This window comes from Dermochelys coriacea, chromosome 7 (genome assembly GCF_009764565.3).
Source record: "Dermochelys coriacea isolate rDerCor1 chromosome 7, rDerCor1.pri.v4, whole genome shotgun sequence".
In the NCBI taxonomy this organism is placed as follows: domain Eukaryota; kingdom Metazoa; phylum Chordata; order Testudines; family Dermochelyidae; genus Dermochelys; species Dermochelys coriacea.
The window spans coordinates 641,538-781,072 of record NC_050074.1 but is presented as its reverse complement, the minus strand read 5'-3'; the positions used below and the strand labels follow the sequence as shown (position 1 = coordinate 781,072).

General features: G+C 56.4%; 3 protein-coding genes across 11 annotated transcripts in view; all 3 read right to left on the bottom strand.

Moving 5' to 3' along the window:
• The window catches only part of BRPF1 (bromodomain and PHD finger containing 1), a 27,228-nt gene extending 2,013 nt beyond the window's left edge, over nt 1–25,215 (bottom strand). The window contains exons 1-12 of one of the 3 annotated variants that reach the window (XM_038408700.2): nt 25,083–25,214; nt 24,316–24,924; nt 21,845–22,804; nt 12,417–12,573; nt 11,136–11,267; nt 10,495–10,641; nt 9,258–9,570; nt 7,023–7,325; nt 2,640–2,927; nt 2,399–2,546; nt 1,537–1,673; nt 1,325–1,443 (exon numbers count right to left, since the gene is read on the bottom strand). In XM_038408700.2, the coding sequence (XP_038264628.1) occupies nt 1,325–1,443; nt 1,537–1,673; nt 2,399–2,546; nt 2,640–2,927; nt 7,023–7,325; nt 9,258–9,570; nt 10,495–10,641; nt 11,136–11,267; nt 12,417–12,573; nt 21,845–22,804; nt 24,316–24,914 (3,303 nt within the window). In that variant the 5' untranslated portion in view covers nt 24,915–24,924; nt 25,083–25,214. Of the gene's footprint in view, nt 1–1,324; nt 1,674–2,398; nt 2,547–2,639; nt 2,928–7,022; nt 7,326–9,257; nt 9,571–10,494; nt 10,642–11,135; nt 11,268–12,416; nt 12,574–21,844; nt 22,805–24,315; nt 24,925–25,082 lie in introns of all 3 variants that reach the window. The other 2 variants (XM_038408701.2, XM_038408696.2) reach the window with 2 other exon arrangements.
• Nucleotides 25,216–34,061: 8,846 nt separating this feature from the next.
• Nucleotides 34,062–77,354, bottom strand: CPNE9 (copine family member 9). 4 transcript variants are annotated; one of them, XM_038409706.2, is made up of 21 exons: nt 76,598–76,803; nt 69,077–69,117; nt 61,901–61,947; nt 60,436–60,539; nt 57,328–57,367; nt 56,500–56,502; nt 50,602–50,678; nt 45,227–45,290; nt 44,839–44,942; nt 44,612–44,716; nt 43,718–43,759; nt 42,661–42,736; nt 42,054–42,107; nt 40,379–40,440; nt 39,201–39,247; nt 37,849–38,030; nt 37,274–37,401; nt 36,504–36,606; nt 35,527–35,584; nt 35,050–35,123; nt 34,062–34,561 (listed from the first exon to the last, which is right to left on the bottom strand). In XM_038409706.2, exons 1-21 carry the CDS (start codon nt 76,672–76,674, stop codon nt 34,409–34,411), a joined length of 1,641 nt encoding a protein of 546 aa, XP_038265634.1. In that variant the 5' UTR covers nt 76,675–76,803; the 3' UTR covers nt 34,062–34,408. The 4 variants fall into 4 exon arrangements, with proteins under 4 accessions (XP_038265634.1, XP_043374474.1, XP_038265636.1 ...); XM_043518539.1 differs by lacking the exon at nt 69,077–69,117 and having other exon boundaries at nt 76,598–77,354; XM_038409708.2 differs by lacking the exon at nt 56,500–56,502.
• Nucleotides 77,355–77,494: 140 nt separating this feature from the next.
• MTMR14 (myotubularin related protein 14) lies at nt 77,495–134,132 on the bottom strand. 4 transcript variants are annotated; one of them, XM_038409390.2, is made up of 19 exons: nt 133,905–134,129; nt 133,336–133,484; nt 124,557–124,665; nt 114,094–114,169; nt 113,232–113,292; nt 111,462–111,584; nt 110,671–110,744; nt 107,675–107,745; nt 106,450–106,524; nt 103,283–103,349; nt 102,033–102,118; nt 101,505–101,581; nt 101,192–101,228; nt 99,940–100,010; nt 99,061–99,110; nt 98,715–98,853; nt 95,270–95,437; nt 82,154–82,309; nt 77,495–77,853 (listed from the first exon to the last, which is right to left on the bottom strand). In XM_038409390.2, the coding sequence occupies exons 1-19, from the start codon at nt 134,034–134,036 to the stop codon at nt 77,673–77,675; spliced, it is 1,902 nt and encodes a 633-aa protein (XP_038265318.1). In that variant the 5' UTR covers nt 134,037–134,129; the 3' UTR covers nt 77,495–77,672. The 4 variants fall into 4 exon arrangements, with proteins under 4 accessions (XP_038265318.1, XP_038265325.1, XP_043374476.1 ...); XM_043518542.1 differs by lacking the exon at nt 77,495–77,853 and adding an exon at nt 80,825–80,965 and having other exon boundaries at nt 133,905–134,130; XM_038409397.2 differs by lacking the exon at nt 82,154–82,309 and having other exon boundaries at nt 133,905–134,127.
• Between the last annotated feature and the right edge of the window lie 5,403 nt (nt 134,133–139,535).

Below are 139,535 nucleotides of genomic sequence, written 5' to 3'. Positions count from 1 at the left end.
GGGAAGAGGAGCCTCCAGCTCCCCAGGGGCTGCACCGACCACTGGACTCACAAGTGAAGCAGTACTGGAGACCCGAGAGCCCGCAGCTCAGCCTCCTGTCACCTTGGGGAGCAGATCTGCAGGGACAGGGGTATTTCCACACTCAGGGCTGAGGCTGGAGAACCACCTTCTGAGGTTCGATTGCTAGGTTTTAAGGCCAGAAGGAACTTTATAATCTGAGCACCTGCATAACATAGGCCAGAGAGCACCACCCAGCGATGCCTGCACTGAGACCCGCCACTGGGGCTGACTAAAGCAGGACTAGTTAAGAACTGAGTAACAGCTGGGGCCAGGATCACTAGCCGAGGGAGCCAGCCAGCAGGCCATATTCTAAAGGGGTTCATATATCAGCAGCAGCAGCAGGGCCATGCTGGGTCAGACCAATGGTCCAGCTAGCCCAGTGTCCTGGCTCTGGCAGTGGCCAGGTGCTGTAGAGGGAATGAACAGAACAGGGCAGTTATCAAATGATCCATCCCGACACCCACTCCCAGCTTCTGGCAGAAGTTTAGGGACACCCACAGCATGGGGTTGTGTCCCTGCCCAGCCGGGCTAACAGCCGTTGGTGGGCTGTCCCCCATGAACTTATATAGTTCTTTTTTTGAACCCAGTCATACTTTTCTTCACATCCCCTGGCAACAAGTGCCACGTGAAAAGTACTGCCTTGTGTTTTAACCCTGCTGCCTAATCCTGTTATGTGAAGGGGCAAATGATGCTTCCCTGTTCACTCGCTCCACCAGTCACGATTCTACAGGCCTCTCTCCCATCCCCCCAGTCCTCTCATTTCCCAGCTGAACAGTCCCGGTCTTTTTGATCTCTCCTCATACGGAAGCCGTTCCATACCCCTAGTGAAGACCATGCATAAGTGTTCTCTCTGGGAGACTGGGGGCAGAGGAGACCTGAGGCCACCCCCAGATCTCAGTACAAGACCCAAGAACAGGGGTTCCCCACAGGATTTGCACACTGGAGCAAATGGCAGATGTGCTTTAGTCCTAATTGTTATGGGAAGCAGCAAGACCCTTAATTCCCCCACTAGTCACAGGGCTCAGGAAGAGCAGCAACCCTCCAGCCAGACTGGCCCAAGGATGGCAGTGACATGGAGTGCAGATCATTTGGGTGCAAGGGGAGGGGATTCCCAGGGTTCTGGCCCATCCAGCAAGAGTCAGCTTGTTGGCCACAGAGAGTCCATCCAGTCCCTCACTATGAGCCAGGCGAAGGTTCTGCCAGGCCCCGGATCCTGCAGGGGGTGCAAAAGGAGAGACGAGGACACGCAGCCTGCTGTACCCACCAGTGCTGGGTACGACGGGTACCCCCGGCACTTAGCCCACACCAGGTCCAAGGCATCCAGAGAGGAGTCTTCGTCTTCCGACAACCACCCGGCTCCACGCCCAATGCTCTTCCGCACCACTGCGCCAAAGAAAAGCGGGGGGAGAATTAGCACCGACGGTTCCAGACAGCGACAGGAGCTGGAGGCTGCTGGCCGAGGCCCAAGATACTCACTGCTGTGACCCACCCCTCGCCCAGCACCAACAGAGTAGGACTCGTTTTCCGTTCCAGAGGTATCCTCACTGCTGTCCTCCGGGAAGTTCGCACGGGAGAAGGAGGGCTTCCCTCTGCCCTGCTTCGAGGGCGTCGTGCTGTGGGAAGGCAGGGGAGCAGTCCTGTTACTAGGCGCCACATTACCCGTCCAGGCACTGCGTGCGTGCGTGTTTGTGTGGTGGGAAGGGACCTTAGGACACCCACGCTTTGGGGAGGCGGCCAGATAGTGCCCTCAGGAGTAGAGCCCACAGCGCTCAGCAGAAGAACTGCCCACAATAGTGTTCTGAGATATGGGGCTCTCCAGGCACCTTTGAAAGGGGGAATCATTGGTTAAGTGAGAAGGGTTCCTCAAGATGGTATGGGGCCCCCCCACTCAGCCTGGGGTCCCTCTATCCACAGAGACAAAGGAACTGGCACAATCCAACCAGTCCATGCTGGCCTCCACCAGACACACGTGCGGGAGCAGCCTCTGTGCAGGTCTCTGGTTCGGGCTCTCCGGCCATGGCCTCACCAAGAGGGCTGTTTGACAGCTACACACAGGGCAGGGCTGAGCGCTGGCAGACTTATAGCATGCCAGGCCCAACGAGTCCCAGAGTCTGGGCCTTCTGCTCCTCAGCAGGCATGTCACAAACATGCGTGGCTTTGGGCGCTGCATGTGACAGGAAGGGGCAGCCATGGTGGGTGCTACAGCCTTGAAAGGGTTACTGCTAAAGGGCTTTACAAACAGGCTGATGGACCCACTCCTGGTACAGCCGCTGGGACAGAGCCCCTGGCAGGCCTAATGCCCGGGGCCAGCAGGAGCAGAGCCACCTGGGCACAGTACCTGGTACGATCCGAGGCAGCACTGCTGCTGCTGCTACTGCTGGACTCCGAGTCAGAGCTGCTTCGCGGAAGGCTGCAGTCGTTCCGGTAAACCAGGAAGCTCTTTTTAACTGGCTGGCTCCCGCCACTGAAGCCATTGGCTGACAGGTCTGCAGCAGAGCCAGGTGAGGGACAACATAAGTCACACACACAGATCCAGCACGGCCCCCTCCGACCCACGCTGCTGCCGCGGCCACACTCACCAATGGGAGGGTCTTCGGTGGATTTATCGCTGTCACTCTCTGAGCTGGAACTTGGCCGTGGGCTCCTCCCTCTTTTCCGCTGTCGCTGCGACCCCTCCATTACTGGAAGCTGTGGGGGACCTATTGGGCTACTCCCATGCCCTGCAGCTAGCTGGCTGTCCCGGTTCTTGGGTGGGCGTCCGGGGCGTTTTGGGGGCCCTGCGGTTTTGGGGTTCTTTTTGGAGAAGAGCACAGAAGTCCTCCTGCCGACCTCATGCGCTGGGGTGGAGGAAGAGTTGGGGCCCAGACCTGGAAGAGAGAGGATGAGAGAAAGCATGTTCAGAAGCTGGGCAGCAGGCTCCAACACCCTGCCCCGCTCCCAGCTCCCCAAGGGAGCTCTGGAGATCTGCCCCCACAGCTCACACCTGCCTCCAGTGAGGCCATCGGGCAGCAGTGTGCAAAAGCACGAGGGGAGAGCTGCGGGGAGCCCAGGGCTGGCACAAGAGGCTTCAGATCAGCAGCAGAGCTTTGTAAGGAAGGGAAAGTCCCATGCTTTGTCCCATCCTGTTGAAGCCTCGCTCATGGGTCTTGCCACCACTGTCCTCACATCACCAAAACTGGGCAGTTAGTGGAGTCTCCGAGACTCCTCACCGGAGGGGATCTCCGGAGAAGACTCCAACCTAGCAGGTGCAGCCACTCCCTCATGTTCAGAGACTCCAAATTCAACTAAAGGAAGCAAGATGAGCAGCAACAGCCTCTCCCAAATTCCTCAGGCTCCAGCTGGGAGCTGCCCAGCCCTGTTGCACCCCTGGAAAGCTTCTGACATCTGAAGTGCTTGTGAAAAAGCTTGCACTTCCCTGTGCTAAAGGCCCAGCAAGCCTGCAGCAGGAAAGTCGTGCAGCCCCCCAAGGGCCCGGATTCCCACTGGGCCCCATGCCCACAGTCAATTCATATCCTGTGGTTATTTCTGAAAGGGACTGGTTTGAAGGATGGAATTTCTGCCATGCTCTCAAGGCAGCCAGGCCCACAGCCTCCTTCCTCGTGTGTGCCAGGGAAGGGGGAGCTTGTAGCTGGTCAGTGGCTCAGCCCCTAGCTCTTGGTTACTGCATTGTTCTCCAGGCAGCCTAGCTGACCAGCCAACACTGCTGGCTCCCATCCAGCTCTGACTCCGTCCTCTGCAGCCTGGCTCCAAGGCACAACGCAGGGAGCATGCCCTGTCAGCCAATTAACTGCCTCTTGGGGGGAAGCTGCAAGTGGCAGCTGCAGGCAGGTCCTGGCACAGCTAGGAGACAGGAAATGAAATGCTGGGCACCTGGTGCAGCAAAAAGGGAATCCTGGATTGGAAAATGCCCAACTCTATGCTCTGGAGTTGGCAGCTGTTCCATCTGAGACCAACAGGACAGGTCACGCCTGCTAAAGCTATTGATCCCAGCTTTCCTGACCTTCCTGGGTCATGCTCACACATGGCCCTGCTAAGGAATGCCAATATGTGGGGTGTGGTAACCCTGCCCTGGCGCTCCCCCTGCAATGCAGCCGCACAGAACGCTGCCCTAGGGCGGTGCGGCCAAGGAGGGGGGCACAAGCTGGGAGGGGTCTTGGGATCCACCCGAAGGGGCAGTTGGAAAGAGCTGTAGGGGAAGGAGGAGGATGCAGGGTCTGGAGCGGGTGGAGCCGGGGAAGGAGGTAGGGGATCAGATAACAGAAGAACTGGGAAGTGAGAAGGAGGAAAGCAGGAAAAGAGGAAAGTCAGACCTGGCTCTGGGACCAGACACTCAGAGAGGGAAGTGGAGGGAAAACATCTACAGATGGGCAGCAGAGAGCATCAAGGCAATCTACCCAGGGAAAACAGGACGGGCTCCAAAGACAATTTAAACCAGATCCTGCAAAGCGTAAGCGAGACATCCCCTGCCCCCACAGAGCCTGAAGCACGTGACCAGAGATTGACCGTCCAGTGACACAATACAGGTCAAAGGGGCCCAGTGCCCAGGTGAAGGCTCCAAGTGAAGAAACCCGCTTGGGGACAAACTGGGTGCAAAGGGACAGCCCCAGGAGCAGCCACCCCAAGGAGAGGCAAAGATCAGGCCAGCGAGAGCGGAGCTGCACTGCCAGCCCAGGAGGGGAAAAGCTGCCCAGGCTGCTGGAGAGCGATCTCTGCTGCTAACACCATGGCTTTGGACCTAGCTGGGCACCGTGGCTAAGGCCTCAGGGATCCTGAGCAGAGATCCTAGAGATGCCCGTTCTAAGCATCATGTCTTGGCCATGGCTGTCCAATTTCAGCTCCTGCTGCCTGTGGGGCTTTTCCGTCTCACTTCTCAACATGTCAAAGGAGCCCTTGTCGTCTTGGTTTGCTCCACCTCCCCTCCCAGTTAGCCCAGCCGGGTCAGCCTGCCTCTCCTCCTCAAGGGCCCAGCCTGACCCCCATCCAGAGTCCCATCCCCACCTGGGCTCCCCTGGCCCTGCTCCCACCCGGCCTCTCCTCCCCAGAGGCCCAACCTGACCCCCACCCAGAGCCCCACCCCCACCTAGGCTTCCCCCTGCCCCCCATACAGGCTCTCCCAGCCCCACCAGCACCTGGGCTCCTGCCCTGCCCCCATCTGGGCTCTCCTCCCAGTTAGCCCAGCCAGGTCAGCCCACTCCTCCAGCAGGTTCCTTCCCCATCCGCTCTGGCACCCCCGCCACCCGACTTCGCCTCACCCTGGGCTCTCCCGGCCCCTCCCCCACCCAGACCCCCATCCAGAGCCCAACCCCTACTTGGGCTTCCCCCCTGCCCCCATCCAGGCTCTCTCAGCCCCACCCGGGCTCCCGCTCTGCCCCCATCTGGGCTCTCCTCCCAGTTAGCCCAGCTGGGTCAGCCCACTCCTCCCAGCAGGCCCCCTGTCCCCACCCACTCTGTCCCTGCCCGCATCTGGCCTCTCCTCCCTAGGGGCCCAGCCCGACCCCCATCCAGAGCCCTGCCCCCATCAAGGCTTTCCTCCCCAGGGGTCCTGCCCTATCCTTGTCTGGGCCCTCCTCCCAGTTAACCTGGGTCACTGCAGGGAACTGGCCAAAGGGTTCCATCAGCCTACAGGACAGGCCCCAGGTGGAGCAATGGGTAGTGATCAATGGCTCCATGTCTAGTTGGCAGCCGGTATCAAGTGGAGTGCCCCAAGGGTTGGTCCTCGGGCCGGTTTTGTTCAATATCTTCATTAACGATCTGGAGGATGGCGTGGATTGCACCCTCAGCAAGTTTGCAGATGAAACTAAACTGAGAGGAGTGGTAGATACGCTGGAGGATAGGGATAGAATACAGAGGGACCCAGACAAATTAAGAGGATTGGGCCAAAGGAAATCTGATGAGGTTCAACAACGACAAGTGCAGAGTCCTGCACTTAGGACGGAAGAATCCCATGCACCGTTACAGCCTAGGGATCAAATGGCTAGGCAGGAGTTCTGCAGAAAAGGACCTAGGGGTTACAGTGGACAAGAAGCTGGATATGAGTCAACAGTGGGCCCTTGTTGCCAAGAAGGCCGATGCCATTTTGGGCTGTATAAGTAGGGGCATTGCCAGCAGATTGTGGGACGAGATCGTTCCCCTCTATTTGACATTGGTGAGGCCTCGTCTGGAGTACTGTGTCCAGTTTTGGGCCCCACTCTACAAGAAGGATGTGGAAAAATTGGAACGCGTCCAGCGGAGGGCAACAAAAATGATTAGGGGACTGGAACACATAACTTTTGAGGAGAGGGTGAGGGAACCAGGATTGTTTAGTCTGCAGAAGAGAAGAATGAGGGGGGATTTGATAGCTGCTTTCAACTACCTGAAAGGGGGTTCCAAAGAGGATAAATCTAGACTGTTCTCAGTGGTAGCAGATGACAGAATGAGGAGTCATGGTCTCAAGTTGCAGTGGGGGATGTTTAGGTTGGATATTAGGAAAAACTTTTTCACTAGGAGGGTGGTGAAACACTGGAATGGGTTCCCTAGGGAGGTGGTGGAATCTCCTTCCTTAGAAGTTTTTAAGCCCTGGCCTGACAAAGGCCTGGCTGGGATGGTTTAGTTGGGGATTGGTCCTGCTTTGAGCAGGGGCTTGGACTAGATACCTCCTGAGGTCCAACCCTGATATTCTATAATTCTATGATCTTTCCCTCCCAGAAAACTGGGAAAAACAGCATCTCCAGTTGGTTCCCAATCCCCTTGGGAGGGGCCCCGCTGCAAGGGGGAGCTCCCAGCCATCTTCAGGGACACTAATGAGGAACCAAGGAAGGAGCAGGACCTCTCCCCACCCCAACCTCTGTTCTGGGAGGGAAGGTCCATGGCTACTGATTCTGCACCCTCCACCCTTCTCATGCCCTGCCCAGATGTGGGGTTACACCAAGCCCCTGGGCATAATGTGCTGTGCTAGAGCGTCAATACCACCTCCCAGCCAGTACCTTTGCCAGTTTCCTGGCTGCTGCTCTCCTCTGCAGCGCTGTCGGTCTGCATGTCCTTCTCGCAGGGGTGGTGGGCCTGCAGAATCCCCCTGGCGGAGGGGCCGTGTCTGTCCAGCACATCCCGTGGGTGAGCCAACTTCCGGCGCAGGATTGTGATCTCCTTCTTGATCATCTTGGCACGGCGGGAGCGCCCGACGCTCTGCTTCCCAGCATTGACCTCATCCAAGTGCTCCAGCAAGATCTTAAGCTGCTCCTCCAAGGGCAGGTGCTTCTGGTTCTCTGACAGCAACAGCCGCATCTCCTCTGTGGGCACAAAGTGGTACAGATGGGTGAGAGAAGTCAGATAGGTCTTTGGAATTCCCTTCCTCCTGGACAGGGGACATGGCAATCCAGAGGGGATTAACCGATGGGCACAGAACAGTCACCTGAAGGGGCCCAAGAGATGAGCTCCTTGGGAAGGAAGGAGCCAAAAGGGGTCAGCCTCAGAAATGCACAGGGAATAATCCACATCACGCTGAATGGGCCAGGGGACCGGCAAGAAGAAGACAGGGGTTTGCTACTGGATAGAGCAGCACAAGAATCAATTCATTCGGGGGGGTCCTGGAGCAGAGAGGGGAGGGTCATTTCTCCCTCCCCCCAAGCTCTGGGGAGACTCCACTTCCTGGGCCCTGTGCTCAGCTCCAGGCCCCTCAATTCCTCCGGCAGCCCAGACTGTAGGGACAGGGCCAGCCCTGTGGGTGGGTGGTCCAGGCGGTGGCCCAGGACGGCCCGCCACAGGGGGCGCCGTGCAGGGTTTGCCTGATTCCTACCTGACCTGCTGAGAGCTAGCTGGGCTAACAGAGGCAGCAGACAGGAAGGTGAAGCAGCCTCTGGAGAGGGGGGCGAGGGACCCGAGCTGCAGGGGGCAGTTGGACGAAAAGCTGAGCTAGATAACTCCTCCGGAGCTGGGGTGACCCTCCTCCCCCAGGCGCCACTGCTCCTGTCCCCCCCCTCCCATTCCTCCCCAGAGCCCTTGGCCACTCTGGACTGGGTGTATCCTCCTGTCTGCTGTGTGCAGGGGACTGATATCAGGGTGTTCCCCCTCCCCACACCTGTGTACTCAGTCTCCACTGAGCTGGGATGATGGGACGGGGGAATCAGTGTGATATGCTGCCTCTCTGGGTCCAGCAGCAGCTGCTTGTGTCTGAACAGACCTTCAGGCACCTGACCCTGAGTGCTTTCTTAAAGAGACAGTGTGCTCAACATGCACTCAGGCTCAGGCTCACACACACACCTACCTCACAGCACAGTCCTGATACCAGGAGCTGCTGCTCTTTTGCCCTTTCTTTACAAAGTCCGCAGGGAAAGTGACCTGGATGCAGGGAGCCCGGATGTCACTCCTTGCTCCCCGCACACAGCTCCTGTTACTGCATCCAGGTCAGTTTTCCCATATGGGTGCAGAAGGGGGATGCAGAGGCTAGGGGCACAGGATGGGGGCAGAGGTTGAGGTGAAGAGGGCACAATGCAGGGGTTAGGGGTGCAGGAGGGGAGTGTAGGGGTTGGGGTGAAGGGAGGGTGGGGAGCCCATGGGGGCCCAGGGCAATGGGGGGGTGCCACACCCACAGGGACCAGAGTCACCAAAATGCAAGTTCACCCAGGGTGCCACGTTCCCTAAGGCCGGCCCTGTGCCGGGGAGTGGGGATGGCCGATAAGGATAGTGCCCTCCATTCTTCACCCTCACTGCTCTGCTGGAGGGAGCTGAGAGGGGAGCAGTGACTGAAGGGAAGAGTCTGGCTCAGAGGCACACAATAGCAGCTTGCCAGAGGCCCCTGCATGACAATATGCACGATGTCACCCCCGAATCCTTAATACAAGACCACAAAAACCAGATTCTCTTGTTGCAGGCTGACCCTGCGCATCGACAGCACCATGGAGCAAGCCAGGAAGCCCATCTCCATCTGGGCGAGCGTGTCACAGCTGCCAACCAGCAAAATGCATCTGACCCTCGGGGTCCAGAATTGACCTGGGACTGGCCCTGTCTCTTTGGAAAAGGGCATGTGGGCTGGCTAGGAGACATAAGAGGATGTGGCAGAGACTGCGGGGGGGGGGGGGAGGATGGGGGCACTAGATTATGTGCCGAGGAGAAGGGACAATCTTGCCCTGGCCTCCAATGATCTAACAGGAATTCCCAGCTGTGACTTCCACGGGTGAACCTCTTGCAGCCTTTGCACCCTGGGACGGGGTGTCAGTACCCACCCTCCTCTGCGTCTCGGTGCAGCGCTTCATCCACAGGGATGCAGTGTGGAAAGTGCATGCCTGTCTCAAAATCAATGCCCATCTTCTCCGCTTGCCGGCGAGCCTGGCGCAGTACAGCTCCCCCCTGCTCTCGCAGCCGGACGGCCGCACGGTAAAATATTGTGTCCTTGGCATTGTATTTCAAGCAGTTGCTGACAATCAGGTTGAAATCTTCCTCAAAGTCATCAAAGTTCAGGTAGCGATAGGCCTCTAGGTTCTGCTTCATGGTATAGAAATCCATTGGCTTCTTGATGTGATCTAGATAGTCTGGGACCTGCACAGGGAGAACAGTCAGAGCTCAGCCTGCAAGTCATACCTCAGAACTACCTGCTCCAAGAAAACAGCTGTTAGAAGAATCCAGTCCCGGTGCTTTGCCCCAAATGGCATTGCATATCCTGCAAACACTGCCCGCTCTGTGTAGACACAAGGAACGGCAATACCCCAGCACTACCAGACTGGGGCTAGACAATCGGCCCTGCATACTGCAGCCCAACCCAACACCAGGAGCAATACAATTAGAGGTATTTCAGAAGTGCCATTGCACACCGCACAGCCCTAGCCCTCTCCTCCAGCCAGTGGCAAGCAGGAATCTGGCCCCGGCTCTGGAATTACCCAGGGCATGGCAGAGGCTTGCTTTAATCCCAGATGGGTTGGAATTTCATAGCCCAATTACACAGGGCTCCAAGACATACACACAGAAGAATTGCAAGAATGGGACAGTGGGTGCAGGCAGGCACAATGCAACCCTCTCCCCAGCCCCTGGCAAGACAAGGCCGAGAATGACACAGCTGACAGACTTGGACAGTGTTTTCCACTGCACCCTCTCGGGAGAAGTCTGAGGCCAAACTCATTTCATGTCTCTGCCTAGACAGAGTGCTTCCAAGGGAACGGAGGGGAGCGTGCCGAGGGACCCACTGCACCTTGCCTTTCCAAGCAAGGAGCCCCGCTTGCCTGGCCTGGCCCACCATGCACGCAGAGAGATTGCTGACACACAGGAGGAAGACGGACCATTAATCTCTCTGCCAGTCCCTGTACGGTGCTACAGCCACAGCTGTGCTCAGCTCCCCAGCCCAGGTCCCCCCTTGGCTAACTGCCCCGGGCTGCCCGCTAGCGGTCTGGAGAGCACCATTTGCGGCCCTTGGCATGGGCAGACGGGGGTTAAGTTCGAGCGAAGTAGAAATCGGGGGGGGGTTCTTACTTCGTAGATTTCTGTTACCTCAGACAGAGGGACCGGCTCGCAGAAGATGTTGCCCGTATCCTTCTCCTGGAGCTGCTCCAGAGTCCTGCGGAGGAGGATGAGGAAGGGGGTCAGCTGCATCTCCAGCGCCACCTGCTGGATTTTAATCTGAAACACAAGAACAGGGCGGGACTGAGCCTTTTGCCTCCTTGACCATGCTCCAGCCAGCCAGGACAGCTACTGCCCTTGGGACGCAGACAAGGCTCACAGGGGGAGACCTGGACTTCAGAGAAATCCACTTCATAGCAAAGAGGAGCCATTTCCCAGCTGCTTCAAGAGGCCAACCTCCCCGCGTGATGGCTGCACGCAGGATACTCTGACTGGAGAAACAGGCTCTGACTCAGTGTGTCAATGCCCGTGAAAAGCAGAGATGCAGGAACAGCACCTGCACTTCCCAAAGCCCCACCCCCATTCAGACCCTGCTGGGGCAGGGCACAGTGTAAGCACACACCACCGCACGGCATAGACAGGAGAACCAGCCAGTACCCGCAGGGGGGACCTGCGCTCCCCTCCCGCCCCACACTCAGGTCAGGAATATGAGCTCGCTGTTGCAGGAATATGCTGTCACCCCCAAGCTCCCAGGAGGGACACACAATTGTTACCGTCTCTCTCTTGAGCTTCTCCCGTTTGCGTATCAGCTCCACCAGCAGGCGCGCGCGCTCCAGGTCATGGCGGAGGCGCTGCCATGATTTCAGCTGCTCCTTCAGGGCCCAATTCTTATCCTCTGTCTCCCTCTGCAGGAACATCAGAGACCATGAGATGGAGGGAAGCAGCTCCCTGTGGCAGTCTGCTGGCACTCTTTCCCCCGTGAAGAGGGAGGGGCCTGACCTATCTTTATTTTAAACACCCTGCCTACATTTTCAGAAGCGACTTGTGATTTTGGGTGCCCTGATGCACCCAAAAATGGGTTGATTTCCAGCCAGTGCTAAGCCCCTGACCTCTGGAAGCCAAGCCCCTGCGGTGTCTCAAGTTGGGCAGTGGCTTCTGAAAATGCAGGCTCCTCATCCCTGGGCTAGAGAGACCTTTCCCAGCACTGACCCCACGCAACACAGTCTGCCAAGTCTGCAGGTAGATAAAGCTGCTGTGTCTCTGCAGCTGCTCAGAGCTCTGCTAAAGGGCAGTGCAGCAAAGCTAATACCACTCTGGTCAGTTTTGCTGCTGGGGCAGCAGGGAACTGGTGAATTTCACTCTGCTGGGGATAGCTAGGGGCAGGTGCTGGAGCTGCTCTCCAGGAGCAGCCCACAAACCTGAGAAGGAGCAGAGTAGGGGAGACCTCTGCCCCATCCCAGCACTCAGGGTGCCGGAGAAGAGGTAGAGTAAGAGACGCCCATGAGCCGGGAGGCTCTAAAGTGGTGAGCAGGGAGCAGAAACCCCCTGCTCCTTTCCAGAAACCAGAGGCACCCACTAGCAACAGACTGATGCAGGTGGTAGGAACAAGAAGGGCCTAGAGCCAGAATTCTGATTGGACCCCTGCATCAGGAATGGGGGACTGTGTTTCTCCTCGGGACACTGCCATGGACCTCACTAGTAGATCCCCCACTCTCACCTGGCCTCTGGCTAGCGCTCTCTAGTAGGTTTTTCCAATTCCTGCCAGCTGGAGACGGGCAGGAGAGACCAAGCCAGCTAGACACACTCTCTGAATCCCTCCGCATGGCGAGCTTTGAAGGTCATTGCCTGGCAAGTCTCAGATGCTGAACAGAGTAGAGAAAGGGGAAGCAGCAGTGGTGGGGAGCTGGGACTGCCCTTTCCTCCCAAGGACAGTTCAGGCCATTCTCCGGCATGGCTCTGAAATTGCAGGCACCACGTTCAGGAAATGCTTCGGCCCCAAGGCCCTGGGATGCACAGAGCACACAGGGCATCGGTGCCCAGAGCCCGCCCCCTACCTGGTCACAGTTCCGTTGTGACTGCAAGTGTGTCTGCAGCCGGCGGAGCAGAGGCACCCCGTTGCGGGACTGTCTCTTCAGCGTCCAGTAGCTGTGAAGTCTCTGCATGAACTGGCTCTTCCTCGGGATGGTTAAACGGTTGGTGATCTTACTGAGCCTGGGGAGGGAGGGAAAGCACGTACATGATCAGCCAAGTCAGCCCTGTGTGACTGCAGCAGGGTGGAAGGAGTGTTGACCTGGGAATGTGGCAGGGGAGTTTCACTGGGGATGAAAGATCTGAGAGCCTGTCACCTGAGCCAGGAGAGGGTGGGGGAGGTAACACCTCTGCCCTGGGAATGTGGACAAAGGCTGCAGGAAAGAGCCTGCTAGGGGGGTTTAGTTGCAGTTTGGTGCTGGAATCCAGGGAACCTCAGGGCTGGGGTCTAAGCTCCCTGCTCCCCCAGAAGGACTTGACTGAGGGGTCCTGGTTGTACCCACAAGCTCTGATTCAGACTGTGTTCCTATTGTCTAAAAAACCTTCCGTTTTACTGGCTGGCTGAGAGTCACCGTGAATCCCAGGAAGAGGGGTGCAGGCCCAAGACTCCCACGCACTCTGTGACAACTGGTGGCAGTGGTGGGATCTACTGCACCCCGTGAATGGCGCTTCCTGCAGTACGTGACTGGGGAACAGTAAAACGAAGGGGGATTGACAGGGACCAGGCATGCTGAAGATTCAGAGAGACACGGTTTCCAGGGGCGGTTAACCCCTGGGCGCGTGTGACCAGAAAGAAGGACTTTTGCAGTAACAAGGTCCCCTGGGGGATTGCAGCAAGCAGTCCCAGGGTGGAAGAGTCTTCAGCTCGACCCTGGCAAAGAGGGGGTGACCTCAAGAAGGACTGGCACCCTAGGGATTCTTCCTGGAAACCGTGGGAAGCTGCCCAGGCCTGCGAGTGGCCAGCAGGGAGATGTTTGCTAAACGCCTTAAGAGCGACCTGGGGGAGCTGTGCAGGCAGAGGGGCCTGTACACTGGGAGGTCCACCAAGGAACAGCTGATTGCCCAGCTGGAGGAGAGGGATCACTTGGATGACCTGATCCCTGTCCCTGAGGGAAGCCGCCCGGTGGACGCAGCGTGGGCCCTGGGGCCTGACCGGGCTGGGAGGGGTCAGATGGCTGCCAAGGACATCTCGAGACCCAGCCTACCTATACCTGGGGGAGGGATTGGGGGAAGCCCAGCGAATACCGAGGGCACCCTGACCCCGGCAGTCAGCAGGGGATCCTCCCAGCGGAGCTCCCCATCCCTGGAGTGGAGGCGGCTGGAATGGGAGAGGGAGATGAAAATGATGGAGCTGGAGGATCATGAAAAGCCACGTCAGCATGAGCGGGAGGAGAAGGGGAAGCAATGTCAACATGAACTGGAGCTGGCCAGACTGAGGAGCAGTGGGGCCCCGGCTGCGGTGAGCGAGGGGGGACCCAAGACTGAAAGGAGCTTTGATAAGTGCATCCTGGCCCAGCGTAAGGAGGGGGAGGACATAGATAGCTTCCTGACGGCCTTTGACAATGCCTGAGCGATGCACAGGGTTGACCCTGCAGACAGGCTCCAGTTTCTCACCCCCTTACTGGAGCCCAAAGCCGTGGAGGCGTACAGCTGAATGACAGGGGCGGAGGCAGGGACTACGAACTGTTCAAAAAGGCCCTGCTCCGTGAGTTTGGGCTGACCCCCGAGATGTACTGGAAAAGGTTCCGGAGTCAGCATAAAACCCGAGGTCACATACCTACAACTGGTCAACCGAATGCAGGGATATGCCCGCAAGTGGACAGCTGGGGCCCAAGCTAAAGAGGACCTGCTTGACCTAATCGTACTGGAGTAACTGTATGAACAGTGCCCCTCCGACGTGAGGCTATGGTTGGTGGACAAAAAGCTAGAGAACCCCCAGCACGCAGGGCAGCTGGCTGATGAGTTTGTGAACAGTCGGTCGAGGGTAGCAGGGAGGAGTCCCAAAAGAACAGGCCCCCCACGATGCAGAGAGAGAGAGAGAGAGTCACCATGGGACCTCCCAGCGGGGAAATAAGGAAAACCCCCTCCCACGGGGAACGCCTGGCGTCGGGACCATCCGACCCGCTCGAGGGGACCAATGTGACCTGAGCTGCTATCACTGTGGCCAGAGAGGCCACGTACAGACCCAGTGCCCCAGACTCAGGGACAAACTGAGCAGACCCAACCTATCTGGTAGGGACCCAGCTGGACGAGGGGCAGACGACCCAGGCAAGGGGGCCTGCCAGCTTACCACCTGCTCAGGAGGGAAGGATACCCCCGGCCAGCTCCACCAGAGGGCTGGATGCTCTGGACTCAGGGTTCTCGTTTTACAGGGTGGGCGCAGGGCTGTCCCTCCGGAGAGAGTGCCTTGTTCCCTTGGAGGTGGATGGAAGGAAGGCCAATGTATACTGGGATACGAGCGCGGAGGTGACGCTGGCCCGGCCCGAGGTGGTGGCCTCAGATCGGGTGGTGCCCAACACCTACCTGACCCTGACGGGGGTGGGTGGGACCCCATTCAAGGTGCCCATGGCAAGGGTATACCTGAAATGGGGGGCCAAGGATGTGGGGGTGCCCCACCATTTGCCCACTGAGGTTTTGATGTGGGGGAGGGGGGAGTCCTAGAGGACTGGCCAAGCAACTCCCAGAACGCCCTGGTGGTGACCCGTAGCCAGAGCCAGCGAGGGGCACTACGACCTGACCTTGGGGAGGGTGCAACACCGAAGGTGCAGGACCCTACCCTGGTGGGGCGGGAGCACCGAGGGGCACAGCTCAGAGAGGCTGTGGCCTTAGACCCGGCCAATGAGAGGGAACCGGGCCGCATCCCTTCCTCAGCTGCGGAGTTCCAGGCCGAGTTGCAGAAAGATCCCTCCTTGCGGAAGCTCAGGGACCTGGCCGACCTCAGTGTGGGACGGACCATGAGGAGAGGTTGCCAGGAGAGGTTCCTGTGGGAGGAGGGGTTCCTGTACCGAGAATGGGCTCCCCCAGGGGAAGTGGAGTCCTGTGGGGTCAGGAGGCAGCTGGTGGTCCCCCAGAAGTATCGTTGCAAGCTCCTGTACCTGGCCCATGACATCCCCTTCTCAGGGCACCAGGGAATCTGGCACACCCGGCAGAGGCTGCTACAGAACTTTTACTGGCCTGGGGTCTTTACCACTGTCCGGCAGTATTGCCGATCCTGTGACCCCTGTCAGAGGGTGGGGAAGGCCCGGGACAAGGGGAAAGCGGCTTTGAGACCTTTGCCCATCATAGAGGAACCTTTCCTGAAGGTGGCCATGGACATGGTGGGGCCTCTCAGCAGGATGACCCAGTCGGGGAAGAAATACACTCTGGTGGTGGTAGATTTCGCCACCCGCTACCCCGAGGCAGAGCCCCGAGCTTCCATTGAAGCAGACACCGTGGCAGATGCGCCCCTGACCATTTTCAGCCGAGTGAGGTTCCCTAAGGAAGTCTTAACAGACCAAGGGATCAACTTCATGTCGGCCCTGCTCCAGTGCTTGTGGGAGAAATGTGGGGTCCGGCACAACTGGGCCTCAGCGTATCACCCCCAGTCCAACGGGCTGGTGGAGAGGTTCAATGGGATGCTAAAGACGATGCTGAAAACGTTTATGAACCAGCAGCCGCAGGATTGGGACAAATTCTTACCTCACCTGCTGTTCGCATACAGGGAGGTACCCCAGGAGTCTACCGGATTTTCACCTTTTGAACTGTTATATGGAAGGAGGGTGAGGGGCCCCCTAGACCTGATGAGAGACGAATGGGAGGGGAAGGCCACTCCCGATGGAGAGTCAGTGGTGGAGTATGTCCTGATCTTCTGAGAGAGACTTGCTGAACTCATGGGCCTGGCCAGGGAGAATCTGGCCAGAGCCCAGAAGAAGCAGAAGGTCTGGTATGACCACACGGCGCAGGCCCACGCCTACACCACCGGGGATCCGGTGATGGTTCTCATCCCCGTGAGAAAGAACAAACTACAGGCTGCCTGGGAGGGCCCTTTCAAGGTTGTCAAGCCACTAAATGAGGTAAACTATGTGGTGGAGCTGTCGAACTGGGCGCACCACCGCCAGGTGTACCATGTAAATATGATGAAGTCATATTATGCCAGGGGGAATGTGGTATTGGCCGTGTGTGGACATTGGGAGGAGCAGGGAGGGGACCCTCTAGTAGATCTATTCCCTGGGACCAGAGCTGGTTCACCCCTGGAAACAATTCCCTTCTCGGCTCGGCTAACCCCTGCCCAGCATGCTGAGATCAGGGGGGTGCTGCATCCCTACCAACAGCTGTTTTCCTACCAGCCTGGACACACTAATCTGACTGTCCACTGGGTGCAGACAGGGTCGCACCCGCTGATAAAATGCTCCCCCTTCCGAGTCACAGGGAAAACTGCTCAGGACCTGGAAAGAGAGGTCAGGGACATGCTGGCTTTTGGGGTGATCCAGCCATCTGCCAGCCCTTGGGCCTCACCGGTGGTGCTGGTCCCCAAAAAGGACGGGTTGATCCGGTTCTGTGTGGACTATCAGAAGCTCAAGGCCATCACTGTATCTGATGCCTACCCCATGCCCAGGCCTGATGAGCTCCTAGACAAACTGGGAGGAACTCGATACCTTACCACCATGGATCTTACAAAGGGCTACTGGCAAGTGGCTCTGCATGCAGATGCCCGGCTAAAATCGGCCTTTATCACCCTTCTGGGGTTCTATGAGTTCCTGACCCTACCTTCCAGCGCCTGGTGGATCAGCTACTGAAGGGAATGGAGAATTTTGCCATGGCACATATTGATAACATCTGTGTCTTTAGCCAGACCTGGGAGGACCATGTGTCCCAGGTTAGACAAGTGCTGGACCAACTCCAGGATGCTGGGCTGACTGTAAAAGCTGAGAAGTGCAAGGTGGGGATGGCTGATACCTGGGCCATTGGGTGGGGAGCGGCCGCCTAAAGCCAGAACCAGCTAAGGTGGAGGTGATCAGAGACTGGCCCGCTCCCCACACCAAAAAGCAGGTCCAAGCCTTTATTGGGTTGGCAGGATACTATCGAAGGTTTGTGCCCCGCTTTAGCGCCATAGCCCCCCCCCCCCCCATCACTGAGCTATGCAAGAAGGGGAAGCCAGACAAGGTGGTCTGGATCGAGCAGTGCCAGGAGGCTTTCCATGCGCTGAAGGAGGCTCTGGTCAGTGGCCCAGTTCTGGCAAACCCAGACTTTGATAAACCCTTTATGGTGTTCACCGATGCCTCAGACACGGGACTGGGGGCGGTGTTAATGCAGAAGGATGAAAAGGGGGAGACACACCCCATCGTGTATCTGAGCAAGAAGTTGCTACCCCGGGAGCAACACTACGCTGCCATGGAGAAGGAGTGCCTGGCCATGGTGTGGGCCCTTAAGAAACTCCAGCCATATCTCTTCAGGTGACACTTCACAGTGTACCGACCACTCTCCCCTGACCTGGCTGCACCAGATGAAAGAAGCCAACACCAAACTCTTGAGGTGGAGCCTGCTCCTGCAGGACTACGACATGGACATGTCCATGTGAAGGGAAGTGCCAACATGATAGCGGATGCGTTGTCCCGGAGAGGGGACCCTGAACTTCCCCAGTTCACTGGTCAGAGTGACCCCGCTCAGTTCAGTCTCGAAGGGGGGAGAGATGTGACACGGCAGGGACAGGGGAGTGTTGACCTGGGAATGTGACAGGGGAGTTTCACAGGGGATGGGAGACCTGGAGCCTGTCACCTGAGCCAGGAGCAGGAGGGGGAGGGAAAGGGGGAGGTAACACCTCTGCCCGAGAATGGGGACAAAGGCTGCAGGAGGGAGCCTGCTGGGGTGGGTTTTGGTTTTCAGTTGGGTGCTGGAACGCAGGGAACCCCAGGGCTGGGGTCTAAGCTCCCTGCCTCCCAGAATAACTTGACTGAGGGGTCCTGGTTGTACCCACAAGCTCTGTTTTAGACTGTGTTCCTATTGTCCAATAAACCTTCCGTTTTACTGGCTGGCTGAGAGTCGCAGTGAATCCCAGGAAGAGGGGTGCAGCCCCGGATTCCCCTACACTCCGTGACACCCTGCCACTGCCAAACCAGGCCCAGCAAGAGGGGCCTAGCCACACAAGCTAAACACCAGAGACCCAGCTCAGGGTTGGCTGGGGAGTTTCCTGCAAGGCAGCAGTCCAGCCGAGAAGGGCATGGGACAGACAGGCTTCTCTGCAGGACTGTGCTCCATGGCATTCTGAGGGACAGTTATCATCCTTCCTCCTGCAAACCAGTCTGGCAGGCGGGGCTGGGAACTCTGCACAGGGGTGTCGCAGACAGGATGGGCCTTCGCAGGGCTGTGTGAAAATTACAATTATTATGTGCACGGTGGTAGTGCCTGCAGCCTGGGTCTGGGCCCCGTTGCTGGACGCTGCACACACTCCGAAGGTCCCTGCCCTGAAGAGCTCCCAACACACAATCAGTGAGTGTAAGAGGAGGAAAGGGGGGGATCACGGGGGTACAGGGGTTAGCACCAGGCACAGCTGAGTTACAGGGCCCAGGGACTCCTGGGACATGGGTTTCTGTTGTCAGTCACCAGCTGAGGGGCCATCACTGGCCAGCCTCAGGGCCCTGTTTCTTGTGGGGCTCGCTGCAGGGCGGGGCTTGAGGAGGGCTTTGCAGGCAGCAGCCATGTGACCTGGGAGGTTGACCCAGCCATGGGGGCCTACAGAAAAATCTTAGTCCAGCAGTTCTTAAACACATGGTCCAAGTGAGTCTGCCAGACACCTGGTGCTGACTCTCCTCAGTACCGCACATGTGTTCCCAGTGCTTATTTCCCACCTGGGTATCCATCAGGCTCATGACAGCAGTGGCTAAGGAGCTAGCAAGAGCCAGGTGCTGTACGAAGTCCAGCACAGAGCCACCCTGAAGAGCTTAAGATCTAACGAGACCAGACAGACCCAGGGCGGGAGAAGGGGTCGAATGCCAGCTGAGTGACCAGTGTGGTGGCAGCAAACAGCATGCTAGGGCCATCACTTTTGGGGGGCGGTGTTAGAAGGAGATTGGCTAAATGGAAAGGAAAGGGAAAAGAGGAACAGAGGAGAATAAGGGGAGAGTAAAGGGCCAGTGTGGCGTAAAGCTGAGGTGAACAGACCGGGGAGGGTTGGCGCAAACAGACAATCCACACAGTCCAGTCCTCTAGACACCCAGAGTCCCTGCTTTGGCTACTCCTGCAACTCCGCAGCTGGAGCCTCTGGCTGGCTTTGGTCTGTGGGGAGCTGGGGGCTGGGCAAGGGGTGGAAGATGCCCCTAACAAACACTCTGTTTAGATGTGATCCATTCTTCCCTGTGTGCCTCATGCATTTCTGAGGGAGCAGGGGAGGGGAGCCCTGTTAGATACTTGTTGCCACAGTTTGTACAGTAATAGCCAGTATTTTCACAAACAGTTTCTCAGAAACAGGAGGGCCCCAAGCCAGAGCAATCACTTCTCCATGTGCTCCACTGGGACATAGTGACAGCAGCAAGCACACATGCAGGCTGGCAGGGAGTCAAACAGGAGTCAAATCACCAAAAGGAGAGACTGCAGGCCCAGAATCAACCAGGAGAAAGGCAGTGAGCCAGCCTAGCCTGCAAAAGGCCACAACCCCAAGCCATCAGCTCAAGAACAGAGATCTCCCTGCACAATACACCACAGCACTGTCTCTGAGCAGTCTACACCTCCGTGAACCGAACTCCACCACTTCTTTCTATCCATCCCCCAGCCAACAGGGACCCAACACAGCCTCAGAGATCTACTATCAGCCTGAAAGAGAGAGTTGGAGTCAGGCTCTTCCTAGCCACAGGATGAGCTCCAAGGAGGAAGTAGACTCAGTAAATATTCATTCCTATCAGGCATCCAGCGTGCTAGGATTTCACATGGTCACTGCCCAGGCCCTAGTTCATCCCTTCTCCCCACATCACAACACAAGAACAAAGAGGCATTTAATTAAACGGAAGATGGCAGACCGCATAAACTGGCTCTTCCTCAGGATGGTTAAACGGTTAGTGATCTTACTAAGCCTGGGGAGGGAGGGAAAGCATGTACATGATCAGCCAAGTGAGCCCTGCCAAGCCCAGCAAGAGGTGCCTAGCCACACAAGCCAATCACCAGAGACCCAGCTCAGGGTTAGCTGGGGAAATTTCCTGCAAGGCAGCAGTCCAGCCGAGAAGGGCATGGGACAGACAGACTTCTCTGCAGGACTGTGCTGCATGACATTCTGACCTCAAACCCAATAAGAGGAAACACTTTATTCACCCAACATGTAGTTAGTCTGTGGAACTTTCTGTCACATGATCTCACTAAGGTCAAGAACTTCAAGGCTTAAGCAAGTTTCTAACTATTAGAGACCAGGATAAGGTCTAACGTGGGGGGGGAGGGGGCAGATCATCCCTAGTGTGGAGTTCTCCTTCCTCTGAAGCTTCTGGGGCTGGTCAGGGTCAGATACAGAAGACTGGATTAGACAGACCCTGGGTGATCCAGTCTGGCAATTGCTATCTCCTTGCAAAGCCCCACTGCTCTGCTGGTTACCAGCCCTTCATCCTCTTACCCAACTTACTTAGCAAGGCCACTGGCATGCTCCCTGTCCTGCTTGGAGGGTAAACTGCGGGTCATGAGACAGCTAACAGGAGATGAGAAACACAATGAGGACACCACAAATCCTGAGATTAGATGACCCTTGTGGTCCTGGCTAACCTTATGGGTCTGCGGAGCACAGGGGGTTTCCTAGTTCCCACAACTTCTAGTTGTGCTCCAGAGGAGTGCAGGTACCACTCCAGGCTGAGAGATGGGGCTGGTTAACAGCCAGCAGAAAGCAGAAAGTGCCTTTCCTGGGACCCTCACATGGTATGCCAGCAGCCATCTCTATTCTGCACAGACTTCTTCATCAGGATGGCCTTGGCCCTAACAAAGAGCTGAAGGAGCAGCAGGGACAAGGGAAGAAATACAAACCAAGTCAGATAAATTAACATTACCCCCTTTCTTCTACAATGGTTTGTTCCAAAGTCCCTGAGGTTAACATAACAGGAAGGGAACCCTGGGAACCCCCAGCTGCTTCCTGACCCGTCCAGCCAGCTCACTCTGCTGTTAGACTAACAGCAGCCACCTCCTGCTCCTTCCGGCCCCAGCCACCTTCAGGGAGTGGCACAGAGGAGAGGAGCTCAACTTGGACTTAAAAAACTGTCTGCAAGCCCCAGAGTCACACAGCTTGCAGGATCCACCAGCGAAGCCACCGAGCACCGTGAACAAGGAATGAAATAAACCAGAGCTTGGAGGGGCTAATGACAGGGACACAGACTGTCCGGACAGACAGGCCGTACCTGTGGGGGGGGGGGGGGCGCAGGACCCCAAGGCAAGGGGCCATACCTGGGGGGGAGCCACAGGACCCTGAGGCAAGGGACTGTCTGGACAGAGGGGAGAGTGCCAGGGGTCATACCTGTGAGGTGGGATGCAGGGCACTGACACCACAGGTGCTGCTGCTCGCTTTTCTGCCAAGATCTTCCTTGCCTTCTTCATTTTGATTCTGGATTTGGCCTTTGCCTTTTTCACCTTCTCTGAGCTCCAGCCTTTGCCCTCCTCCTCCTCCTCCTCGTCCTCCTCCTCCCCTTCGCTGTGGGAGAGAGCGGGGAGCCTGCGCACAGAGCCGGGTGGTGTGTGGATGTCACAGTAGGCAGTTTTGCGCACACTGAAGGAGGTGCCGTTTGCTCCCGTCTCCCGAACGGGCTCCATTTTCATGTAGAGTCCAGCCTGCTGGGCACAGGTGACATGGAAGGCAGTGTAGCAGTTGGCCTTATGGCACTGGATGCAAGCCCCAGAGCCACGCTGCTTGCAGATGTAGCAGGTCAGCTTCCACCGGGCAGGTGGGATGTGTTCAATGCTGTCTATGGGCTCCAGGAACACAGTGTTGGCAAAGCAAACCTCTGGGATCCAGAGGGCACAGACCACATGTGCCCAGCGCCCATCGTCTGTCTGCTTGAAAGCACCACCTTTGTTTGGGCACAGAGCACAGTCCACTGCCCTGGAGGGGGACTGGAGACACCTTCTGCAGAGCCACTGGCCCTCGGGGATGTAGGGCACCCCATAGCACTCCTGATGGACAGCCAGGTTGCACATGTCACAGAAGAGGATGACATTGCTGTTCTGACACTCTCCATCGTTGCAGATGCAGCAGACTGCGTCCTCATCAACCAGGGCATTAGGGTCCCCCTTATTGTGACTCTCAAAGTAGGACTCCTTCTCCAGCCGGTCCATTAAGTACTCAAAGATCTCCTGGGGAATGGGACTCACACCCTCTGTCTTCCGTCGGTCATTCATGATATCCAGCCAGATATAATCTTCCTCGTCCATGTCATACTCCACCTCCTCATCCAGCTCCTCTGCTGACTTTTCAATGTACCTGAGAAGCACGTAAAGAGGGAATGAGTGACTGGGAGGGACCAAGAGCTAGTGCAGCCTAACCTTCCAAAGGGACGAGAGGGGGAGATTTTACCACCAGGGCCACGAAGCAGCAATAAGCCAGAAAGAAAAAGGAAGGGGAAGGAATCCACTGAAATGAGAGATGTTGCCACATGTCCCTTTTCTCAGTTACTGAGCAGAACTGCAGTATGCTGGCGCGGCCAGCACAACACAGCAAGGACACTGCACCAAACAATGCTCCTGCTTGGCAACTGATGAAGCTTGGGGTGTCTCATGAAGACAAGGCAATCACACAGAACACGGTACCAACCCCCAAGCAAGTTCCCATGTGCTCCGGGGCCATTTGACCTAACAATGCTGAATTCTGTGGCGAGTTCGCCTTTCTGCAGCTGGAATATCTAGCAACCAAGAAGGCACAGAGCGCAGTTTGGGTTTGTCATGAAAAGGGACCGAATAGTCTCTTTCCCTCCCAACTGGGGGATTTGGTTTTTGGAGGAAGGGCTTGACTTTCTGGTTTCCTGTTCCAGCAGCTAAGGGCAACACTGACCTCACCATTATCCTCACCTCCTCCCAAACAGCCACCCCGATGAGGTACAGGACTCAGAGATTTCTAGTACAGGGATCAGAAATTCAACAACGCTGGCCTCATATTCCAGACACAGAACAGTAAAGTTCAGCTAAATGGTCCCCATTGGTCTGCAGACAAGTGGGGTAGTTCAGCTATTCTCATGGGCTGGCTGCCACATCAAGTCCGACTTGGAATCTCTTCTTCACACACAGAAGAGGAGAAACTTGTATTGTGTTTTAAGCGCTTACATTCTGGAGCAGATTCTGCAGCCAGTTACACAGAGCAGAATAGTGGAAGACACAGGGTACGTCTACGCTGCAGCAACACACTGCGGCTGGCCTGGGTCATCTGACTCAGGCTGCGAGACAGTAAAATTGCAGTGAAGACCTTTGGCTAGGGCTCCGAGACCTGCAAGGGGGGAGGGTCCCAGAGCATGAACGTTTACACTGCAATTTGCTAGCCCCAAGTCCAAGTCCGTCGACATGGCCCAGTCACAGGTATTTTACTGAAGTGCCAACATACCCTCAGGAACCGTCAGGCTCCTGTTCCTCCACCTGCTATGGGACTGTACCAGTGAGAAGGGATTTGATAACAAGAGAGGTTTTGGCAGCCAGACAAGAAGTGGGAACCGAGTCTCCAGCTTACAGACCCTGGCCCCAGGGCTAACGGGACACCACAAAGGGGAGCAAAAGAAAAAAAGTCCCTGGAGCCTGAAACAACAATGCAGCAGGATCTGTAGGATTCACCTCGCCAGACAGGCACCAGAAAGGCCCACAGAAGGATCAGACAAGTACCATCTACACTGCACCTGGACAAAGCACGAGTAAATAGAATATGGGGAACAATCCTGCCCCAGCCCCTGGGGGACAGCTTACATGAAACCTAGCAGGGAGTCTCCCCGCCCTCCGAAGTGCAGATGGTACCTGTAGTAAGAAGTGGGGCGAGGTGGCGCATCTGGGGTGTCCTGCTCCAGCTCCCGGTACACCACCTCTGGGAGCTTGGGGGTGGTGCCTGCTGAGGCGCTGTGGTGATGGTGGTGGTTGGAATCCTTGCGCTTCTCCTTGTTCTTGTGCTTGCCAGCTTTAGGGGTGGTGGCTGGGGTCTCGGTGTTCTCCTTGTTGCTCCCATTCTCTGGCACCTCCTCAGGAGCCTCCTCATCCTCTGATACTACATCCAGGTTGTCAAAGATGCTGATGCGGTGCACGCGCCCGTGCAAGTCCACTTCCACCATGCGCTGGGCCTGGGCGTAGGTCATCACTTCACGGCCTGGTGACTGCGAGGTCTCCGAAGGGCTGGGGGACTGCTTGTTGGCGGCGCGGGCCTGGCGCCCCTTCTTCTTGTGTTTGCGGATGGGAGTATGCTGGGGTAGAGGGGGGTTGTCATGGTCATAGTGGTAAAGATGGTACTCGATGCCGCTGTAGCTCTTGTAGATCTTGCGGCAGGTGCCCACGGGGCACTCGTAGGGAGGCTTGGTGGCCCGCAGATTGTGGCAGAATGTCTTCACGTCAAAGTCCACCCCCATGGCGTCACCTCTGCAAGGGAGAGGGGGGAGAGACAGGCATGGGCGCTCTCACGTGCCCCCAAACCCCTGTGCACCGCCCCGCCCCCGCCCCCGCCCCCTCCCCCATTCCCTGCGCGCCCCCCGCCCGCCCCCGGCGCTCACCCGCGGGCCAGCGGCCCTGGGACTCACCGGCCGCCCGGAGGCCGCGCTCAGCGGCGGAGCCCGGTCGCGGCGGGCGGGGGCGGCGGGGCCATGGCGGCGGGGCCGGGCCGGGCCCGGAACAATGGAGGCTCCGGCGGCTCCTGGCGCGGGGCGGCCCCGCTGGGTAAAGCGCCTCGCGGCCCTTAGCAACCGCACTTTCGCCACGGCCGGGCGGGGCGGGGCCGCGCCGGGCAGAGCGGGGCGGGGCGGGGCGGGGCGGGGCGGGGCCGGGCCTGGCTGGCGGGCCGGGGCGGGGCGGGCGGCGCTCTACAGCGGCCCCCAGCAGCCGCTTCGCGCCGGGCCAGGCGAGGCGAATCTGCGGCCGGGAATCACTGGCGGCTCCGGCCCAGCCAATGAGCGCGCGGGGCGCCGGACGCCAGGGTTCTCTCGCTGCTGGCGCTTCGAGGGACAGACCCCGCCCCCCCCGCCTGGAGCCGCCTCAGCCGGCCCGGGAGAGGCCCCGCGGGGGGGGCAGGGAACGCGGGGGGGCTGTGGGGGGTGGGGAGGGGGCTGTGGGGGGTCGGCAGGGGGTTGGAGGGGGATGGGGAGGGGGCTGTGGGGGGTCGGCAGGGGGATGGGGAGGGGGCTGTGGGGGGTCGGCCGGGGGATGGAGGGGGATGGGGAGGGGGCTGTGGGGGATGGACGGGGAACGCAGGGAGGGCTGTGGGGGGTCGGCAGGTGGATGGGGAGGGGGCTGTGGGGGGTCGGCAGGGGGATGGATGGGGAGGGGGCTGTGGGGGATGGACGGGGAACGCAGGGAGGGCTGTGGGGGGTCGGCAGGGGGATGGGGAGGGGGCTGTGGGTGGTTGGCCGGGGGATGGAGGGGGATGGGGAGGGGGCTGTGGGGGATGGATGGGGAACGCAGGGAGGGCTGTGGGGGGTCGGCAGGGGGATGTAGGTGGATGGGGAGGGGGCTGTGGGGGGTCGGCAGGGGGATGGATGGGGAGGGGGCTGTGGGGGATGGATGGGGAATGCAGGGAGGGCTGTGGGGGGTCGGCAGGTGGATGGGGAGGGGGCTGTGGGGGTCGGCCGGGGGATGGAGGGGGATGGGGAGGGGGCTGTGGGGGATGGACGGGGAACGCAGGGAGGGCTGTGGGGGGTCGGCAGGGGGATGGGGAGGGGGCTGTGGGTGGTTGGCCGGGGATGGAGGGGGATGGGGGGGGGGCTGTGGGGGATGGATGGGGAACGCAGGGAGGGCTGTGGGGGGTCGGCAGGGGGATGTAGGTGGATGGGGAGGGGGCTGTGGGGGGTCGGCAGGGGGATGGATGGGGAGGGGGCTGTGGGGGATGGACGGGGAATGCAGGGAGGGCTGTGGGGGGTCGGCAGGGGGATGGGGAGGGGGCTGTGGGGGTCGGCCGGGGGATGGAGGGGGATGGGGAGGGGGCTGTGGGGGATGGACGGGGAACGCAGGGAGGGCTGTGGGGGGTCGGCAGGGGGATGGGGAGGGGGCTGTGGGGGGTCTGGAGGTGGATGGGGAGGGGGCTGTGGGGGATGGACGGGGAAAACAGGGAGGGCTGTGGGGGGTCGGCAGGGGGATGTAGGTGGATGGGGAGGGGGCTGTGGGGGGTCGGCAGGGGGATGGATGGGGAGGGGGCTGTGGGGGATGGATGGGGAACGCAGGGAGGGCTGTGGGGGGTCGGCAGGTGGATGGGGAGGGGGCTGTGGGGGGTCGGCCGGGGGATGGAGGGGGATGGGGAGGGGGCTGTGGGGGTTGGACGGGGAACGCAGGGAGGGCTGTGGGGGGTTGGCCGGGGGATGGAGGGGGATGGGGAGGGGGCTGTGGGGGATGGACGGGGAACGCAGGGAGGGCTGTGGGGGGTCGGCAGGTGGATGGGGAGGGGGCTGTGGGGGGTCGGCCGGGGGATGGATGGGGAGGGGGCTGTGGGGGATGGATGGGGAACGCAGGGAGGGCTGTGGGGGGTCGGCAGGTGGATGGGGAGGGGGCTGTGGGGGATGGACGGGGAACGCGGGGGGACTGTGGGGGGTGGGGAGGGGGCTGTGGGGGGTCTGCAGGGGGATGGGGAGGGGGCTGTGGGGGATGGATGGGGAACGCAGGGAGGGCTGTGGGGGGTCGGCAGGGGGATGGGGAGGGGGCTGTGGGGGGTCGGCCGGGGGATGGAGGGGGATGGGGAGGGGGCTGTGGGGGATGGACGGGGAACGCAGGGAGGGCTGTGGGGGGTCGGCAGGGGGATGGGGAGCGGGCTGTGGGGGGTTGGCCGGGGGATGGAGGGGGATGGGGAGGGGGCTGTGGGGGATGGACGGGGAACGCAGGGAGGGCTGTGGGGGGTCGGCAGGTGGATGGGGAGGGGGCTGTGGGGGGTCTGGAGGTGGATGGGGAGGGGGCTGTGGGGGATGGACGGGAAACGCAGGGAGGGCTGTGGGGGGTCGGCCGGGGGATGGAGGGGGATGGGGAGGGGGCTGTGGGGGTTGGACGGGGAACGCAGGGAGGGCTGTGGGGGGTTGGCCGGGGGATGGAGGGGGATGGGGAGGGGGCTGTGGGGGATGGACGGGGAACGCAGGGAGGGCTGTGGGGGGTCGGCAGGTGGATGGGGAGGGGGCTGTGGGGGGTCGGCCGGGGGATGGATGGGGAGGGGGCTGTGGGGGATGGATGGGGAACGCAGGGAGGGCTGTGGGGGGTCGGCAGGTGGATGGGGAGGGGGCTGTGGGGGATGGACGGGGAACGCGGGGGGGACTGTGGGGGGTGGGGAGGGGGCTGTGGGGGGTCTGCAGGGGGATGGGGAGGGGGCTGTGGGGGGTCGGCAGGGGGATGGATGGGGAGGGGGCTGTGGGGGATGGATGGGGAACGCAGGGAGGGCTGTGGGGGGGTCGGCAGGGGGATGGGGAGGGGGCTGTGGGGGGTCGGCCGGGGGATGGAGGGGGATGGGGAGGGGGCTGTGGGGGATGGACGGGGAACGCAGGGAGGGCTGTGGGGGGTCGGCAGGGGGATGGGGAGCGGGCTGTGGGGGGTTGGCCGGGGGATGGAGGGGGATGGGGAGGGGGCTGTGGGGGATGGACGGGGAACGCAGGGAGGGCTGTGGGGGGTCGGCAGGTGGATGGGGAGGGGGCTGTGGGGGGTCGGCCGGGGGATGGAGGGGGATGGGGAGGGGGCTGTGGGGGGTCGGCAGGGGGATGGATGGGGAGGGGGCTGTGGGGGATGGATGGGGAACGCAGGGAGGGCTGTGGGGGGTCGGCAGGGGGATGGGGAGGGGGCTGTGGGGGATGGACGGGGAATGCAGAGAGGGCTGTGCGGGGTCGGCAGGGGGATGGGGAGGGGGCTGTGGGGGTTGGCCGGGGGATGGAGGGGGATGGGGAGGGGGCTGTGGGGGATGGACGGGGAACGCAGGGAGGGCTGTGGGGGGTCGGCAGGGGGATGGGGAGGGGGCTGTGGGGGGTCGGCCGGGGGATGGAGGGGGATGGGGAGGGGGCTGTGGGGGGTCGGCAGGGGGATGGATGGGGAGGGGGCTGTGGGGGATGGACGGGGAATGCAGGGAGGGCTGTGGGGGGTCGGCAGGGGGATGTAGGTGGATGGGGAGGGGGCTGTGGGGGGTCGGCAGGGGGATGGATGGGGAGGGGGCTGTGGGGGATGGACGGGGAACGCAGGGAGGGCTGTGGGGGGTCGGCAGGTGGATGGGGAGGGGGCTGTGGGGTCGGCCGGGGGATGGAGGGGGATGGGGAGGGGGCTGTGGGGGATGGACGGGGAACGCAGGGAGGGCTGTGGGGGGTCGGCAGGGGGATGGGGAGGGGGCTGTGGGGGGTCTGGAGGTGGATGGGGAGGGGGCTGTGGGGGATGGACGGGGAACGCAGGGAGGGCTGTGGGGGGTGGGGAGGGGGCTGTGGGGGGTCGGCAGGGGGTTGGAGGGGGATGGGGAGGGGGCTGTGGGGGATGGACGGGGAACGCAGGGAGGGCTGTGGGGGGTCGGCAGGGGGATGGGGAGGGGGCTGTGGGGGATGGACGGGGAACGCGGGGGGACTGTGGGGGGTGGGGAGGGGGCTGTGGGGGGTCTGCAGGGGGATGGGGAGCGGGCTGTGGGGGGTCGGCAGGGGGATGGATGGGGAGGGGGCTGTGGGGGATGGACGGGGAACGCAGGGAGGGCTGTGGGGGGTCGGCAGGGGGATGGGGAGGGGGCTGTGGGGGGTTGGCCGGGGGATGGAGGGGGATGGGGAGGGGGCTGTGGGGGATGGATCGGGAACGCAGGGAGGGCTGTGGGGGGTCGGCAGGGGGATGTAGGTGGAGGGGGAGGGGGCTGTGAGGGGTCGGCAGGGGATGGATGGGGAGGGGGCTGTGGGGGATGGACGGGGAATGCAGAGAGGGCTGTGGGGGGTCGGCAGGGGGATGTAGGTGGATGGGGAGGGGGCTGTGGGGGGTCGGCAGGGGGATGGATGGGGAGGGGGCTGTGGGGGATGGATGGGGAACGCAGGGAGGGCTGTGGGGGGTCGGCAGGTGGATGGGGAGGGGGCTGTGGGGGTCGGCCGGGGGATGGAGGGGGATGGGGAGGGGGCTGTGGGGGATGGACGGGGAACGCAGGGAGGGCTATGGGGGGTCGGCAGGGGGATGGGGAGGGGGCTGTGGGGGGTCTGGAGGTGGATGGGGAGGGGGCTGTGGGGGATGGACGGGGAACGCAGGGAGGGCTGTGGGGGGTCGGCAGGGGGATGGGGAGGGGGCTGTGGGGGGTTGGCCGGGGGATGGAGGGGGGATGGGGAGGGGGCTGTGGGGGATGGACGGGGAACGCAGGGAGGGCTGTGGGGGGTCGGCAGGGGGATGGGGAGGGGGCTGTGGGGGGTCGGCAGGGGGATGGAGGGGGATGGGAAGGGGGCTGTGGGGGATGGACGGGGAACGCAGGGAGGGCTGTGGGGGGTCGGCAGGGGGATGGGGAGGGGGCTGTGGGGGGTCGGCAGGGGGTTGGAGGGGGATGGGGAGGGGGCTATGGGGATGGACGGGGAACGCAGGGAGGGCTGTGGGGGGTCGGCAGGGGGATGGGGAGGGGGCTGTGGGGGGTTGGCCGGGGGATGGAGGGGGATGGGGAGGGGGCTGTGGGGGATGGACGGGGAACGCAGGGAGGGCTGTGGGGGGTCGGCAGGGGGATGGGGAGGGGGCTGTGGGGGGTCGGCAGGGGGATGGAGGGGGATGGGGAGGGGGCTGTGGGGGATGGACGGGGAACGCAGGGAGGGCTGTGGGGGGTCGGCAGGGGGATGGGGAGGGGGCTGTGGGGGGTCAGCAGGGGGATGGAGGGGGATGGGGAGGGGGCTGTGGGGGATGGATGGGGAACGCAGGGAGGGCTGTGGGGGGTCGGCAGGTGGATGGAGGGGGCTGGGGAGGGGGCTGTGGGGGATGGACGGGGAACGCAGGGAGGGCTGTGGGGGGTCGGCAGGGGGATGGGGAGGGGGCTGTGGGGGGTCGGCCGGGGGATGGAGGGGGCTGGGGAGGGGGCTGTGGGGGATGGACGGGGAACGCAGGGAGGGCTGTGGGGGGTCGGCAGGGGGATGGGGAGGGGGCTGTGGGGGGTTGGCCGGGGGATGGAGGGGGATGGGGATGGGGCTGTGGGGGATGGACGGGGAACGCAGGGAGGGCTGTGGGGGGTCGGCAGGGGGATGGGGAGGGGGCTGTGGGGGGTCGGCAGGGGGATGGAGGGGGATGGGGAGGGGGCTGTGGGGGATGGACGGGGAACGCAGGGAGGGCTGTGGGGGGTCGGCAGGGGGATGGGGAGGGGGCTGTGGGGGTCAGCAGGGGGATGGAGGGGGATGGGGAGGGGGCTGTGGGGGATGGATGGGGAACGCAGGGAGGGCTGTGGGGGGTCGGCAGGTGGATGGAGGGGGCTGGGGAGGGGGCTGTGGGGGATGGACGGGGAACGCAGGGAGGGCTGTGGGGGGTCGGCAGGGGGATGGGGAGGGGGCTGTGGGGGGTCGGCCGGGGGATGGAGGGGGCTGGGGAGGGGGCTGTGGGGGATGGACGGGGAACGCAGGGAGGGCTGTGGGGGGTCGGCAGGGGGATGGGGAGGGGGCTGTGGGGGGTCTGGAGGTGGATGGGGAGGGGGCTGTGGGGGATGGATGGGGAACGCAGGGAGGGCTGTGGGGGGTCGGCAGGGGGATGGGGAAGGGGCTGTGGGGGATGGACGGGGAACGCAGGGAGGGCTGTGGGGGGTCGGCAGGGGGATGGGGAGGGGGCTGTGGGGGGTCAGCAGGGGGTTGGAGGGGGATGGGGAGGGGGCTGTGGGGGATGGACGGGGAACGCAGGGAGGGCTGTGGGGGGTCGGCAGGGGGATGGGGCGGGGGCTGGGGGGGGTCGGCAGGGGGTTGGAGGGGGATGGGGAGGGGGCTGTGGGGGAACGGTAGGGGTGCCATGCAAATGCCTTTTGGGGCCCCTTTGCTGGCAGGTGTCTCCTGAAAGGGGCGCTGGTGGGTGCAGACGCTGCCCCGGGCCGGGCAGCCCCGGGGCAGGCAGGGGACGCTGTTGCCCGTGGAAGCTGCCTGCTCCTCTCTGCCAGTCGCTTTGCCTGGTTATTCTAGGGTGGGCCAGGAGCCTGGGCTGGGGACAGGAAATGCCCCATGTGACACCTGCCTGACCCTGTTCTTCATTGAGGCGGAGGCCAGAAGGGTCCCTGGTGATCCCCTGCTCTGACCCCTGCGTAACACAGGCCGGAGACCTGCCCCCTCCGGAACCCTAGAGCGGAGCTGTTAGAAAACAGCCACTCCTGGTTTCAACCCTCTGGAGCGCGGAGAATCCACCAGGCCCCAGGGAAGTTGTTCCAAGGGTTAATTACTCCTCCTCTCAAACCAGGGGGTGTGGAATGATCCAGATCTAAGGCAAGAGTTTCCACTCTGAGTGACCCCCCCCTAAAAACAAAACCCCTCCTAATGGCCCTGGCCCCGGGAATCGAGTGCAAGAGGCAGCGGGGCTCTGCTGCTGGGTGGCCTTGGGCAAGTCCCTGCCCCTCCCACTCCCTGTCTGTCTAGACGCTGAGCTCTTCGGAGCCAAGCTTGACTATCAATGTTCACCTTGTGATGCTTTCTGGTGGGGTGGGGGTCTGTCCCACGCCCGGGCAGTGGGGCCCCGATCTTGGGGGGGGTGGGGGTCTGTGCCGCAAGTGGTACAATGATGCCTGAGTTCTGTCAGGGGGAGGGGTGGCTGGGGGCCGTGCAGAACCCAGCACAGTGGGGCCTGATCTCAGGCATAGCCATAACATGAAATGCATTCAAGGCTTCGCCGAGAGACAGGCCTGCTAGCGGCACACTTCATCTATAATAGAATCCCCCGCCCCTCCTGCCCCCAGAGCTGTGAGGCGCCCAGGAGTAAAGCCGTATTGGAGACCCTAAAGCCAGCAGCTCAAGCTCCGATTACGGTGAGGAGCAGAGCAAGAACGGGCCCGTTCCTAGACTCCGGAGTTTGTCTACATCTGTGCAAAGGTGACCTGGGGGTTGGGGGAGAGGGGAGTTTGGAGGTGGGCCCAGAGCAGCTCCCTCCATGCTGCAATGCCAGAGCCCACCCAGGGTATCGGTGCTTCCTGCAGGGCACAGCTGGGCCCAAGGGGTGTGTGAAGGCAGGTGGTTCCGGATGCTCCCCACCTACAGTTGAGCAGTGAGATCTGGAGGGGCTGCTGCCACTGCCTGTTTTCAGTGACACAGGCTCAGCCTGGGCTGGTGCTGTCTCGGCCCTGAGTGCTCTGTGTCCCAGGACTGGCCACGATCTTTCAGGTGGGGTGGGCCTGCGAGGGCTCGCGGCACAGCTAACAGGTTGCTGGACATGCAGAGGTGCTTTGGCCACACATGCCCACGCTGGTGAACGGCCCTCGGTGCTCGTTTAGAGAGAAGTTAACACAAGGGACGTTGCTCTTGGCTGGCAGAAGTCTCACCAAGCTGTACTGGTGACCAGGGACTGGCTAGGACGGGGTGCTCGGGGCCTGGCTAGGACGCAGCCTGCACTGACAGCTACAGCTACAGCTACAGGTAGATCATTGAACCCTTTACTGCTAAACTACTTCCTTAGCTGAAGGCTGTGCCAGCCACATCATGCCTCATGGCACGACAGCAGACGAGAACCCCCCGGGCAGCGGTGGAACTGTGTCATGGCCCTTCCCTGCCCCCTACCACACCATCGCGGCATGCCCAGCCTGTCACTTTAGAGTGTTTGCAGTAAAGTGGGGGGGGGGGGGAATGCGGCAGTCTCTGTAACTGGGGCAGCTGCTTGGCCCATCCAGAGCAGGAGGGCAGGCCAGCTCCATAGCTGCCTGCCATGACCTGCCCTGATCAGAGCTGGGCTCCCTAGTAGGGTTCACAGAGCCAGCCGAGGCTGGCAGAGTTGCCCTGATTGATCGGAGTAGGGACTGGCACCCACCCCCGTGAGCTGCAGGGTCAGTTTGAAGAAATGGCCTTGGCTAGGGTGTGCACACAAATCCTGGGCTGGCTCCATGGCATGTGCCCAAGGCCCCGTTAGCCCTGCCCCCAGCTTGTCCCTCTGCCCGGCTCAGGCTGAAGAGCATGGGGCAGGGGGGTGTCTGGGGCTCGATTAGGCAGTTCCGGGCAACCATTGAGCCAGGGATTTCCTGGGCAAGTGCTTGGCGTGAAGGAGCTGGTGGCCCAGTCGCCCCATGCCCTCGCCCAGGGGAGATGGTGGGTGGGAGCCCCTGACAGGTTTGGAGGGGGGCAGCCACTGGCCGAGCTGTGCAGCATGGAGCCTGCTGCCCATGATCAGCAGGTGCCTGAGGAACAGCAGCCCCTGCCCGCAGCTCCACGTGGCAGGGCACTGGGACCGGGTGCAGGCAGCTCTCACACCCCGCTGCCATCTCAGGCCCAGGCCTGGCTCTGCCGGGGACACTGCCACGGCCTGGGCAAGGACCCAGGAGGAAGCCCTGAGTCCCAGCTGAGGGCGCTAGCCTGACGCTGCCGTGTCAGCAGGGAGCAGTGGGGGGCTGGCAGGAGAACAAGCCTGCGAGGCTGAGCCACGGCTGCCCCGAGCCCCAGCACAACACAGGCACCAGGGCGCCTACAAAGCTTTATTGTCAGCGTCTGGACAGAGCAGGGCTCCGCGCCCCTTGCTGCGCCGGGGGGGCTGACGAGACACTGCTGAACACCTCTGACCCCACCGTGCTCCCAGGCCCCTGGGCTGCCTGCAGCTGGCAGGGAAGGGAGCCCAGCCACAGGAAGGGCTGTTCGTGGGACAGCTGCCCTCCCGCCCGACGGAGGTGCAGTGCCAGCCTCCGGGGGCTGCATCCAGGGGGCGACAGCCAGCCTGGCTCCGGCGGACGCGTGCTGGAGGGGCGCGGTGTGGGGCCCGGCAGGAGCAGCGGTGTCTGACTGGCTTGGGCTGCACACAGGAGGAGCTACTGTGGGTTGGTAGGGCGGGGCTTGATGTCGTGACTCTTCATGTAGGAGAGCAGCTGCTCGGGGATCTCGGCCAGCACGTCCTTGGCCAGGCGCGCCATGCTCAGCACCTGGTTCCCGGAGCGATCCACGTAATCCCGGAACGGCACAAACTGCAACATGAGACAGGCAGTGCTGGGCCCCGAGCACCCCGCTGCAGCCACCAGGGGGGCAGTGCTGGGCCCCCAAGCGCTCTGCTGCAGCCACCAGGGGGGCAGTGCTGGGCCCCCAAGGGACAGGGCAGTGCAGGGCTCCCTCCCAGGGGACGGGGCAGTGCAGAGCTCCCCCCGGGACCTCCCAGGGGACTGGCGTGGGGAGTGGGAGCTCCGGAGCCATGCCCTCGGTCCTGGGCCACGTTCTCAGGTAAGCGACATCACACTCTGGCTCGAGGGAGATACAATACAGCAGGTGCTGCCCTCCTGCCCCATCGCAGCCCGAGGACACCGTGTGAGGGTCATGAGACGGGGGCTGCATACATGCCTGGGGCCTCGAGGGGTCCGAGGTCCTTCCCCAGCCCTTGTGCCCCGCTCCACCATGCCGTCCTGAGGGCCATGCTGGGTCGGGGGCAGCCCAGGAGGTGCTGGGGGCGGGCACGAGTTACCTGCACGATGTCCCGCTCCGCATAGCGCCCCCTGGAGGAGACCCGCACGTCATCTCCATCCAGTTCTTCCATAGCTGGGGACGGGGACTCCAGTCAACATTTACAAGCTGTCACCGTTGCATCCCCCACGCACACCTGTCCCCATGGGGCTGGGCTGGGCTACCCCAGTGCTGTGACATGGGGGCGCTGCCTCCCCCACCTCCTCGGGGGTCTGTGCATCTGGCCCTGCTGCCGGCTTTTCCTGCCTTCACAGCAGACATATAGTGCCCCCCCGCAGTGCCCTCGGACTCCAACACCCCCACAGCAACCTCAGACTCTGACACCCCCACCCCCACAATGCCCTCGGACTCCGACCCCCCACCCATCAGAGAGGAGACCTGCCCGGCTGAGCCAGTGCCCTGTGAGCAGCCTTGAGCCATGGCTAGTGCCGGATGGTCAGACCTGCACACCCAGAATGGACCTGGCCACCGAACTTACCATCAAACTCCGCAGGGCCCACTCCCACGATGATGATGGACATGGGCAGGGCAGACGCCTGCAGGGCAAAGGAGAGAATTGCTGCCAGCCCGGGGCCTGACACCTGTGGCTCCTCCATGCCTCTCCAGCCTGGGCCCTGCTGCTGTTCCCAGCGCTGCCACAGAGCTCAGATGGCACAGGTAGGGTGCGGGCATCCCAGCTAGTATCCCTTCACTCCAGGGCCTTGCTGCCCAGGGAATAGAGCCCTCAGGCCAAGTCAGCGTGGTCCCGGAGCTGCGGCACTAGCCTCACCCCAGAGCTGGCGGTGCAAAGGTGGGGGAATAGCACGCAGGGTTTGGGCGAAGGGGGGAATAGCACAAGGAGGATAGCCGGGGCAGGCGGGAATAGCGCGCGGGGGACGGCCGGGGGAAGGAATAGCGTGCGGAGGGCAGGCGGAATAGCGTGCAGGGTGCAGATGGAGGCAGGCGGAAATAGCACACGGGGGGGAATAGCACGTGGGGAATGGCTGGGGACGGGCTGGAAATAGCACACAGGAGCCGCCCAGGGGAATGGAATGGGGGTGGGGGGTAATAGCGTGCGGGGGGATGGCCGGTGGAAATAGCGTGCAGGGGACGGCTGGGGGGGAGGGAATGGGGTGGGGGATAGCACGCGGGGGGCCAGGGTGGGAATAGCATGCAGGAGCTGCCCGGGGGGGAGGGAATGGGGGTGGGGGGAATAGCACGCAGGAGCCACCCCGGGGGGTGATACTGAATAGGGATCGGGTGGGGGGGGGGCCAGGTCAGACCAGCCTCACATGAGCGAGACTCTGCCACTCTGGGCAGCGCTGAGCTTGGGAGACCCAGGCCAGTGGGTGGTCGCTGAGTCAAACCGCAAGATGCTGGCTCCAACCCAGCTCTACTACGAGGGCTCCCTTGCCTGTAGCAGGACCGGGCTGCCCCCCCCCGGGCACTGCCCCTGCCGCCCCCCACCCCACTCACGTTGATGATGGCCTCCTTGGTCTGGAGCATGTCGGAGATGACGCCATCAGTGACGATGAGCAGGACGTAGTACTGTGATCCGTCTGTCACCTGGGCAGCCAAGCTAGGGCACAATGCAGAGGGTGGGGACTCGTGCCAGCCCCGCTCTGCCCCCCGTGGGACCCTGGTCACGGGGCAGTTTGCTAGAACTTCCCCCTTTCTCCGCCAGCCAGGCGTGGCTCCTTGGGGCCATGCTGGGGGCTGTGCCACCTGGCTGCCCCTCAGAGTGCCCAGCCACAGCCCCACAGAGCCCAGGGCTCCTCAAACGCCTGGAGCTCCGCTCTCAGGCCCGGCCATGCCTGCTGCTTCCCGGCCTAGCCCAGAGCTGCTGGGCCCCAAGCTCTGAGTGGCCCCCCTGCCCCGCAGCCAGTGCCAGGCCACGAGCTCTGAGTGGCCCCCCTTCCCTGCAGCCAGCGCCGGGCCCCGAGCTCTGAACCAGAGACACCTTCATTGGAGGTTTTTAAGGTCAGGCTTGACAAAGCCCTGGCTGGGTGATTTAGTTGGGGTTGTTCCTGCTTTGAGCAGGGGGTTGGACTATGATGACCTCCTGAGGCCCCTTCCAACCCTGATAGTCTATGATTCTATGACATCCCCCACAGCCAGCACTGGGCCCTGAGCTCTGAGCCGGAGCCCCCACCCCACCCCCTGCAGCCAGCGCCGGGCTGCAGGGCTCTGGGGCACAGGAGGGCACCCTCCCTGTATGCCCGTGGCCCAGCCTCTGCCCCACTCACCGGGCCACCTGGTTGATGACAGGGGCGAAGTTGGTGGGCCCGTACAGCTGCACCGTGCGCAGGCTCTGGAAGTAGGACTCCAGGACGCCATCAATCCCCACGCAGCTTGGGTTCTCCACATCGCTGTTCTAGCAGGGGAGAAAGCCGGGGAAGGCTGGGCTCAGTGCTGGGGCAAGGTCCTGGGTGTGCATATGACAGAGACAGCCATAGGGCTGGGCCCTCTCCAGAGCTCTGCACCCAGAGGGCTCTCCCCACAGGAGCCTGCAGTCAGCGGATCAGCCAGGACAGACCCATGTGATCGCCAGCCCATTCCCAGGGCTGGAGCAGAGCGTGAAGGCCTAGCAGGGTTCCCTGGAGCCTGCCCTCCTGCGTGCTGCCCTATCCCATTCCAAAATGCCCCATGCTGCCCCATCTCCCCCCCGGCCTGGCCTGCATGATGGGAGCAGCAGTCAGGACCCAGGGCAACACCACTGCTGGGAGTCACCTCCCATCCCACCTGGTCCTGGGGGCCCTGCGGAGTGCCCCTAGCCCGGGGCTGGTGTGGGGCTGGCAGAGGCCCTGCCACTGCCTCCTACCAGGGGGAACTGATGGGAAATGCTGCCGTCGGGTGGGACCTTGGCACCAAAGCCGTACGCGGGGAAGAGCTTGTCGCTGTCGTAGTCCTGGATGATCTCGCCGACGGCCTTCAGTGCCATGGCGTAGGCGCTCAGCTGGTATGGGCTCATGTAGTGCAGGGAGGTGGGCTGCGATGGGACCCCTGCCGGGCACACACAGCACCCGCCTCAGCCTGAGTTGTGCTCCCCGGTCCATGGCCCTGCCCCATCCACCCTGGGCCCCACGCCCCTTCCCCATCCACCCTGGGCTCCTCCCTTCCCCCATCTTCTCCAGGCCCCTCCTCTCCCTGCCTCCCACAGGGTCTCTCTGCCCCCATATCCTCCCCAGGCCCCTCTCCCCCTCTTCACAGGACCTCCATGTGATGAAGTGGGAATGTTCTTAATGTTTTCTCCCAATACTGTTTGGGTGCCTCAGTTTCCCCATGGCATTTCTTAAGTCTCTATGTGGTGGGATAAGGGGGGTGTGATTGTGTCAGAGCCCTAGAGGGCCAGTGTGATGGTGTCTGCAGAGAGAATGGCCGACACCCTGTCTCATGGCGACTGATGGCCTGGGCCCCTCCTCTGCAAAGGGGCCGACTGAAGGGGTTGGAGAACAAAGAGATCAGGAAAGAGACAAAGGCCAGAGGAGGGGCAGGAGAGTTTCAGTTTGGAGCTGGCTGGGGAAATGGAGGGAGGCCCAGATGGGGCTCTGGCCTCCCTGCCCCCCAAGACAGACCTGATTGAGGGGTCCCGTTCTCTGTACCTACAAGCTCTGGTTTAGACCATGTTCCTGTCGTCTAATAAACCTTCTGTGTTACTGGCTGGCGGAGAGTCACATCTGACTGCGGGGTTGGGGGGCTGGACCCTCTGGCTGCCCCAGGAGCCCAGCCTGGGCGGATTCGCTGTGGGAAGCGCAGGGAGGGGCAGAGGATGCTGGATGCTCCGAGGTCAGACCCAGGAAGGGGGGAGCTGGGTGAGCTTCTTGCCCCGCAGACAGGCTGCTCCCAGAGAGGAAGCTCCCCCAGAGTCCTGCCTGGCTTCGTAGGGAGCAGCTCCAGAGCATCACCCGGGGACTCCGTGTCACCCCGTCACCTTGCCCCTCTGATCCCCGTTTGAAGGAACCCTGTGGCAGGCCCCCAGAGTCTGGGGGGTGGGTAGCTGGGACTGGGGCAGGGGCGAGAATGGGCTGGAGAGCAGCTCCCTGGAGCCAGGACCCCCAGGCCCTTGCCGTGAGAAGGGTGGAGGAGGAAGGAGCTCGGGGTCGACCCAGGGCTGAGCTGTCCCTCAGTTCCCATTGGAGGCACCTGGGCCCAGCCCGTGCAAGCGGCACTCACCGTTGGAGGCCGTGAAATCAATGGCGACCGTGAAATTCAGCTGTGTCCTGCGGGGGCAGGAGGGGAGAGTGAGAGAGCGCTCCCCCAGCCCCCCAAAGACATTTACCCAGCTCCCCTCCCCCCACCCTGCTCCCCCAGCCCCTCAACGACGTGTTCCCAGCTCCCCACCCCCTTCCCCAGCCCCCCAACGACACGTATCCAGCTCCCTTCCCCCACTCCGCTCCCCCAGCCCCTCAAAGCGTGTTCCCAGCTCCCCTCCCCCATCCTGCTCCCCCAGCCCCCCAACGATGCGTTTCCAGCTCCCCTCCCTGCACCCTGCTCCCCCAGCCCCTGATGCGTTCCCAGCTCCCTTCCCCTCACCCTGCTCCCCCAGCCCCCCAATGACACATTCCCAGCTCCCCACCCCATCCTGCTCCCCCAGCCCCCCAACGATGCATTTCCAGCTCCCCTCCCCCCACCCTGCTCCCCCAGCCCCTCAACGACGTGTTCCCAGCTCCCCTCCCCTCCCCCTGCTCCCCCAGCCCCCCAACGATGCATTCCCAGCTCCCCTCCCCCATCCTGCTCCCTCAGTTCCCCAACGATGCGTTTCCAGTTCCCCTCCCCTCACCCTGCTCTCCCAGCCCCTCAACGATGCATTCCCATCTCCTCTCCCACCACCCTGTTCCCCTTCCCCACCTTGCTCCCCCAGCCCCAGTGATGCATTCCCAGATCCCCTCTTCCCACCCCGCTCCCCTAGCCCCCCAACGATGCATTCCCAGCTCCCCTCCCCCCACCCCACCACCCTCCCATCCCCCAAACCTGCTCCCCCAAACTCCCCTCACACCAGCCTCCCCTTCCCAGCCCCTGCAGACCCCTGCCACCCCTCCCCGCAACACCAGCAGCATCAGTTCCCTCTCCTGCTCTCTACCAGCTCTTCCCACCTCCCGCTCTCCCTGCCCCCTCAGAGGCCAGGGCCCGTCTCCCGGCACAGGGGGTGCTGCCAGCAGCGGGTGCACAATTCCCTCGGGTCTTCGCGCGGGAGGCTGGGCCAGGCCATGGGGGCAGGCTGGGTAGATGCAGCCCATGTGGAATGGGGCGCGCGGGGTGAGGAACAAACCCCAAAGGGGCTGAGGAGTGCAGAGGTTTGAACAGAACTGCCTGGGGGGCCATGCAGGGGGGGTCCTTGGGCACCCGCTCACCCGCCTCGGATGTAATCCACAAAGCTGAACTCGGACTCCACGGCGAAGGAAAGAAGGGTCACCTGCCGGAGACAGAACGTCAGAGACCCCCAAGACAGACCCCCCCAGACAGACCCCTGAGACAGGTGCCCCTTTCCCACAGACAGACCCCCGAGACAGACCCCACACACATGTACACAGACCACGGAGACAGGTCCCTCCCAGAAAGAACCCTGAGACAGACCCCCCTCCCCACAGACAGACCCCCGAGACAGGGCCCCCCCACAGACAGACCCCAAGACAGGTCCCCCCATCCCACAGACAGACCCCCGAGTCAGACCCCCTTTCTCCCCAGAGACAGACCCCGCGAGACAGGTCCCCCCAGAGTCAGACCCCACTGAGACAGGGCCCCCCACTTCCCAGAGACAGGCTGTGAGGGAGTAGGGAGTATTAGCCGGGAATGCTGCCTGGCACTTTTACTGGTTACTGTCTGCATTGGTATGAGATGGTGGTGGGATGTCAGGGGGTGACTTCACTGTGGGGAGATACCTGAGCAGGTAACCTGAGCCAGGAGGGGGTCGGGGCCAGGTGACACCTTCTGCCCGGGAAACTGGACAAAGGCTGGAGGAGGGGTGGGGGGTGGCTGGCTGCTGGAGGGGGTTTCAATTTGGAGTTGGCTGGGGAGATGGTGGGAGGCCCAGAACCCAGGTCTGGGCTCCCCACTGCCCCGCCCCCAAGAGGGACCTGACTCAGGGGTCTGGTACCTACAAGCTCTGTTTGGGACTGTGTTCCTGTCGGCTAATAAACCTTCCGTGTTACTGGCTGGCTGAGAGTCACGGTGAATCACAGGAAGTGGGGGGTGCAGGCACCTGACTCTCCCCACATTCAGTGACACAGGCCCCCCAAGACAGGGCCTCCCTCTCCCCAGAGACAGGCCTCTAGAGAGACATCTAGAGACACTTACTGGAAACAAGAAAAGGAGTACTTGTGGCACCTTAGAGACTAACAAATTTATTAGAGCATAAGCTTTCGTGAGCTACAGCTCACTTCACGAAAGCTTATGCTCTAATAAATTTGTTAGTCTCTAAGGTGCCACAAGTACTCCTTTTCTTTTTGCGAATACAGACTAACACGGCTGCTACTCTGAAACCTGTCATTACTGGAAACAGAATATCAGAGACCCCCACCAGAGACACCCCACAACAGCCCCGGGACAGACCCCCCAACAGACCTCTGCCCCTCCACAGAGACCCCCAATACCCTCTGTCTCCCCAGAGACTCCCCCAAAGAAATCCTTCCCCAATCCACAGGGAGACAGAGCTGGAGGAAGGGATAGCTCAGTGGTTTGAGCACTGGCCTGCTAAACCCAGGGTTGTGAGTTCAATCCTTGAGGGGGCCATTTAGGGATCTGGGGCAAAAATTGGGGATTGGCCCTGCTTTGAGCAGGGGGTGGGATTAGATGACCTCCTGAGGTCCCTTCCAACCCTGATATTCTATGATTCTATGAACCCCTCTTCAGTCCCCCCCAGGACAGACTGAGGCTGCAGGGCAGGCACAGGGCTAGACGGAGCTGAAGGGAGGGAGCCGTGGGGTGCGTCACCAAGGGGGCAGGGGGCAAAGAGGGAGCTGGGGGCACTGCCTGGTCATTGGGGGGTGGGGGTGCATTCCCTCAGGGGCTCCGGCAGGTTTCACTCACTGTTCCGGAGTTGATGTATTTCTTCTTCTTGCATTTCTTCTTTGGATTTAACACCTGATGGAAGCAGAGGAACAGTTCAGGGTCCCCAAGATCAGCACCCCACTGGCTGTCCCTGACAGCCCCCCCCGGCTGCCAGCTCCCCTGGCAGTTCCTGACAGCCCCCCCCCCGCCGCCACCCCCAGCTGTTCCTGACAGCCCCCACCAGCTGCCAGCCTTCCAGCTGTTCCTGACAGTCCCCACCATACTGCCAACCCCCGAGTTGTTCCTGACACCCCCCCATACTGCCAGCCTCCCTGGGCATTTCTGCCAGCCCCTCCCAGCCCGCAAGACCCCCTGGTTGTTCCTTCCAGCCCCTCCCCCCCCCAGCCATCATACTCTGTGAGTTAAATTCCTGAGCCCAGAATCTGGCCTGGATTCTAACCCTGCAGCGAACTCCACATGAATGAGGCCCCTGTGAAAGCCACCCGTCCCGGCAAATGCCCGCCAGCCCAGAGCTGCCCACTGGGAGAACTCCTCCATGCCCCAGAGCTGGCCCAGGCCCCCAGCCCCAGCGGGGCTGAGCCAGGCATGGGGGGAACCAGGAGAGTTGGGCAGCAGCAGGCCTCACCTCATAGACAGTGAACTGGCTCTGAGCGCGGGAAAGCTCCCGGTAGCTTGTGGCAAACTCCCCGATGAAATCGTGGCTGTGGGACAGAGAATGAGCACAAGGCAGGTGTCAGTGGGCAGCACAGATACTCACTCAGCCTGTCGTGGTGGGAGAGGGCACGGGGGGCCTTGGCCACTATAACGTGGCACACCATGGGCAGAGCCTGTGAGACAGCCCCCTGCTCTGACCTCTCAACCCCACTCCTCTCCCAGAACCAGAGATAGAACCCAGGAGTCCTGGCTCCCAACCCCACCTCTAACTGCTAGACCGCACTCCTCTCCCAGGACCAGGAGAGCCCACACACCTGCTGGGTGTGGTGCTGTCCCATCTCGTGGCACTGAGACCACTTGGAAATTAATGATTCTGCTCCAGCCTTAGCTAAGGGCTGTGCTGCTTGCAGCTCATCCAGTAGAGGCTCATGCCTTTAGCTCTGGGGGTTTGTCGCCATTACGCAGGGAGAGAACCCAGGAGTCCTGGCTCCCAGCCCCACCCCCCCGATCCAACCCACTAGACCCCACTCCACTCCCAGGACTGGGATAGAACCCAGGAGTCCTAGCTCCCAGCCCTGTGCCCACTAGCCCTTGCTCCCTCACAGGCAGGGCAGAAAGGGGGTGGCTGGAGGATGAGAGCGGGGGCAGCCCTGGGGCCCAGACACAGGAGCCTTCCAGCAGGCAGCCCCAGCAGGGCGGAGAGGTGGGGCCCAGCGGGTAGGGGCAGGAACCCAGCCAGGCCAAGGGCTGCTCCCACTGGCTCTGGACAGACTCAGGGACTGGCTCCCTGGGCCCCAGAGCATGGAGGCCGGCTGAGGAGATCCGCCGGCTGCGGGGTGGCCAGGAGAGCAGTGGCATGGGTACAGGCAGCAGCCCAGGGTGAGCCCAGGGAGAGCGAGGGGGAGGGGGTTCTGGCCAGGGCAGGCCCAGGGATCAGGCCTAAGGCCAGGCAGTGGCTGGACGGGGTGGGGGCGGGCACTGGGGACGTGGCCCTGCCTGCCCCCGGCCTGCTAGCAGCCTGACCCCACCTTCCATCCCGGTCCCAGTCATACACATCTATCTTCACCGTCCTGAAATACAAGTGCAGGCAGCAGGTTAGCGAGCACCCAGGATGGGCCCGGAGAGCCCCACGGGGCCTGGCACCCCATGCTCCCCCATCCCCGCCCCCATTGCCCTGCTGGGGCCCTGCTCCCCCATCCCCACCCCTGGGCCCCCGCTCCCTGCCCCCATTGCCCTGCTGGGACCCTGCTCCCACATCCCCGCTCCCGCTGGGCCCCCACTCCTCCGTCTTCATTCCCGGGCCCCCGCTCCCACATCCCCTCCCTCACTCCTCTGCTGGGGCCCTGCTCCCCCATCCCCGCCGGGCCCCCACTCCCCTATCCCCACTCCCAGGCCCCTGCTCCTGCATCCCCTCCCCCACTCCTCTGCTGGGGCCCTGCTCCCCCATCCCCGCCCCCGTTTCCACACTGGGCTCCTGCTCCCCCATCCCCCACTCTTCCACCAGGGCCCTGTTCCCCCACTCCCCCATCCCCACCCATACTCCCCCATCCCTTCCCCACTCTGCTGCTGGGGCCCTGCTCCCCCATCCCTGCCCCCACCAAGGATCCACTCCCCTGTCCTCACCCCCAGGGCCCCGCTCCCTCATCCCTGCCACCCCGCTGGGGCCCCACTCCACCATCCCTGCCCCCGGGGCCCCGCTTCCCCATCTCCTCCCCCACCAGGGCCCCACTCCCCTCCTCCCCCAGGCCAAGCCATGCCAGAGAGCTGCCCCTCCTGCCCCCCACAGGACTGGCTCAGAGAGCTGCCCCTCCCCACAGGGCCTGCTAGGCCAGGGAGTTTGTGTGTCTGGGATCTGCTAGCTCTGGCTCTGTGCTTGCAGCCCCCAGTGGCAGGACGGGAGGGACACGTGTCTGGCTCCTGACCTGTCATAGTCCCCGTTGCACAAGGCTCGCACGGGGATGGAGAACGGCTGCCATACCGGGTTGAGTGTGTTTTTCACCACTTCTGTCTTGTGGCAAATTGTGAACCTGGAGGAGGCACCAGAGAAGTGGGGCTGAGGGCAGGCACTAGCAGGCAGGAACCCACCCCAGCTGCCCCCCGTTGGGCGCCCGCCCATGCAGAATGGGGTGTCACACGGCCCCAAACGTACGTGCCGTCCTCGTTGCTGCGGTAGAAGACGAGGAAGGGGTCGGATTTCCCGAAGAAGTCCTTCTTGTCCAGCTTGTTGGCGCAGAGCTGCATGGTGACAATGTCCTGAAAGAAATGGACTCCATCAGGGTGGGGGGTCAGGATCCAGGCAGGGGGTGGATGGCGAGGGGCAGCTGCCGACGCGGGCCAGCCCACTGACCCGGGGAGAGCAGCGCCCCACCCAGCCCCATGCCTTCTCCACACGCACACCCCTTTGGCCCCCCAGCACAGCCCCCCAGGTACACATGCCTCAGCCCTCCCCTGCCAGCAGTGCCCCCGCAGCGTCCCGTGGGTCCTGCAGCCAGCCCGGAGCGTGGGCAGCGTGCCCAGGCCAGCGGAGACGCACTCACCCGGCAGTTGCTGAGCTCCTCAGCCGACAGCAGGATGGTCCCACACTTCTTCCCTGGGACCCCCCTGGGACAAGAAACACCCCGTTAGCGTGGGCAGGCGTGGACGGCAGGCAGCACAGGGCGCAGCTGCAGTGGGTTTGGCTGCTCTCCCCGCTAGATCCTGTCTGCCCCATTTCAGCCCACTGAAGGGCCCAAGCCAATGGCCAGAGCAGAGCACTCTCCCAGCAGGGGGTGCTGGGGGCAGGGCAGGCACCGGATGTGGGTGATCTCTCGGCAGGGGGTGCTGTGGGGGCAGGGCAGGCACCGGATGTGGGTGATCTCTCAGCAGGGGTGCTATGGGGGCAGGGCAGGCACCGGATGTGGGGGGCTCCCAGCAGGGGGTGCTGTGGGGGCAGGCCAGGCACTGGATGTGGGTGATCTCTCGGCAGGGGGTGCTATGGGGGCAGGGCAGGCACCGGATGTGGGGGGCTCCCAGCAGGGGGTGCTGGGGGCAGGGCAGGCACCGAATGTGGGGGGCTCCCAGCAGGGGGTGCTGTGGGGGCAGGGCAGGCACTGGATGTGGGTGATCTCTCAGCAGGGGGTGCTATGGGGGCGGGGCAGGCACCGGATGTGGGGGGCTCCCAGCAGGGGCTGCTGGGGGCAGGGCAGGCACTGGATGTGGGTGATCTCTCAGCAGGGGGTGCTGTGGGGGCAGGGCAGGCACTGGATGTGGGGTGTCCCAGCAGGGGGTGCTGGGGGCAGGGCAGGCACCGGATGTGGGGGGCTCCCAGCAGGGGGCACTGGGGGCAGGGCAGGCACCGGATGTGGGGGGCTCCCAGCAGGGGGCACTGGGGGCAGGGCAGGCACCGGATGTGGGGGGGCTCCCAGCAGGGGGCGCTGTGGGGGCAGGGCAGGCACCGGATGTGGGGAGCTCCCAGCAGGGGGTGCTGTGGGGGCAGGGCAGGCACTTGATGTGGGTGATCTCTCAGCAGGGGGTGCTGTGGGGGCAGGGCAGGCACTGGATGTGGGGTGTCCCAGCAGGGGGTGCTGGGGGCAGGGCAGGCACCGGATGTGGGGTGTCCCAGCAGGGGGTGCTGGGGGCAGGGCAGGCACCGGATGTGGGGGGCTCCCAGCAGGGGGCGCTGTGGGGGCAGGGCAGGCACCGGATGTGGGGAGCTCCCAGCAGGGGGCACTGGGGGCAGGGCAGGCACCGGATGTGGGGGGGCTCCCAGCAGGGGGCGCTGTGGGGGCAGGGCAGGCACCGGATGTGGGGAGCTCCCAGCAGGGGGTGCTGGGGGCAGGGCAGGCACCGGATGTGGGGGGCTCCCAGCAGGGGGTGCTGTGGGGGCAGGGCAGGCACTGGATGTGGGTGATCTCTCAGCAGGGGGTGCTATGGGGGTGGGACAGGCACTGGATGTGGGGGGCTCCCAGCAGGGGGTGTTGGGGGCAGGGCAGGCACCGGATGTGGGGGGCTCCCAGCAGGGGGTGCTGTGGGGGCAGGGCAGGCACTGGATGTGGGGAGCTCCCAGCAGGGGGCACTGGGGGCAGGGCAGGCACCGGATGTGGGTGGGCTCCCAGCAGGGGGCGCTGTGGGGGCAGGGCAGGCACCGGATGTGGGGAGCTCCCAGCAGGGGGTGCTGGGGGCAGGGCAGGCACCGGATGTGGGGGGCTCCCAGCAGGGGGTGCTGTGGGGGCAGGGCAGGCACTGGATGTGGGTGATCTCTCAGCAGGGGGTGCTGTGGGGGCAGGGCAGGCACTGGATGTGGGGGGCTCCCAGCAGGGAGTGCTGGGGGCAGGGCAGGCACCGGATGTGGGGAGCTCCCAGCAGGGGGTGCTGGGGGCAGGGCAGGCACCGAATGTGGGGGGCTCCCAGCAGGGGGTGCTGTGGGGGCAGGGCAGGCACCGGATGTGGGGGGCTCCCAGCAGGGGGTGCTGGGGGCAGGGCAGGCACCGAATGTGGGGGGCTCCCAGCAGGGGGTGCTGTGGGGGCAGGGCAGGCACTGGATGTGGGTGATCTCTCAGCAGGGGGTGCTGTGGGGACAGGGCAGGCACCGGATGTGGGGAGCTCCCAGCAGGGGGTGCTGGGGGCAGGGCAGGCACTGGATGTGGGTGATCTCTCAGCAGGGGGTGCTGGGGGCAGGGCAGGCACCGGATGTGGGGGGCTCCCAGCAGGGGGTGCTGGGGGCAGGGCAGGCACTTGATGTGGGTGATCTCTCAGCAGGGGGTGCTGTGGGGGCAGGGCAGGCACTGGATGTGGGGGGCTCCCAGCAGGGGGTGCTGGGGGCAGGGCAGGCACCGGATGTGGGGAACTCCCAGCAGGGGGTGCTGGGGGCAGGGCAGGCACTGGATGTGGGTGATCTCTCAGCAGGGGGTGCTGTGGGGGCAGGGCAGGCACTGGATGTGGGGGGCTCCCAGCAGGGGGTGCTGGGGGCAGGGCAGGCACCGGATGTGGGGAGCTCCCAGCAGGGGGTGCTGGGGGCAGGGCAGGCACCGAATGTGGGGGGCTCCCAGCAGGGGGTGCTGTGGGGGCAGGGCAGGCACCGGATGTGGGGGGCTCCCAGCAGGGGGTGCTGGGGGCAGGGCAGGCACCGAATGTGGGGGGCTCCCAGCAGGGGGTGCTGTGGGGGCAGGGCAGGCACTGGATGTGGGTGATCTCTCAGCAGGGGGTGCTGGGGGCAGGGCAGGCACCGGATGTGGGGAGCTCCCAGCAGGGGGTGCTGGGGGCAGGGCAGGCACCGGATGTGGGGGGCTCCCAGCAGGGGGTGCTGTGGGGGCAGGGCAGGCACTGGATGTGGGGAGCTCTCAGCAGGGGGTGCTGGGGGCAGGGCAGGCACCGGATGTGGGTGGGCTCCCAGCAGGGGGTGCTGGGGGCAGGGCAGGCACTGGATGTGGGGAGCTCTCAGCAGGGGGTTCTGGGGGCAGGGCAGGCACCGGATGTGGGGGGCTCCCAGCAGGGGGTGCTGGGGGCAGGGCAGGCACCGAATGTGGGGGGCTCCCAGCAGGGGGTGCTGTGGGGGCAGGGCAGGCACTGGATGTGGGTGATCTCTCAGCAGGGGGTGCTGGGGGCAGGGCAGGCACCGGATGTGGGGGGCTCCCAGCAGGGGGTGCTGGGGGCAGGGCAGGCACCGGATGTGGGGGGCTCCCAGCAGGGGGCGCTGTGGGGGCAGGGCAGGCACCGGATGTGGGGAGCTCCCAGCAGGGGGTGCTGGGGGCAGGGCAGGCACCGGATGTGGGGGGGCTCCCAGCAGGAGGCGCTGTGGGGGCAGGGCAGGCACTGGATGTGGGTGATCTCTCAGCAGGGGGTGCTATGGGGGCAGGGCAGGCACCGGATGTGGGGGGCTCCCAGCAGGGGGCGCTGGGGGGCGGGGCAGGCACCGGATGTGGGGGGTCCCAGCAGGGGGCGCTGGGGGGCGGGGCAGGCACCGGATGTGGGGTGTCCCAGCAGGGGGTGCTGGGGGCAGGGCAGGCACCGGATGTGGGGGGCTCCCAGCAGGGGGCGCTGTGGGGGCAGGGCAGGCACCGGATGTGGGGAGCTCCCAGCAGGGGGTGCTGGGGGCAGGGCAGGCACCGGATGTGGGGGGTCCCAGCAGGGGGCGCTGGGGGGCGGGGCAGGCACCGGATGTGGGGTGTCCCAGCAGGAGGCGCTGTGGGGGCAGGGCAGGCACTGGATGTGGGTGATCTCTCAGCAGGGGGTGCTATGGGGGCAGGGCAGGCACCGGATGTGGGGGGCTCCCAGCAGGGGGCGCTGGGGGGCGGGGCAGGCACCGGATGTGGGGGGTCCCAGCAGGGGGCGCTGGGGGGCGGGGCAGGCACCGGATGTGGGGTGTCCCAGCAGGGGGTGCTGTGGGCAGGGCAGGCACCGGATGTGGGGGGGCTCCCAGCAGGAGGCGCTGTGGGGGCAGGGCAGGCACTGGATGTGGGTGATCTCTCAGCAGGGGGCGCTGGGGGGCGGGGCAGGCACCGGATGTGGGGGGCTCCCAGCAGGGGGCGCTGGGGGGCGGGGCAGGCACCGGATGTGGGGTGTCCCAGCAGGGGGTGCTGGGGGCAGGGCAGGCACCGGATGTGGGGGGTCCCAGCAAGGGGTGCTGTGGGCAGGGCAGGTCGCTGGCTGGGGGGAGCTGACACAGCAACAGGTGCGGTGGGTGGCGGGCAGGACGCTGGCTGGCTGGGAAGATGGTGGGGCTGAGGAATCGCTGACCTCGGAGCCAAGGGCCCTGCTGTCGCTCGCCCGCACTGCTAGGCAGGCTGCTCACCGCAGCGGGAGCCATGGCGCGTGTGGGGCAGCGGGCAGGGAGCACTGGTGTCTCCCTGGCCCTCTCCGCTGGGCACTTCCCAGCCACACTGTCCCTGAGAGAAGCTGGAGCGTGGCCAGCCGCTCCCAGCCAGGCTCGACAGAGCCAGACTGCGCGGGTTCACCCACCGGGCCCTCGAAGCTCCTTGCACTGTGTGTGGCTTGCACACCCCTCCCCTGGGCACCAGGGCCTGAGCCTGAGACGGGCTCCCGGCCCCCTGCGCTGCAGCAGAGCTGATGCACCAAGCAGGGCCTGCAGATTTCAGGGTGGGTTTGCTTGGCACATGCCCACTGCCCTCAGGAGGGAGAGCACGTGCTCTGCCGGCCGCGGGGACCCCTTCCCTCGGGGAGCGGCATCCCCACAAGGAACTGAGCCCATGGGGACTGGCTGCCCTCCAAGTCGCCTTTCTGCCAGCGGGCAGGGCCAGGAGCCCTGGGGGCAGGGCAGGATTGTCCCTGGGGCTGCGGAACGTTGTTTGGGGTCCCCCCCTCAGCCCAGGCTCCTCCAGCTACCCCTGAAGAAGTTGTCTCACTCCCTTCCTGGGCCTGTTTCTGAGTGCGGCTGGCCCTGCTGCTCCAGGCTCCATGAAAGGCCTGCCCAGCCCCAGCTCCCCATGTGCACCCTGGCATGGGCCTGCCTCCAGGGCAGGGCCTGGCTGGCTCTAGGGGAGACAGTATGTGGCGGGCAGGGACTGGCTGGCTGGGGGGACTGGTTGCTGGGAGTATGTGGGGGGGAGGCAGGGGGACTGGCTGGCTGGGGGTCTGTATGTGGGGGACGGGGGGACTGGCTGGCTGGGGGCAGGGGAATTGGCTGGCTGGGGGTCAGTATGTGGGGGACAGGGGGGACTGACTGGCTGGCTGGGGGGTCAGTATGTGGGGGACAGGGGGGACTGACTGGCTGGCTGGGGGTCAGTATGTGGGGGATGGAGGGACTAGCTGGCTGGGGGCAGTATGTGGGGGACAGGGGGACTGGGTGGCTGGGGGTCAGTATGTGGGGGATGGTGGGACTGGCTGGCTGGGGGGCAGTATGTAGGGGTATAGGAACTCCAGTCCCAGGCCCTCCCCCCCACATGGAGCCCCCAGGAGCAGGTGAAGGAAGGCTCACGTGAGGGGTCTCTCCAAGCGGCTCCACTGGGATCCGATCACTTCGCCCAGCGCCACAAACGCCTGGCCCAGAAAGTCCTGCCAACAAGGCTCGCTAGTTAGGGCACACAGAGCACTGGTCTCGCCTGCAGGTGGGGAGGGCAGCCCATGGCGTGCCTCCAGCCCCCACCCCGGGGTGCCTCCAGGGCAGGGCATCTCGGATCCTCCCACACCCCACCCCAGGGTGCCCCCATAGCAGGGAAAGTCAGAACCCAGCAACCCCCACCCTGGGGTTCCCCCAGGGCAGGGCAGCTCGGAAACACTCAGTCCCCACCCCGGAGTGCCCCCAGGGTTGGGCGGCTCAGAGTCCCCCCACCAAGGTGGTGGCAAAGTTTGCAAATGTCACTAAATTACTATGATAGTTAAGTCCAAAGTAGCCTGCGAAGAGTGACTAAGGGACCTCCCAAAATGGGGTGACTGGGCACCAAAATGGCCGATGAAATTGATTGTTGACATATGCAAAGTAAAGCACATTGGAGACATAATCCCGACACTACATACATGGGCAATGGGTGAAGCATCCCCTTGGGGTGGCTAGCCCCCTACCCCACTTCTTCCAGCTGAGGCCTCACCCCTGCTCGCTGCTTTCAGCCCCCTTACCCCTGGTAGCCCCGGCCAGGGTGGGGGGCTGAGAGCTCAGCCCCTCCCCCATGGCTCCGGCTGGGGCAGTGTGGGGGTTGAGAGCTCAGTCAGGGCTGCCACCCCGCCCATGGCTCCACCCCTTCCTCCATGGCTCCGCCCTGTTCCACCCTCCCCCCCTCGCGGCTCCGAGACCAAAAGAGCCCATGGTGGGGGAGATTTTTCTTGGGGCCCCGAACTGGCCAGGGCTCCTGGGCACAGGCCCCGTGGGCCCATGTGGTAATCTGCCATTGCTCCCACCCCTTCCCAGCAATGCTTAGCCTCCTCCAAGGGCCATTATGCGCCTCTCATGTGTACATATAAAATGATGGGGTCAGAATGAGCTGGAACCACTCGAGAGAGATCTCGTAGAATCATAGAATCTCAGGGTTGGAAGAGACCTCAGGAGGTATCTAGTCCAACCCCCTGCTCAAAGCAGGACCAACACCAACTAAATCATCCCAGCCAGGGCTTTGTCAAGCCTGAGAGTCCTCGGAGTCCTTGTGGAGACTTCTCTCAAATCATCCACTCACTGGGCAGCGGCAGTCAAAAAAGCGACCAGAATGTTGGGAATCATTAGGAAAGTGACAGATACACGACAGAAAATATCATATTGCCCCTATATAAATCCATGGTACACCCACATCTTGAATTCTGCATGAGATGTGGTTGCCCCATCTCAAAAAAGAGGTATTGGAATTGGAAAAGATTCCAAAAAGGGCGACAGAAATTATTAGAGGTATGGAACAGCTTCCGTATGATGAGAGATTAATCAAGATTGGGACTTTTCAGCTTGGAAAAGAGACGACTAAGGGGGGATATGATCGAGGTCTATAAAAACATGACTGGTGTGGAGAAGGTTATTTACTCCTTCTCATAACACTCCAACCAGGGGTCACCCAATGACATTATAGGCAGCAGGTTTAAAACATACACAAGGCAGTGCTTCTTCGCACACCACCCACCCAGCCAGTCTGCAGAGTGTGCCACAGTCTCCGTGCCGGGGGTGCGAAGGCCAAAAGTGTAACTGGGTTCAAAAAACAAACTAGATCAGTTCTGGAGGACGGGTCTGTGACATTATTGACTTGAACTGGGACCATATAGAACATTGTTGCAACCAAGGTCCTATAGTGGCACTAAATCTTGTATAAAGGGGGTCAAATAAGGTGTCTAAGACAAGGTGATGGTTTGCTGGTTAGGATTATGCTGTCTGTATGTGTATCATTTTGTTGTCGAAGTTATGAACATTGGCTCTATACTGTCTGCAGTTCAAACTTGTGCTATGCTTCTGCGTGACACCCCAGACACGTCGGTGTCAGCTCTGCCTAGCCTGCTGGATGGCCCATTAAGGACCATCAGCTACACAACCGACCCATTGAGAGAAGGCAGACACGCCTGGGGACTCAGCCAGGTGTGCAGGGACCTGCCTATGGAGAGAACTCTGAGGTGTTTCCAGGCCAGGGGATGGACAGCTTGTCTTTGGGACAAAGAAAGAAAGACCGCATGGCAAGAGACTTTCAAAAGCCGCTGCAGCTCCTCCATCTTGTCTTCAATCCTGCTTCTGACCTCTGGAGGGACTTTGCTACAAACTGAAGCTTTGAACCCAGGACTGAAAGACCCATCCCAGCTGGGGATGTTCTCCAGAGACTTGATTTGAACCTGCCGTTTATTCCATCGCTGCTGCAAGCCTGAACCAAGAACTTTGCCATTGTATGTAACTGATTCCATTGAACCAATTCTAGCTCTCACCTCTATCTTTTTCCTTTTATGAATAAACCTTTAGATTTTAGATTCCAAAGGATTGGCAACAGCGTGATTTGTGGGTAAGATCTGATTTGTATATTGACCCGGGTCTGGGGCTTGATCCTTTGGAATCGAAAGAACCTTTTTTCTTTTACTGGTTTATTGGTTTTCATAACCCTTTATCCCCATAACGAGTGGCACTGGGGGAGATACGGGGAAACTGGAGTGTCGAAGGGAATTGCTTGTGTGACTAGGGGTTAGTCAGTGGGGTGAGACCAAAGTCTGCTCTGTTTGGCTGGTTTGGTTTGCATAGAAACCCCAGCCTTGGGCTGTAACTGCCCTGCTTGAAGCAATTTGTCCTGAATTGGCACTCTCAGTTGGGTCCTGCCAGAACCAGCATCGTTACAGGGTCCACCAACAGCTGTTAGCCAGGATGGGCAGGGACACAAGCCTGTGCCCTGGGTGTCCCTAAGCCTCCAACTGCCAGAAGCTGGGAGTGGGCGACGGGATAGATCATTCGATAACTGCCCCGTTCTGTTTGCTTCCCCTGCTGCACCTGGCCACTGCCAGAGCCAGGACACTGGCCCAGACGGACCATTGGTCTGACCCCGCACGGCCCTGCTGATGTTCTGGATTCCTGCCTGTATCCTTCCAGCCACAGCTTGCTGCTGAAATGAGGCCAGCGCTGCAGAGGGGAGCAGGTGCTATGGGGCATCCTGATGGGGAGGCCTGGGCCGTGTCTTGGTTGGCAAACTCCACCAGCCCTTTGTGTTCCAGAGCTGCAGGAGCAACGGCTAGGGCCCAGGACAGGATGGGGGGAGGGATGACCCCTGGCCACCAGGAGAAGAGAGGCCTCCCGTGGCGGGAGGCATAGGTAACAAGGCTCTGTGCTGCAACTATACTCTTAGTCCAGCAGAAGAATCTGTCCTATCTCCGGGCCTCTCCTTTTGCCCCTCCACCCCCACGAACATGATACAGTTCTGTGGTGACCTAGAATCCTATTTTCGACGTCTCAGACTCAAGGAATATTTCCAACACACCTCTGACCAACATATTAACCCACAGAGACCTTCCTGCCAACACTACAAAAAGAAGGATTCTGGGTGGACTCCTCCTGAAGGTCGAAACAGCAGCCTGGATTTCTACATAGAGTGCTTCCGCCAACGTGCACGAGCTGAAATTGTGGAAAAGCAGCATCGCTTACCCCATAACCTCAGCCGTACAGAACACAGTGCCATCCACAGCCTCAGAAACAACTCTGACATCATAATCAAAAAGGCTGACAAAGGAGGTGCTGTCGTCATCATGAATAGGTCGGAGTATGAACAAGAGGCTACTAGGCAGCTCTCCAACACCACATTCTACAATCCATTACCCTCTGATCCCACTGAGAGTTACCAAAAGAAACTACAGCATTTGCTCAAGAAACTCCCTGAAAAAGCACAAGAACAAATCTGCACAGACACACCCCTAGAGCCCCGACCTGGGGTATTCTATCTGCTACCCAAGATCCATAAACCTGGAAATCCTGGACGCCCCATCATCTCAGGCATTGGCACCCTGACAGCAGGATTGTCTGGCTATGTAGACTCCCTCCTCAGGCCCTACGTTACCAGCACTCCCAGCTATCTTCGAGACACCACTGACTTCCTGAGGAAACTACAATCCATCGGTGATCTTCCTAAAAACACCATCCCGGCCACTATGGATGTAGAAGCCTCTACACCAACATTCCACACAAAGATGGACTACAAGCCGTCAAAAGGAAAAGGAGTACTTGTGGCACCTTAGAGACTAACAAATTTATTAGAGCATAAGCTTTCGTGAGCTACAGCTCACTGTAAATGCATCCAATGAAGTGAGCTGCAGCTCACGGAAGCTTATGCTCTAATAAATTTGTTAGTCTCTAAGGTGCCACAAGTACTCCTTTTCTTTTTGCGAATACAGACTAACACGGCTGCTACTCTGATACAAGCCATCAGGAACAGTATCCCCAATACTGTCACGGCTAACCTAGTGGCTGAACTTTGTGACTTTGTCCTCACCCATAACTATTTCACATTTGGGGACAATGTATATCTTCAAAACAGCAGCACTGCTATGGATACCCACATGGCCCCACAGTATGCCAACATTTTTATGGCTGACTTAGAACAACGCTTCCTCAGCTCTCGTCCCCTAATGCCCTACTGTACTTGCGTTACATTGATGAGATCTTCATCATCTGGACCCATGGAAAAGAAGCTCTTGAGGAATTCCACCAGGATTTCAACAATTTCCATCCCACCATCAACCTCAGCCTGGACCAGTCCACACAAGAGATCCACTTTCTGGACACTACGGTGCTAATACGCAATGGTCACATAAACACCACCCTAAATCGGAAACCTACTGACCGCTATTCCTACCTACATGCCTCTAGCTTTCATCCAGATCATACCACTCGATCCATTGTCTACAGGCAAGCTCTACGATATAACCGCATTTGCTCCAACCCCTCAGACAGAGACAAACACCTACAAGATCTCTATCATGCATTCCTACAACTACAATACCCACCTGCTGAAGTGAAGAAACAGATTGACAGAGCCAGAAGAAAAGGAGTACTTGTGGCACCTTAGAGACTAACAAATTTATTAGAGCATAAGCTTTCGTGAGCTACAGCTCACTTCATCGGAATGCATCCGATGAAGTGAGCTGTAGCTCACGAAAGCTTATGCTCTAATAAATTTGTTAGTCTCCAAGGTGCCACAAGTACTCCTTTTCTTTCTGATATTCTTGTTAACTGCTGGAATTAGCCTACCTTGCTTGTCACCATGAAAGGTTTTCCTCCTTTCCCCCCCCTGCTGCTGGTGATGACTTATCTTAAGTGATCACTCTCCTTACAGTGTGTATGATAAACCCATTGTTTCATGTTCTCTGTGTGTGTGTATATAAATCTCTCCTCTGTTTTTTCCACCAAATGCATCCGATGAAGTGAGCTGTAGCTCACGAAAGCTTATGCTCTAATAAATTTGTTAGTCTCTAAGGTGCCACAAGTCCTCCTTTTCTTTTTGCGAATACAGATTAACACGGCTGCTACTCTGAAAAGGGCTCTAACTGCTTCCCTGCCCTGGAGGAGTCAGTCTGTCCAGGGCCCCCAGGCCCTCCCAGCTGGCGGGGGGGGGGTCACTGCCTGCAGGGGTTACCATAAGAACCGCCAGACTGGGTCAGACCAAAGGTCCATACAGCCCCGTATCCTGTCTGCCGACAGTGGCCAATGACAAGTGCCCCAGAGCGAGTGACCCTAACAGGTAATGATCAGTGATCTCTCTCCTGCGATCCATCTCCACCCGCTGATAAACAGAGGCTAGGGACACCATTCCTTGCCCATCCTGGCTACATCCTGGTTCAGTCCCTGGTGACAAACGGCCCCTGCCCACCTGGGGCTCCCCCAGCCCAGTCCTTGCTCCTGGCTGTGCTTTGCCCGTTTGCCACGGGGGGCAGGAGAGGCACGTACCTTCTGTAGTCCCAGGGGGGGCAGCAGAGAGAGAGAGCAGGTTAGACAGGGTGAGAATGGAACCCAGGCTGCCCCCTCCCACCCGAGGGTCAGCAGCAGGTAGCGGGTTGCCCCATTGCTCACACAGAGCCACACTCTGGGCCACAGGCAGCACCGGATCCAGCCAGACACCCTGGGGGCAGGCTCTGGAGAGCAGTAGGGAGGGGATGCTGCAGAGCTGGTGTCAGAGCTTGGGTGAGCGGGGCCAAGCGGTGGCCAGGGCCAGGCCCATGTTCTCTGTGCCAGACACACAGTGCAGCTCCTTGGGCACACGGCGCCCGCACTGCGCTCTCCTGCCGGGACCAGACGGCCAGCTGCCCCTGGGCCAGAGCCCAGGGCACTGCCTGGAAACCGGGCTCAGGCCCTGCTCAGCCACATATGACCTGGGTGGTCTCTGGCCAGTCCTTGCCTGCCAGGCCGCAGCTCCCATCTGTGCAGTGGGGCTGCGAGGTGCCCCCTACAAACAAGGACAAGCCGCCTCTGCACTCACAGCTGGGGAGACCCTAACACCTCCCGTCCCCCCCCCCCGTCCTCCTCTTGGTCCAGCAACAATGCAAAACAAGGGACCTGCAAGGCACAAGGGGGAGGGCTGAGCCCAGGGAGGAGGCAGAGCCCGGGGGCTGAGTCCAGGGGAGGGAGGGCACAGCTGGGGGCTGAGCCCCAGGGCAGGGCTGAGTCCGGGAGGAGGGCAGAACCAGGGGCTGAGTGCGGGGGGCTGAGTCCAGGAGCTGGGGGCAGAGCCCGGGAGCAGGGGGCAGAGCCCGTGGGCAGAGCCAGATCCATACTCACGTGTTTAGAGATGTTGCAGCTCTTGGAGTCCACGTTGTAGCTTGGGGGGAAGAGAGGAGAGCCGTGAGTGCCCTGCAATGGGTTTGGGGACCCCCCAGTGCTACTCCAGTCAGAGTCCCCGCCCCCACAGTCCATCAGCCCTCCCCACCCAGGAATGAGCTCCATCGGGGCAGTGCTGGGATGAGATGGGGGCTATAGGGTGTGATGAAGCGGGACTGTTCTTAATGTTTTCTCTGAATATTATGGTGGTGCCTCAGTTTCCCCTATGCAGTTCTTAAGTATCTAGGGGGTAGGATAAGGGTGTATGATCGTTGCAGAGCCCTAGAGGGCAGGTGTGGGCAGGGGACTGGAGACAGAGAATGGCCGACACCCTGTTTCCTGGCAACTGATGGCCTGGCCCTTCCCGTCTGCAAGATGAGAGCTAACGGGTTGGAGAACAAAGGAACCAGCTGCCCTCCTGGCCCGGAAAGGGACAAAGCTGAGAGGAGGAGGGGCTGGAGGGGGAGGCAGTTTTGGGGCTGGCTGGGGACATGGAGTGAAGTGCAGATGTGGCTCACTGGCTCACTGTCCCCCCAAAATGGACCCAGCTGAGGGGTCCTGTTCTCTGCGCTTACAAGCTCTGTGTTAGACCATGTTCCTGTCATCTAATAAACCTTCTGTTTTACTGGGTGGCTGAGAGTCACGTCTGACTGCGGAGTTGGGGACCCTTTGGCTGCCCCAGGAGCCCACCTGGGTGGACTTGCTGTGGGAAGCACACGGAGGGGCAGAGGATGCTGAATGCTCCGAGGTCAGACCCAGGAAGGGGGGAGCCGGGTGAGCTGTGTGTCCTGCAGACAGGCTGCTCCCAGACAGGAGACTTCACCAGAGTCCTGCCTGGCTTCGTAGGGAGCAGCTCCAGAGCATTGCCTGGGGACTCCGTGACATAGGGCCCCATATGCAGGGCACTAGCACAGCCAAGCCCAGTAGGTGATGGAGGCTGGCGTCCGGTGACTGCCCTGATGCCCAGCAGTGCCCGGAGAGGCCTGAAGGGCTCCTGGACCCCTTCCTCGTGGCCACTGAACCGGACACGCAGCTGGGGCTGCGCAGCTCAATGACTGGGAGCACTGCTCCGGCCAAGGACAAGCACTGGCACCCGCAGTGTCCTCCGGCCGCTGGAAGCTGGGCCCTCCTGGAGTTCACGAGCTGCCTTGGGCACTGCACAGACAGATCAGAGAGAGGCCCAGACGTGCCCCCTGGCACCAGGCACAGCTGTTCTCCAGCCTCCCCCCCGTCTCATGTTCTCGCCCACCCTGGGTGCTGCTGGGTGTTCGCACCACTGGGCTCCTGCCCTGAGTTCCAGGGTTATGACGACTTCAGGCTGGGCCCATGTTACACGCTGGCCCGAAGAGCTTCTGTTTCTGCCTACGGCAGAGTCAGGAACCCTGGGAGTAGCATGAAGAGCATTGCAATTGCCCTGCCTTGCTGCAGCCATCCCACCACACTGCAACTGCCACTACCACCCCGCCACACCACAGCCGCTCCATCACGCCACCCCGCAACCGCCCTGCAATGCTCCAACCGCCACTACCACCCCACCACACCACCCCGCATCCGCCCTGCAATGCTGCAACCGCCACTACCACCCCGCTACACCACCCCGCAATGCTGCAACCACCACTACCACCCCGCTACGCCACCCCGCATCCGCCCTGCAATGCTGCAACCGCCACTACCACCCCGCTACACCACCCCGCAGCCGCCCTGCAATGCTGCAACCGCCACTACCACCCCGCTACACCACCCCGCAGCCGCCCTGCAATGCTGCAACCGCCACTACCACTCCACCATGCCACCCCGCAGCCGCCCTGCAACGCTGCAACCGCCACTACCACCCCGCTACGCCACAGCTGCTCCGTCACGCCACCCTGCAGCCACCCTGCGATTCTGCAACATGCACTAACACCCCGCCACGCCACCCCGCCACACTGCAACTGCCACTACCACCCTGCCACACCACCCCACCACCGCCACTACTACCCCACCACGCCACAGCTGCTCCACCACGCCACCCCGCAGCCGCCCTGCGACACTGCAACAGCCACTACCACCCTGCCACGCCACAGCTGCTCCACCACGCCACTCTGCAGCCATCCTGCAACGCTGCAACCGCCACTACCACCCCGCTACGCCACAGCTGCTCCGTCACGACACCCTGCAGCCACCCTGCGATTCTGTAACATGCACTAACACCCCGCCGCACTGCAACTGCCATTACCACCCCACCACCCCACCCCACCACTACCACCCCACCATGCCACCCCGCAGCTGCCCTGCGACACTGCAACCGCCACTACCACCCCACCACGCCACAGCTGCTCCATCACGCCACCCCGCAGCCACCCTGCAACACTGCAACCACTACTATCACCCTGCCACGCCACCCCGCAGCCGCCCTGCAATGCTGCAACCACCACTACCACCCTGCTACACCACAGCTGCTCTGTCACGCCACCCTGCAGCCGCCCTGCAACGCTGCAACATGCACTAACACCCACCACACTGCAACTGCCACTACCACCCCACCCCGCCACCCCGCCACCGCCACTACCACTCCATCACGCCACAGCCGCTCCACCACGCCACCCCGCAGCCACCCTGCCATGTCCCAGGACACTGCAACTGCCCTGCCGTGTCACACCATGGCCACCATGTCTGTCATACCACAACCGCCCCAGAGCTCTGCAACCCCACCTCCAGTTTCCCCAGTAAGGACTCCACTTTGGCCCAGTTGGCAGCCATACCACAAATCACCTGGTCTCCGACTAAGGGCCAAGTGGGAAAGCAGGGGGTGAGCAGAGCCGAGGCAGGATAGGGAGGGGACGAGGTGTAGGGGGGAGCTGAGGTGGGATGGGAGAGGGGAAGTGGGCAGGGGGGAGCCGAGGCAGGGCAGGGGGACCAGGCAGGAGGAGCGAAGGCAGGGCGAGGAAGGGAGACCTGGTGTGGGGAGCAGAGGAAGAGCAGGGGGACGTGGATCAGGTGGGGGAGGGGAGCAGGCAGGGGGAAGCAGAGGTGGGATGGGGGCGGGGGGAGCCGAGGCAGGGTGGAGGAGGGAGAGCAGGTTTCACTCACACATCAAAGCGCAGATTCTGCTTCTCCTCAAAGAAATAATCAAGGACGAACTTGCGGACGAAGTCTGGGTTCAGGGTGTTGTCAATCACTTCGGTGCGTCCAAACTGAGGGGAGAAGGGGGTGAGGGGACAGCACCCAACCCATGGCCCTGGGGTCCCAGCATGTATGTGAGGAAGGGGCTGTCCCCAGAGCCCCATGTTTAATTTCAGCTGCCTCCCTGGCCTGTAATCCAGGTTCCCTGGGATTAAGGCCAAAGGCAGAGCCAGATCATTAGCGTGGGAGCAGGTGGCCATACGGGCCCGTTTAGCAGAGCAGGGGATTAGGCAGCCCTGGCTGGGAGCCCCGCAGGGATCAGAGCGGGGCAGGCCCAGCCCCACAGCAAGGGGGTGCTGTGTAACCCCCGGCCAGGCCAGGGGCTGCGCTGTTGCTCCTGAGCCGGTGTCCGGAGTGCAGGGACGCATGGAGCTACGAGTGGGCGCTGCTCAGACTGGCTCGTGGAGCAGGGGCAGCCCCCAGCAAGAGCCTATTCCGGTCCCTGGGCAGCCCAGCCCTGAGGCCCCACCTCTGACTGATCTGTGCTGGGCCGAGGACAGACTGGAAATCCCCAGGCCTGCAGGGCTCAGCCCCACCTCGGCGGGGGGGGGGGGGAGCAGCAGGACACTTTGCTTCTGGCCACTCAGCCCCCCCCCAACCCCGTGACCTGAGCCCAGGGCAGGAGCCTGGGGCTGCCCTCCCCCGTCAGGGCCACTAGTGGAGCCCCTGCCCCTGACACAGCAGGGTACATGGTGCTGGCGCAGGGGAAGCAGACACGCTGCTGGCAGTGCCCCAGGAGACGCCCTGCAGCAAAGCTGAGAACTAGCCCCCGCCTGAAGCAAAGAGACTGAGAGATGGGCAGCTCAGTGGTGCGGAAGAGAGGGGTCCAGGCTGAAGGCTGCTCATTAAACTGCGAGCTGCCCACTCTGCTGCCAACACAGCATCCTCGGGGTGACCGGGGAGCCAGCAGCCCTGCTCAGCAGCCAGGCCCAGGGCTATGAAGGAGTGACACAAGGAACCCTCTCTGAAAATGACTCAGAGCCACTGGGCATGGGGCCGGGTTCCAGGGGAGGGGGAGGAGACAGGGTCAGGTGGCTAAGTCCCACCCTGGACTTCCAGCCGGTCTGTGGCCAGCTGGCCAAAATGTGGGTGCTCAGCTCTGCTCGCTCCTTGACAAAGACTCAGCCGTGGCAGATGAGCCCACCGGCTTGCTTGGGGGTGGGGGGCACAGGGCTAGATGGGCACATTGGCAGCTGGAGCTGGGGTGGCAAGCGGGTCTCCCAAGCCCCCCATAAGGAGGCCAGGGCAGCAGAAGGTCTTTGCTCTTCTCATGCCTGGCCTGTGCCAGAGCAGGATAAACATCGACCCCTGCTGCAGTGGGGGCAGAGTGCTGGCTCCGGGCACTGGGACGGGCCCCACTGCACTCACTCACCTCCCTCCACTCCTTGCTGCCGCTCCCCTGGATGAACAGAACCACTACTGCAGAGAGGAGAGTGCGGGGTTAATGACTGCCTCTGCATCAGAAGTCACCCCATCTCACTGCATGTCTCACACACTGCATCCGCCAACACACCCATCCCATTGCATGCCTCACACACTGCACCCCTGAAACACCCCATCCCACTGCATGCCTCACGCTGCATGCCTGCACCCCAATACACTCCATCCAACTGCATGTCACACACACTCCCCCACGGCACACACACCTCATGTACCTGCCACTGTGCATACATACTTTGCACATCACAGTGAGTATACACACACCTCACTGCACATATACACCTTGCACATACACACTGCACATCCCAATCCTCTGTGCACACACTGCATGTGCACTCCCCCACCACACACTTGCACATGCACACCTCATGGACACCATCCCACTGCACATGCATACCATGTGCATCACACTGCACATGCACATCCCATCCCACCTGTGATGTAGCAGGGACTGAGTGGGGCGGATTGACCTAGGAATGTGGCAGGGGAGTTTACTGGGACTGTCTGATCGGTGATGAGATAGCAGGGGGTGACTTCACTGCCTGGGATGATACCTGAGTCTGTAACCTGAGCTGGGAGGGGGGTTGGGTCCAGGTGACACCTTCCACCTGGGGAAACTGGACAAAGGCTGGAGGAGGAACTGGGGGGAGGTTGGGGGAGTTGGCTGGAGGGGGGTTCAGTTTTTGGAGTGGGATAGGGAAGAGGAAAGAGCCGCAGAGCATGGGTCTAAGCGCTCTACCCCCCAGAAGGGCCTGACTAAGGGGTCCAGTTTATGCCTGCAAGCTCTGGTCTGGACTGTGTTCCTGTCATCTCTCATAAACCTTCTGTTCTACTGGCTGGCTGAGAGTCACAGTGAATCACAGGAAGTGGGTGTGCAGGGCCCTGACCTCCGCAATCTCCATGACAACTGGTGTCAGCGGTGGGATCTACTGCACCCTGTGGATGGTGCTTTCTGCAGTAAGTGACTGGGGAGCAGTAAAACGAAGGGGGATTGATGGGAACCAGGTGTGCTGAAGAGTCAGAGAGGAGCGGTTTTGGGGGGCAAAGGAGCTACGCTTAACCCCTGGGAGTGTGTGACCAGCAAGAAGGACTGTTGCAATAATGGGGTTCCCTTGGGCACTGCAGTGAGCAGTCTCAGGGGCGGAAGAGTCTGTGGCTTGACCCTGGATGAGAGATGGTGACTTGGAGAAGGGTTGGCATAGTAGGGGTTCCTCCTGGACACTGCAGCTTGAGCACCCAGGCTGCTCGTGGCCAGCAGGAAGATGTATGCAAAGTGCCTTAAGAGCAACCTGGTGGAGCTGAGCAGGCAGAGGTCTGCACATTGGGAGGTTCACCAAAGAACAGCTGATTGTCCAGCTGGAGGAGGAGGATCGCTCGGATGCACCGATCCTTGCCTCTGAGGGAAGCAGCCTAGCAGATGCAGCGCGGGCCCTGGTGCCTGACCCGGCTGGGAGGGGTCAGGTTGCTGCCAAGGGCATCCCAAGACCCCCCTACCTATGCCTAGGAGAGGGGCTGGGAGGAGCCCAGAGAATACCAAAGGCACCCTGACCCTAGCAGCCAGCAGGGGATCCTCCGGTGGAGCTCCCCATCCCTGGAGCTGAGGCGGCTGGAATGGGAGAGGGAGATAAAATTGAGAGAGTTGGAAGATCATGAAAAAGTGTGAGAGGGTCGCAAAAGGCAGCATCAGCATGAGCTGGAGGAATGGGAAAAGCAGCGTCAGCATGAGCTGGAGTTGGCGAGGCTGAGGAGCAGCGAGGCCCTGGCTGCGGTGAGTGATGGGGGACCCAGAACTGCATGGAGATTTGGTAAGTATGTCCTGGCCCAGCGTAAGGAGGGGAAGGACATAGATAGCTTCCTGAATGCCTTTGAGAATGCCTGAGAGATGCACAGGGTTGACCCACCAGACAGGCTCCAGTTTCTCACCCCCTTACTGGACCCCAAAGCCATGGTGGTGCACAGCCAAATGAAAGGGGCGTAGGCAGGAGACTATGAACTATTAAAAAAGGCCCTGCTTTGCGAGTTTGGGCTGACTCCCGAGATGTACCAGAGAAGACTCTGGAGTCAGCATAAAACCCCTGAGGGAACATATCTACAATTGGCCCTCCAGATGCAGAGATATGCCCGCAAATGGGCAGATGGGGCCCAAACTAAGGAGGACCTGCTCAACCTAATCGTACGGGAGCAACTGTATGAGTGATGCCCATCTAACCTGAGACTATGGTTGGTGGACAAAAAGCCAGAGAACCCACGACACACAGGGCAGCTGGCCAACGAGTTTGTGAACAGTTGGTCAGGGAGTGGCAGGGAGGAACCCCAAACGAACAGGCCCCCCACGATGCACAGAGAGAGAGTCACCATGGGACCTCCCAAAGAAAGAATGTAGAGCACCCCCTCTCAAGGGGAACATCCGGCATCAGGACCAACTGACCCACTCGAGGGGACCAATGGGACATGAGCTGCTATCACTGTGGCCGGAGAGGCCACATACAGACCCAGTGCCCCAAGCTCAGGGACAGACTGAGCAGACCGAACCCACACAGGGTTAACTGGGTAGGGACCCAGCCGGACGAGGGGCAGGCTTCCCAGGCAAGGGGGGCTAGCAGCTTACTAACTGCTCAGGAGGGAGGAGCGCCCCAAACCAGCTCCTCTGGGGGGCTGGGTGCCCCGGACTCAAGGTTCTCAGTTTACAGGGTGGGCGCGGGACTATCCATGTGGAGCGAGTGCCTTGTTCCCCTGGAGGTGGATGGAGGAAGGTCAATGGATACTGGGATACAGGCACTGAAGTGATACAGCCCGAGGTGGTGGCCCCAGATCAGGTGGTGCCCAACACCTACCTGGCCCTGACAGGTGTGGCCAGGACCCCATTCAAGGTGCCTGTGGTGAGGGTACATCTGAAATGGGGGCCAAGGAGGGCCCCAAGGACATGGGGGGTGCACCACCATTTGTCCACTGAGGTGTTGATGGGGGCAGACCTAGAGGAATGGCCAAGCAACCCCCAGAATGCTCTGGTCATGACCCATAGCCAGAGCTGGCGAAGGGCACTGTGCCCTGACCTTGGGGAGGGTACTTTGCCTGAGGCGCAGGACCCTACCCTGGTGGGGAGGGAGCGCCGAGGGGCACGGCTCAGAGAGGCTGTAGCTTCAGACCCGGCCAATGAGAGGGAACCGGGCCCCATCTCTTCCCCAGCCGCTGAGTTCCAGGCCGAGTTGCAGAAAGATCCCTCCTTGCGGAAGCTCAGGGACCTGGCTGACCTCAGTGTGGGACGGACCATGAGGAGAGGTTGCCAGGAGAGGTTCCTGTGGGAGGAGGGGTTCCTGTATCGAGAATGGGCTCCCCCAGGGGAAGTGGAGTCCTGTGCGGTCAGGAGGCAGCTGGTGGTACCCCAGAAGTATCGCCGCAAGCTCCTGTACCCAGCCCATGACATCCCCCTCTCAGGGCACCAGGGAATCCGGGCACCCGGCCGAGGCTGCTACAGAACTTTTACTGGCCTGGGGTCTTTACCACTGGCCGGCAGTATTGCCGATCCTGTGACCCGTCAGAGGGTGGGGAAGGCCCGGGACAAGGGGAAAGCGGCTTTGAGACCTTTGCCCATCATAGAGGAGCCTTTCCTGAAGGTGGCTATGGACATAGTGGGACCTCTCAGCAAGACGATGCGGTCGGGGAAGAAATACATTCTGGTGGTGGTAGATTTTGCCACCCGCTACCCCGAGGCAGTGCCCTGAGCTTCCACTGAAGCAGACACCATGGCAGATGCGCCCCTGACCATTTTCACCCGAGTGAGGTTCCCCAAGAAAGTCTTGACAGACCAAAGGACCAACTTCTCCCGGTGCTTGTGGGAGAAATGTGGGTTCCGGCACAACTGGGCCTCAGCGTATCACCCCCAGTCCAACGGGCTGGTGGAGAGGTTCAATGGGATGCTAAAGATGATGCTAAAAACCTTTATGAACCAGCACCCGCAGGACTGGGACAAGTACTAACCTCACCTGCTGTTCGCATACAGGGAGGTGCCCCAGGAGTCTACCAGGTTCTCACCTTTCGAACTGTTATATGGAAGGAGGGTGAGGGGCCCCCTGGACCTGATGAGAGACGAATGGGAGGGGAAGGCCACTCCCAATGGGGAGTCAGTGGTGGAGTATGTCCTGATCTTCTGAGAGAGACTTGCTGAACTCATGGGCCTGGCCAGGGAGAATCTGGCCAGAGCCCAGAAGCAGAAGGTCTGGTAACACAGCGCGGGCCCACACCTACGCCACCGGGGATCCGGTGATGGTTCTCATCCCCGTGAGAAAGAACAAACTACAGGCTGCCTGGGAAGGTCCCATCAAGGTTGTCAAGCAGCTAAATGAGGTAAACTATGTGGTGGAGCTGTCAAACCGGGCGCACCACCGCCAGGTGTACCATGTGAATATGATGAAGCCATATTATGCCAGGGGGAATGTGGTGTTGGCCGTGTGTGGACATTGGGAGGAGCAGAGAGGGGACCCTTTAGTAGATCTATTCCCTGGAACCAGAGCTGGTTCACCCCTGGAAACAATTCCCCTCTCGGATCAGCTAACCCCTGCCCAGCAAGCTGAGATCAGGGGGGTGCTGCATCTGTACCGACAGCTGTTTTCCAACCAGCCTGGACACACTAATCTGACTGTCCACTGGGTGCAGACAGGGTCGCACCCGCCGATAAGATGCTCCCCCTTCCGAGCAGGGAAAACTGCTCAGGACCTGGAAAGAGAGGTCAGGGACATGCTGGCTTTGGGGGTGACCCAGCCGTCTGCCAGCCCTTGGGCCTCACCGGTGGTCCTGGTCCCCAAAAAGGACGGGTTAATCCGGTTCTGTGTGGAATATCGGAAGCTCAATGCCATCACTGTATCTGATGCCTACCTCATGCCCAGGCTCCTGAGCTCCTAGACAAACTGGGAGGAGCTTGATACCTTACCACCGTGGACCTTACAAAGGGCTACTGGCAAGTGCCGCTGGATGCAGATGCCCGGCTGAAATCGGCCTTTATCACCCCTCTGGGGCTCTATGAGTTCCTGACCCTGCCTTTCGGCCTCAAGGGAGCGCCGGCCACCTTCCAGCGCCTGGTGGATCAGCTACTAAGGGGGATGGAGCTTTTGCTGTGGCGCATATCAATGACATCTGTGTCTTTAGCCAGACCTGGGAGGACCGTGTGTCCCAGGTTAGACAAGTGCTGGACCAACTCCAGGAGGCTGGGCTGACTGTAAAAGCGGAGAAGTGCAAGGTGGGGATGGCTATAGTATCTTACCTGGGCCTAAAGCCAGAACCAGCTAAGGTGGAGGTGGTCAGAGACTGGCCAGCGTCCCAAACCAAAAAGCAGGTCCAAGCCTTTATTGGGATGGAGGGGTATTATTGAAGGTTTGTGCCCCGCTTTAGCGCCACCCCCATCACTGAGCTATGCAAGAAGGGGAAGCCAAACAAGGTGGCCTGGACCGAGCAGTGCCAGAGGGCTCTCTGTGTGCTGGGCAAACTCAGACTTTGACAAGCTCTTTATGGTGTTCGCCGACGCCTCAGATACAGGACTGGGGGCGGTGTTAATGCAGAAGGATGAAAAGGGGGAGACACACCCCATCGTGTTCCTGAGCAAGAAGTTGCTACCCCGGGAGCAACACTACGCTGCCATGGAGAAGTAGTGCCTGGCCATGGTGTGGGCCCTTAAGAAACTCCAGCCATATCTCTTCAGGCGATACTTCACAGTGTACCGACCACTCTCCCCTGACCTGGCTGCACCAGATGAAAGGAGCCAACACCAAACTCTTGAGGTGGAGCCTGCTCCTGCAGGACTACGACATGGACATGTCCATGTGAAGAGAAGTGCCAACATGATAGCGGATGAGTTGTCCCGGAGAGGGGACCCTGAACTTCCCCAGGTCACTGGTCAGAGTGACCCCGCTCAGTTCAGTCTCGAAGGGGGGAGAGATGTGACGCAGCAGGGAGGGGGGCAGACTGACCTAGGAATGTGGCAGGGGAGTTTCCTGGTACTGTCTGCATTGGTGATGGGATGGCAGGGGGTGACTTCACTGCCTGAGAAGATACCTGAGCCTGTAACCTGAGCTGGGAGGGGGGTTGGGTCCAGGTGACACCTTCTGCCCTGGAAACTGGACAAAAGCTGGAGGAGGAGCAGGGGAGGAGGCTGGGGGAGTCAGCTGGAGGGGGTTTCAGTTTTTGGAGTGGACTGGGGAAGAGGAGAGAGCTGCAGAGATGGGGTCTAAACTCCCTGCCCCCCAGAAGGGCCTGATTAAGGGGTCCTGTTTATGCCTGCAAGCTCTGGTCTGGACTGTGTTCCTGTCGTCTCTAATAAACCTTCAGTTCTACTGGCTGGCTGAGAGTCATGGTAAATTGCAGGAAGTGGGGGTGCAGGGCCCTGACCTTCCCAATTTCCGTGACACCACCACCCACACTGCACATGTGCACACACCCCTCTGCACGCACATACCTTGCACATCACACTACATGCATACACACAGACATACTTTGTGCACCACACTGCATATACACATTAACCTTGCTCACCGGGGCATCCCTTGCACACCCCATATACACATTAACCTTGCTCATCCCAACACTGCACTCTCCCCGTGCCCCTGCACACACTGTGCATGTCCCTTGTGCACCACACCAAGCATACACGCTTCATGCATGCCCGCATGCATCCCTTCACACACACACACACACACACACACACACACACACACACACACACTGTACAACCCCACCCTGGACATGCAGCACACCAAACATACACACTGCACGCACGCACACCCATCCCCCTGCACTGCACGCACACACAGTGCACTCCATCCCCAGTCTCCTTCTCACAATCAGCTTCTGCCACAAGGCCTAGTGCTCGTCTCGGCTGACTGTCTGTGCAGCTGCCAGCACCCCCACTCCCTTGCCCCGGACAGGTTTGTCTCGGTCCCAGCTGTGCAGCTTAATGCAATCACACACCGCTGCCACCGCTCAGCGCCAGGCACAGCCCGTAGGAACCAGCTGCCCAGGCCTTGCTGCCCCCTCAGGACATGTTGCCCGCCTGCCCTGCCAGGGACTTTGCCCTAAGGCCTAAGGCTTTGCCCTAGCTAGCTCCACTCCCCTCACGTACCAGGGTCAGACTTGGAGAAGGTGTCCATGTCCAGCAAGTTCCTGGGGAGACAGACAGATGGACGTGAGCCAGGCTGGAAACTCGTCCAGCAATGGGAGAAATGGGGGAACCGGGGTCTACGAACCTGGCTCCAGCGGGAGCTCGAACTACTGCAGAACCTGCAGCTCCCGAGCATTGGGCCACAGCCCAGCCGCCCTCCCCACTCCCAGCCCAGGCCAGGCCTTCCCTCCCCTCCAGAGCTGCTGGAATCCATCCACATCAAACCCACGAGCGAGATCAGGACAGGTCACTGGAATCTGCACCCAGGAACAGGCAGCCTCTCTGGAGCTCAGACACGGGGTCCCTGGGCTTGGGGGGGGTGTTGGGGGCTGGGAGAGGAGGCCAGTGTCTGTGTGGTGGGGGACCCACCCCTCCCCTCAGAATAACCTCTCCTCGTTGCCATGGCAGCTTTTCAGTGGCACAAACAGTAATTAAAATTAATACTTCTGTTAACAGCTGGTCCCTGCAGCCCCCGACCTCCTGGACACGTCCATTGGGGAGTCCAGCCCGGCAAGGGGCTGGAGCACCCCTGGGCGGTGTGGGGGCACAGAGGGGACTCAGTGGGGCAGGCAAAGCCACAGGCAGCCAGGGGACGGGTACTAGCTGGGGCTGTCTTGACCCTGCAGCCCCAGCGCTGGCTGTTTAGGCTCCTGTACTTGCCCTGGGGTCCTGCCTCTGCTTGTATCTCCCCTTGGGGCCTCTGGGTGAAACGTCTTCTCTGTGCAGTGCGTGGAGGAAGCGCAGCTGTTCCCCTGTGCCCAGAGGGCTCAAGGTGTGGCCAGGCGAGGGGAGCCCAGCCCTCAGCTCCCCGTCAGCCACCACCATGCCAGGCAGCACTTCAAACAAACAGAATCATCCGCACTTTATAAACCATGGCAAGAAACCAACATGGCTGTGGCCACGGTGCAATCCCAGCAGGAGGCGCTGTGGGGGCAGGGCAGGAGCCGACTCTGGGGGAGCTCCCAGCAGGGGGCACTGTGGGGGCAGGGCAGGGCACTGGCTGGGGGGAAGCTTCCAGCAGGAGGTGTTGTGGAGGGGCAGGGCAGGGGGTGGCTCTGGGGGGCTCCCAGCAGGGGGTGCTGTGGGGGCAGGGCAGGGCATTGACTGTGGGGGTGGGACAGGGGGCTGGCTGGGGGGAGCTCCCGGCTTCCCCAGCCCCGGGGTTTCATTCTTTCCCAGCAAGCCCATGCCAGGCAGCTGCACAGCCACAAGGGACCCGCGTTACCTGCCACAGCCAACGAACAAGTCCCTTTGGGCTCCCTTTTTTATGCCTTCATCGTAAGCATAAGGCATCAGAGCTTCACTGCTGGCGGGTGCCAGCCCCCAGGCCACAGCCCCCAGGCCAGAGACCGCGGGGATGGGAGGAGTCTAGGAGTCTACCCACCTGTGCGCAGGGGCGGGTGCTGGTGAAAGGAGGGCTGGAGCGGTTTGATTGCTAAGACCCTGCTGGCAGCAAGACTCAGCCAGATGCAGCTCGCAGGACACAGGCAGCTCTTCTGGTCTGGCTCCGAGCTGCTGCTGAGGGTCGCGGGCCGCGCTGACTGGCTGGGGATTGGGGACTCTACCCAGTAACAGGCAAGAGCAGCTGAGTGGGAACAGCCCCCATGTATGCTGTGCAAGGGATGCTCCCGGGTAGGGTGACCATATTTCCCAAAAGGAAAACAGGACACTGCACCCCCCACCGCCCCACAGGGCTGGCCCTCCCCACTTGCCCAAGCCCTCCTCCTCAAGCAAGGCTGGGGTCGCTGCTCACTCCAGCCCTGCCTGCCCCCCTGCACTGGGCTGGGGTTGCCACTCTTCCCCCCCCATGTTCCTTTGCATCGCACCCCACATTTTTGACAAAAGTGGACATTTGTCCTGTTTCCTCTTGCAAATTGATCTAGTCAGCAAGAACAAATGGGACAAACACCCACTTTTGCCAAAAAAGTTGGGACAGGGCTTAAAAAAGGGACTATCCTGGCCAAAACGGGATGTATGGTCACTCTACCCCCGGGAGCCCTGGGGGCGCCAAGGCAGAGGGTGCAGAGCAGGGAGAGGCCTTGCACCCACATCCTGGGTCTGGGCCCCATTGCTGGGCGCTGCACACACTGCGAAAGTCCCTGCCCTGAAGAGCTCCCAACACACAATCAGTGAGTGTAAGAGGAGGAAATGGGGGATCATGGGGGTACAGGGTTAGCACCAGGCCCAGCTGAGTGACAGGGCCCAGGGACTCCTGGGACATGGGTTTCTGTTGTCAGTCACTAGCTGAGGGGCCATCACTGGCCAGCCTCAGGGCCCTGTTTCTTGTGGGGCTCGATGCAGGGCGGGGCTTGAGGAGGGCTGTGCAGGTGAGCCCAGGGGGCCGACCCACAGGAACGAGAGCCAGTGCTGGGAACCAGGTGCTTGGAGAGCAGCAGGGCCGTGCAGGGAGGGGGCTGCATTGGCACGGCTCTGCGAGAAGCAAGCTCCCGCTGGCAGAGCGCTGGCTGGGCAGGGCGCTGCAGAGCGCGCACTGGGGGGAGGTAGGGTCGGCAAGCTGAATGGGGTGAGGAAGAAGCAGCGTCTCTGGCCCAGACAGTGATTGAACATGACACGGAACCCATTTACTAGCGCACTTGGTGATGGCTGAGTGGCTATTGCATCCAGGCGCAGGAGTGTCCGCAATGGAGAGATGGGCCGGGGGAGGCAAAATGAGAAGAAAAGAGACACGTAGCAAGGTCTGAAAAGCCTGACTGAGTGAGTGGATGCCAGGGGCTGCTCCCCCCAACCCCTGAAATAGTAGCAGCCGCAGCACTTTGATCATTCCTGTCTGCGTAGAGTTTGACACTGAAAAGCACCAAAGGCTGCTATTAAATCCACCGAGCTCTTTCCTGTGCCCCATGACACCTGCTCTCACCAGGGATGGGAGACACCCCAACCCGAGGCTGGTGGCACATCCAGAGCAGGGCTGTGCCCTGTCTGGTTCCAGGCCAGGGTCCCAGGGGGTCTGAGTCCCCCCCCACCAGCTGGGACTGCCCAGGAACTCAGCCAGAACAGAGGGGTTCCTCCACTCTTCCTCATCTCCACTGGGAACACAGCCCAGGCCAGTGGAGCAGGACCCAAGGGTGTTTAACACTCTGCTGGGCAGAGCCACACAAGGGAAGATTGTTCGGCTGGAGAAGGAGCCCTTTTGGCCTCAGTTCCAGCTCACTAGAGACCCTCGGACCAGCTGCCAGCCCCACGCCAGGCATGGAGGCTGTAAAACACCAAGGGTCCTTGGCCCATCCCAGCACAGACACGCCCTGGCCCCTCCTTGCAACACTTCCAAAATTCTCACTGTTCCTTCATATTTGTTTGCAACAGGGCCTCCAAATGGGCGTGTCCTGGATCAGTCTGAGGATGGATGGGTAGGTGAGGGAAAGAGGAGTTCTGCACAAGTCACCTGGATTTGCTAGGAGCAGCTGGGTCTGTCAGAGGGAGGTGGCAAAGGGCAAAGAGGGACCAAACACATGAGCTCAGGTCACACCCTACACAGGAGGTCATGAGGAAGGAGACACAGAAGCAACAGCTCCAAGGATTGTTACCTGGCCTCCTTCCCGCTCCCCATCCTCAATCCCTATAGGTCTGACATGCCCATGCCCATGGCAATGAAAGAGCAGACATTTGAGAGCAGGCTTCAAACTATGGCCACAGAGATGCTGGAGTTGGGGGGGGCTGCCCGACCCCCTGGCTTGAAGGGGTTTCCACCATATCCAGGTTTTGCAGTTTGGTTCAATGGCTCTCAGCACCCCCATACAAACTGTTCCAGCGCCCCGTATGGCCATGCAGAGGAGAAAGGGCCCAAAGCCTTTGGAAGCAGGGGCCAGGCCCAGCAGATCTGTTTCCTTAGGGAGGTAATCTGGTGAGGCCCGGGGAAAGCTGAGAAGCTCGGGCGACAGCCTCGCGCTTGGTGCGGAGCGGAGCTCTCTTGATCCAGAGAGCTCCCCTGGCTGATCAGAGGCAACAACTGCCAAATTCAGAACAGCTGTAAAGGGCAGACACGCCTCCCTTGGGAAGAGGATGCCATTTCTGCATCTCGCCTCCCCAAGGCACAGGGCGATGTGAGAGATCCATCCCTGCTGATCCGGCCCATGCCCCCCGCCTCCTGGGACAAGAGCTTCCTCGCTGCCCTTCGAGATCAGACAGTCCCTGCTCCTGTAGGAAAGGGGTGCGGGTCTGTCTGCTCCAAGCCAGTCCCAGACCTGGCTCTGCGGCTGCTGGAGGCAGAGGAGCTGGTGGCCTCGCCAGCAGCCAGTTGCAGCAAACCCCTGCTTTCCCAGCTGGCTGAGGTGCTTCTCCCCGTCCACGCACCGAAGGCTGCAGCAGCCAGGCAACAGCACCCCAGCAGGTCTCTTTTTCACCAGAGCCTTGAGGGGCTGCAATTGTTCAGTTCATTTCCCTGTTTGGGGGCTTCCCCTCGCACCAGTCACGCTGGGATCCCAGGGGTACATACAGGCCCAGTAACCCCTCAGGTTCCCCTGGCGAGGAGCCGGGCAGACGGTGCCGCTTCCTAGCCCCCTCGTACCTTGGCCCTGCCTCACCAAAACCCTTGTGAGCACATGGTGCTGTTAGACAGACCCAACTAAAAACCAGCGATGAACCTGAACAGGAGCCAGAGCTCGGGCATCTGGCCCCTGCACAAAGTGGGCGTGTTCCCCAGGACACCCAATGGCTCTGCCCTTGCAAAGGGGTGGGTCCCCTGCCCTCCAGCAGCCAACTCTGCCTCTCTTCGGACAATGGAGCCAGACAGCCCTGAAGGCAACTTCTGTCCCATCCAAACCCTGGGCTGGGGTCAGAACCAGGGGCGTTCTGGAGACATGGTGGGAACGTGAGCAAACGCTGCCCATGGAGCCATGCGCAGCCAGGGACACCGCCCGCTCCTCCACACGGACCTTCCCCCAGCTCGTTCCCAGGAGACAGCACGGGGCCAGGCCCACTGACAGCAATTCCGGACCCCAAGGTAGAACAGTCAAGAGGCCCCCAGCCTGCATCGACGTGGCTAGCCTGGCATTCGGGCGGTGCTGCACCCGCGCTGGCTGGTGCCCAACGAGCTACCAGCTGCACTGCTGGGCGCACTCTTCTGGCACAGCCTGGGCTTCCACCTGCCCGCCCAGCTGCCTTCACCGCTGCTGGTACCAGCCCATGGGCGCGTAGGAACCTGCGGCCTGCCCGGGGCTCTGGGGCAGCCTGCCACAGACCCGCTGGGTGGGAATCCCAAGTTGCAAGCTGGGAGCCACTGGGAAGAACCTCAGCTGCTGTCTTTGCCTGGCCCTGAGGCTAAGGAGACCTGCTAGGGGAGGGGCACTGGGTGAGAGCGAGCGGGTTGGGAGGGCGCTGGGTGAGAGCCAGCAGGTTGGGGGGTGCTGGGTGAGAGCGAGCGAGGGAGGGGCCCTGGGTGAGAGCAAGCGGGGGAGGGGCACTGGGTGAGAGCGAGCAGGTTGGGGGGGCGCTGGGTGAGAGCGAGAGGGCTGGGGGGGGCACACTGGGCATGGGCCAGCCCTATCCTTGGCAGGCCAGGCTCTTCCCTGAGCGGGACCAGAGGGAACAGTCTCTTACACAGCCCTTGCACCATGGTCCTGCTGACGAAGTCTCACTGAGCGGGGCTGAGGGCTTAGGGTGTTGCTCACACCAGCAAACAGCACAAAAGCTGCATTTACATTGGGGGGTTAAGAGCAAATAATCACTGAAGAGCAAGTTTAGTGCATGCTCGCTCAAACACACTATCCCCTGCACACACAGCAGGCACACGCGCTCACATACACCCATTCTATGCACACATAGTAGACATACATGTGTGCTCACATGCACACACAGCAGGCATACATACATGCATGCATTGCACACTCACACGCCCCCCATGTGCACTGGGTGGCTGGGCATTATATGCTCACATGCCCTCACACACACATACATGATGGACATGCTTTGCATGCACATAGGCTGTTGCACGTGGACACATGATGGGCATGTGTTGCATGCTCACATGCCTTCCCATGCACACACAAACAATGGGCATGTGTAGCACTCTCACACGCTCTCATACACACACACACACACACACGCTGTGCATGTGTTGCATGCTCACATGCCATCACATTCATTGCACACTCACATGCCATCCCATGCACACACATAATGGGCATATATTGCTCACATGTTGTTGCACACGAACACACGATGGGAATGGACTGCACATTTACATGTCCAATGCACACACATGGTGGGCACGCATTGCACACCCAGAGTCACATGCATGCACACTCGCATGCTATTGCACATGAACACGACGGAGATGCATTGCATGCTCACACGCTGCCCCACACATAAACAGCCTGCATGTGTTGCATGCTTACATGCTGGCACTCACACACACAATGGGCATGTGTTGCACATTCACACGCTGTTCCACACACACATACATAATGGACATGTGTTGCACACTCACATGCTGCCCCCCAATGGGCATGTCTTGCATGCTCACCCACTGTCCTACACACACAATGGGCATGTGTTGCACACTCACATGCTGTCCTACATACACATGATGGGCATATGTTGCATGCTCACATGCTGTCTGCCACACACACAATGGCAATGCATTGCACGCTTACATGCTGTCTCCCCCTCATACGATGGTCATGCATTGCATGTTCAAAGGGCATCACACACACGAAACTGACATGCGTTGCATGCTCACATGCTGTCCCCCCCACACACACGATGGACATGTGTTGCACGCTCACACTCTGTCCCACACACTTGATGGACATTTGTTGCACGCTCATGCGCTATCCCCGCACACAATGGACATGCATTGCATGCTGACACATTGTCCCCCCACACGATGGGCATGCATTGCACATTCAGACGCTGCCCCCCCCACACACAATGGACATGTGTCGCATGCTCACACACTATACCCCACACAAGATGGCCATGCATTGCACGCTCCCACACTATCCCACGCTCCCTTGATGGACATGCGTTGCACGCTCACACTCTGTCCCACACACACACGACAGGAATGTGTTGCATGCTCACACGCGGTCCCACGCTCACCCGACTGGACATGCGTTGCACACTCAGATGCTGTTCCCCACACACATGATGGACGTGTGTTGCACGCTCACACACTATCCGCCCATACATGATAGACATGCATTGCACACTCACACACTATCCCCCCCCACAATGGACATGCGGTGCATGCTCACACATTGTCTCCCCCCACACGACGGGCATGCGTTGCACACTCAGATGCTGCCCCCCCACAATGGACATGCCTTGCACGCTCCCACGCTGGCCATGCGTTGCACGCTCACACACAATCCCCCCCACACGACGGGCATGCGTTGCACGCTCAGAGTGTCTCTCTGGCCAGGGAGCCCGTTCCAAGCTGCCCGCCCCGCGCCCCTTTCCCGACGGACCCGCGCCGTGCCGAGAAGGGAAGTTGTGGCTCGGCCCCGGCTGCCCGCGGCCCCGCACCTGCAGGCGACGGTGAGCTCCAGCTTGGTGGCCGGGACGCTGGCGGGCGCTGGCTCCAGGGCTCCCGGAGACGCCATCCCCGCTGCCGGCTCGCTGCGCTCCGGCCGCGCCGCGCTAAGGCAGGCACGGGGCGGGCTCCACGGGCGGGGAAGCGGCGGCGGCCCCGGGCAGGTCCGTGCGCCGAGCCGGAGCCTCCCGCGGGCGCCCTGCCTCCGCCCCCGCCTGCGTCCGCTCCGCTCGCCCGGCGCAGCGCGTCTGGCCGCGGCCCCCTCCCCGCCCGGCGCAGGGACCGGCCCCGGGGAGCCCGCCGCGCCCCGCAGCGCCCGCGCCTAGCGAAAGCTCCACCGAGGCGCCCCCCAGGGACCCCACCCCGACCCCAAGCGGCCCAGAACCGGCCCCGGGCAGGGCTGCCCACTAACACCCCTACACCGGGCACAGGCAGCTCCGGCATGGGCCCTTGGAGGGGGGCAAAGGGCCAGGACCCCACACCGGGTACGAGGGGAGGGGCAGGCCCAGGCCTGGGTTGCTGGGGAAGCCGAGGGTAGGAGCAGAACCCCAGCTCTCCTGGCAGGATGGAGGGGCAGCCAGGCCCCAGGTCAGTGAGGGGTGATGCATGGGACGCAGCCCCCCATGCTAGCCAGATCATGCCAGGAGCTAACCCCCCCTCCTTGAAGCCCTGCCCATGTCCATATGCTCCATGGCACACAGCCTTGCTGGCAGGATCCAGACTCAGCTCAGCCTAGTGGCCAAGCTGGCCCAAGCGGACTCAGGCAAAGATCATCGGCCAGCCAGCCACCGGGCTCAGGTCCCACTCAGACGACACGGGATGCTCAGCAAACAGAAGCACCCACCACCCCCACTGCTGCCACGGCCTGAAACCAGAGGCAGGGCAAAAGCAGTGGTGCAGATGCCTTTACTGAAAAGAGCTGTCACAACCAGTCAGGGCTGGCCGGGGGGCAGAGCCCCTGCTGCAGGTGGCAGGACAGGCCCAAGGGCAGCTCTGGCACTTGCATGGCTTTTAGGTCCCTTCAGCTGCTGGACACACATAGGAGCCAGTCCAAGGTGTACAACATGTTCAGAGGGTGCTACTGCTTCCTCTCAGTCCAACGCCCCGTGCAAACTGCTCCAGCAGGCCCCCAAGGGCTCCGGCGGGACTGGATGGCACAGGCTTCAGGCCAATGGTGCTGCTGTAGGTGGCTAGGAAAGCAGAGCGCACCTCCTCCAGCCGGGACTCTCGGCCTGCCACTGGCACCAGCCTGCAAGACAGAAGGGGGAAGAGGTCAGCAGCAGCCTTCCCTGGAGCTAGCTAGCCCCAGCTGTACCCCACCGTTGGTACATATCAGCCCTTCCCCCAGCAAGGCAGGAACTCCACAGCCCTCCACCAAGTCTGGCTGCAACCCGCCAGCTAACACCAGACGGCTCCAAGCCAGGGAGTTAGCAGCAGAAAGGTTCTACTTGGGAGAACTAGTTACTAACCAGTCCCTGGCAGCTGGTGCTAGAGTAGGGGATCCAGGCTGGTGTCCTGGCCCCATGCCAGCCTCATCTCAGGGTTCCAAGCCCCAGCTCTCCAGCACCTGGGCCATGGTGCTGCGTTCTCCCCCCTATGAAGGCAGTAGAAGCAGCCCTTCTCTCCACTTCCCTCCCCCACCCAAACCCCCTCCATCACATCCCTCGTTTTTACAACAGTCCCAGACCTCCCAGCAGACAGCATCACGCGTTGTCTCCCTTGGTCCACACTGGCCTCAGCGATCGGCTTTGCCGCTGATGGGCCAAGAGCTAGGCCTGCTGCTCCCGGCATCTGACAGAGCCTTGGTGTAGCTCCAAGTCTCACCCAGCCACATTTTGTCCCTTGCCAATACCTCACTTTTTGCTCCTCCTGCCCGCATCTGCAAGGCCCTTAGGAGTAGTTTCTGTGGAAAATGGTACATTTCATTTCTGAGTTCACAGGTCAGATTCGACCCTGGATGCTGGCCAAATTCCAACCTAAGTGGGTCCTGCATGCAGTTTAAGTGGATACTACTATGCTTCACTTCCTCCGTAATGAGTTGCAGTTGGGTACATTGGGATCTTTCTGGACTGACGATTATAGTAATAGCATTTAGGATCTTTGGGTATTTCCCACTTCTTCTGCCCCCTCACCTCCCGTCCTCGTACAGCCAGCTCCGAGCACGGGATAAGCTAGGTTGGATCATGGGAGGTGGGTGAAATCCCCAAGGGTTCCAGCCACAATCACTAGAGTGAAGAGATTTTTCACATCTGTTCCACTGCAAGCCTGCACTGTGTCTGTGTCACTCTCCTAGAGCAGGGCCTGGTTCCCCTGGTACCTGCTCCCCCCTCCAGCTGCTCTAGGTACAGTTTCAGGGCAGGGGAAGAGAGAAGATAACATGATATTCCAGATGAGAGTGATTACAGTTCAAAGGCAGCTGTTCTAGGATTTAGGATTGAAGCAGTCCTTGCTGCGTCTCCACCAATGGAGCCATGGTTCCCAGAAAGAATAAAGACATTCTGCAAAGGTCATGCCAAGGGCAGAGCACAAACTTTCCCCTAGAGACTTCCCTTGATTCTTGCTAGCACCTGCCTGGCTCTCCCCTGGCACAGTTAGTGAGTGGAAGTGCCAGCCACCCACAGCCAACAGCATTCATCCGGAAACAGCAGCAACAAGAGGGGAGATCTGGTGGGAGGCTTACAAACACCGAGTGATACTGAGGCAGCCAACTAGGCCGCTAGTTACTTTCCTAAAAGCCAAGCAGAAGGGCATGCTGGAAGGTAACACACTTAACAGATACAGAGGAAATACTTTAGCCTGTGGAACTCCGTGGCACAGGATATTAAGGCAACTTCTTAAAATTCAAAAAAAGAATTACATGATTATATGACAAATAGAAGTCTCCTAGTGTTCAGATAATCAGACTGTCTCATGCAGCACAGAAACAAGGGCACATCTTTGGCTGTGCATCAAGACTGGTCGTGTATTTACCTCCCAACTTTCAGCTGCTTACCTGCGCAGCTTTACTGTACTGCTCCATATTTAATTCCCCGTTTATTTCTGAAGGGAAAAAAGGTGACCTGGTTTCCTTCAACAGCGAGGTCAACTAATGCTTGTTAGTGCTGCAGCCTAAGTCATGCACCCAGCCACTGATGAGCAGCCAAAGGGCTGGGGGAGGCTTCCAGCCAGGCCCCCTGGTTTGCCATCGTCTAGAGGGTAGGCTCGGATACTGCAAAGGTGTTAAAGCTTCATGGGAAGTTTAAACCCCAGCTAAGGGGGCAAGAGGATGCAAGGTATGAGACAAGACTATGTCCAGGTCAAAACTCCAAACTGGAGCCTTTGTGGTAGAGGCCCACAACACAGTCTGAGTAACGACTCTTTGGAAAATGTCCTGTCAGCAGAAAGCAAGCCTGGGAAAGCTCAGCCCATTAGATGCAAGCTCCATACCCAAAGGGAATTAAAATGGAAATTCATTTGCATCCTGAACTAAGAGACAGTTGCAACTGTTCCCAACAAAGGCTGCTACTCAGCAGAGAAGGTAAGGACCTGAACCCCAGATCAGGTTTGGAGAAGTCACCTGGATTACCCCACTTGACCTAGAGGCAGACCATTCCAGATGGCCAGTCTAGCCCCACCATGTGGAGGTTAAGTAGGTTACAGGTCTGAAAGTCATGGAAACACAAGGCAGGTGGACATCGGGGCCACGGTTTCAGTTGTGAGTATTTTGGGGGTAGCGGTGGTTAATCAATGATACAAATCTGAGGAAATAAGCAATTCTCCCTTGTTCATTGCCCTCAGCCTGGTTAGGCCCAGACGTTGCACTCCGAGCACTTCAAATGCTCCAGATTCCAGGTGCAGACCTGTCCACTGCAGCAGAGGGACCCTGCCAGGACCCACAAGTCACAGCTGTGGAGCTAGTGACTCTTCACACTGAAATCCCAAACCAGAGGCAACACTTCCAGGAGATTGAGCGGTCTTGAGGCCAGACCCACCTAGGACTTCAGAGTGAGCCTCAGCTGCAGTCCCACATTGTTAGTGCTACCCGTTCCCGGACACTGCAGTTACCCTAGCCCGGGGCTGGGGGGGGGGGGGGGGGGAAGCAGACGACTCACGAAAGGACAGACATGGATTAAGTTGTACCTTCAAATGGTCATTCATTGACACTATGTCTTTCAGGATTTCTCCTCCAACCCCTTCCTGCCTGTCAATCACATCTCTGAGCCACACAGAGTGCTCCTTGCAAAGGAGGACTTGTCACCACCGTGTGTGGTTGAAGATACCTTTCTGAGGTCGTGCCCAGCATCCCTCCCAGGGTTTCTGGCTGTTATTTTAGGGTTTGTGGCAGCGCAGGAAGGTACAGAAGCTGCTGCTGTGGTTCTGGCCTGCAGGACAATAGATGGTCACATTTCATCAAATAGGGTTGGTCGCACGGAGTGTTTGTCTCAAAAGAAACTTGTTTTCCAGGTCTCCAACCCTCCACCTCACCCCATTTTAGGAGGCTTCCTGAAGCCCTCATTAGCAGTACGTTAAAAGGGTGCTAGGAGAGAGCAGCGCAGGTGTCTGCAAAACGAGAGCAGTAAAGATTAGCTGACAGTTCAGCGCACAGACTGCATCCACCACTTTGCAATCACTGGATTGACAGTTCAGAGGGAGAGACACCAGCCTACATTTTTTTTAGTTGCAATTAAAATGCATTTCATGTCTTTGAAGTTCCCACACAAATAACTTCCTGTTTGTGGGGCAAAGTGTTTGCTTCGCATCAGTTCTATGAAGCAAATGTCAGGTGTTTATCTGGCACTGTGGGTTGCATTGAACCATGCTCCGATATGGCATGAGCAAGTGGACAGCTGTAAGACAAGCAGAGGGTGGAAGGAAGGAAGGAAGGAAGGGGGGAAAAAAGCAACAGCTCAAATATTTTGGAGGGTCTGGAATCATTGAGAGCAGGGACTGGACTAGATGACCTCTCAAGGTCCCTTCCAGTTCTAGGATTCTAAAACATGGTAGAGATAAAGGGTCTATCTACAAAGCAAAGAAAAACCCACGGCTGGCCTGTGCCAGCCGACTCAGGCTGTTTCACTGTTGTGTCGATTTGCAGGCTCGGGCTGGAATCCAGAAATCAACATAGCAATGAAACAGCCCTGTGAGTCCAAGCCAGCTGGGTTCTTCTTTGCTGGGTGGACAGACCCAGAGAGGCTAAATGGGATCCAGGGAAAGAAACAGGCTTGACTCACTCCTCCCATTCCCCCTCAGTGTTATATGGCAGAACTGCAACCTCTCTCCCAACTTGTGCCCAAATGGTGCAATGGCTCCAGTGAAGAGCCCAGGATTCCTTCCCCTGCCTCAAGGCTGGGCACAGTTCACCTAACACTAAGCAAGCCTGGTAGCACGTATGCCATGGCTTATTTCAGAGTGCTCTGTGGCAGAATGCACTTCCGATAAGCGTTAAGGCAGGGGAGACTTCGGTAGCCCAAACGATTCTTGAGGCTAATGCAGCTCTCTGGCTTGTCCCAGTTTCATAGCCAGTCAACTGTTATGCACAGGGAGCCATCCTCTGTGCTCAGCACACTTACAGGCCACTGTTAAGGAGCTCATCCGGGAAGCTGCTAGGGAGAGCGGCGTCTGTGCTCAGGATTGCATGCTCCTGAATACTGCCACACCCTGTTACCATCTGCCAGCTGCCAAAGTCTGTAGAAACGGAGGATCCAGGCAGGGAGTGGTCCACTGATCTGGGTCAGAAAGAGAGAGGGGACATGGGGCAGTCAGTGAAGTCATGCAATCACAGGCTTTTCTGCTAAACTCTTGTGCCAGTGGGCACAGTGGGGTTGACTGCCAACATTTGTCCCAGCACATTCTGATGCTGGATGTGAGGGTGCGATGACAAGTGATTCTGGCACATAGCACAAGGCAAACCTTCCTTCCAAAAGCAAAAGGAGAAGCCAAGCTGGTTGTGACCGAGAAAGCAGTAGATTCATTTGTGAGCTGGTAGAGCAAAGCTAGCAAGGAACAGAGGATCATGCAGGAACCGGGAAACCCACCAGCAAGATGCAACAGCACGTCCTGCCCCCAGAACCAGAAAAATGGACACTGCCCCACAAAGGGCATCCCTCCACAGCCCAATTCAGCTGTTAACACATCCAAATGCAACTGTGGGGACTTCGAGAATACAAATGTGGCTTGTCTGGTGCCTTCATGTACTGGAGACTGTTTGGGAAAGTCCTCCTTCTGCAGTCAGTGGAATGCGAGTCCCTGAGGGAACACACCTGATCTTTGGGGAGAAGGTAGAGCACCCACACCAGTGCCCGGTGTGCCCAGCAAGCCCAGAACTGAAGACCTATGAAGACGCTTTGTATTCACTCATCAGGAGCAGGATGCTGCAGGAGCAGGCAGTTAGGCAAAAGGCCCCAAGGACAGGAAAAGGAGCCCAGGAAAGAGGATGTACTCAATGCATGCAGCCTCCTACCAGAAAGAGAAACATGAGTGAACTGGAAGAGTTCCTCTGACAATCTCCACAAGCAGACGCCCGGGAGTGCCTAAGGTCACTGGGCCCTGCAACATGGCAGTGTAGACATATGGCCCACGACACAGAGTTCTCAGCAACGTGGAAGGAGGTTCAGAGTTTAACAGCATGATGGGGGGAGCTGGAGAGAAAATTGGTATTGCCATTTACTTGCTGATTTTACAGTAGCAACCTAAGGAAGAACTGAAGAAAAATCCCTGGGCTATTAGCATGCCATCATAGCCTGAAGCTCGGGCAGCTGTGGGCATTGCCAAAGGCTGGAGTTTGCATTTGACCAGCAGTAGCCATCCAGACTCTTAAAGATCACCAGTGCATGCAGAGAATAGTGTGTCTCCAGCTGTTAAAGGCCATGACACTTATATTAGAGACACTTGCTTGATTCTCAATGTGACAACCTCTGGTTTCTTAATATGGCTCAATTAGCACAGGCCTCTCCCAGAATGGGGGTTGGCTGTTAAAGCTTATCACGTGCCTTCTACCTGGGTGCCTGTGCTGAGAGATGTATAGAACTCAGACCCAAGGCCACCCTGTCCCCAGACTCTCCAGTTCATTGATCTTCCAGGGATTCTGCTGCTCTCCCCCTGGCGAGGACTCCCATCCTAGCAGATAAAAGCTTATGGGGACACCCTCTCTGGAGAATGAAGATGCTATTTCAAGGTTGGAAGAAAGATCTCCTGGTTCCCAGGAAAGAGGGCATGAATCCGAGCAGTAAGAGCTGTTGGTGGTAAGAGCAAAGCCCGCTCCAATGCTTCCAGTGAGCACTGGAACTCAGATGTCACAGGTCGAAACATGAAAGCCAGGTTTGGAGGGCTGATCCCAAGTGACATTTGCTACAGGGAAGAATTCCCTGTTGTGGCAGGTGGGTGTTGCTGAAACATAAGGTTTAGGAGACAATGTAAAGAAGCCAGTTTGCTCCCCCAAGGCTACACTTACATGGTGCTTTGAAAACCCATAACAAAGACATCCCATTCCCTAGCCCCAAGGAGCTCCTTAAACCCAGAGCCACAGTTCAGAGGTACTCTCCCCCTCCCCTCTTCGATCTCCTTGGGAGAAAGGAGCAGGGATCTGAAGGAAGAGAGGACGCCGGGCAAATGAGGACAGTACAATGCTGAGAGCCAGAAGAGGGGAGAAGATTGGAAAGGACACAGGAAGCAAGGGGGAGCCGGGGAAATGAGAGTGGGACTGCAGGTGAGGGCTGGCATCTGGGTGAGGACAAGGCTGGAGCAAGAAGCAGGATGGCAATGGGAATTCAGAGAAGAAGGAAGGGAACACCAGCTGTCCCTTTGGAGGGCATAAGGGGCAATCCGAGACAGGGAGGCCAGATCCAGGAAGGTGACAGTAGCTAAGGTGCACTGCAGGCAGGAGAAGGAATGGTGAATTACAGCTAGACAAAACAGCAAGACGACTTTGCAGTTGGCTGTGAGGAGAGGAGACATGTGAAATGACAGCAGGATTACGGGAAGGATTGAGAGTTGCCAATAGAGCCGGACAAGAGAAGCAGGGGCTGGGCAGAAAGGTGAGGAGATCTATTCTGGAGGGGCTGAGTTTGAGAAGAAGCCAGGGTGGAGATGGATGAGACAAGTCTCAGCGCGAATGCACAGAAGGGAGAGCTGGGTACCAGCTAGTGAGAGAAGAGCTGAGGGTGAGGAGCCAGGAGGGATCTGAGTGTGAGGTCAGTAAGGCAGGGGAGAGCGAGGCAGTGATGAAGTGCAGCAGGGGTGTTACCAGGGAACACACAGAGGAGTGCTCTGGTGTCACTAAGTGAGGCCAGGTTTATGTCAAGGTGAGATGATTCCAGCTGCAGGAGACGTCCGGGCAGTGAGACTAATGGCACACCAAGGTTTTGGAGGCAGAGGAAAAAGAGACGAGATTGCTTGGAGGCAGACAGGAATGTGCCAGGGGCTCTAGAACAAGGAGCGACTGTAAAGAACTGTCTTCTGCCAAAATCATTTGTTCTATAGCCTCTGCAGACCCACAATGAGATTGTGCAGCGTGCCATGGGCGGGGGGGGGGGAGGGGGGAGAAACAGATTCAAACCTGGAGTCACAGCGACCACCCGAACGCTTGGGAAGTTGGGCCAATGGTTAATCACCCCCACTTCAAAATAAGATGCAAATTTTTAACCCGAATTTGGCTAGCTTCAACTTCCAGCCATTGCATCTTGTGCTTTTATCTGCTAGCCTGAAGAGCCCTCGAGTATCAGACGCCTCGTCCCCATGTAGGTACTTCCAGAATGATCAGGTCACCTCAAATCCTCTCTTTGGTAACCTGAACAGGAAGAGCTTTGAAGTCTCCCTGTATGGCAGGTTTTTCAGCCTTCTTCTTGGAAGCCTCTAGGCAGTGAAGAGCTAACTACACAGCAGCTGTTGTGGTTATAGCCCAGTAGTGCAATTCTGTCCAGGCCACTGCCACCTTCAGCACCGGCCAGAGATAACGGAAGGGACAAGCCTGGAGCAGAATGACAGCAACGTGACCACAAGGACTTCACAGGCTCCTAGGGAAAACGGGGCTGCACGTCTATGGATTCTCCAAGTCCACCTGTGACATGGACAAGGAAGATTTTGGGCCAGACTCCTCATGGCTGTGAACTCTGACATCCAGAACACTTGCACCAGGGAGCAATTTGCTCTTTTAGGTTTAGTTTTGTGGGGACCAAAGGTGTCCAAATGGTGCAAGGATGTGCCTAAAACCCTTGTATTTGGGAGGTCTTAAAAGGAGGCATTGCAGGCCAAAGAAGAAAAAGACAACAGAAAGCACAAAGTATCAACTCCAAGGCCAAAGTGGAGACAAATACAATTTGAACTGGACCAGTGGTGTGGAGTCTCCTTATGGCCCATCCTGCCTGTCCCACTGCCCCAGAGTAGCTGCACCTCCAACTCTTGCTGTATCCTCCAGAATTTGAACTTCTCCCTTCTGCTTGCTAAGGTCAAGGCCTTCGCCACACTTAGCTGACGGCTCATCTGCTGCTGATTTACCAGAAGGAAGAATCTCATTCCCATTTCACGTGGCTATTACTGTGCAGCCACACAAAAGCTCTGTACAGGAAACGGAGAAGTTCAGAGCAGTAAAGATATTGGAATGGAACTGGCATAGAGGACAGACAGGAAGCCACCCTCCAATTATGGTTCTGCTGAAACAGAAACAGTGGTTCGTAGCCCTAAGAATGTCAGAGAAGTGGCCTAAACACTTGTTTTTTAAGCTAGGTAGCGTGCAGCTCCAGACACCAATTTCCCCTCTTGTAGAGCAGATCCTAGCCACTCCAGAAGCTCCAAGTCAGAAAGCCAGCCCTGCACACTACAATCAGGTTTGAGGTTGAGGTTCCGTCTACAATAGGCAGATTTGTGCTTTTGCTAACTATTGCTACAGGAATTGAGATATTCCTACGACGCAGTCTGGATATTCTGGATGGCACATCCCTACTCCATTACAATAGCCCTCCAACTCCTTTCCTTATAAAAGGGATGTGGATAATAAAACAAGCAGAGCAACATGCTGTCACAGAGTGTGGGGGAGTCAGGGCCCTGCACCTCCCACTTCCTGTGACACTTGACTCTCAGCCAGCCAGTAAAACAAAGGTTTATTAGATGACAGGAACACTGTCTAAAACAGAGCTTGTAGGTACAAAAAACAGGACCCCTCAGTCAGATCCATCTTGGGGGGCAGGGAGCCCAGACCCCCAGTTCTGGGCCTCCCCCGCCCAGTCTTCCCAGCCAGCTCCAAACTGAAACTCCCTCCAGCCCCTCTTCTGGACTCCCTCTCTCTCCCAGGTCAGGAGGTCACCTGATCTCTTTGTTCTCCAACACCTTCAGGTGGCACCTTGCGGGGGCGGGGGGGGGGGAGGCCATCAGTTGCCAGGAGACAGGGTGTCAGCCATTCTCTGTGCAGACACCATCACACTGGCCCTCTAGGGCTCTGCCACAATCACACCTCCTTATCCCACCACCTAGATACTTAAGAAATGCATATGGGAAACTGAGGCACCCACAGGTTTCAGAGTAGCAGCCGTGTTAGTCTGTATTCGCAAAAAGAAAAGGAGTACTTGTGGCACCTTAGAGACTAACAAATTTATTAGAGCATAAGCTTTCGTGAGCTACAGCTCACTTCATCAGATGCATCGAAGTGAGCTGTAGCTCACAAAAGCTTATGCTCTAATAAATTTGTTAGTCTCTAAGGTGCCACAAGTACTCCTTTTCTTTTTGCAAATACAGACTAACACAGCTGCTACTCTGAATCCTCTTACCCCAGTCTAATTCCCGACTGTCTCGACTTCCTGGGCCTCCATGTTCCATCTAGGAGCTTTACAAACATCCTCTTCTCCTGTAACAGATCCATTCTTTCTTGGCTAAGCACTAAAGAGAGAGGTGGTGGCAGGCATACAGAACGAGTATCCCAGACTGAGATTTTAGTTCAACAGGAATATGTCAGGCAGTCACCTGATACAATACCTAGAGCATAAATAATAAAAGCCCAGTTGGACCTAAATTCTGTAGCAAGATTCCTGGATTCTGAGACTCCCTGCTGGGCAGACTCATCGACCCAAGGGTAGTTTTTAATTAAATGGAAAGTGAGTGGTGGGGGTACAACAGCCCACGTTTATTTTAATATTTCATTCAGGTTTGCACTGGCCCCACAATGTTAACTATGTCAAAGAACTGAAATAATCTCTAGAGCACTTGTGAAAGAGGGACAAGAGATACATCCCTAGTGCAAAGCACACCCAAACCACAAGCACCCAGGTGAGGAGGGGGATGGCTGGCAGGTCTCGCAGCCCTTACCACAAGCAGTTGCGATGGAAGTGTACCCCACAGAGAAGGAGAGGGGAGACTGGGTGGCATGCGAGAGTCAGGTCCAAACAGGGCAAGAGATTGCCCTGGTGTAAACCTCAATGGGGGAGGTTTAGATTGGATATTAGGAAAAACTTTTTCACTAAGAGGGTGGTGAAACACTGGAATGCGTTACCTAGGGAGGTGGTAGAATCTCCTTCCCTAGAGGTTTTTAAGGTCAGGCTTGACAAAGCCCTGGCTAGGATGATTTAACTGGGACTTGGTCCTGCTTTGAGCAGGGGGTTGGACTAGATGACCTTCTGGGGTCCCTTCCAACCCTGATATTCTATGATTCTATGATTGGCTCATTTAGGAACGAAGCTGTCTGCAGGGGGTGCACACAACTATCTGCTATCATAGCAAGATCTGCATCAGAGCTGCGCTCTTCTCACAAACATCTGATGGCGGAGAGGGGACACTAGGATGAAAATGAGCCTCAGACCCCCCCGCGTGGGAGGAGAATCCCTCAGAAATAAGAGACTGGCTAGTGAGACAAGACAGAATACAAAGTGGAGGGGCACAGCTGTCCCTTTACGCAAATGCAGCTAGACGATTAAGTCTGCTGGCTCCCTAGACGGGCCACGAACTAGCAGCTGCTACCCTAAAATGGTTCCATGTAATTAGGTCATGGCTCCCCGTGCAGCACCTTTCCCCACAGAACGCTCTCTCTGGCTTCCTGAGCATGCAGCCTCCGCCTGCAAGGAGGGAGTCGAGGCTTTCAGCAGAGTAGCAGCCAAGACTAGCTCCTCTTCTACAAAAAGTGTGAGAAGACTCATGTCAGCCGGCCTGGCTGCTTGGCTTGCATCTCACCCCTTTTCTGCCATTCCTCACATGTCATTTGCCCATGTTGTTATAAACCATTTGGAGAAGAGGCTGCATTTCCCTGCACCCTTACACCAGTGCAAGCGTCACCAAATTCAGCTGCAAAGTATTAATGCTCTTCAGAAGGTTAAAATGATCACAAACGGGCCTAGAGCATTGATTTCAGAGGCAGAACAGGCAGGTTTCTTGCAGCCCCTTCCAGCCCTTGGATGGAAACGGCTGGCAAGTGGCACTTGGCAGCTAGTGGCATTTACAATATTGGCTAAATCTCAGGCACCTATTACCAGTCTTCTTAATGCTGTAGCATCCTGGAGCACCGTATGGTATGAGCACAATTCCCTTGCAGCATAAGCCACATGCCAATCACAGACCCACAGGTTATCAGGGACCACAAGGGTCAGCTAGTCTAACCCACTGCCAAGGTGCAGGATTTGTTGTGTCTAAACCATCCAAGAGAGATAGATATCCAGTCTTCTTTTGAAAACCTCCAGTGAAGGAGCTTCCACGACCTCCCGAGGCATCTGTTCCATCATCCTACTGGTTTTACAGTTCGGGGAAGTTTTTTCTGTGATTTAATCTAAATCCGCCATGCTGTGGTTTGAACCCATTGCTTCTTGTCCTGCCCTTGGTGGCAAAAGAGAACAACTTTTCTCCATCTTTTTCGTGGCAGCCTTCCAAGTATCTGAAGACCTCTATCAGATCCCCCCTTCTCTTTTCCAAACTAACCATACCCAGTTCCTTCAGTCTTTGCTCATATGGCTTGCATTCCATCCCTCTGATCATCTTTGTCGCTTGCCTCTGGATCCTTTCCAGTTTCTCTACATCCTTTCTATACATTAAGAAAAGGAGTACTTGTGGCACCTTAGAGACTAACAAATTTATTAGAGCATAAGCTTTCGTGAGCTACAGCTCACTTCATCAGATGCATCGAAGTGAGCTGTAGCTCACAAAAGCTTATGCTCTAATAAATTTGTTAGTCTCTAAGGTGCCACAAGTACTCCTTTTCTTTTTGCGAATACAGACTAACACGGCTGCTACTCTGAAACCTGTTTCTATACATTGGTGACCAAAGTTGGACACCACTACCCCAGCTGAGGTCTAACCAGGGCTGAATAGAACGATACTATCACCTCCCATGACTTGCATGCTATGCCTATGTTAATGCAACCTAAAATTGCATTTGCTTTTTTTTGCAACAGCATTGCACTGTTGATTCATGCTGAGGCTTTGATCCACCACAACTCCCAGATCCTTCTCAGTAGTGCTGCTGCCAAGTCAGTTTCCCCCCATTCTGTATTTGTGCATTTGGTTTTTCTTCCCCAAGTGTAGCACCTCAAATTTGTCTTTGCTGAATGTCATTGTGTTCTCTAGAGCACAGTTCTCCAATTTATCAAGATCCCTTTGAATTTTAGATCTATTCTCCAAAGTGCTGGCAACCTTCCCCCACCCCTGCCAGCTTTGTGTCATCTGCAAACCTGATCAGTCTGCTCTCTATTCCTATACCCAGGTCATTAATAAGGATGTTAAACACCACCAGACCCAGAACAGATCCCTGTGGAACCCCACTTGAGACCTCCCTCCAACCCAACATCATTCCATTAATAGTTACTCTTTGTTTGCGGTCATTTAACTAATTATGTATCCATTTAATGGTAGTTCTGTAGAGCCTGCTTTTCTCCAACTTATTTATCAGAATGTCCTGTGGGACTGCATCAAAAGCCTTGCTGAAGGCCAGGTATATTATATCCATCGCATTCCCAAACCAGTTACCCTGTCAAAGAAGGAAATCAAGCTGGTTTGGCAGGGTTTGTTCTTGGTAAATCCATGGTGGCTGCTGGTGATCATTCCTCCGTCCTCCCGGTATTCGCACATGGAATGTTTGATACGTGGCTCTTGTCGCTTCCCAGGTATCGAGGTCAGGCTGCCTAGTCTATAGTTCCCCGACTCCTCCTTTCCCCCCTTTTTAAAGATAGGCACAATGTTAGCCCTTCTCCGGTCTTCTGGGATCTAAGTCAGGGTCTTGGCAACTTCACACTCTTAGCCACAGTATCAGTTCAATTTGTAGCATAATCAGAGCTTCAGTTCTGAAAAAACTCCTCATTTCCTTCGGCAGTCAGGTATTTCAGTCCTGGTCCTGGCAAGTTTTGGGCCTGATTTCTGACACCTTTAGGACATAAAAAGAAAAGGAGTACTTGTGGCACCTTAGAAACTAACAAATTTATTTGAGCATAAGTTTTCGTGAGCTACAGCTCACTTCATCGCATGCATCTGATGAAGTGAACTGTAGCTCACGAAAGCTTATGCTCAAATAAATTTGTTAGTCTCTAAGGTGCCACAAGTACTCCTTTTCTTTTTGCGAATACAGACTAACACGGCTGCTACTCTGAAACCTTTAGGACATACAGAATGACAGATGCCCAGCACAGACGTGGTAAAACCTCTAGCTACCAAGCACCTCAAAGCAAATGTGAGAAAAATTTCCCAACGTTGGCTGAACAGAATACATTATGGTTATCAACTACAGCATCCACAGATCTCACTGAGTAGCCACACCAATTGGGGTGCTGCTCTTTGCAGTCAGAGCACATTACTGAACTGGCTGCAGCAGCATTTAAAGAGCTAGCGTATCCTGTGATTCACACAGCCACCAGAACCCAGGGATTGGATTCCTTGCCTCACAACTGAACACAGCACACCAGGGCTGGTTAACAGACATAATAAAAACACAGGCAAAGTTTACCCAGTTTGCTAATCCAGCGTCATTATGTGTGTGCTTGCAAGTCAATGGCCCAACGCAGACACACTGCATTTCTCTGCAGCTTCACCAGCACGAGCTCAAGGGCACTGTATTTACAGCTTAATCCACACGGGCACAAGGAGTTAGAGGCAACTTGTGTTGCTTTCTAGACACAAAGCATTCAGCTGGAGAGACCATTGTGCCCTGCTCTGCAAATAAATCCAAGGCATCTCCATAGACTACAAGTTTGGGAAGCACACCCTATGCAGAGATGTGGTGGGAAGTGATTTTCTGTCAACCAGAGACCTGACATCTGACTTTGCCTTTAGACTGGGTAATGGGCCACTAATCACATTATTAGTATGACTGAAGCTCCAGGGCAAATCTCTTGTGATCCAGCCCCTGGAAGAGCCCACACACTGGCCAAGTGTAACAGATGCAACATTGCCCTCTAGGATGCCCCAGTGGAAACACCTAAAGGGTCATCCTGGTGTTCAATCTTTAGGTGTCCTGCTCAGGTGCCCTTCCCCTGCCTCAACGACAAGTCGGCATTACTCTGCTCTCCATTCCGGCTGCACCTGGAACAACTGGGATTAGCAGCTTGAAGTGCTGTTGGCCCACTTGGAATAGTCCATTTCTCCCCTGCTGATGCTGATGCTGGGGCTAAAGTGTTTTGTTGCCATGACCAGAGGATTAGATAATCAAGTGCAGTTGTTTCCTCAGCTTAGACCTTCCCCAGGAACCAGCCTCCAGCTGTAGAGACAACAGCATTTTTGGCAGTATAGTCAGCCAGTGGACTCCAGCTGCTCCCATGAGGATATCAAGCCAAGTATCTGGCTACTGAACTCTGTTCATAAGGGGTCAAGGGAAAGGGCTTCCTCCTTGCTCTCCTCTCACGTATGCCCCTCTCACTCCAGCACAGCAATGCTGGACAGACAGGTCAGTGGGTAGGATGTTGGCCTGGGCCACAGGAGCCCTGGGTTCAATTCCCCGCTCTGCTGGGGACTTCCGTGACCTAGGGCAAGTCACTTAGCTTCTCTGTGCCTCAGGCCCCTTTTGTACAATGGGACTAGTCATGTTCTCCCATCTCACAGAGCAGTGTAGGGTTAAATACATTGATGAGTGGAAGCACTTTGACATCTACTGGTGAAACACACTATATAGGAAATAATATTACCTATTTTGCATTCAAATATATGTTCCCCCCCAATCTCCAGGTAGAACTTCAGCTGGAGATTGTGATAGACCCTCTGTGACTGGATGTGACCTGGATTCACGTAGCCAGAGGAGACACTAGCAGTGCTGAGTGCAGCGATGCAATCCTTCCCTTCCCCAGCCACAGGACACGCAGACACCATTCATGGAATTCTGGGCAAGGGGAAGGCCCCAGCCGTGTCAGTCTCTAATTGGGAGGGTGTCTTTGGACCATGCTCCCAGCGAGTCCAGTAGTGATCAGCTCAATCCCTGGAGAAGGCAGGCAGGCTGTGTATGAACCAAGAGATGGCTGGATTCAGCAGGGAAGTGGGAGCTGGAGCAGTGTAGCTGGAGCCAGGGGACTAGATCAACTGCTGCCGTGACAACTGCACCCCTTTCCCTAGGCCCACCCAGCCATGAGCTTACAGCTGGCTTTCGAGGGCACAGGGTGGAGTGGAAATCCAAGCTGATCTGTATCAAGGTAAGGAGCCAAATCAAGGGAAGCACATCTCTACTCTTTACTGGAGCTGCTGGCCGAGAGCAAAGATTCCAGCTGCCTGCACACAGCTGTCTTGATCCCCTCAGCCTTATTACTGATGCCCTCCTCTGTGCTCCTGGATCCAGTATTTACCACTGCAGAGTTCAGCCCAGGTTCATCCTACCCCATGCTCTTGTGCGGAAGCCTGTATATTCCAATTGTCCAAGGGAACGAGAGTCCAACTCAGCCCATTATACACAACTGTCTCCATGAGGCAGCCAGGGCTGGAGCCAGTATGAACATGACTTGTCCTGTTAGAAGAGCTGTGCTCCGAGTTCTCAAGGCTCCTGGGGAAGTCACGGATCAGCATGACGACAAGCTGGAAGACTCTAGAAAGGGGAGGAATGTTCCTAGTGGAAATGCAGTGTGCTTCTGCTTGGTCCCAGTTAATGGCATGAGACTGCCACCCCTTCTTGGGCATTGTTCATCAGGGCAGAGAAAGAGCTACCAGCAGGGCTGATGGATGGACAGAACAAACTTTACCCTACTGGCTGCTACTGCCTCTGCCCGGCCATCTCTTGGGACTGTAGAATCCAGCACGACTCTCTTGGGTGTTCACCCTGAGTGGGAAAGGCATCCTTACCAGACAGACCCAGGGAGGGACATCAGCTGCGCTGGCTTCTGCTAAATCCTGAACACTGGGGTTCTGCTGTCATCTCTCCCCGGGGTCACTTTTCCTTCTCCTACCTTGTTTCTCTTCCTTCCCCTCTTATAAGACAGAGGCAAAAGTCTGGGTGAGCTGCCAAGACAGCGCCTCCTTTTACAACAGACTGGGAGCCTGTGACGAGAGAGGCAGCTTAACCAGTGTCAATGAGGGGCTACTCTGGGCCTATGTTACTCCAGCAGGGAGGTTGCAAGCAAAAGCAGCCATCAAGAGACAGAAGCTTATTTCTCTATGCTATTTCCCCCTCCCCTTGGGCCATTATCTTCCCGTCGTCTGATCCTGTCCATGTCAAGACAAAATGGCAGCAGCAGCTCAAGACAATCGAAATGACCCGCCTGCGGCGCAGAGAGGACCCTTCAGACTAGCTACAGAGACTGTCAGTGATTTCTCTCGGTAACACGGACTCTGCACACACACACACCAAGTGCAATTAAAGACTACCTGTTTTTCTTCTGTTTCTCTGGATCGAGGAGAGGTCAATACAATTTAAATGGCGGCTGTTGTGATGGGAGTCACCAGTGACAACTCAGCAGGAAACCCCACATAATAGTGAATAAGGGCTTAATGACATCTTATCCCTCACAGGCCCTCAACACACAGAGTCCCTCAACACGCAGGCTCCTCCTCTCCATCCCTCGCTCCCCACACTCCCCTCCCAAGTACCCCAGTTCACTGGTGCTGCAGAAATGCAGTGATCAGACTCCAGAGGCTACTGGAATGCCCTTCATTATGGAAAGCAACTCACCTGATTTTAGCCTGTGTCCTGGCTAACACCCGGCTTCCCACCACGCCCCCCTGCACTGTGGGAAAGCACAGCCACCACACAGCCCGAGGTGTAGGCTGAGCCCCTGCGCTGTGCAAGCCTCACTGCCCACTCTTAGCAATTACATCTTCATCTTCCTCTGCCATGGGCACCCCGAGGTTCAGGGGAACAGACTCAGATGTCAATAGGTGCAGTTCAGTTCGAGCAGGTCCCCGTTCCCCCCTCCACATGACACTTCACTTCAAGTCTCCTGTGCACGTACTGAACACTCACTGCCAAGCACAGAGCGCACTTCCAGCATCAGGAGAGCTGAGCATGCAGGCGGGAGAGACCAGAGACCCCGTACTGACGGAATCAGCGGGGCTGAGACTGGCATGCAGTTCAGGTCAGGTGGGACCGCCACCACCAGCTCTGCCTCTGCACATTTATGTTATTCATGCATATGGACTGAGGCAAGAATCACCGGGAGCAATTCTCTGGCCTGTATTATACAGATAACGGCCCCCTTCTGAGCTTCAGTCTATGAACCCACTACACTCCAGGTCTTCAGAGCAGCATGAATGCAGCTCTCTTTCCCTAAACCTGACCTTCATTTTGCTAAGAAATGGTCTGCTCTGGTGCACCTCACCTGGGTTTCGGGACCTCCAGTGGGCTGCTTCCGACCCTCAGGAAGGTGTCCGAATGGTTTGAGGAGGAGGAGCTAGAGGACTTTGCTTCCTGGTAAGGCAGTCTGTCTTCAGACTGTGGGGTCCGGCTCCAGAGCACTGTTTGGGGAGAGGATGTGTGGCTCTTCCTCCTGCAGGACAACAGGAGCCCTGAGTGAGAAGTCAGCTTCCCCATACAAGAAGCCATTCCACCTCAGGGCAGAGATTCTCCCCTCCCCCACCCCCAACTACAAAGATTCAGCTCCCTCCGAGCCCAGGAGAACGAATTAATCAGGTGTAACTGCACCAGCAGTCTGCCAGACAGATGTGCCCTGCCCCCAGCATCTGCTGAACTCTTGCCCCACCCCGAGCCAGCTCACACTACTGGAGTGCGGCACGTCAGAGAAGAGAGGGAGCAAGAGGCCACCTCGGCCCATCGCATAGGGGCCAGAGCAGGATCGGCCCATACGGGCCCATTCTAATATTCTGTCCCATCTCATTTTAACATGCCCCAAGCGCCAGGCCTTCCAGCATATCTCTGGGGAAAGATGACTCCAGTCGGATGGCAATTCTCCAGTGAATGCCCAAAGCTGTGTGCAGTGCTGTCATGAAGGGTTCGCCTGCAATGCAATGAAACACTCGCAGCTGGATTGTATCAGCCGACTCAGCTTGCGGAGCTGTAAAATTGAGGTGTAGACATTTGGGCACAGGGACCCCTCCCGCCTCATGGGGACCCAGAGCTTGGACTACAGCCTGAGCCCAAACGTCTACACTGCAATTTTACTTCCCCGAGAGCTGGAGTCAGCCAATGCAGGCCAGTGGTGGGGGTTTCACAGCAGCGTAGACATATTCAGGGGAATAAACCTGCGTAAGCAGCTCGGAGGTGAGGGATCCGAGAGGACAGAACAAGTCAGCCAGCCATGCCAGGCCTCTGATCATGGTCACTCCTCTCTGACATTTCTCCATTTGGGCCCCCTGCTGACAGGGGGGCAGCCGCATCAGAGCTCGAGACAGGGCTGCTCTCCCTACTTGGGTGGCATGTCTCTGCATTGCCCCTCTCCCAGTCAGACCACACGCCAAACTCCTGTTCAGTTTGCTGCCCACTGCCGCCTCCCGGCTGACAGCCATTACTGCTTCCCTTACATGCCTGCCCACGGAGGGAGAGTTCTGAACTGATCCCCAAGCCTTGCAAGTCAATCAGGGTTCCCCTCAGACACCAAGGATGTTCTGGCAAGAGCGCCAGCTCCGTTCTCCCAAACAACAAGCAGTCGGCCAAAGCCCTCTCTAGCCCTTACTCTCTTGCTGATACTGTAGTGTTGTCCCCAGTGAAACCAGCAGGGGACAGCTAATGAAATGCCCCATATGGTGAAAAGAACTGGGGCAGGCAGAGCCCTGAAGGAAGGTTTTAAATCCAAGGACTCCTACAAGCTAGTGTGGCTATCCTGGCTTCCAAAGAGACACAAGCACAGACAGCAGAGAATCCACAGCTAAATCCATCTCTTTGCACAGAGGAGGAGAACCCTATGTCCTCCCTTCACTCCCCAAGGGCTTGTCTGCACCATGGGGGCTACTGTGCCATAGCTGGGGAGCCCCAGCAATGCTGCTGTCACAGCCACGGAGGGTTTCCATCGCTGGAGGAACTTCACCTCCCCGAGAGGCAGTAGCTAGATTGAGAAGCATTCTTCTGTTGACCGAGCAGTGTTTACTTTGGGGGTGAGGCAGGCACAGTGATGGTGTTCAGTTTTTTCACACCTCTGAGCAAGTACTTATGTTGACCTAAACATTTAGTGTAGACCAGGCCTCAGATGTCCCACACCTCAGCCGCTAACGAGGTTTTATGGAACTCATGTCAACACTCTGCCAACATTCCTCCCTGCATAACCTGCAAGGATCTCCGTGTATAGCTAAGCAAGGAGTGCCTGGCATTTGGCAGAACGTATGTACGTGGAATCGTTTGGCACCCACAACAACGTCCCAACCCCCCGGCACCCACAGTAAGTGAGCGAAGCAAAAAACACACAAGTGTGAGTCAACCCCACAAGAACAGCAGCTGTTTCCTCTTCTAATTTTTCCAGTGCATCCTGGCTAGTCCATGTTTTGCTTCAACAGGAAGTGCCTGGGGGATGAACAATGCTATTCAGGTTTTGAGTCTGTGGCCTACCATTGTGGGTCCTATGAAGTACTGGCCATTACCCAGAGCCCTGGGGTGGGGGAGATGCTTTGTACTTGTGTGGATAGCCAGTTGCTTGTGTTAGAGGTGACCCAGCACTAGGTCAGGTATACAAGTGTGCTGTTTCAGGCTTCTTATCCTTGCTCTCATGGTCCCCAGGTTCATTAAACATTTCACTGCACAAGGCACGAGGAAGCCTGGGCTGCCAGAAGCGTTCCGCAGGTTACTCTCCCCCAGAGCATTTCCAGATGCCCCAAGCACAGCCCAGATTTAATTTAAAATAATTGCAGCACAAAATAGCATTGCTGCTTGCGTTTAGGGAGAGGAGAGAAAAAAATTAAACTCAGAGGGGCAATCCCAGAGAAAGGCTCTGAAATCCCCAAACCCAGCTGCTCCTACAACAGTGAGCCTGCCAGATACACCCCCATTCCTGACCCCAGTTTCACCACTGCGGCTTCATATCAGCCACAGGGTAACCAGACGTAGGAGAGACTCTCTCCCGTCACTTTTCAGGAGAAGTGGTCAGGGTTTTGCAATCTTTTTGGAGCCATCTCCAAGAGCTGTAAGTAACAGTCTAGCCAGCTTCAGCCCCCAGGCCAGCCACATGGCTTTACAGAGGCTGCTATTAGCTTGGGCAGCCCACTGCACAGGGTTAACCCTGGCTCCAGTTGGCACCGCCACACTGCGGAAGTGCACAGGGAGGGAGGACTGCTCCAAGAAGTCCTGCTTTTGGAAGGATCATTCTTCACCCAAGTCTCCTGTGAGATGCAGAGTCACTAATGGGAAGTAAGAAAGCCACTCCATGTATGGAACCACTGGGGCAAACGGACCCGCAGCTCCGCAGTGGGCAAGACTGCCAGAAACAACAGGCTTTGATGTGATTTCAGTGCATTTCAGAAACAAAGCAGGCCTGGGCCATGCGAGCAGCTGCTCTGTCCTCAGATCATGGGCCAGGCTGTAGGCGAAGGCCTCCTGCAGAAGCACAAGGCAGCCCCTCACGGCAGGAGCATTCTCAGTACCTGTTGTAACAGAAGGCCCTGGAGCTCTGTAGCACGGGTCCTGGTTAGTGCTATTCACAGATGAATTCCTTCCTTCTCTCTCCGCAGTGTCTTGCTGGTGCCTGTGCCACATGGAGTGGGCGCTCAACAAAGGGGTGGCAACTCCCTGCTCAGTACGCCACCTTCTGAGCACTGCATAAGGCAACACCTTGAACCTGCCCCTGCCTGCTATGCTGGTTAGATGCTTGGGTGGCTTCTTACCAAGCGGCCTGGGTCTGCGTGCCAGCTGGCATCAGCTCCACTGCCTCAGAGGTGAAGCTCCCAGATGCTCCTGGTGAACTCTCCAGCACTAGGGAGAAGTCACTGCTCAGGCTTGTGGTGCTGCCCCGATCCCTCTGCTCTGCAAGAAGGAAGACAGGAGAAGACTGAAGCCAAGCCTGGGAGCCTTTGATTAGCTGCATCCCCATCCTACTTCCCACCCCAATCCCTTGCTGGTGCTGAAGGGCTTCATACGAACACCTCGTGGCACTTCCCCCACAAACCCACTCAGCCCTGAGCTCCTTATGCGCACTCAGGGGAGTGGCCAGCACTCCGAGATAGCACTCACTGAGCATGCAGATCTCTTCCACAGTGAAGCCAGGCAGCAAGCTCTTCCTCCTGAGGGGGTAAAAGCAAACGGTTACACAGGATCAGAGCCACGGGGATGTCTGCTGCCATCCTGCCAGGCCAGGCGAGCAAAGAGGGGATTCCAGAGCACTAACTGACCCTTGACCTGTCCCCAGTCCTCATGCCCTCTGCCTTCCATCATGGCAGCAAAGGATAGCAAACAGAATGGGGCTTGTCCCTCTGCTCGCCTGGCACATGACAGAACTGGTGTTTGGAGTGCTATGGGTCCCAATGTTCCCCTTCCAGGGACAGGGGCAGTGAATGAGGAGCCAACACAGAGCAATCCTTGGCTGGGGTGATGGTAACGGACATGCTTTTACCCCCACTCCCAGCTGGGGTGGGAAGGGAGGAATGCATTCAGCTCCTGTAGCCTGGAGGGACCCGGCAAAACCTTATGCAGAGAGGTTTAGTTAAAGTCGTTAGAAGCCTCCCCCAAGGAGGGACTGGATTCCTGCCATGCCTACACACCGAGGGGCTATTGTTCAGCCATCTCTCCTCCCCCGAGGCCCTTGACTTACAGCTGCACAGACAGGATTTGCTGTGGGCCAGAAGGCAAGTCAGAGCCCTCTTGGCCATCGGCTCAGCCGGGCTAATGGACCCCCCAGACACTTCATTCAGTGGAAAGCACATTTCAGCCTGGGCAGCTTTTCCGAGCATGACGTGCGCACCTCACAAGCCTTGGCCCCATTCTTCAGCCTTCTGAGTGCAGAATAAATTAAGGGAAAGTGGGCCAGGACACGAGGGCTTCCATCTCCCCATGGTAACAGCACTAATGAGTCGCTTGGCTCTAGTCCAGCAGCAGCCAGTGCAAGCTCCTTACCTCTGCAGTGTCACAGCAGAGAACTCCTCAGAGGTGATGTGCTTCAGAAAATTGAAGCAGAAAAAGAAAATCTGAGCAAAGGAAGAGAGAAGAGAAGCTTGAGAAAAATCCACAGGGGCTGCAGCCTCTTTTAATTTTAATGAGGGGGGAGGATGCTGAGGGGAGGGGGTAGCAATATATCTGCAGCTACCACCAAAGTCCACCATTAGCCACAGTCACATTTTGGGCCTTCTGTTTCAGAACCCTCCGCTGGCTTGTCCTGGATCGGAATGTGGAAGCCCCCCAGGTGTGGCACCACCACCCTTCCCTGACCAAGGGGAAGTTCCCTTGCCCTCTGAATGGGCCAGCTGGAAGATTGCATGTCAGAAGGCTCCTAACCCAGGACCGTCACACAAGGCACACACCAGTCGAGAAGGCCAGGACAGCTTCTGTATCCTTGCCAATGCAGCACCAGTGGGCGAGGGTCACTCAGCAGCTGCTTGCCAAGAATAAGGATGCTCAGGAGAGCGGTGACCTCCTCAACACCAAATATCACGGCATAGCCTTCTCTCTGATCTGGCTGTGCCCCACATGGCTCCCACCACCCAGCACAAATGTCTCTTGCTAAAATGACAGCAACAGGACAGCTTATCATCTGCAAGGATCACAAGTCTCAGGACTGTGGTGCATCAGCCGACAGTTAAATAGCAGCTATGAACCCCACCCCAGTGCCAGAGCACCCGGAAGAGAGGCACGTGGTTTAGTCACTAGTTTGCGAACAAACTTCTCAACTAACTATAGAACATCCGATGAAGTGAGCTGTAGCTCATGAAAGCTTATGCTCAAATAAATTTGTTAGTCTCTAAGGTGCCACAAGTACTCCTTTTCTTTCAACTAACTATGTTTCAGCACTCCGAATTCAGAAGCCTGAAGCGTCCCTTCTCAGAGCTGAACCAAACCGTTATGTCTCCAGGCACTTTTGTCTGAGATGAGGTAAGGAAGGCCCTTACTAACAGCACTTATAGCGGACACGTCGGGATTACAAGATCTAATCCACCCACATATAGTCCTTGGGCCCTGGGACAGCGTTCTTTCATGGAAGTAAGTAGCAGACGCAAGATACAGTCCTAATACCGCTAAGGCCTGGCTATAATGGATACCCAGCCAGGTCAATGAGACGTTTTGCTGCAAAGACTGCTGCTATCTTGAGCCTGCTGCCTAGTGGGTAGAGTACTGCATTTAGGCCCTGCTCACCTACTGCAGGGCCACTCACCTCTTCTCCTTTACTGAGCCGATCAACCAACATGTGCCTGGAAAGAAAGCAAGGGAAAGGAGATCACAAAGTAGGAACGAGAACGAGCAGTGATGGACCAGGCCATGAGTGGTCAGGCACAGCCAGCGGCCTTAGGCATCGGGCAGAACCTGCACAAACCCCTCCCGCCAAGCAGCTCAAAGCAGATGTGCCAAGTCCCCTAAGGAAAATCATCCCCTCAACCCAAGCAGGTCAACCACTAACCAGACCATGAGAGGGCCCCTCTGAGAGCCTGCCCACCCCGGGCAGTGTCTGCACCCCTCAGCGAACCTACCCGAAAAGGAACCAGTCATAGGCCACTGTCAGGTAAAGAATCTCCGCAGGCTCCAGTGAGGCATGGATAAGCCCATCCTGGAAAGGAAAGAGGAGGGAAGCCTCAGGGATGCAGCAGCCACTAGAACTGGGACTGAGGGTGCAAGCCCCACGGGGAATCCCCAAGGAGAGCGTCTCCCAGCACCAGCAGGGGGACGTCCAGCTGGCTCTGCCCCCACTCCAGGTGCGGACCAGCCCCCATCTCCGTTACATGGCATCTCATGCCCAAAACAGTTTCTCGTCAGGCTGCAAGTGCAGATGCAGCCCTAATGCAGAGCTGCAGGCACCTTATCTTGCCCCCTGGGAATACGGGGCCTCAGTACAGGCCAGCACGCTGGGCTGTGCCTCCAGAGCCCATTCCTACCCCCCTCCAGACGCTGCCCTGGCAGCTAGGACAGCAACTGCTCTTCACCCTCTTTGGGTTGCATGGCTGCTCAGCCGCCCCCGCACTGTCACTCCCCAAGGTGCAGCAAGTCTGTTCCATACTCACAGCCCATAAGGAGAGGCGCAGGAGGGCGATGAAGAGAGGGGTTCGGTCCCAGCCAGATATACAGTGTACCAGGAGCCCGCTGTCACCTGCTCCAGGGGCGGGGGGGGGGAGAGAGCTTTGTAAGGAGAATGCAGCATTACTTGCACCGTACCTGTGATTACTGCACACCACCCCCATGCAGCACCGAGGGCTGTCTGCAGGGGAGTGAAGCAGGAGCACAGCTGGCCTTACTACCTAGAACATCGTCTTGGGAGAGGGTTGTCTCCACAATGAAGAACTTGGAAGGCCCCTGCTTCAGCATGTCATGCCAAACGGTTGCAATCCTAGTCTCCCCAGGTGCTAGGAGTAAGGAATTCCCATGACAGGGAACCAACAGCCTGCCCACAGCCTCGAGTCGCCCAGTTACACCGCCTCTAGCCCCTTACCAGTCAAAGCACCAAGTCTGCTTGAGGAGAACATTTCCATCCTTTTCCCAGTCTGAATGAGCTAGACCTCAGCTCCAGGAGCAGCAGGTCCCCTTTCACACCCGAGATGTGATGACATCTCCACAGAGCAGAGTGGCCAAGAACGGGCCACCACCACCTCCATTATACAGACCGTTCATAGGGCATATGCCATGTGGCAGCAGCACACAACTTGGCTGCTAAGTCACCCATGGCTCCTCCTAGATGTTGACAAAGATTGGATGGATCTAACTGCGAGTGTTGGGTGCAGTGTCTGACACTACCCTAGATCTACATGCCACCAGCCCACAGCTGAGGGGCTTGGCAAGAAGCGAATGAAAATGAAAACGGAAACAGACAAAAGGAGACACTTCTGGAGCCACACCCAGAGAAACAGCCCTAGCAAGACAGGAACAGCAGGCTTTTCCCGTCAGCATCTACAAACCCGTGTCTTAGTGTACAGCTTTCAAAAGCACTGTGCAAGTGACTTGGAGCCCATCTCATCACACCAGGAAGGTTCAGAGCTGGGGGAAAATGGGACCTTGGCCTTTGACAATTTAATTTTTACATAATCAGCCACCCTGCCAGTGGGGGAGGAGAAGCCTCGTCCAGGGGTTGGGATTTTCCTGGGTAACAGGGCTCCCCTTTGAGTACTGAAGTCCAGGACAACACTCCACAAGGGGCAGGAAGAGAAAGAGTCAGATTCTCTACAAGGCTTGGCCAATAGCAGTGTTAAGTGCCCTGGAGAAATCCCATAAGCTCTGGCCACAGAGCCAGCTAGGAGTGTAGAGAAGGAACAAATCTCACCGTCCCCATTGATGAGTGAGATCAGCAGCTTCAGGTAGTTCTGTGTCTGTTGCACCAGGTCCCAGCTCTGTGGAGAACAGGAGGTGAGGCCCTGCATACAATTAACCACTGCCCTGCAGCATAGGGAGCCTGCTCTGCTCTCTCCGCGGCTGAGCGCAGAAGAGGGCGCTAGGGCTAAGACAACCCCATGGCAATGTCCAAGGGGGCAGTCCTCCCGCTCCCTACCCAGCCTCCCACTGGCGTGCCAAGGTGCCAGCCGTGCAGTCCAGGAGACCCTGCAGACAAGACAAAGATTGGGACCAGAGGCTGGGCTATGAAAGCAATTCTGCTGCTCACAGGGACTTCCCGAAGAGGCTGGTCAAACCGCCGAGAACAGGTTCTTTTGACTAAAGGGAGGACACAGAACCCATTTTGCCATCACAACAGCAGGGCGAGCCGAGCTGCATAGGAAATACAGACAGTCTGCTGAGCTCTCCCTGGGCCACAGTATATTCAGAACAATGACCCAGAGCCAATGAACTCCCTGCTGGGTGCCGCCCCACTTCTGCTAAAACCCCAAATCCGTATGGGGAAAGGTGACTGAGCGGTGGTGTTCCAGCTGCAGAACGTGCTGGGACAGGCATGCCGTAGTGAGGAGAGCCTCCCCTGCAACTGGAGTGCTCTACCTGCAACTCTCAGACAAGCCTAAGTGACCCCCTCCCCTTGCTCCGCAGACAGGGAGACCCCCTCCCCTTGCTCTGCAACAGACTGCAGCAGCCACAGGCATTCCCAGCAGGAGCACAGGAGGGTGGCTAAATCCAGAGAGCTCAAATGCTAAAGGAATACGGGAAGCAGATATTCTACCTCCCTAAACAAACCCCTTCCAGTGCCCTATTAGCATGATCACAGCCCATCACCATTTGGCTATCAAGTGGTGACTGACTACAAGAGGCTCTGCCTCTTCGGCAGCCTGCACTCCCCACCCCAGCAAGGCTGCATTTGGGGAAAGCATGGATGGTGCAGGCAACTGAGCCTTCTAATTTCCCCCTGCCGTCGAATGAAAGGCAACTCCTCTCAGTCCTGCTTCAGCAGCAGCAAGTCAGAACACTGCAGCAGCACCCGAAAGTGCCCGGTGATGGTCAGACATACAAAGACGTGCCCAGCTCTGCAAAGCCAGCACTCACAGAAACAAATGAGTGGGGAAAGGGACACACCAGATGCCTAGACAGCAGGAGCACATGTTCTCCCAAACATTTTAGGCTGGGCCTTTCATCTGCTCTCCCCCCAGTCTTGTCAGGGTACCTGGGGTGAGCAATTCCCATAGGTCATCCGCCTGCCCGGTATTCTGATTAATAGAGCCGGCCGTGCTCCAGGGCATCTGTGCTCCCACTGGCTCTGCTCTGAGACTGCTGGTTATTTTTGATTCATGTTGCTTATGTTGGTATTTTAATATTTTCGTTGCTGATCCTTTGACAAAATAATGGCACCAACTCTGAGGGGCTGAGAGACCCTCTTAGTACTCCAGGGTGAGCAGTGGAGGATGGAGCGTGCCAGGTGCTTCCACATTACAGCTTGCCATGGAAAACCAGAGAAGCTGAGGGAGCTCCGGAAGGTCAGGAAGCGAAGTGGAACAGCCTGTAGTATGGAAACGCCAGCGCCAAGGAAGCCATGGGAGCCTCAGCGGTAACTCGGGCTGCTGCTGCAGTAGTGAATGAGGGGAGCATGCTGGTCAGGTGAAGAGTCGTCCATGTTCCAGTCTGAACCGACTACAGAACCCCTGCCAGTCTGAACCAAGAGCACTGACTCACCTGGCTCCATGAAGGGCAGAAAGAAAGAAGCCCTGGCTGATAATCTTTCAGTAGCAAATGAAATCTGTCCAGAAGTGCCATGGAAGGCATGCTCCTTCTGGCAGTGTCTAGCGAGCGCGGTAGGGTGTGTGCGCTATACTCGGCATTTGCAGAGCTTTTGGCCCAGATTTTGCATTTTGCTGGTGATGCATCAATATAACAGGATGAAATGCCAGCTATCCAGAGATGTGATAGCGTGGCATGTATTTTACAATCACTTGTATGTACACCACCTTCGCAGGCCATCACCACACTGAACAATTGCACCTTGAGGGCTCTATGGAGCAGGAGGGGTCATCGCTTCAGCAATCAGTCAAACGGGAACACCTTCTCTGTGGACCCATCTGGAGAAGTCAGGTCTCAAGTTCCTTTCACATGCATAACTGCACAAAACAACCCTGTGAGCCTACACAAGCTAGGCCTGTATAACTAGGATTGGGTAATTTACTGCAGCTACTATTTGGCTACTCTGTAACTGAGGGATGTAGTTTTCAAACCTAAGAAGGGCCTTGTTAGCCGTGTGTGAGGGCCAGTAACAAAATGGGGCATATTAGAACAGAACTGCCTATTTCTCTGGAGATTTTGAGCCCATCTAGAAAACAGGCAGCCATTTTGCTGTCTCCCCACTGCCCAGTTTAATTTGCAATGGTATCTATGCATGCAAGCAAAATGGCTGAGGCCAGGAATGCCCCATGTTAGTGACATTTCTGGTTTGGGGGTGTAAGTCAGCTGCTTTTCTAGGCAATGCTGCAAGGGGGTATTGGAGTGATTAGACCAGACAAAGGTGGAGGGATGATTCCACAAGGCGATTCCGTGCACACAGGACAGCATGGAGATGCTCAGGAGAGAAAGAGAAAAAGAAGTGGAGGCTGGTGTCATTGGAATAGTGGCAGGGACACAAAAGGAGGCTACGCAAGCACACACACTTTGAAGGTAAGAACAAGTGCAGATGCGAGGACCCCAGTGAAGCAACACCGAGGGGGCAGGAGGCATGGAGGACCGTGCTTGGAAGCAAAGGCAGGAAAGGTTTTGGCAGTGGCATTTTGGATGGAACTGCCTCACCTGAAGTGATGAGAGGCTCATTCTGTACGTGCAGTTCCCTGCTTTTAGATACAAGGAGTGACAGCCTCATGATCCGAGTGCTTGTGTGACAGGCGTGTTCCTACTCGCAGGCCTCTGCCGCCAGGGGAGCCATCCTAGCAGAGCATGCAGATAAACCTGCCACTTAGACTCACTGGGTGATGCTGCACAACCTGCATCATGCAAGAGGACAGACTAGAGAACCAGAATGGCCCTTTCTGGCCTTACTCTGAATTCACCAGTGAGCGCCCCACTCCTCACCTGGTACTCGCTCCAGTCAATGTTCAAAGACCGGGTCAGAGACACTGGGATACTTAACGGAGCATCTACGTAATCCTGAAAAGAGACACCTCAGTCAAGCACTGAGTACTGCTGAAGAGAAGCCATTGGGAGGTAACCAGTTACAGACAGCAAAACAGCAAGTGACGAACAATGCTCCTAGCAGAACGGGGCCCAGTAGCACTAACTGCGGAGTAATTTGATCACTGCTCCTGTTCTGGATTCTACCAGCGCACGACTGTTTCTGGATGAGGACATATGCAGTGAGGTGAACAATTATAACCTGCTGGAATGATTGGCGTGCACCAGTGGTGTTTCCCTGATCAGGAGAGGAGAAAGCTGGGGACAAAGCAGTTGCCAGCCATTTCCAGGAGTTCTCCATTGCAGAGCTGTCCCAGAGCCATACCCACCCAAGAACACAGGCTGCTTGAGAGCTGAAACCAGCTGTCTGCAGTGTCGCTCAGCACTCTGTGAACAAAGAAGTGATGCCCTTGCACGGTGCTTGGTGACTGGAAACGTTTCAGCTTTGAAAGACCATTCCCCTGAAGAGAGCAGCATATTCCTTTCCCATACAGTACAGAGGAGCTCCCACAGATACTCCACACATCACAACGTGCTGCCCGCTGCCCACCACCCCAGAAATTCTCATGACTTCGGTTATTACCAGACCCCAACACACAGCTTCCCTCACGCTCTCACACCCACATTCCCCTTGCACTGCAGCATGCTTCTCCAAAATAGGAGACACCAGGACCGGTAGCTGCAAGGCATTCTTTCCCATTCTCCTTGCACTGCCAGCATCCAGGACAGACTACATCACTTCTGTTAAGCTCTGTCTGCCCCATGAGAGAGAGGAGCATTACAGTACAGCCTACAGCCAGGTGAGTTCAAGGGTCCCCAAGACCTGTCCCCTGTCCTCCCATGAAGGGCAGACAAAGTAAATACAGAGGACATCTATTACATGATGACATGTTGCTGGATACCAGGACACCAGAACGCCACACTTGCCATAGGAGGCTGGACCATTGGCCTGAGCTGCTCTTTAAGGAGTCAGCTTTCAGAGATGCCCTCTGTTTGGTTTGATGGTTGCTGACTCCCTTCCTGTGCCAGGGAGGAAGCACAGACTTCACCTGCTATTTTGAAAGTCCAAATTCAATTGCCAGACATAACAGAACTGAGAGCTACCCAGTCAGAAAGATCTTGGTACCTGCTTCCAGTTAAATATGAGACCCTCAGCTCTGTAATCCCGGTCTTTGTACTCCTTAAAAAATTCACAGCCTGCAAGAGAAGAGGTAATGAATGACAGTGCAGACAACTGATCACTAGCAGCAAAAGCCCCTTTGGGACTGGCAGCCTTAGCTCAGGTGCCAGAGGCCCCAGAGCACCAGGTGAATCAGCAACAGTATGTCTGTAGGAGTTAAAGAGCAGCAATCAGCCCAGTGTGCAGCAACGATCCAAAGCACAGACTCGGAGAAAGCAAACGCCAAAGACTGAGCACTTCTGGAGCTTGAGAGACCCGGATATTCCTCCCTTCCCAAACGGCACATTTCACACAGCGAGTCCCAGCTCCCAGGACCAGCACAACGCTGTATCACGATATCCCAACAGGTGCCTCAGCAGAGCCCTGGGGGAAGGCCAGGACTGAAGGGCCCTGGCACACTAGGAAAGAGGTCTCTGCCACTGAGCACCAGAGCCCCACACCTGCAGTGACCTGAGGGGAGGACAGCGGACATGGCACATGTGCTGTGTTCACAGGAACACCTTGGTAAGTGTTTTCAGGAGGACTAGAGGAGCACACCAGTGACTGCTAGCCAGCTAGTCACAGGGAAGTGGGGCACAGAGTCCCCACCCACACAAGCAGATCCAGAGGCAATGCCCTGGGGGAAGCCAAACAAGTTTCAGACAATCCCATGTTTGGTCAGTGTAAAGCCTTGGTACACACTGACTGCTGGGAGGGAAAGAGACCTCTCTCTCTTTCCCCAGAGCCTCGTGGACTGGGGAAACCCACCACCCAAAAACATAGGCTATAAGAGGTGTGGGGTAGTCTTCTCCTATGAGCCACCTTACTACTCTGCTGCCATCTGCACAGGTCTCTACTGCCCAGAATTCTTAGAACCAAGCAGTGACAGTCACTTCAACCTCCTGCTGCTGCTGCTGGGTAAAGCTCTGCATAGCAGCATTAACAGCTGTCTGCAGACTCCAGCAGACCACACTGCTCCAGGCAGGAGCTCTTCTGAACCACTGTTTGTACAGCCGTAGTGAGTAAAAAACAATCATGGATCACTGCCCCACTGTGTTAGGCACTGCACACAAGATGGTCTCTGCCCCAGAGAGCTCACATTCAAGGAACCACAAAGGATAAGACATTGCTTTTTTTTTTTGCTTTTTTTCTTCTTTTAAATATAAAACTTATAACTGGCTTAAATGATGGCTTACCCAATCCCCCCACCCTAGTCAGAGGCTCCTAGACACTTTGTTGAGTTGTTAAGGGGGCTTTTCAAACACCAAACAAAAGAAGTCCAGAGAGCCAATTCAGAGTGATGGCAGCGAGAACTGGCACTTAAGTACCGCAGTGATGGGCACATCAGATGTCTGTGAATGAGAGGAAGCCATTTGAATCGTGGGAGCATGAGCACATCTACAGACCCCTCTCCTTCAATACACGTGCTCACTATATTCTGGAAACTCCAGATCAGAGCAAGTCAGGCTAAGAACCTGAAATTCTTACAATGCAACCAGTGATGCAACCTAAATTTGAGTATTTGCACAGAGTTTTACCACCCATTCACCATGTTGCTCAGCTTGTGTGTATATGCACCTGGCTTAATGCAATGCACAGTATTACTCTCCTTCCACACCACTACTGTGGTCAGGCAGTACTCTGAAAGAGGCAAGGCTGGTACTCTAGTTACATTAAGCTCAAGCATGGAAGCGAGGAGCTGTTAAGGGCAGCAGCTGCAAGGGCATGAGGAGAGGAAGGAGCATTTTGATGTTGCTGTGACTATTATAAGTGTCGTGTGCCAGGCCCCACAACACAGCAGCATTTTGTTTTCACAGCCTCCTGTACAATTCTCCATCTTCTGTCTAAAACCTTCACAGAATTAGCCACCGGACCTGGCCATGGGGACATTATGGCTCACTGAACCTAAACTATGCCGCACACACAGATACTGACGCACACACAGGTACTCAAGTTGCATAGAAGTGGCAGACAGATGTTTATGGAGCTAATCCCAGAAGCCAGCGACATTGGCTTCATTTCTTGGCACCTTGACTCTGTGGCATGGCAAACTCAGTACATAGCTTAGTTTACATAACTTATTTTAATGCAGCGCCCCAATTTTCTTTTGTCCCTGGTCTTTGTCTCAATCTGCATCTTCACTGTAGGACATCGGGGGACATGCTAGGAGGTCTGGCAAGGGAGAGGAGCGGGAGAGAGAGTCTGGGTTTGGAGCAGCAGCTGGGGCAGCTGAGGCTTTGCAATAGGAGGAATGAATCTCCCTTTCACCCCCTCCTTTGTGGGAAGGAGCAGGGGGATGGAGCCTTGAACCCTGAGAATCCCTCCCTTCCCCCTGGAAAGCAGCCATCTCACTCTCTGTACACTCAGCCATGTAATTGAACCCAGCACCAATGGGCAGGCTGAGCCCCTCCATTTGTGTTTAGGTGATTAGTATTAACCAGTAACTGACAAGGGCCCTCACTATGCTCCAGAGCTAACACAATCAGCGCGGCCAATCGGAGCAGTTCACACCAGTTGGCAGTCTCGGAACACTGCACTGCAGACACAGCATGGCAGTTCTCTTCAGAAATGGCAAGACTAGAAACATTTTTAAAATGTTTTTACAACAAAAGGCAGCTTCCATGGCAAATTCCCAAGCATGCAGCGTGGGGTGGGGCTGCAATACCCTGGCTGGATATGTAGAGGAAGCTTCTGAACCAGCTACAGCTCTGGGACCTCTTCCCTGCACTGGAGACCCTTCTGCCACCACAAGGAGGGCTCAATGCAGATTGGTGCTGGCTGCATCCTCTAGTCCCTCCCCTGCTGCCCTCAGGAGAGGAGTTCCCCCCCTCCAGAGAAAAAAAAAAAAAAACAAAACATTCAGCAACTCCCATTTGCCTCACCACACACAGAGACTATTCCCAATCCCCACCAGCAGATTGTCACCTGGCCCTTGGGAGTCCCTCTGGACATCAGTCCTATACCTGGATATGGGATGGAGAGGAGAGTAAAATCGGCATAGCGCTGAGCTTTGTCCACTTTCTCGGAAGACGTCACACTGAGAAGAGAACGGTGCATGTATTTAGTGCATTCAACACAAAGGCACTAACTCCCAGAGGGCGGGAGAGCACTCCATCTGGCCTATTAGAAGAACCTGCCTAGCCAAGCAATTCCTCCTACAGTGCTACATGACAGAAGAGCCCTGACTCTGGTTGTGAGTAAGAGTCCAGCTCACGGACAGTTACACCCTCAGCTCAGCTGAATCCCAGGGGAGGCATTCCCCGTCACTCATCCACCCACTGACTGGAAGGACGCCCCCACTCAAAAACGAATCTCCTGATCATTGCACCAACTAGCCCTACAGGAGGAAGTCGCATCACAGCTGTGATGCCATGGGGGATTGTGCCCCATGAATCAGAACATCCTCCCTACTCAGAGAAGCCATAGGACCAACAGGAACCTATTGTGACTGCAGAAGATGACAAAGTTAAGCAGCTACCATGGTCTTCATAAAGGTACTGGTATGCTTGACTTGGGTATGGAAGAGAGGACCTTGATGTATGGCCTCGTATACCGCTAGGGTTTCACTTTAAGGCACTTGCTGAATGTCTGGATAACATCTCTAGAAGGCCCTGCCATGAGGGATCTAGGAACTCCTTCTGGAATGCACTTAGGGGAAGTCAGACTTTTGTGCTTGCTTTAGTCGCTGGTCTGCACAATCTAAACAGCAGCTCCATTCCAAAGCCCACATATGGACAAAGGACGCCATACTCACTTTAAGCCAAACTTCACTTTCTTGTTCTCTACCATCAGGTCACAGATATATCTGACAGACAGGTATCGAAGCAGCTTGATGTCATGTCCTCTGACCTTGTCAAACAGCTGGGAGTCTGCATTTCTGCAACAAGGTACAAGAGAAGGCAAGATTCTCAGGGCCAGCCAGACAGGTTCAGTTTCCTTCCCGGGCTGCAGAGAGCCTGGATTATACTTGCTGAAGTAGCACTCCACTAGTGGCACTCAAGCTGCCCTGCCCAAAGCTCTCCTACTCTACACCACAGGAATGACTTCGGACCCCCTCAGCAGAACCCTGCAACCAAGAAGCAGACTGCCCAGCTGCTCACTGAGAACTCAGAGGGGTTAAAGGGCTAATTTTATAACAAGTAATTAGGCAGAATCTCAGAAGAGCCATCAGAACCAGTGTGACTTTCTGCAATGTACTTATCCTTGAGAGAAAGTGCACAGCACCAAGCAAGAAAAGCAGGCCTCAGTTCCTCAAGGGCTGGCGGCCTTTCCTCCATGGACTTGGACACGCTCAAAAAGCAGAACCTCCTGGATGACTGAAAGCCAGTTTACACCCTGGAGCTATCCCATCTGCAGAGGCAGAGCCTGCATTCCTGCCCTTTTCCGAGGCTGCTACAGGCAGCCTGTTCCACGTAACTATAACATGCAAAAAGAAAAGGAGTACTTGTGGCACCTTAGAGACTAACAAATTTATTAGAGCATAAGCTTTCGCGAGCTACAGCTCAAAAATGCATCCGATGAAGTGAGCTGTAGCTCACGAAAGCTTATGCTCTAATAAATTTGTTAGTCTCTAAGGTGCCACAAGTACTCCTTTTCTTTTTGCGAATATAGACTAACACGGCTGCTACTCTGAAACCTATAACATGCACGCGTCAGAACGCCAGTGTGGAGAAGTGAATGAAGTCCTCTAGCCATAGCCTAACAAGAGCTGGAAAGAAAGGGGCTAGCCACTTCCTGGTGTGATTCACAGATGTTACAGGCAGATGGGACTCCTGATAGACTGGTCTGACCTCCTGCTCAGCACAGACCTAGTACTTCCTTGAATTCATTCCTGCTTCAAGTCCAACAGTGTGAACATGATGCCTCGTTTATACAGCTCAGAGTCGCACTGACTTTGTTGCCATATTGTGCTGTGAACCTGTCTAGTTCTGTTCACCATCACCTACAGGTTTTTCTGCATTGCTGACCCCACATGACTCTCCCACCCGAGTCTCAATTTGGAAGGATTTCCCTTCCAGGTACATGAGCTGCAGTCTGGCAGGCAGGCAGAATGGTGCTACTTTCAGTGACCTTCTTCCTGTCCCAAACCATAACCATGCTCCAGTCACATATGCAGCCTGTTCCTCTCTAAGCAGAGGTCCAGAACCATTTCTCCTCAGTCTGGATTATACATCTGCTCGATCCAAAAGTACCACTTCTGCGTAATTTAGGAGCCTCTTTAATGACTTGGGATCTGCCTGCCCCAGTCCCTCACCCTCTCAGCCTCCAGTGGGAGATTGGGCAACTTTAGTGAGCTAGTTGGCCCCAGTGTGTTAGCACATTAGGTTTTAGTTTTTGTACCTACACCCTGAAACGTTCTGAAGGGCTCATCTTTATTAACAAGGCAAACAAGAGCCCACAGACTGCACTGACCCCACACTGCGCCCACAATTCAGTTTAGACAGGAAGAAGTTGGAAATTCAGAGACTGAACTAGCCAATCAGCTCTTAACTGCTCTCCCTCCACCCAAATACCACGTACAGACCTGAATGCAGAATCTTCTTCTGAAAGGTCTTCAGTATCAGCCCAAGGATCATCAGAGCCCCCTGCAGGGAAGCCACAGCAGCGACCATGCATTAGTGGCCAAGGCTTGTGTAACAACTCCCACTTCCCATCCAAATGGGTTACAAGTTGGCTTTGTCACCTCACTTAAAAGAGTTCTCAGCTGTGACCATCTCCAGCCAGAAATGACCCCATTGTCCCACACACTAAGCCCATCAGTTTTATGAGAGCAAGAGAGGGTTTGGACAACGCAGTCAGGTCTGTTCCAGGATGGAATCCAGAGTGGAAAGATGCCATTAGATCACAGAACCATTCTCTGGCAGCTATGGCAGAAAAATTACCCACGCTCACTAGTGTTTTGTCCAGTCTAGTTTTAGAAGATCCAGGTTAGGAACTCCTGCCACTTCCCTTGAGACTCTCACAGACTAATACATGTTACCATTACCAGAGTTACAATCCTAAGCCTAGATTTTATGCCCTTATTCCTAGTTCCATTCCATGTAGTACAGCAAGTTTTTCACCCTTTTAGTGACAACACCCTTCAAATATTTGCAGATCAATGCTCCCTGCCAGCCACCCTTTAACCAAGCTAGATATACTGATCTCCATAAGTCACTCCCTCCATCCCCCATTTTTGCTACTATTCAGTGAACTCTCAACTGTGTCAATACCTTTCTAGAAATCAGGAGCCCAGAAACAGACACCATATTCCAGGTGGTACCATACCAGACAGGGATTATTACATACTGGCCCACACACCCATCCCCAAATATGCACAGGTGCTATATTCACACTGATTTTCAGCCACTGGATAGCCACTCAAGTATATACGCTTCCGCACTTACCTGAGAAAATGTAGTTGTACCCAGTACGTCCATACAGTTCTCCCCATCCAGCCAGGGTCGCTGACCTACAAACATGCTGGAGAAAATGTCGTTATTAACTACTTATAAAAGTTGTATTCCTCTGCAGGCCTTCTGCCCATTTACACTGAAAGCCCATGCCTCATTTCTGTCCACTGAGAGCCCTCTGTTTCATCATTCTCACTTCCCAGGTTTCTCCCTGGAACTGAGTCTCTATGGTCTGGATTATTTTTCATCAGCTTGTGTATTTTCCAGATGAATTTCAGGGTTATTTCTTACCACATTTCTGACCTCTAGTGCCTGTACTTTCCTCAGTCTCACTAAATTAGTCATGTTGGAGGTCTGATAACATACTGGCTGAACATGATCTTCCCAATCGTTACCTCACTACCCCCTTACCCAACAACGACGACATCGATTCACTCGTTCTTAAGGGCCAGCAAGGTCCACATGACATATCCTAGCCACTGGTATTTCAGGTAAAACATAATGAGACAAAAGACCATTAACATAGTTCTTCGAGTTGTGTCACACATGTCCTTCCACTGTAGGTGCATGTGCTACTCCTGGGGGAATTCTGTGCCACCGCGCAATGCAGAATTTTGCAGAAATTAATGTTGTGTGCGCAGAATTTCCTTTCCCCACACAGAAATGGGCTGCAATGCTGCTAGCCACCACTACGGGTTGCTGGATCTGGCAGAGCCCAGCTCTTACATAGAAGACACTCTGTGTGTGAGGGGGGGTGGGGAGGGAAGAGAAGGAGAGAGCTAGTGTGTTCCTGGCAGCTGCACTTCCCAGCATGCCCTGAGGGAAGAAGAGGGCAGCATGGGGAGGGACCGGTGTCTGGGCTGGGGGGGGGGGGGCCCACAGCTGGGCTCTGGGAGGGTGGGGTGGGACGGGAAGAGGAAGGTGGCAAAGAAACAGGAACTGAGTTGTCATAGGGGTTTCTTTAATTCCCTTCTCCTGGGAGAATTTTTGTGTGTATCTGTATTGTTACAGGTTTCAGAGTAGCAGTCGTGTTAGTCTGTATTCGCAAAAAGAAAAGGAGTACTTGTGGCACCTTAGAGACTAACAAATTTATTAGAGCATAAGCTTTCGTGAGCTACAGCTCACTTCATTGTTACAGACATACTTGTGGCAAGTATTTTGAAATAAATTACCAAAATAACAAACTGGTGTGATTATAATGTTATTTTGACAAATAAAATTTGCAGAATTTTAAAATGTCGTGTGCAGAATTATTAAATAGTAAAGTGCACCTCATGCACAGTTGGAGATTTTCTCCTCCACAGTACCTGTAGGGGCAGCTTGAGCGCCCTCTTGTGCCTCACACCACTGCATGCAGCTATAGAGGACCACACTGCCCCCAACTCCCCTCAGTTCCCTCCCTGCCAGGGAAAGGGCCCAACAGAGAGGAGAAGGAGGGTGAGTAGTGGAATGGGCATGTACAACATGTCTCGAAGAAGAACCATGATGGAAAGGTAGGGACCCATTTTTTTCTTCAAGTGACTGCTCACGTCCATTCCACTGTAGGCGACTCTCACGCGGTTTGAGCTGGAGGTGGGCTTGGAGTCTTCTCAAAGACTGTAGGAGCACTCGTCCAAATCTGGCATTGCCTCTAGATTGATGGGAGATGGCCGAGTGAGATGCAAACATATGGCGTGATGACCAGGTTGCCAACTTACAAATATCAGACCGTGAATACAAGCCAGAAAGACAGCAAAAGCTGCCTGTGACATGGTCAAGTGAGCCATCACTTCACCTTATGTTCCACCTCTGAGTAACCAGTGGCATAAATGAATACAGGCAGAGACGCTCTGGGGGGCCCTTTACTTTGTCTGACAGTGACGAAGAGCTGAGATCTAGTCCAATCCAATAAAAAGCCAAAGCTCTTCTAACATCTAGAGTATGGAGCTTTTCTTCCCCTTTACTCAACTGGGGCTTTGGAAAGAAAGTCAGGAAATAAATCGTTTGATTCACATGAAATTCGGAAGCCATTTCAGACAGGAATTTAGGGCGCAGTCGAAGGAATACCTAGACCCCAAGGAAAGTTGTACAGAGAGGCTCTGATACTACAGTTCTCAGCTCCCCATCTCTCCTGGCCAAAGTTATAGCAACCAGAAAACCCACTTTCACAGACAGATATAAGAGAACAAGTTGCTAGTGGCCTAAAGGGGGGACACCCATCAACTTTTCTAGCACCAAATTTAAACTCTACTGTGGAACTGGGCTATGAACCTTGTGGGTATAATCTGTGAAAACCTCTTAGAAATCTGATGGACATAGGGTTTGAAAAAGTTGATTGGTTATCCACAGGAGGGTGGAAAGCTGAGATGATATCCAGGTGGATGCTGATGGAACTATGACCCAACTTACCTGGCTCAGAATCAAAAGAGAGTCCACGATAATGGCAATTTGGAGTTTGAGATAGGAGGCATGCCTCTTTGTATGGCCCAGACAGAAAATCCCTTCTATTTAGCAAGGTTACTCGATGTCGTTTAAGGCTTCCTGCACCCCCTGAGAGCAAACTCATTCGGGGTAGTTAGCCATGAAGCATCAAAGCAGTCAGTTGCAGGGCTTAAAGGCTAGGATGAAGGAAGTGGCCATGGCCCTGGGAGATCACATTCACACCTCCTGGGAGTGGCAGCGGAGGTCTGATCAGTGGTTTTCAATTCTACTAGTCCCAGTGTCGACAGGGCCATGCAGGGGCTCTTAGAATAAGGTGAGCGGTATCTTGCTCGACTTCAGATAGGACTTTGAGCAGGAGCGGAACTGGTGGAAAGGCATACAGCAGGCCTCTCAACCGGACCAGGAGGAAAGCGTCTGTCAGTGAACCTGGGCTGAGACCCGCTTGGGAACAACAAAGATGACTTTTTTGTTTTCTCTTGTTGCAACCATATTGGGGAGTTCCCCACTGCTGGAAAATGGACCTGGACACATCTGGTCGAAGAGACTATTCATGGTGACCTGCAAACAACCTGCTCAGGTGGTCAGCCAGACATTTAGAACTCCCAGAAGGTAAGCAGCTTTCAGACTGATGGAACTGGCGATACAGAGATCCCAAAGGAGGATCGCCTCCTGGCATAACTTTGACAAACCTCCTTCTACACCCCACCCTCCATTGCTTGGTTACACAGAACATGGCTGCTGTGTTGTCCGTGAGTAACAACAAATTCCACCTCGATATGCAGAAGGAATGCCATAGAAGCCAAACAGATGGCCCAGAGCTCCTTGATATTTATATGGAGACTTAGATCCTGGAGAGACCAAAGGCCCCGAGTCTGACAAGGACCTAAGTGGCTCCCCAACCTAGATCTGATGCATCTGTGACTAGGGTGAGAGTCTGTAGTGGAGGGGCAAAGGGAACTCCTCACAGATGTTCGTATGTTCTACCCACTAGTACAGGGAGGACAAGACCCGGGCAGGCCTATATAAAGACGAGCTGAGGAGTACACCATGGCTAGCCAACCCTGTAGTGCTCTGGAGGTGCAGTCTGGCATGCTGCATCATATAAGGGCATGCTGCTATGCGTCCTAGAAGACTCAGGCTGTTTTGAACCGTGGTGACAGGGCACCTCTAGATCTACTTTGTCTGGAACCTTGACTCTGGAAGGAAAGCCTGGCCTTGGTAGAGTCCAGGACCCCCCAGTGAATTCTGTTCTTTGAACAGGAGACAGAATGGATTTCTCTCTACTGATTAGGAGCTCCAGCACATCAAACATGGTACAAATAGTGGCTACGCTGGAGAGTACCTGAGACCTGGACCAGCCAGTCGTCCACGTAAAGAAATACGTGGACTCCCAACCTTTGCAGGAATGCTGCTGCTACAGCCACACATTTCACAAATATACAAGGGGCTACTGACAGTCCAAAAGGCAGTACTGCAAATAAATAGGTGAATTTGTTGAACGTGAACCTCAGAAATTTTCAGTGGCTCTGGTGAATTGCTATGTGAAAATAATAGGACTGACAAGCAATTGAAAAAATTAAGCGCGATTAATCGCACAATTAAAAAAGTTAACTGCGATTAATCACACTGTTAAACAATAATAGAATACCATTTATTTAAATATTTTTGGATGTTTTCTACATTTTCAAATATATTGATTTCAATTACAACACAGAATACAAAGTGTACAGTGCTCACTTTATATTTATTTTTATTACAAATATTTGCACTGTAAAAAACAAAATAAATAGTATATTTCAATTCACCTAATAAGTACTGTAGTGCAATATCTTTATCATGGAAGTTGAACTTACAGCTGTAGAATTATGTACAAAAAATAACTGCATTGAAATATAAAACAATGTAAAACTTTAGAGCCTACAAGTCCACCCAGTCCTACTTCAGCCAATCGCTCAGACAAACAAGCTTGTTTACATTTGCAGGAGATAATGCTGCCTGCTTCTTCTTGTTTACAAGATCACCTGAAAGTTAGAACAGGCATTCACATGGCACTGTTGTAACCTGCGTCGCAAGATATTTACATGCCAGATGCACTAAAGAGTCATATGTCCCTTCATACCACCATTGCAGAGGACATGCGTCCATGCTGACGACGGGTTCTGCTCGATAACGATCCAAAGCAGTGTGGACCGATGCATGTTCATTTTCATCATCTGCGTCAGGTGCCTCCAGCAGAAGGTTGATTTTCTTTTTTGGTGGTTCAAGTTCTGTAGTTTCCGCATCAAAATGTTGCTATTTTAAGACTTCTGAAAGCAAGCTCCACACCTCGTCCCTCAGATTTTGAAAGGCACTTCTGATTCTTAAACCTTGGTTCGAGTGCTATAGCTATTTTTAGAAATCTCACATTGGTACCTTCTTTGCATTTTGTCAAATGTGCAGTGACAGTGTTCGTAAATCAAACAAATGAGCAATCATCCAAGATTGCTATAATACGAAATATATGGCAGAATAACAGAGCAGGGGACATACAATTCTCCCAAGGAGTTCAGTCACAAATTTAATTAATGCACTATTTGTTTAATGAACATCAGCAGCATGAAAACATGTCCTTCGGAATCGTGGCTGAAGCATGAAGGAGCATACGAATGTTTAGCATATCTGGCATGTAAATACCTTGCCATGATGACTATAAAAGTCCCATGCAAACTCCTTTTCTCACTTTCTAGTGACATTGTAAATAAGAAGCAGACAGCATTATCTCCTGTAAATATAAATAAATTTGTTTATCTGAACGATTGGCTGAACAAGAAGTAGGACTGAGTGGACTTGTAGGCTCTAAAGTTTTACATTGTTTTGTTTTTGAGTGCAGTTATGTAACAAAAAATACATTTGTAAGTTACACTTTCACAATAGAGATTGCACTACAGTACTTGTATGAGATGAATTGAAAAATACTATTTCTTTTGTTTATCATTTTACAGTGCAAATATTTGTAATAAAAACGAATAGAGTACTGTACACTGTATTCTGTGTTGTAACAAAAATCAATATATCTGAAAATGTGAAAAACATCCAAAAATATTTAATAAATTTCAATTGGTATTCTATTGTTTAACAGTGCGATTACTCGTGATTAATTTTTTTGAATCAGTTAATTTTTGAATTAATCGCATGAGTTAACTATGATTAATCGACAGCCCCAGAAAATAAGTGTCTTAAATCGAGAGCAGCATACCAGACCCCGGGGGTTAAGGAAGTGATGCTAAAAGACACTAGAATAACCATCCAGAATTGTGTTTTCATTAGGTATTTGTTTAGCTGCCTTAGTTCTAAAATAGACGTGAAATTCCCCTTTGCCTTCAGGATTAGGAAGTAATGGGAATAAAATCCCCTCCCTCTGAACAACATGGGAACTTCCTGTTTGCCCCCCAGGAGAAGCAGCATGCTCTCTTGAGAGTGGCCCAGAAGAGGGATGGGGAAGGAGTGTAGGAAGCAGAGACAGAAATATATTGAAGGGTGTATCCCAGTTACCCACTGATCTGTAGTGATGTGGGTCCAAGCACTTAGGACATGGGATAGAGGTTGGCAAAAACTGGAGCGGGGAAAGGTAGCACTGTTGGGAGTGGCAGACTGCTTTCGACCAACAGTTCAAAATGATTGTTTAGGTGACCTGGCAGCTGCAGAGGAGCAGGGGGGTGGGGTGAGGAGGAGGACACCTCTTGTAGCTCCTGCCCCTCTTTTTAGGTAGGTTCTGGGAACATGGCAAGAAGGGCTAAAGCTGCTAGCACTGCTGTGGGCGGAACAGTTTTCTTTTTGCCACCTGTGTACAGCTCTTGAGAGAGACTTATGGGCTGCCCTTGAATCCTGGAAGCTAGGAAGCCTCTTCTCTGTTTTACTGGAAAACAGTGAGGGGCCTTCAAACGGGAGGCCTTGAATTGTTTGCTGCGCCTCCAGGGGAAGTTCCTGGTGATTACAGCCATGATGAACGTCACCTTGTGATGGTAGAAGCCTCAGCTGGAGCTGCAGAGAGTCCACCACATCCAGCTCACCGGCAATGCCGTTCTGGTAACTCATTTGCCCTCCTCCACCATAGCAGAAAACTACTGCTTTGCCTCACCACCAGAAAGCTTCTCTCTGAAATTCACAAAGTTATTCCACAGGCTGAAATCGCAGCGACCCAGCAGAGCCTGCTGGTTCACAACCCACAGCTGTAAACCTCCTGAGGAATGAAACTTCCTGCAAAACAGGTCCAGCTTTTTTGCTTCCTTTCCCTTCAGAGCAGAGGCCTTGTGTCCCTGCCTCTCTCTTTCACTGGCAGCAGCAACCCCCAGGGAGCCTGCGCAAGGGTGGATGTAGAACTGCTCACATCCATGTAAAGGGATATAATATCTCCTCTCCACTCTTTTAGTAGCAAGAGGAAGGGAAGATGGGTTTGCCACAAACCCCTGAAAGGTTCCAGGATAGCCTCACTACTAGGGAACACTGAGGCTTCCCAACGTGGAGGGAAGCCTCCAGGGGTCCAAAAGGGCCACTGGTACTGGTAAGGGCCACTGGCCCTTAAGGCCTAAGGCTGGTGTCAGTACCACCCTGGGCAGGCACTCTACTGGGGCTGGGATAAGGACATAAAAATCCAATTGCAGAGTCTGACGTGGAGGCCAGTTCCTCAGGCCATGGGAGAGCTGGCTCCATGGGTCTGGGAGACCAGCTCAGTCTGGGTGAAATCATCACTGGCTCGCCTCTAGACAGAATCCCACACAGAGGTGCCGCAAGAGTAGAAGCTGCTGACACCAGTGTTTCTCTGGGGCTTGCACTGGGACTGCAGGAGCATGTAGTTCCAGTACAGGTACTACGCAAGGCTCCTGAATCACATGAGAAGCCAGCACCAATTCCCTGGATGCCTCAAAAGCCTTGGCTGTAGACGGCTCTGGAAAGGGCTCCTGAGCCTGCTCGTCCTTTGGAGAGCATCTCAGATCCTTCCTGGGGTCTGGAGCCTGCAATCCCTCCTGGCTCACAGATTACTCCTGGGGACATGACTAAGTGCCCCTCCGAGTCCTTGCATCCAGTTGGTGCCTCCTTAGTAGGCTTGGAAGCCCCAGTACAGAGTCTTTAAGAGACTTACGCAGTCTCTTCTTAGGCACCAGCAATGCAGATCTACATGTGGACTCAGTCGCGGGGGAGCACTCCAAACCAACTTGATGTCAGGAGCTGTGGCTCTTGAATCTGGGTCCTGAGGGCTCTTTGGAGCTAGTAAGTTCCAACCTGGCACCCAGGCACCTGCTAACAGTTGCCAGAATAGAGGCCGAGCCCTGACAGAGGGCTCCAGTCCTGGACTCCAAATGGCAGAAAGCTGGGGGTCCTGACTAGCTCACAGCTTCTGTATAAACCCAGCACAGGAACAGGAAGTTGTCCATGCAACTGGGATCCCCCTGTTTCAGGCTGCTTCCCCTGCAATACCAGCTCCTGCTCCTTGCTCCTGACCTCTGGTAACCTGACCCTGCCTGCCTCCTGACACCTGACTCTCGATTTTGTCCTCTGGCTTGCTTTGGACTCTGACCTCCTGGCATCTGACCCGACCCGACTCCTGCTCTGATCACTAGGTCATACCACCCACGCTCCAGCTGTGACACTTGGACGTGCTCAGAACCATTCGGAGTGGGAAGGTTCTGACGGTGGATACAGAACAGGCACCATAAGCAGGTACTTGAGACTGGCAGCCCTGGCCTTTTTCGAGTGGGGTTTGAACCCTCTACAAAGGTGACATTTGTCCTTTTCATGCCCATCTCCCCAACACTAAATGCAGCTGGGGTGTGGGGTCCCTCATTAGCATAGACCCGTTACACGAACAGCAAGCCTTGAAGCCAAAAAAATGGGCCATCAGTCCGGTACTGAGTCCGGCACCCAAGCAGGCACTGGTAACCCTATGCTAACAAATACTATTCTAAACTTAGTCTTGTAACCAACTATTTACAGATATACCAGACAAGACTGAAAACTAACACTACAGGCACCATGTACCCTAACAGAGTGAAGACATGTAGATACTAAGATCATAGTTCACAGAGAAGGGCTACTAGGATGATCCGAGGAATGGAAAACTTGTCTTATGAAAGGAGACTCAAGGAGCTTGGCTTGTTTAGCCTAACTAAAAGAAGATTGAGGGGAGATATGATTGCTCTCTATAAATATATCAGAGGGATAAATACAGGAGAGGGAGAGGAATTATTTAAGCTCAGCACCAACGTGGACACAAGAACAAGAACAAGCATAGGGTTACCAGGTATAAACTAGCCACCAGGAAGTTTAGACTTGAAATTAGATGAAGGTTTCTAACCATCAGAGGAGTGAAGTTTTGGAATAGCCTCCCAAGGGAAGCAGTGGGGGCAAAAGATCTATCTGGCTTTAAGATTAAACTTGATAAGTTTATGGAGGAGATGGTATGATGGGATAATGTGATTTTGGTAACTAATTGATCTTTAAATATTCAGGGTAAATAGGCCGAATCCCCTGAGATGGGATATTAGATGGATGGGATCTGAGTTACCCAGGAAAGAATTTTCTGTAGTATCTGGCTAGTGAATCTTGCCCATATGCTCAGGGTTTAGCTGATTGCCATATTTGGGGTCGGGAAGGAATTTTCCTCCAGGGCAGATTGGAAGAGGCCCTGGAGGTTTTTCGCCTTCCTTTGTAGCATGGGGCACGGGTCACTTGAGGGAGGATTCTCTGCTCCTTGAAGTCTTTAAACCACGATTTGAGGACTTCAATAGCTCAGACATAGGTGAGGTTTTTTGTAGGAGTGGGTGGGTGAGATTCTGTGGCCTGCGTTGTGCACGAGGTTGGACTAGATGATCAGAATGGTCCCTTCTGACCTTAGTATCTATGAATCTATAGTTCCAACAACTGTCACTGGCAGTAGCAAGGAGCTGAGGCAGGTCGGGGGCAGTGTGGCCTTTTATACCCACGTGCACTAGCATGAGGTACCAAAGGGTGCTCACACTGCCAACAGGTACTGCTGAGGGAAAAGTCACTGACAACTCTGCACAAGGCATGCACACACCTACAGTGGAATGGACATGTGCAATCACTCGAAGAACAACTGTGGTACGTACAGTGTTCCCACAAACTCCCTTCTATGTAACATCTTTTCCAAAAACATCACTATTGCATGATCTCTTTGATCTTTGCCAATTAAGGAACGTTACAATTATGCTGAAGTCTGAACTTTCATTGTACCTCCAGCCCCATCACTGTTGTCAAGCAGAAGTTCGGGATGTCATTCCCTACACTGGCCACTTCAGACCATAGCGCTCATCCCTCCAGTAGCCCCATAATCCCTTTCTGTCCCAGTTCAAGAGATGAAAAGCAAGAGTCCTAGCTCCCTTGGGATAACGGAAATACAAGAATCATGGACATTGGAGACAAAGCTCCATTAGGCCATCTATGTGATCTTGCCTTCCCCCACTGCATATACGGCAAGCTACTTAATCTGGTCAAGAACAACCTCTGAGGCACACCTCCAGAATAAAACTATTTGAGAGTACGTTTCCAGCAAAGACAGGGTTACAGAGAGTGGTAATCCTCCCTCTCAACCCCCGCCCCGAAATTTCCCTAGCTCTTCAGGAAGAATCTGGCACCCAGCGAGATGCCAGATGCGGCTTTGTTTGGCACCCTCGCACACTAGAGTGATTGCTTGATGAAGCAGTACATTGTTATAATCTCCAATGCTGTTCTCAGAGTTAGTGTGAGAGCTCCATCCAAGAGCGGTGCTTCCCCCTAACCCCAGCTTCCAGGGTCTTAGACAAATCCCACCTATTTGGGGCCTGGAGCCCCAAGCAGTGATCATCTCCATCACTGCTCCAAGGCAACTTATCAGACTCTTTAGTCTGTGCCCAGAAATAGACATGGAGGGGGCAGGAGAGCTGATGGCCCATAAAGACCTGCCTCTGCACAGCTCCAGTAAACACTGTTCAGAATGCAGGGAGAAAGAACATTCCTGAAGCTAAAGCAAACAAAGACAAAACGTGCTTATGCACCTTTACCTTTCCCTTGTACAGAATGACTGGGCAGACAAATCGTCCTCTACATCTGGCCATCTTACTGCGGCTGATGAGGTCCTGCAGTTTGCTGACCTGCACAGTGCTCTCGAACCTACCAAACAGAAAGAAGAGTCCCCATTATCTCATATTATCATGGTGGCCACATTTTGGCTACTATCTCAGCACCCACATCCCTTTAGCTGAAAAGCCAGCTATGAAGTCAAGGAGCCAGGGAACTTTGAGGAACTGCTTGGCTTGTAATCAGATGGATGTGCTCCCATCACCTGAGTCAATCTCTTGGTGCTGAAAAGCACCTGTCCGGTTTGCTCTTGAAGACACTCACTGCAGCAGGATTAGGTGTGTAGAAAGACTGTTGTCACATGCGATGCTCCTGGGGGTATATGCAAGGCTGTGAGGCACTTTGCTACCACCTGCCCTGAGTGTGAGAGCATCTTGTCTGCACCTGCCAGGGGTTGGGTCCCTGACAATCCTAGGCACAGACAGCAGAAACACTCCTCTGTCACCCCCAGCCTCAGCTCTGCTGCCCCTCTACAGGTAAGCGATAGATACACTCCAAGTCCTCCAATCAGCCACGGAGAGCCCAACCCCTGCTCCACCAGACACACAAATTACCAGAACCGCTTTCTCAAAGCGACAGGATGCAACAGCTTATTAGCGCACCTTAGATTAAAGCTCCACTTTAAACAAATCTAAGTGGTGTGTGTTTAGAGAAAGCAAGTATAAGTTTATTTAGCAAAGAACAGAGATTCATGCAATAGAAAACAAATACAGAAGAACCTCAGAGTTATGAACACCAGAGTTATGAACTGAGCAGTCAATCACACACCTCATTTGGAACCAGAAGTAGAGACCCAAAAAAAGCAAATACAGTACAGTACTGTGTTAAACTCGGAGGTTTTTTTGTATTGGAAACAAAAGGTTAAATAGATAAACTCATACCACACTTTCTATGGTCTAAACTCACCTAACAAGTTCTCCTCCTGTCCAAAAAAATTTCTCACCCAAAGTTCTTCGCAGCATTTTCAGACAAGCCTGGCTGAGATCCCCTTTTCATGAAGCAAACCCACTGTCAGTTTATTTCCTTGGTGAAGGATGCCAGGGTGTGTCTTTTCCACCCCGAGAAATACCAGATCAAACATCTGACCTTCACCTGAAAACAGGATTCCTTCCCCCATGTCCCGCTGTTTAACTCTCCGTTAACTTCTTTCTGAAATCTCCACAAGATCACCATTAGCATTTGACTTAGGATGCTAACAAAGATCTACTCTAACACAACACACGGTACTCAGTGCTTAGCTAGGGCAATAAACATCTACCCTTCCTGTCTGGCAATGTTTGTCTCAAAGCACGCTACCTTTGAGTGACCTGCCTAGAATTACAAGGCCCTAAGGACATAATTTCCCGTATATACATATATCTTCTTACACATTAAGTGCACACACCTCTCGCAGTGATTTCGCTGACCAGTGAGAGACAGGCTTTCATTGGAGACCTTTCATGACATTCCCTGGGGGACTAGCAGGTAGACTCCAATCCCAGGGGATCTCTGTAACCCCCAGGCACTCCTGGGCCCAATGCCAAAGAGGTCCCAGGGTCACAGTGTGACACTGTTTCGGGTTTACCTGATGTGTCTGAGGCAGATCCTCCCGCTGTGAGCAGGTGGCAGTGAAGGGCTGGAAGCCCACCAAAGGAAACACTCCCCTGCCACTGGCTGCTAGTAACACAGGTGTTCTGCTTCTGGCCCCTGGAGCTCCGCTCTTTCCCAATTCAGGCTAGTAATTTACACACCCCACCTTGTTACACTTGAGTGCCCAATTCCCTATTCTGGACACCTGCAACATGCACCGATCCACTACCTCCATGAAAGCAAGCCTCCCAGCCCACTGGTTTCACCTCCATGCAACCCTCTCCTTAGCACAAGGCACTTAGAAATGTCTGTAGTGAAACCAAACAGATGGGTATGTAATAGTGCTTGACTTAGAGATTCCAATATAAATGAGTATAAGGATTTGGAACATAAGATTACAGAAAAAAACAAACTGCAATCTCTAGCCTATAATTATTACCAAGTTACTAACCCATCTCAGAAGGTATTTCTCACCCAAGGGTGGTCTTTGCAGCACCTGTCCAGCTCAAGGTGGGACCCACTTTTCATGTCACCCCTCCACCCCTGCTCACAGTTTCCTCCTGTAACGGATAACCATGTGGGCCATTTCTTCTGCACTTAGACTAGGGCCCCCCTCTTCCAAGAGCTCTCCTGGGTTTAGTTTGCCTTTGTAAATCTCCAGCCTGCATCTAGTGCAGAGAGGCTGTCTCCAGGGATGGTCATTGTTCTCAAGGGACAGGAGATCCTTGGCATGGCTACGGCTGGCCTGGGTCAGCTGACCAGGCCTCACACTGTGGGGATGTAAAATTGCAGTGTAGATGTTTGGATTTGGGCTGCAGCCCAAGCTCTGGGACCCCAAGAGGGGGCAGGGTACCAAAGGTCGCGCTCCAGGCCAAGCCTGAACGTTTAGTCCAGCACTCCAAGCCCCATAAGCCCGCGTGATTTGACCTGCGTTAGCCGCGGCCGTCCCACAGGTCTTTTATTCCAGTGTGGACGTATCCATGCTGATTGGGTCAGCTCTCAGAATGCCCCTCCACAGGTGACAGGTTTCTCTTCCGACAGACTTGGAACAGAATATCCTACATGTTACACAACTCTACAACTGCTCTCCATACAAACACCTTGCACTAACCATTACAGTCGTCTAGTTCTTAGCTTTGGGCAGAGACCACATACAACCCCTTTCAGTAGGGCATCGAGAAAATGGTCGGACCCAGATGTAATATACCTGCCTTGGCACGTTTAGGCATGTCTGTTTCATACATGGCTACCAGAATAGCCTGTTACAGACTGGCTGCAGCAGTATCACGGTTCACTAGTTTAAGGCACTAATAAATATGACAATGCCTTGTAAAAAATCCATTCTATTTTCACTCTATTTTTTCCTCAAAAAAACCCCAAACCCTCAACACCCCCTGTTCAGGCTGCATTTCATAGAAACATAGACTATCAGGGTTGGAAGGGACCTCAGGAGGTATCTAGTCCAACCCCCTGCCCAAAGCAGGACCAATCCCCAACTAAATCATCCCAGCCAGGGCTTTGTCAAACCTGATCTTAAAAACTTCAAAGGAAGGAGATTCCACCACCTCCCTAGGTAACGCATTCCAGTGCTTCACCACGCTCCTAGTGAAAAAGTTTTTCCTAATATCCAACCTTAAACCTCCCCCACTGCAACATGAAACCCTTACTCCTCATTCTGTCATCTGCTACCACTGAGAACAGTCTAGATCAGGGGTCATTTATGTACACAGATCAAAAAATAGAAAACTCAAGCCTGACTGCTCACTGGACTTTAATGTTGATGACTTGTACATGTACATTATAGCATAATTAGACTTATCAACAGTCTAAAACTGGCTGGAAATTGGAGTGCTAGATAATTAGATTAATGAAGCATCTCGAGAAGCATCTCCACTGTCCAGGCTGCACTCAGCTATCCAGTTAAAGCAAAACTGAAATCCCAAAAGTTTTAGTCCTGAAGACACATCGACCACAAGCTAAACCTCTTTCACTTACACCCACATATCAGTCAAGGGTTTATAAGAATATGAAGCTACTCCTCAATGGGTTCTGAATGACTCAAAATGATCTATGGGTAGAGTTTGTGGTCGGAATTTAACATTTTTCATATTCTTCTCATGGATAACTTTATTTCAGCTCTCCACTTGCAAAGAACCTTGATACGCAGAGGATTATAAAGGATTAAAAAAACCCAAGTAGTTGCCATTCTTTAATGGTTTGCATTCACAGCCATCTAGGGGAAGTTAGTAAAATGCCAACATGCAAAATTATACTAACCGTGGATAAGCCTGTGTGAACTTTCGTACAGGGAAAAGTTACCCAAAGATGCATCTGCCCAGAAGAGACTTTGCAGAGACGAGGTCCCTGTTTCAACAGAGATTAGGAGCTCTGCAAGGCAAGCACCTTCTCATGTACCTCAGAGCGTGCTCCTCTACTGCACACTGGAGGGGTACAGAGGGGAGAGCCTGGTGGCAGAGAAGACTGTGCCCAATACACAGTTTAATGCTAACCCAATTTAAACCTGGCAGTTAATAAAATTCCCAAAGTAAAAGCCTCTGTTATCCGACGGGTTGCGGAGGTAATATATAGCCTTTCTGCACAGGTATGCCACTACAGCATTTTTCATAACAAAAACGTAATCCTTAGAGGCTAGAAGCAATCAGTTAAGGTAACGTCCCTAAAATTCCCACTGTCCTTTATGGTTCCTACATCTGGTTGGCAATACAGTCAAATGAGACATCACCTAATACAGTCGGACAGACAGCGCAACGTGTATGTTGAAAGAGTTCATAGTGGGCCTTGTTTAAACTGGATGTGTAATGTGAAAATTCACATAGTCAGGAACTAATTTCACAGACCAAAAAAGCTTTGTTCATGCAGAGCTCAGGTGTCCAGTATCTAGTGTCCTTCCAGAATATCGAGTTCGGCAAAACAAACTTCCAAAAACCAGGAAATACAGAGTTAAGGTAAATGCTTATGCAACCTTAACTCTGCCCCCACTGGAGCTGGCAATGGCCACTGGCAGTTATCTGCAAGCACTCCAGCTGCATTCACTGTGCTAGGTATAGGCATTAGATGGAAATGCTGGGACTGTGATATGAAGTGATCTTGGGGGCAGTATGTGTGTGAGCTCCTCTTCCTGACTCCCTCATGTTGGTGGGGGGAGAGAGATGACACGAAAGAGGTACATGTGTACCTTGAGAGATCCAGTATGCCTCATCTCAGCACTGTGCTATGTGAGTCATGGGCTTGGCAGCAGTTAGGTGAGAGAGAAGCATGGTCTGTGGGTAAGTGAAGAGAGATGGCATTGTGCGCACAAGGGTGATGGGGTTGTAACAATTAGCAGATATGGTGTACTGTCTGTGGAATAGGCAAAGTATTTGAGCATAGGACAGGTGAGGTAACTGCTGCTCAATACAGAGCAGAGGCAGACTGTAAGTATGTGTTATGAGCACTTTGGGGCATTACCTCAATTAGGGCAGAGTTAAAGTAGTGTGTCTATGTACCTTCACTCTGTATGTCCCGGTTTTCAGAGGTTTGAGATTTGCTCAACTCAATCTTCTAGAACAGTACAATATAGCACTGGACAACCTTAACTGTATGTTACAATGTTTGTTGCCAGTGAATTTCCTAGGTGGGTGGTTTGGGGTTTGTTTTTTTGGGGAGTGGGGGCAGAGAGTTATAACAGAAAGCGTGTTGTGGGTAGAAGTTTGCGGACATTTAGGCAGTTGTAATTCTCTTGAAGGTCTGCAACTGAGTCTCTGCTGTGACCAGTTGAAAATACCTAACCCTTGTATAGCATTTTTCATCAGTAGTTCCAAAGATGAAAACATCTCTGTGGTACAGATGAGGAAACTAAGGCAAAGAAATGAAGTGCTTCACCAAAGTCAACCTCCACGCCAGTGGCAGAGCCAGGAACACAGCCTCGATTTTCTGAGTTCCAGTAACCCAGTAGGCCACAAAGACACTAGGTAATTGCTAGGTGCCTGCCTCCCTCGGTGAACTTTCTTCTAGTGGAGTGGGGATAACCACTGTGCTTTGAAGTGTGGATAGCATGCAATTGCTAACAGGGCGAATGCCAGAAATCTCATCTGTGGGCTACGTCCCAAGAACTTGACAATTTGCTTATGTCATAAACATACAGCTAAGGGTAGCATAAAATCCCTCCTTTACCTGTAAGGGGTTAAAAAGCTCAAATAACCTGGTTGGACCCTGACCAAAAGGGCCAATAAGGGAAGAAGAGCCTTTCAAATCTGTGGGGGGGAGGTTTTGTTTGAGTGGTCTTTTGTTGTTCTCTCCAGGACAGAGAGAGACGAGGGCAGGAAAAAAAAAACCTCTCCTAAAACCCTACCTGAAATAAGTATCTAGATTACAAAAATTGTAAGTAAAGTAAGGAAATGCATTAGATTATCTTTTGTTTTAGCTTGTGAATTTTCCCTCTACTAAGCGGGAGGTTTATTGCTGTTTTTTGTAACTTTAAAGTTTTACCTAGAGGGGAATCCTCTGTGTTTTAAATCTTATTACCCTGTAAAATCATCTTCCATCCTGATTTTACAGAGGTCTTCTTTTATTTTTTCTTTATAATAAAGTTCTGTTTTTAGAAACCTGATTGGTTTTTAGTGTCCTAAAAACCCAAGGGTCTGGTCTGTGCTCACCTTGTTTACCTATTTGGTTGGTATATTATTCTCAAGCCTCCCCAGGAAAGGGAGTGAAGGGGCTTGAGAGGTATTTTGGGGGAAACAGGAACTCCAAGTGGTCCTTTTCGATGAAGTGAGCTGTAGCTTACGAAAGCTTATGCTCAAATAAATTTGTTAATCTCTAAATTGCCACAAGTACTCCTTTTCTAACTCACTTGGTGGTGGCAGCAATCCCAGTGGCATCAAGGAAGAATTTGTGCCTTGAGAAAGTTTTTAACCTAAGCTCCTAGAAACAAGCTTAGGGGGTCTTTCATGCAGGTCCCCACATCTGTACCCTAGAGTTGAGAGTGGGGAGGGAACCCACACAACATATAACCCTCCCCACGCTATTTCCAGATCACCCTCCCTTCCCTAAGTCATTAGAAATTTAGAAGTTAGGTGCCCACAAAACGGAGTGGTAGAATGTGTGTGAACTTTACGAAAACCTGTTTTTTCAGGGGTTGTGTCTCAAGAACCACTTGCTCAAATGACCCCAAATTTGGATCTCTAACCCTACCTCGCACTTCCATGAGGCACACCAAATTTCAAGACAATGCAAGTAAGCACAGGGGTTTTAGAGTCCTTAGAAGACTTCTTCTTTAAACAGAGAAGTCTTTTCAATCGTAACAGTTGTAAACTACAGGCCCTCCTCTATAGCACTGAATGGAATTAACCATCAGGAGCTGCACTGCTATAACCAGATTCCCAGGGCCCTGGTGAGGACGTGCACTACCAACACGAGGAGCGCAGTATCGACAGGCAAAAGCAATTCAATTGCTGTGGTTGCTGTATGTCAACATAACTTTGGTTGACTTCATTTTGTCATGTAGACTTCCCCTTAGGAGTACTCAATATTTTCCTTTCTAGCCTATCCAAATATAGGACAAGGCCACCATTTTCAGAGCTCTTATTTCATTCTACAAATGCAAAGCATTTATCTCACTTATTCCCCACAAGACTAACATGTTACACAACACACACCTCAATCACATCCAATCACTATTAAAAAGTTCACCATCAACAGCAGCCTATGTCTGGAGATTATTTAATAGGCTGTAACAAAGCTGTAATTGAAATTTTATCTATTAACATTCGGTTCTTCCATGTAACTTCCATATTAGCTGACATCCAAGGCAGGGTGCTTTCCAGAGGTATGACCAATAAGGACTTAGCTCTCCTAGGCCCAACTGTTAGAGCCTCCAACTCCACAGCGTTTAGTCCCGCTCACGTAGTTTCTGGGATAACTTTTTCAAAAGCTTTATAACTTAAGTCAAAATCAATGGTTTCCAACATATAGTAAGCTGATTCACTAATAGGTTACAAATAAAAGCACAGAGTTTGGGTTGTTATATGTGGCTCTAAATTAGTGTCTCCAATCCACGAATCCCAGAAGCCGAACAAGTTTTATCAGCAAATGATCGTCCAAAAACATATTATAAAAGTTTGAGTAATTTTCATGTTTGAAAATTTTCAGTCATCTGATGAGGCAGCGCAAATACCATGGAACTTAAGTAACCAGTCATAACAAACATACCGCACATACAAAGAGAGCGGCTTGCTGACTGCCTGAAAGCAATTCACACTTTGGGACCTCAGAGCCAAGTACTGGCCTAGCCTAACTGTGCTTGTGATGAGATCTGACGCAATCTCAGCCCAAAATACAATGAGTTTCTTACTCCCACAGTCAGTGGCACAACACAGTTCACAGAAGCATTCTGCTCCCATCCACATGCTCCTCCCTTACACCTACACTTTATTCAGCCTCACCCCAAAAATAGGGTCAAAAGTCCAGTAGCATTTATTGAACACCAAGAGAGCATTCATCCCTATACAAATATGAATACTGCTACAGTACCTACACCAGACAGTGTAATCTGAAAAAATTAGTCCACCCTTAACTGTTGTGCACCTAAAGCTCCCTTGCAACATATTCCTTTTTTTCCCCATTGAAAAAATGTATTTCTTCTTATTTCTTCTCTTGCAGAACAGCCCAAGAGTTTGAGGCAGCAGCTGCTCTGAAAGTGCCAGAAAGACCTCAAAGCTCCACAAGATTAGGGACTAGAGCAAAGTATCCTAATACCATGGAACAGCCTCCCCACTGCCAACTTCATAGTAAGGTGCAAAGGCACAGTTCTGTAGGACAAAAGTAACCTAGTGGGTAACCTGCCCAGCTAAAAATAGGGAGTTTGTACATCCAGTAGGCAGTGCAGGCACAACTATAACTCTGCAAAGAGTGATTTTTCAGTTTTCTCCTGCTTCTCAAGAGCCCAGTCATGCAGGTAAGACTAACTAGCCCTCTGTGGAAATGCCACCTGTTGGAGCTACTCAACCTGGAGTCTTGGAGCACACTCAGTCTGTGTGTCTTGCTGGTGACACAGGGCTTGGGCAGTTTTGTATGGCTCTCGTGCAGCCAGCTCTTCTGGCAGGAAGGAGGGAGGCCGGGGCAGGAGTCACTTACATGTTCCGCTCCCTGTCAGTGCTCTCATACTCTAGGAAGACGATCTGCCGGGGATAGTGGCCACAAATTTCCCCGTTCACATTCTGGATCAGGCTGTAGCAATAGTCCCTGCCAAACAGCTCCAGGCAGCGCTTCTCAATCCTCTCCACCTGCAAGACAGCCAGATTTACAGCTCAGGGGCTGGAGCTCAGGCTGCCCCTTCCCCTCAGGCACAGGACACAGGACACCTCTGCTATACTCGCCACCACAGGCCTTGGTCTAGGCAGGAGGGGGCGGCTCTGGCCGAGCTGGAGGTGAGGTGTCTTTCAAGGGTCTCGCCCAGCCAGAAGGGGGAGAGGGCGCCAGGGTCTCTCAGACCAGGGAAAGCAAGAGGGGGTCCCGCGGGTATGTCTCGGCACCGCCGGGAAAGGGTGGCGGGGGACGAGCCTCGGGGCCCGGCCCGGCCCAGCTGGGGGGAGGGGTGTAGACCCAAAAGGGGCGGGGCTCTCAGGGGCCGGCAGGGGAGGGGTGAGGGGCCTCCCGCGGGCTAGGGGTGGGGGTGGGGCGGGGGCTCGGCCTCAGCCTCTCACCTTCGCGCTGCTCCCGGCCCCGCCGCCGCCCCCGTCCTTGGCCCGATACTGCGCCCGGGAGAACTCGAGCAGCAGCTCGGCCAGAGCCCGCTCCCCGGTGCCCGCCTGGGGGCAGCCCCGGGCCCCCGCCATCCCCGCCCGCTCACGGCTCCCAGCCCATCGCGACCCGCACTCGGCCACCGGGCTGCCTCCCTTCCCCGCTTCCGGGTCCACGGCGCGCACCGGAAATTCGCAGTAGGCCCAGCCAATCCGCTGCCGAGAGGGGACAGGGAGGCACCACCACTTCCGGGCGCTGGTGTGACGTCATCACATCGCGACGCCGCGACTCGAGCACCTCGGCCCTGGCCGGGCGCTCCCGGTAGAGACGCGCACGCGCCTGACTGGGCCCCTGCCCCGCCCGTTGGGTGGCCCCGCTGGCCTGGGGACCGCGGCGGCGCCTGCTCCGATGGGGCGGATCCTCCCCCCCCCGGGCCCCGCCTCTGAGCAGATTCCTCTGCCCCGAGCCCCCCCGCTCCCCCTCAGCCCGCTCCGCCCTGCCCCGAGGCCCCCCCGCTTCTCCTAGCCCGGCCCCCCCCGCATTCCCCCGGGCCCCCCCGCTTCCCCTCAGCCCCGCCCTGCCCCGCCCCCCAGCCCTGCCCCGAGCCCCCCCGCATTGCCCCGCCCCCCCGCTCCCCCTCAGCCCTGCCCCGAGGCCCCCCCCACATCTCCTAGCCGGCCCCCTGCTTCCTGCAGCCAGGGGAGAAATCTGGGGGTGGGTCTGACAGCCCTGGATGTTGTGCAAGGGAAGAGGAAGTCCCATCCTCCCCAGCCCAGCTGGGAGTAACAGTTGAGCCCGGGTAGGAGCCACCAGCTGGGTCTTCCCCAATCCTGCTCCCTGCCCCATGGTGATTTACCTCTCTGCTGGCTGCCCTGGGCACCCAAAACATACTGTGGGGGGGAGGGGGGAGTCACATGACCGCTCTTGTGGCTTCCCTATCAGAAAGTCATTTTTCTGTGGAAAGCAAAGAAATCTGTAGGGGACATAAATTCTGTGCATGCGCAATGGCACAGAATTCCTCCAGGAGTAGGTAGAACTGTGACTGAGCCATCCCCTGAGTGATGTAAGTTACACCCACCTCAGCAGGAGGTCTGGGGAGAGTTGCTTCCGTAGAGACAGCTACCACCTCTCCAACGGGAGCTCTCTCCCCTCGGCATAGAGCATCTTCACCAGACGCAGTGCCACTACCTGCTGTGGTGCTTCTAATGTAGAGCTTCTAATGTGGACCAGTCTGGAAAGCAAGTAAGCACAGGGTGCTGCTGGCTCAGGAGCTGGCAACTGCCAGCATGTACATCCCTGCCTCTGCTGCAGCCCAATTACACAAAGGGATGGGGAGCCTCTTTGTCCTCTGCCAGCGTTGCCTGCCATACTACTTCACCTTCAGGCCAGAGTGGCTGCCGTTGGGAGGCCTCCAGGCTGCTCTCTCCAGCCTTTCCCCACCCTGCAAATCTAGTCAAGTCACATCATTATGCCTCCATACCAGGGTACATCTGACATGCCCAGCTGTTTTGTCTCTGGCTTGTCTGAGCTCTGCTGTCTGTCAGACGCTCACAGCAGCTGCCAGGCCTGGCATAGAGGGCTGCAGGAATCAGATGAGCCATTTTGTCAAAGCTTTTCATGCCTCACTAGTCTTCAGTTTGAGCAAGTGGTTCTGACATGCAGCAAAAAAAGCAGGAGTTTGTCCTAATCTGTGTATTGGCTGCAAGAGCAAGGAGGCAGCAGTGCACAGGAACAGCCAGGCTATGACGCTAGATAGTGGACTAGCCTTTAGCTTCATAAAAAGGGCCCTACCAAATTCATGGCCATGAAAAACACGTCAGGCACTGTGCAATCTGGTTTCCCCCCCGGTGAAATATGGTCTTTTGTATGCTTTTGCCCTATACTATACAGATTTCCCAGAGGGGACCAGTGTTTCTCAAATTGGGGGTCCTGACCCAAAAAGTTTCAGGGGGGTTGCAAGGTTATTTTAGGGGGGATCACGGTATTGCCACCCTTAATTTTGCGCTGCCTTCAGAGCTGGGCAGCCAGAGAATGGCAGCGGTTGGCCGAGTGACCGGCTCCGAAGGCAGCGCCCCACCAGCAGCAGTGCAGAAGTAAGGGGGCAATACTATACCATGCCATCCTTACTTCTGTGGGGCTGCTGGCGGTGGCTCTGCCTTCCGAGTTGGGATCCTGGCCAGCAGCCACCTTCTCCAGCTGCCCTGCTCTGAATGCAGAGCTGCCCCCAGCAGCAGAAGTAAGGGTAGCAGTGCCTACAATAACCTTGCTACCCCCCCACAACTCCTTTTTGGGTCAAGACCCCTACAATTACAACACCATGAAATTTCAGATTTAAATAGCTGTAATCATAAAATTTATTACTTTTAAATTCCTATGATTGTTAAATTGACCAAAGTGGAGCGAGACAAGTCAGACATCGGCCAGGGATACAGATGAGCTCAGAGCCTCTCTCCATTTACAGGGAATGGACTCTCCAGGGGGCAGAGCAAAGTCAACTGGCTCTCGAGGGCACAGACACATGCCTGCTGCTGAGCCAGGGATGAGAATTCACAGCTGTTCGTGTGGACTCGGGGAAGGAGGCTGTGTCCAAGGGCCAGAACGGACACCATTCCTGAGCCTGCAGCCATGGGGACCAGGATGTTTTCTGCTCCTGCTCCAATGCTCAATGGTGCTGACTGGGGATTGCTTCATGCTGGTTGCCTAGCCCCTGGGGAATCCTTATCACAGCCCAGCTCAGGCACGTTTCAGGTCCTCCCCTCTTCCACCGTTTAACAGGATATCACCGTGCATGATTCCCTTAACTCCCTCCACCAACAGTCAGGACTTAACTCCCTGACAGCTGAGCTGAGGAGTTTGGGGGTCACCTCTGCAAGACCTGAGATTTAGGGGTGAACTTCTTCCTTCCCCATTCTAATGACTGCAGAGGGCACCCTCTCCCACACTGCCCTAGACCAATGCATCCGATGAAGTGAGCTGTAGCTCACGAAAGCTTATGCTCTAATAAATTTGTTAGTCTCTAAGGTGCCACAAGTACTCCTTTTCTTTTTGCGAATACAGACTAACACGGCTGCTGCTCTGAAACCTGACCTAGACCGAGAACCCTCTGGGGTCTGTGTAAATCAGCCACTATAAAGCGCTAACCCAGCATCACAGGAACTTGCCAGACCTTGCCTTGTGTCCTGGCAAGGCCAGAGTGGGATAGGTTCAGCCTGAACTGCAGGGACGATTGTGTGAAAGTGAAATAAGATGCTTTTAAAAAACCACCACTGTTTAGATTCTTCGCTTGTTAATCAGCTCGACACAGGGATTTCACATAGCCCAGAAACACACTGCTGAGCAGGTGACCCCGTGTGCTGGGATCCGGATTCCCCCAGGTGCGGTGCAGGTCAGGTCATCGAAGGGGCGCAGGGAGAGCACGGTGAATGGGCTGTGTAACCAAACCCAGACTGTCCCACAGGGCTGCTGCCTCCCATGGGTTCCCATGTGTCCCTTGGGGAGCAGTGGTGCAGACTGGCTATCTGGGAACCAGGTCAGTCAAGCAGCAGCCAACCCTGCCATTTCACACAGGCCAATCCCCACCATATGTCTCTTCCAGGGCACAGGGGGGTCCCCTCCTCACAGCTAGGGTTTTCCAGGTGCATGGGAAAGTCTTAAACAAGGGTTCTATAACTAGGTGCTTCATTGTTCCCACCTGGCTTGCCCAGACACACACGGCCCTAATGAACCTGCTACCATAGCGCGCACAACCTGGGATGGGGGGAGGATTTCTTCCAGTCCAAAGTTCTGGGTCTGGAACACAGCAGAGAAGGCTCAGGGACATTGCACTCCACTCCCATCTGGAAAAAGAAAAGGAGTACTTGTGGCACCTTAGAGACTAACAAATTTATTTGAGCATAAGCTTTCGTGAGCTACAGCTCACTTCATTGGATGCATTCAGTGGAAAGCTTATGCTCAAATACATTTGTTAGTCTCCAAGGTGCCACAAGTCCTCCTTTTCTTTTTGCGAATACAGACTAACACGGCTGCTACTCTGAAAACTCCCATCTTCTTCCTTTTTCAGCTCTCGCCTGCACTTCCCTCTTCTCCTGGCCAATCTCCTTTCCTCCTCGGTGTCTGTGCAGGCCCTTCCCCATGGTGGCACCGCCTGCAGCCCCTGGGCGTGGCCTCCTCACCATAGTGCTTGCTGCCCACTCCACTTAGGTAGTGCAGAACGTCCAGGACCTGATTTTCATGTGTCTGGCCCTTTATGTTGCTCTAGCAGAGCCAATGTAATTTACAAAAAGAAAAGGAGTACTTGTGGCACCTTAGAGACTAACAAATTTATTAGAGCATAAGCTTTCGTGAGCTACAGCTCACTTCATCGGATGCATCCGATGAAAAGTGAAAAATCTGGAAGGTCATATTTTGGAACCTGTGTGAAGTAAGTGGGACCTTGCAGAGTTCGCTCCATGTGCGGACTCCTGCCTCTGGCTAGCAAGTTGTTCCCTCCCCTCTCAAGCCTGGATGCTGAATTTACCCATCAGGTGGGGCTAGGGCTTCTCTTTCCTCCACCAAATCAGCCAGTCTGCCCAGGCTTATGGTGAGCATCCATGGGTGCAGCTCTCAGGAGCCAGATGCCACCCCATGGCTCGGCACAAGGCCATCCTCACTCTCACTCCGTGCTCTGCCATCTCTCACCAGCTCAGCCACTTACACCGCTGCACAGAAAAGGGCAGGTTGGTGCGAAAGTGCCATTCCCACTGGCTAGCAATGACAGCGCAAAGATGCAGGGCAACCGAAACTCTGGCCCTTCCCCACCTCCCTGTGCCTTTTCTAAGAATAATGGCCAGTTGAGCAAGAGTCTGGGAGTCAGAACGGCTGGGTGCTAGGCAGCTGTGGGTTCAGGGGGCTGGCAGTTAGGCCTTCTGGGTTCTACTCCTGATTCTTGCTGTGTCTGCATGATTGGAGGAGCACGGGGTGGCCCTCTGAGAGTCTTTCCTTCTCACACTCACTCCAGGCCACCAGCACCAGCAGGCTATTGGCGGCAGTGCTATTTATAGGTCCCAGCCAGCGCCCCCTCTTGCTCCTGGGGGGCAGGGAGCAGTACTAGCAGTCAGCTCTGCTTTCCTTCCTCCTCCCCCACTCTGGCTTCCTTCCTCTCTGCTCCCAGCTGCTGGGGTTGCTCCCCTCTAATCAGCCCTTCAGCTGTGGCTCTACTTGTTAACTAATCCTCTGTGTAGACCCCAATTAACTTATATTGGTGGGGATTTGAGTGACAGGTACTGTCAACTCCTGACCCAGAATGGTTTGCTTTCCCACATGGTAGCCCATTCTGTGTGATCCTTTGCTAGTTTTTCTGTGGGTAAACAATCCTTATGATCCATCCAAGAAATTCTTTTTCCGCAATCAACGTTCCCCTCCAGGGTCCATCAACATGCATTGCCCATGGAACCTCTTCAGCTGTGCCTCGCCACTCAAATCTCTCTTTCCATAAGATCTGACTGGCGTTTGCCGAGTTCCAGTCATCCCCAATGAGCTGTCATTGGTTACTCAGTCTGTCCATGACATTTTCAGAGTTTTTCTAGAACACCATAATTTTAATTATTGTAATTTAT

Excerpts from the sequence above, each read along its gene's own strand:
- MTMR14 (XM_038409390.2), bottom strand. The coding sequence starts at position 134,036 with ATGGCGGGGGCCCGGGGCTGCCCCCAGGCGGGCACCGGGGAGCGGGCT. Across the intron at positions 133,485-133,904 it reads GGGCCGGGAGCAGCGCGAAG|GTGGAGAGGATTGAGAAGCG; the intron begins GTGAGAGGCTGA and ends GCTGTCTTGCAG. Across the intron at positions 77,854-82,153 it reads GAGCTCCTTAACAGTGGCCT|GCTGGTGCCAGTGGCAGGCC; the intron begins GTAAGTGTGCTG and ends TCTGTCTTGCAG.
- CPNE9 (XM_043518539.1), bottom strand. The coding sequence starts at position 77,243 with ATGATCTGGCTAGCATGGGGGGCTGCGTCCCATGCATCACCCCTCACT. Across the intron at positions 40,441-42,053 it reads AATACATCAACTCCGGAACA|GTGACCCTTCTTTCCTTCGC; the intron begins GTGAGTGAAACC and ends TGTCTCCGGCAG. Across the intron at positions 36,607-37,273 it reads GTCATCAACCAGGTGGCCCG|CTTGGCTGCCCAGGTGACAG; the intron begins GTGAGTGGGGCA and ends ATTGTGCCCTAG.